Below are 142,521 nucleotides of genomic sequence, written 5' to 3'. Positions count from 1 at the left end.
GGTGGATCTTTTTTGATTTGTATTTGGGTTACCTCTTCTCTCCTTCTTTGGATTGCCTAAGCCCATTTTCTAAATTCTAATCTATCCTACTTTCTCATACTCTCCCACTATGGTAATCGAAATGTAAAAGGATTATATGGAGGACACTATATGCTATCCTTACATGGCCTTGTTATAGTCATGGATTAAATTATGTGTTAACTCAAGGTTTTTAGAGATAAAATGGACGTAGTACAACTTTTTAGCATTTAAATGAGAGGATAAAATCAAACTATGTGGTGAAATTAGACTCGCAAAGGGAAGAAAAAAATGAAGATAAGAAAGAGCAAACAAAGTCAACACACAAGCACAAACAATGCAAGTAATGCACAAAACAAGTGTTTTATAATACTTTAAGATTCCTTTTCCCAATTCAAATGATGTGTATTACTTAATAAATGATAATTTCAACGATTACATTGAACGATTATCTTGGAGTTCTTGAAGTCTTCATGCAAGTGAATTGAAAAAACCAAGGCCTGATACACTTTGCTCGTTCAAGCAAAGGTGACTTTTTCCTTCTATGAGTTGTGCAAATATTACTTGATTGAAAACCTTGGTGGTTGGTCTTACCAGCCTATTCTTGTACATTTATCCCTCTTCTTTGTATCAATATCTTCTATGCAATGCACTCCATGACTTGGATCTCATTTCCCAGCAAAATCAACCCATCTTTCATTCTTAATCTTATAAAATGTGTGCATTTCATGTTTTCCGATTATATGCTGATATTGACAATAAATCCAACTTAATTTAACATAATCAAACTCCAACATGCCAACTTAACCTATTTTCACTTGGACTCATTTTGGCCAATTTCAACATGACCCAACATATTTGCCACTATGATACACAATCAATAATTCATCTCTTGTGTGACTCAACATCATCAATTCCTCTTAATTATTAAATCTCAATGTAGTTCAGGGGATATTTGGAATCTTATCCTTGATAATTCCCCACCTCTGAATTCAAAATACTAGAGTACATCATCCTTTTTATGGGTCCCAATTCCCATTTGTCTCTTTATATTTCTTTTCCTTTATGTCTTTTCCTCCATAACTGTCCCTCAACTTTGGGTTTGTTTCAACTTGAAACCATTCAACCAACCGACACTATGTTTGGTAATCTATTAATGCACTACTAAGTACTAACTCTTGTAAGATGCCTCTTTCCCATTAGAAATAAATTTTTTGCATAAAAAACAAAGACTACTTTTGCAAATGTTCATTGATTGTTGTGAACTGATTGCTTACGTATATTACACACTCTATCGCATTCTTAAAAGGAGAGCTGATGAAATACAATAGATAATTTGGCTTCAAACTAAAAATTTAAGCTGATGGTTGTGACTTCAAAATATATACATATTCTATCAATTAATACTTTAGACTGCATGATTATAGTCAGGAGAAATCTATAATGATAGTTAAGTTGGTTCACTATACATGTAGAGATGAATATTAGGCATACCTTATACTAGTATCCTGAATTAACCCCTAAATCTAACCATATTATAATTATTATTTCTTTTGATGGACATGGGTGAGTGAGGTGTTAGATTGTTAGCACTACCTAGCTAGTTTATATATGTATGAGCTCAATTTGATGCATTTGATTGATCTCAAATTCAAGCTTGGGGTATACCCATGATTCAGGCTAGGAACTTATGTATTAATAATATAAGTTGAACTAGTATTATGAATTATGATTACAAAATGTGAACAATATAGTCAAACATTACACAAACAATATGCCCCTTATTGTTGCAAGAAATTCTCTTTTTGAGGATCTTTTTCGAGCCGTAGGACTCTTTGGCGACATTCTCTTTAATAGGTATGGATTGCCACCTTCCTTCCTTCCCCAGATCATGGTCATAATTTCCAATGAACAGAATACACTGATACAATGATAACGACACAAACAATATGCCATAAAAGAGAATTAAGCTTTTACATAACAGAAGAATATACACTAATGCTTCACTTATCATTACACAAGATCATACATCTACACCCATTACATGAAAGCAAAGAAACTTGCACTAAATGATGGCATGGTATATGACATCATTAAGATCCCCATGCCACTATTATAGAGCAAAATTCAAAAGGTAACGATACTCTCTTATTCAAAAACTAGATTAATTAACACACAAATTACATATCAATCCATAGTTAAGAAGTAATTAAGGATTAATATATTGTTAATTATCATCTAATGAAGCTTGTTAACAACACTGCATTGCCTCCTAATCTCACCTTTGGTACCAGTAAGTGGGTTATTCTCAGACAAAATGGTGAGTGCTCTTGAAAATTCCTTGAAGAAATAATCTTGATTTTTGGCCATTTTAACCACAAAAGGCCTAGTTCTTTTATCTGTGGCTAGTTGGTGATCCACTATGAGTAAACCCTTACTGTCCAATATGTTCCTGTAGTAGTTGTTGTCAAAGATCATAGGGGTACCTCTGTCATTTCGAACATATTGGACTGATTTCGGGTCAGGAATCGGGTCATAACATTTCTTGAGCATGTGTGGTACGTGGTCCGGGTTCAAGTTCGGGTCTACTTCTGGGTATAGCCTGTGAACCAGCTTCACACAATGGGTTCTGCCCACACTGTGAGCTCCTGTTTGAGTAATTCAAAGTATTAATTCATTTCATCTTTCGGCTCATCTTGTATGAGACCGTCTTATAAACGGACCCATATAATTATTCTATTTCTCTAACTAATCACTCTAAAATTGTTAATGATCACTTTAAAGTTAAATGTGATCACTTTAAGACTACAAAAAATAATCACTTTAAAATTATAAGTGATCACTTTAAAGTTATAACTAATCACTTTAAAACAATAAATGTGCATTGGGTTAGCACAATAAAAATGATTTCACTATGAGACAGTCTCATTTGAAAAATTTGTGTTCATCTCTTTATATAGTGATAATCAAATTCCGATCAAAAGAGTGCAAAAAAAATTCTCAACCACTAGCTAACTCAGAAATAAGGATTAACATATTAGGTTAGGTCATTAGTGGGCCCATTATTACATCATGATATTGAAAGGAGAATTGAATTATAGGTCCAAATGAAAATCCACAAGAAAGGTATTTGTTCAATACATAATGAAGTAATTTGTTTATATGAATTAGACAAAAAGTTGATTAATAGATGGAAATCTAAAAATAGAATCTTGAAAGAGATGCATGGATTAAGAAATCTTATTTGATGTCCTTATATTAGACTCAAAAAAAAGTTAATTTTGAGTGGAATATTACTCAAAAGCAAAACTTGAGTGTATAAATTAAGAATAAGAATATTACTTCTATTGCTTGGACACTTTGGGATGGAATCTCTAAAGAATTGAAAATGAGACGATGACATACATGTGATATACAACCCCACATATAATATCTACCTATGCCTATAAAGCATGCATGGATAAAACAAATAGGATAAGTTATATATGCTGGTTAAAGGAACATAAAATGTAAATTATATCAAATTTCTTAAAAATACTACAAAAAAAATATTTAATATCTTAAACAAAAAATGTTCTAATCTCATCAATTTTTTTTCTACGTTTAATTATTATAGTCAATTTTAAAGATCCTCTAAGTAAAATTTTAGGCCCCTTACTGTCAAGACCGAGGACATGGAAGTCTACTGAACAATGACAACTTGGGTGGAGCTAAAGTAAGCTATGTATTTTGGTAAGGACATGTACTTTGTATGATGTATGATGTATGTTAGTAAGATCAATGATGTATGATGTATGATGTATGTTAGTATAATCAATGATGTATGATGTATGTTAGTATGCAATGGTATGGTATATGGATGGATATTATGTTACCTAGCAAAGCAACCACTCCCTTGGTGTCAATGCCAATGGCCTTAAACCTATCAAGCACCACAGTCATGCTCTCATTATGGTCAGGAAGATACTGTTCCAACATCTCAGCTCTGCTCTTTCTTCCATCTCTCCTTCCAGTTTTCAATGGAATGTGAGGTCCTCCAACCTGATAAAAATATAATTCCAAAAAAGAAAATTTAAATAATAGTTTATTAAATCATTTTAACTTCTTATTTATATAAAGTTATGGATGATATTTGTTTTTAAGTATCAATTAAAAACAACAGTTTGTTTTTACTGATAAGGATAAGATTACATACATCCAATCCTTCAAACCCTACTTAGGTATGACCTATTTTATGGCACAAGGGTAATGGAATATTGGTGTTCCATCAGTTTTCTACTAATTAATCGAAAACAACATCTTTGTTATCACTAACAAGGATGACGTACGAGAATCTCGTTGTTTTACAAACAAGATTACCTTTGTGTACCTATGACCTTTTAAATTATGTTTAGTGAGAGCGACTTAACGGCATCAAATTATGAAAATATTGTTGGTCATCAGCATATTTGCTTATTTAGTGATGTAATAATATAACAATTTATTTGTATGTAGAAAAAAAGGATGGAAAAGTAGAGTTAACCTGAACAATGCCATCTCTAGCAGATAAAACAAGGATATCAGCACAAGACACAACACCAGGACACTCTCTTTCAAGAGCTTCTTTGATGGTGTCAAGGTATCTGAAGTTTCTAAGCCCAAAACTTCTGTCCATTTCCTTCTCTGACATCATTCTCCTTGTTGAGTCCAGCAGCAATGATGCATCACATGACTTTCAACAACATACATACATACATAAATACCCAACACCAACATACATACATACATACCCAACAAAATATTTCTGACTGAATAATTACAATTTAGTCATCATAAAGTAGCATGTTTTTAAAGGATACAAATAGATCTAGACTTCTAATATAGTTATTTGGTTTGGGATACTTTCTTAAATTAAAATGCATGGTTTATTGATTTATATATTTAAAATTTATTTAAAGTTATTACAGATATATTTACTATTAACACTCAATTGAAAATAACTTTTGGTGCCCCACTTTGAGTGGGAGACTAACAAATACTTTGGATACTAAAAAAATTTAAAATTAATAAAATTTAAATTTAAATGGTGAAATATGGCTTAAATTGATGCTAATAATTTAAGTAATTGCCTCAAAAATACCCAAAAGGCCAAAACCAAATGTAACCAAAACTAATTATAAAAACATGACATTATCAACCTTAATCTCTAGTAAATGTACCCTTACATAGTTACATCACATTATCAACCTTTTTTTCTTTTCTTTATCATGATCTACAATGTTTTGTGTTAATAAATCTATATACTTTATTCATTTTATTATACATATTGCACTTTTCTTATTTATTAATGGTTTCAAATTAATATATATAATTGTCTATTTTGTTTTCGGTTTTTTTTCGTATATTTTATAATTTATTATTTACTTCTATCTTTTTAAGGGTTATAACAGTTTTTTAATACAAAAATACTTCTTAATTGTTATGCAGAACACTCGAATAGCGAGTAAAACAGAATGGAAAGAATGTAGAGTAACCAACTCAACTAAAAGCTTAAGTTAATGGTTGAGGCCTCAAGATATATTATATACTCTAATAGATCCCCTCACATAAGAGCTATTTGGGCTAGACGTGTGAATGCAGCACAAGCAACTAATTCAACCAAAAGGCAGTATTTCTATAAATAAAGGTTGGTTGAGATTCGAACCCGTGATCTTTTGTCTGGATTTTAATACCATTTCAAGCAACTAACTCAACCAAAAGGCAGTATTTCTATAAATGTGACATAATAACATTTCTATAAATTAAAAAAAAATAAAAAATCAAACCTCAACAGCACAATCATGGAAGATATTTCTGAGCCAAGAAAAGGCAGTATTTTTATGGCGTTTGTAAAGAAGTTTAACTTGTTCCTTAATAATATCTTCAGCTTGAGGACAACTATCCTTATAATAATTCATAACAAGCTCAACTGTCTTTTCTTCTTCCTCTGCATTATTTCCTGCAAATGCAGCTGAAAATAATACTACTACAATTAAGAAAATTAAGAAAGCTTTCGATCTCATCACTCCCATTTTTTCCTTTTTTATTTTTCTTTTGAATGATAATGCAATTACTTACTCGTTTGTCACCCCTTAAATAATGGAGTAAAGTGATAAGGTATTGCATAAAGATAAGGGGCCACTTTGCCACTTGGTATTGGATCACTGCATTTCAAATATTAATGACCTAACACTAGCAAGAAAATCTTAAAGAACAATGTTAATTTGTAATCATCCTTGTGTGGTAAGATTTGATAGGATAAGAGATTTGTGATTTTAATTTACTTTTTTATTTTGTTTATTTTATTATTATTTTTTCTTTTTGTCTTTTTATAGTGATTTATAAATAATTAGAAATTATTGAACACTAATAGTATGCTCCTAGAGTGAGTCCACTAGAGTAACTGCTATGTTCTAAGAGTGATACTCCTACTATTTGTGTTACAAGGGTTTTGCCGTATTTTTGTTTTCAGTTCGTCTTAATGTGTTGTTATATTTTTATTTTTGTAATTGCTTTTTCATCTCATTTATATGTTTCTTTCACCTTCTCTTTATACATTTTTGCCCTTTTTTCTCTCTTTAGTGATTTGTAAAAGATTTGTACTTCTAGGCAATAGTCATGAGATGTAGAGTAAGTGTACTTAAGGATGGTCATGGCCACATGGGTTTAATATTCTATTGGACCCGTCCTTATTTTTAGAGTCTGTCTAATTTTTTGAAACTCAGTGAATTCAAGTTCGGTTTCGAGTTCAAAATAAATAAATGGGTTTAATTTTTTGAGACCTAACGAATTCGAGTTTAAATAAATGGGTTTGATTTTTTGAGACACAGCAATTTCGAGTGTAAAAAATAAATGGGTTTAATTTTTTGAGACCCACAAATTCGAGTCCGATTTTGAGACCCAGATCCTCTTTTCAAACCGACTCAAAATCGCTAGAGTCATCTTAGATCCAATCTGAATTTGACCTATTATATAATTCAAAGTCAATTTTAAATTCGTTGGAATTCTATGTTTATAAATATTTAATCTAATTTCAGACTTATATATTGGATCCTCATCACTAGGGGTGTTCAAAATCGGACAGTGAAAATTACTATCCGATTCCGGTCCGAAAAAACCGAATACCGGGAATCCAGATATAATCCGAAACAAATAACGAATATTTAAGTTCACTTCGCTTACTTTCTTTGATCAAGCTTATTTTTTAAACCACTTCAAAAAAAACTTATTTTTTAAACTTTGATTACAAATCATTTTAGAAATATAATTTGGATTTTCAAAAGTCTAAATATACAACTTAGTTATAATTGAAAATTGTACATAATAGTAAATTTAACTACCAAAACAAAAATTTATGAAAAAATATTTATATATTTTAAAAATAAAAAATAAAAAACAATAAATAAAAGTAGAAAACCGGATATCCGGATTTGCCAATATGCCGATCCGGATCCGGTATCCTGTTTCCAAAAACCGAATAATTTATCCAATTTAAAAACCGAATACTGAATATTCCAAATCGGATATTTTTGAACACGCCTCCTCATCAACCCCACAACCAAAAATCTCATCAACATCCTCCTTCCCACCACCTCTCATTTCCCTCCTTTCTTCCACAGTACACTCGCACAAACACAACCCAATTTCAACCCTTTCTCTCCTCACACACACACACACAACTCTATTATCAAGAACACCTAACATTAAAGGATGAATATTAGTAGATTCGAGTCTCTAAGACTAATGATCAAAACTATTAGAGAGAACACCTGAACAAAGCATTTTAAAGCAAGAATGTTAGTAAATTCCAGTCTCTAACACTAATGATCAACTCTATTATCAAGATTCAAGAACACCTAAACAAAGCATTAAAGCATGAATATTAGTCGATTTGAGTCTATAAGACTAATAATCACTTTTATTATCAAGAACACCAAAACAAAGCATTAAAGGATGAATATTAGTAGATTCGAATCATTAAGACTAATGATCAACATAATGAAAGAAAGTTCTAACAACAATATCGGTTCATTACAAATCAAAACAATCAACAAAGAAAATTATTCATTTTGAATATCTTGCAGGTCACAGTCATTAATTACTTACATAATTGAAACACTAAATCCATAATTTGAAGACATAATTCCAGATCGAAAAATAATTACATCTAGCCTATTAGCAATAAAAGCAAATTCACAATCCACCACAAAGACTATCAATTGATTGACAATTATTATTTGCTCAATTCAAAACACCATCCAAAATTAAAAACATCTTCTTCTATAGCAATCAATGACTAGAAGAAAATTTACCTGAGATCTAAATAGAATCACCAATTGAGAATAAGAAAGCTCAAGATATGCTACAATTTCAACTTTATTAAACAATGTGTAGAAATTACATTGAATTGCAATCATTCCATTTTCCAATTCGTAATCAAGCAGTTCTAAAACACAAATCTACATCTCCCGTTGTACAATTTTCTCTCAAGAGGTCTATCAAATTAAAAGATTTTCTGCGAAATTAATCTTGCTAGGGTTAAGGAGTAAAAATTGGGGGAAGAGCAGCGAGTTTTTTGCGGCGGAGACAGCGAGGACGGTGAGGAGAGAGAGGGAAAAATGAAGGACCTACTTCCATAGAAGGGTTGGAATCAGCTGTAGCCGGTTGTATGTGGGAGTTGGTGAGCAGGAGGAGGGAGAAACAGATCTGAGACCGTCTGTTGGTTGTGAGTTTGAAGTCTCTCATCTGAGCCAAAGCTCCTGGTCTTAGATATCTATTGTATGATGGTGATGGTGATGGTGATGGTGATGGCGGCGATGGCAGCGATGGCGATGATGTTGGCGGTGATGGTGATGGTGATGATGATGATGATAGCGGTGATGATGGTGGTGGTGGTGGTGGTGGTGCTTGTGGTGGTGATGATGGTGGCGGTGGCTGGAAGAAGATTCTAGAATTCATGATTTTGATTAGAAGAATGAGAGTGATGAAAAAGAGGTTTGGAATTGGGATAGATGAGATTTGGAAGAAGGGATGAAGGAAGGGTTTAAAAGTAGAAGACGGTGGAGAATTGGAGGCGGGAAAATGAATTGGGGAAACAAGGCGGGATTAGGGTTTTAAAACATTTCGCTTACTCAAAAGATTATCAATAATCTTGAAAATCTTTTTATAATAGATTTAATTATTCTCTAGAATATCTCAATTAAAATTTTAAAAAATAAATGTGATTCTAGGCATTAGAAACGTGATACTTCCCCGTCTACTTCAAATGAGTACTTAGCTTAAAGAATTTTTAATTAAATTTTTAAGAATTTTGTTACTTTCTCCGTTCTTTTTTTATCTTTCATTTTGGGCTTTTCATACATATTAAGGAAGATAGAATCTTTGGGTTGTAGTGGATATTATTTTAATTAAATAGTAGTGTGAAGTATTGATTGTATTGGAAGTATGAGGTTGTAGTTGGTATTATTTTAATTAAATAGTAGTGTGAAGTAATAATTGTATTGAAAATATAAGACAGAAAAATAATTATAAATAAAAGAAAAGGGGTACATTAAAAGAAAAGGGGGGATTTTAAGGGGTAAAAGTGGGATAAAAACTTTCTAAAAATAAAAAGTATTCTAAAATGGAAGAACTTTTAAAACTACCCGTTATAGTAATGTGGAAGATCAAAAAAGAACGGAGGGAGTATCTATTAGAAAGACTTAAAATCGTTATATTTATAGAACATAAATTGAAGATTTTTATTTGAAAAAAATGTAATTTGAAAAACAAAATTTCAACAGATATAAGAAATTTGAGAAATGATAATGTTTCTTTAAACTAAATTTGAAATTATTGCTTAAAAAAAGAGTTTAAAATATCGTAAAAAGATTTATCTTTGATTAGGCAACTACATAGAGAGAATATAAACTCTCAAATTCTTTCCAATTCTATTGCTATGTTCTCTCTATCAAATGTCTGAGTATTATTGATGATAATAGTTATGATAGAAAAATCTAGAATAATATCATATTAGGAGTAGTATTTAAATACTACCTCTCTTATCATAAGATACTATAAAATATATAATAAATAAGTATATTTAAGACAAATCTAACGAGATCTCGTATAAATATATCTCAAAAACTTTAATTAAAATTCTCTCTTTAGAGTGGTATAATTCTAAATAGGAAGAATATTAGATAACAGAAGTCGAAAAGAGTATATTATTGACAATAATTAATGGCAATTATTTTTTTGAAGTAGTCACTTACAACCTTCAAGTGACCAATTATAATCTTAAAATGATCACTTGTAGTTTTAAAACAATAAGTGTGTATAGTTTTAAAGTGATTATTTATAACAGGAAAAATGTCAAAAAGTACATAATAATTTTTTTTTTCAAAAAAGTACCTAATAAATTTTTTTTTCCAAAACATACCTAATAACAAATTTTCTTTTCAAAAGAGTACCAAATAACGACTGGGGTTAAGTTTTCTGTTATTTTTTTTGCCCATCTTTAAAAAGTACCTAATAAAATTTTTCTTTTTAAAAGAGTACCTGATAAATTTTTTTTTTTCAAAAGAGTACCTAATAAAAGTTTTCTTTTTAAAAGAGTACCAAGAACACAACATAATTATCCAATACAAACATCAACATCATATATAACTCTTAGAACATTGTTATTGCCAACATGCAAAAACCTATGCTCCAACATTCCATGGAATGCCTGGTCACAAGCATTGGCCAACTTTTCAATTGGATAAGTCTCTTCCTTCACCTTTTAGAAATATGTCAGGAAGACCTACAAAAAACAAGCGAAAGCCCGAGTTTGATGAGGGTAGAGATGGAAAGAAGAACAAGAATTTTGTTGAAAGGGACTTCAAGCAAAACAAGTGTGGGAATTATAAAGGACTTGACCATTACAAGAAGACTTGCAAGAACCCATCCTAGTATAACTCCACCAACTACATCATTATCCCCAGCCGTTAGGTACTCTTTTGAAAAGAAAAATTTTATTACTTGGTACTCTTTTGAAAAAAAAAATTTTATTAGGTATGTTTTGGTAAAAAAAATTTTATTAGGTACTATTTTAAATTTTTTATTAGGTACTTTTTGACACTTTTCACTTTAAAACCTTAAATGATCACATATAATTCTAAAGTATCCAATTATAAAAATGGGCTATTTATACAAGTCATTTCATTAGATTGTCATCCAAAACTTGCTCGAGTAAAATAAGAGTTTTTTTAAAGGAAAGAAAATAACTAATCTTATATGAGACTGTCTCATTTATAAATTTGTGAAAAAAACGGTTTTAATACTTTTTTTGAGATGAACATGTTCATTAGAATAAATGAAGTTCGACCAAGGTTTGAACACCTTGGGGAAAGGGTCCAAACAAATCTTTTTCATTTGCTAGACCAATGTCCCATCTAGCTATACAATGCGCTAACGTATTCCCACCCTTTCTCACATAGCTACATCCAAAACCAGTAAAATCAATACATAATAAGGCAATATTATCCAGTAGCAAATTAATAGGAGCATAACCATCATCTTTTTGTTCTATTGCTTTCACCACAACCATGGAATCACACTCGAGCTGCACCTTAGAATAATCAAACCTTCTTGCTAATTCCACACCAAACATGGCAGCAACACACTCACTAACCTCAACACTTCAACTTGCAAGTGCACGACGAACACCAACCACCAACAGCTTCCCGTTGTCATCACGAATGGCAACACCAATTCCACGATGTGTGCAATCCATAATATGAGCATCAAAGTTAACTTTTACCCAACCCGATTGCGGAGGACTCCAAGATTGGTAGTGTAACAGGCTCAAATTTCTTAATCTTAATCTTCCGATTAATTATTCCGAAATTTCTTTTCGAATTCCTAATCCTTTGGTTATCTAATTCAAATCACCTTTAATTCCTAAACCTTATTCCGATTTTTGTAATTTCTTCCAAATATTAAACTTAAAAATATATATATATTCTTAAATTTCTTTATAAGCACTAAAATATTATTTTATTATTTTATACTACGAAAAGTAAAATTTTAATATTATATTTACGGTTTTATTAAAACGTTACGTTTAAATTTCGTTTTCTTAAACTAACTTTACTACTTATCATTTTAACTTTACAACTTTGATTTAATTATTTTATACCTAAAAATTAACTATATTTTTCTTATTAACTTTAAGTATAGTTTTAACTAAAATTTTCTAAGTAAATTATCATATTTTCATAATCAAACCTTAATCATACTTTCCCATTAATCTAAAACATTTCACTAGCATAAACTAGAACCAAAATTTGATGAATCAAAATCCTTTCTACATCAATCCATAATGTTCATCACTTACACAAGCTATCACCATTTCCTTACACAAGTTATCCTTCTTCTACACTCCAAATTCTTACACATCCACTTACACACTCCAACTCTTACACATTCACTTACACACTTTAAATCACTTACACAAGTTAACCTTCTTTTTCATACAATCTTATGAACTAAAAAGTTGCCCAAAACCCATTATAAATACCCCTCCTTAGCCATGAGATCACTTGCACCCCCATCATCAAATCTTTCTACCATTCTTTCTTATATCTTCACTTCATTAACATCTTACTAACTTTATACCCTTTTTATTTGTTGAAGAATCAAATGAAGATGGAGCTTGATCTTATCACTTCTTAAGCCAATAATCATCAACTTTTGAAAAGTCAAGTATTATCTTTTGGAGCTTGGATATCATTTTCTTTTGGGTAATTGAAGATCTACTTCTTTGAAGCTTGGAACCTTGAAGACTTTCTTTTGGAACTTATTTCCTTAAGTTCTTATTTTTCTATTATTATTCTCTTACTTGGTTTAGCACCACCTTCGGAGGAAAATGGTACACATTTTCTTAACTCTCTCGTTATGTGATATTTATTTATGGTTACTCGATAATATAAAAGCATGATCAACATGATTTTATTTTAGTCATTTAAACTTTATATGGTAATATTAAAGTTATATCCAGTTTAGTGATATTTTCGTCAAAACAATAATACTTTTGGGACACTAAAAAAAAAAAAGTCATATATATGGAAATTTTTGATTAATATGATGATATAGATATATATGAATTTTACTAGTTAAATAAACTTATGTGTTTAAAATGATTTCATATCATCTTGGTGTTTTGATATTTTTTTTGTTGGACTCAAGTAATTATAAAGAATTATTAATCGGTTTATCGGTAAAATAGTCAAACAAATTTGTTAAAATGCTTAGCATTGTTTTTCTTGAAAACTCATTTCATATAGATTTTGGACCCTTAATAATTTGTCGGATTATGTTATTTTTATAGTGATGATAGATCCGTTTTACTATTTTACTGGTTATTTGATAAAATATGTTATTAAGTACTTAGAAATATTACCCTTGACTGTTATGATTATTTATGACACAATAATGACTTAGTTTAGCCTCAGGAATCTTAGTATAGCTACGAAAATTTGTTATTTAATTAAATATTAATTTATTAGATACTAGTAATTTGTTTCTACTAAAAGGGTAGAATTGTCAAAAATTTGACTAGTGGAAGTTTGACTTATAAGAATGTAAACTATTTCGGTTTAGAGTCTTGTTTGATATTGCATGATATTGATTGTATGACTCTGATAGTAAGGTAACGTCGAACCATGGACCGGCATGTAAAATCCCGGCGTCCGTGTTAGCCGGCACGTAAAATGCGGTGTCAGACAGGGGGTCCGAGAAAAACCCATCCTGTGAAGTCTCGAGCATAACAGTATTGAGAGGAGTGACGACTCCCACCACAGTTAGGAATTAGGACTACGGTCCTCACCTAACCAGACCCTTACATATATCAGTTGTCATTATTGTTGTGATCTTGTGATGTGCTATGATGGTAAAGCTATGAGGCTTAATTGAACTTGATTAAATAAGCATTAAGGTTACCAAGTATTTAGTAGCAGTAATGAACTTCTGCAAGTATTGAGAATGTAACTTAATGGCTTAGTAAAGGTCAATAATGAGTAATAACCTTCTATATTGTGCTTGATGATTATTTTGTAAGCATGATTTAACTATCGCATCATAAGCTTATTGAGAAAATTGTACTCGGCTTTATCGCTGACCGATTTAATCGGCTGTCATCCGTATTATGGATGACAGTATTTTGCAGGAAAAAAAATTAGCTCAGGTTTCGATCCAGGCCGCAACTTTAATTATTCTATCGAGGACTTAGCTTCAATGATTTTACTTGATGACTATATTGTACTTATGTTTTTTTTATCGTATTTAAGTAAACCTTATTTTATATTTTCTCAGTTGTAAGATATATTTTTACTTATGTTTTGAACATTTTTTTTATTTCAAATGGTTTTTAGCAGTTCGGCGTTTTACACTTCCGCATTATTTATCTTAAGTATAATTATTAATGTTAATTATGTAACGAGAGTGCCGCTCCTGCTACACGTGGTATCAGAGCTAAAGTTACTCGAATCTTGGAATTTTAGTTCCATGTGACTCGATAGCTGACTAAAAAAAAAAAAAAAAAAAAAATTAAAATTAAAAAAAAAAAAAAAAAAAAAAAAAAAAAAAAAAAAAAAAATGGAAAAAAAGAAAAGTATTTCAAATGATTTTCAAAACAAGTCTTCCTAAAAATTCTATTTGTTTTCTATGTGCTTATGTGACTATGTGTAAAATTACGTGCCAGATTAATTAAGTTAATGTGAAAGTCAATCACATGTTTAAAAATTTTTTTTAGGTAAGAAATGGCGTAACTTCATCTGATCACGAAGCTAGAGTTCGAGAGCTAGAAGCACAACTAGCTCGGATGGAAAGGACAAATGAGCGACTGATCACCCTCATGGAGAATCAGGCTAAAGAGGCCAATGACGACGGGAAATACTTTAAGAATATGGCATATCATCGCCCGCCGCAATACGACGGAGAAGCTGATCCGGTTCGCTTCGAGAATTGGCTCGCAGAGATGGAGAAACTTTTAGAGGTCATTAATTGTCCAGCGCACCTAAAAGTAAAGCTGGCTTCCTTCTACCTATCTGGTCCAGCAGAGTTATGGTGGCGTTCTGTCAAGGCCACTATGACTGATACCTTTTGGGATGACTTTCTTATGACTCTTCGTCAACAATTCTATCCGCCATCACTCCAACGGAAAAAGGAGAATGAGTTCTTACATCTTCGTCAGGGTCTTATGACCGTGATTGAGTACAGTTGTAAGTTCAATGAGCTGTCTCGATTTGCTTCTGACATTGTAAGCAAAGAAAGTGTTCGTGCATCCCGCTTCTTCGAGGGTCTTAATCTTAAGATCCAAAAGGGGATTGGGAAGTATTCTGACTTCCGAGATCTCTACGATCGAGCGCTTGAGTATGAGAGGATCCTTGACAAGGAGGACAACACCAACAAAAGAAAATTTGGTGGAGGCAACAACAACAGGAATAAGAGGCTAACCAATTGGGATCGCAAGCCGTTCCAACCAACAACTTCAACAAGAGTCACAGTTTGGAAGTGTCGCTTATGTGGTAAGGATCACCGAGGTCGTTCATGCACTGGGAAGATCATCTGCTTCAAATGCAAAAAGGAGGGTCATGTTTCCACTAACTGCCGAGAAGGGATCCAGTTGGGAGCTAGTAGTACTGGTAATTATGGAGCTCCTAGTTCTTCAGGAAATATTCAGAGTATTGCAGCTAGGAGGACTGCCGGTTTGCACGCTATTAGCAACCATGTAGACAATCTTCATCAGGCGTTTGAGGGTAAGGTCATTTCTGGTCACTTTGTCGTAGGAGACTCTTTGGCTCATATTCTTTTTGATTCAGGAGCTGACCGATCTTTTATCTCTTCTTCTTTCCTTCATAAATCCTCTATCTCTCTTGAACCTCAAAAATTTAATCTCCAAATTCTATTACCTGACGGTTCACCATTCCTATGTGACCGTATCTTTCCTAATTTCCCTCTTAAGATTTCGGACAACCATCTACCTGCCGATTTAATAGTGTTTGAGTTGGGTACATATGATATTATTTTGGGGATGGACTGGTTGGGACGTCATCATGCGGAGATTTTGTGTAAAGAGAAGATCGTTCGGGTTAAGGCTCCAGGTGGAGAATGTTTGATTAGGAAGAATTTTGTGTTTCCCATTCAGACCATTTCTGCAGTTCAAGCCATTGAGATGATTAAACATAGAGATAAGGGATATTTGTGTTTTATTACTAGTAGTGAGGAGAAAATCAAGTTAAGTCTTGAGGAAACCCCAATTGTTTGTGATTACCCTGATGTTTTCCCTGAGGATCTACCTGGTTTACCTCCAAGGAGAGAGGTTGACTTTCATATAGATCTAATTCCTGATGCTACCCCTATCTCTAGGACTCCGTACCGTTTTGCTCCAGCTGAGTTAGCCGAATTGAAAAAGCAATTAGATGAGTTATTGGAGAAAGGTTTTATCCGACCTAGTGTGTCACCCTGGGGAGCCCCTGTTCTGTTTGTGAAGAAGAAGGATGGAACGATGAGATTGTGTATTGATTATAGGGAGATTAATAAGATCACCATTAAGAATCGTTACCCTTTGCCCAGGATAGATGATTTGTTTGATCAGCTAAGAGGCGCTCAGGTGTTCTCGAAGATTGATTTAAGGTCTGGATATCATCAATTGAGGATAGCTAAGGAGGATGTTTCTAAAACAGCATTTCGGACCCGATATGGACATTATGAGTTTTTGGTGATGCCATTTGGGTTAACAAATGCACCTGCAGCTTTTATGGATTTGATGCAGAGGTATCTTCGTCCTTATTTGGATAAATTCGTGGTTGTTTTTATCGATGATATTTTGGTATATTCAAGGAGTAGGGAAGAACATGAAGAACACTTGAGAATGATTCTGGAGCTTTTGAGAAAGGAGAAATTGTATGGGAAGTTTAGTAAGTGTGAGTTTTGGCTTGAGGAAATTTCTTTTCTAGGTCATATGGTGTCTAAGGGTGGAATTTCTGTAGATCCTGAGAAGATTAAAGCAATAACGGACTGGCCGATTCCTAGAAATGTGACTGAAGTTCGGAGCTTTTTGGGATTAGCTGGGTACTATAGGAAATATGTTGAAAACTTTTCTAAGGTTGCTCGTCCCATGTTTAAGCTGTTGAAGAAAGGGATACGATTTCAGTGGAATGAGAGGCACACAATTGCTTTCGAGGAATTAAAGAAAAGACTTACTACTGCCCCTGTTTTAGCAATGCCTGATTGTAGCAAGCCATTCGAGGTCTATTGTGATGCTTCATTCGAAGGTTTAGGTTGTGTACTTATGCAAGAAGGAAAGGTCATAGCTTATGCATCGAGGCAGTTAAGGCCACATGAGGTGAATTACCCCGTGCATGACATTGAACTTGCTGCAGTGATCTTTGCTTTGAAGTTGTGGAGACATTATTTGTATGGGTTACCGTGTAAGATCTACACTGATCATCAAAATTTGAGGTATGTCTTCAACCAAAAAGAATTGAACATGCGCCAAAGGCGGTGGCTTGAGGTTATTAAGGATTATGATCTTGAAATTGTGTACCACCCTGGAAAAGCGAATAAGGTAGCTGATGCCTTAAGTAGGAGACCGAGAGTGTCTGTGAATGCCATTATGTCTGTACCATGGGAGTTGTATCGTGAGATGCAGAGTTTGAGATTAGAGATTTGTAGTCGACACGAGGTTGGTCAGTATTTGGGAGCAATGACTATACAACCCACTTTGTTTGATCGTATAATTGAGGCACAACTTGAGGATCCAGAGATTGTTGAGTTGATCCATAGAGTTGAGAAAAATGAGACTGATGCTTTTGAGTTAGGAGAAAGAGGAGAGTTGAGGATGAACGGTAGATTGTGTGTTCCAAATCAATTTGAATTGAAGAATGAGATTCTGAAGGAAGGTCATCAAAGTTTATTTCATTTGCATCCAGGTCGAGATAAGATGATTGAGGAGATAAGAGAGATATTTTGGTGGAAAGGTCTAAGGAAAGATGTCTCTAATTTTGTGTCTAAGTGCCTAGTCTGCCAGAGGGTAAAGTTCGAGAGACAAAAGAGTTCAGGGTTGCTTCAACCGTTGCCTGTCCCAGATTGGAAGTGGGACTCGATTTCTATGGACTTTGTGGTAGGGCTGCCAAGGACCCAGCGAGGGAATGATGTTATTTGGGTCATTGTTGATAGATTGACCAAGGTCGCTAGATTTGTGCCAATGAAGAATACTTGGGGGGCTAAGCAATTAGCAGATGCCTATGTCCGAGAGATTGTCAGACTTCATGGTGTTCCGAGGACTATTGTTTCTGATAGGGATCCGAAGTTTTTATCGAGGTTTTGGGAAAAGTTGCAGGAAGCTTTTGGGAGTAAGTTGTGCTTGAGTACTGCTTTTCATCCTGCGACTGATGGTCAGACTGAGAGAACTATTCAGACTTTAGAGGATCTTTTGAGATGTTGTGTGTTGGACTTTGAGGGTTCTTGGGAAGATAAATTACCGATGGTGGAGTTCGCCTACAACAACAGTTTCCAATCTAGTATTAGGATGGCACCGTATGAAGCTCTTTATGGAAGGAAGTGTCGAGTACCTTTGTGTTGGGATTTGATGGATAGGACCATTCCCGAAGGTCCAGATGTGATTCAGGAATCCATTGATGCTCTGAAGATTGTTCAACAGAACATGAGAGCAGCACAGAGCCGACAAAAGAGTTATGCTGATAATCGTCGAAAGATGTTGCAATTTGAGGTTGGCGACAAGGTTTTCCTAAAGGTTTCACCTACAAGGGGTGTCCAGCGTTTTGGAGTTCGAGGAAAGTTGAGTCCAAAATTTATTGGACCTTTTGAGATCCTAAGGAGAGTCGGGGAAGTTTCTTATGAGTTGGCTTTACCTCCAAGTTTAGCAAAAGTTCATAATGTGTTCCATGTTTCACAGTTGAGGAAGTATGTTCACGATCCGTCTCATGTTCTAGCTCACGAGCCACTTTTGATTGAGGAGTCTTTGGTGTATGAGGAACGACCAATCAGGATCTTAGATACCCGAGTAAAAGAGTTGAGAAATTCGAGGATTCCATTGGTCAAGGTTTTGTGGTCAAACCACGGGGTTGAAGAGGCGACTTGGGAAAAAGAGATCGACATGAGAGAGCGTTATCCTAACCTTTTTGGTAAGTCCTAGTTTCGGGACGAAACTATCTAAAGGGGGAAAGAGTTGTAACAGGCTCAAATTTCTTAATCTTAATCTTCCGATTAATTATTCCGAAATTTCTTTTCGAATTCCTAATCCTTTGGTTATCTAATTCAAATCACCTTTAATTCCTAAACCTTATTCCGATTTTTGTAATTTCTTCCAAATATTAAACTTAAAAATATATATATATTCTTAAATTTCTTTATAAGCACTAAAATATTATTTTATTATTTTATACTACGAAAAGTAAAATTTTAATATTATATTTACGGTTTTATTAAAACGTTACGTTTAAATTTCGTTTTCTTAAACTAACTTTACTACTTATCATTTTAACTTTACAACTTTGATTTAATTATTTTATACCTAAAAATTAACTATATTTTTCTTATTAACTTTAAGTATAGTTTTAACTAAAATTTTCTAAGTAAATTATCATATTTTCATAATCAAACCTTAATCATACTTTCCCATTAATCTAAAACATTTCACTAGCATAAACTAGAACCAAAATTTGATGAATCAAAATCCTTTCTACATCAATCCATAATGTTCATCACTTACACAAGCTATCACCATTTCCTTACACAAGTTATCCTTCTTCTACACTCCAAATTCTTACACATCCACTTACACACTCCAACTCTTACACATTCACTTACACACTTTAAATCACTTACACAAGTTAACCTTCTTTTTCATACAATCTTATGAACTAAAAAGTTGCCCAAAACCCATTATAAATACCCCTCCTTAGCCATGAGATCACTTGCACCCCCATCATCAAATCTTTCTACCATTCTTTCTTATATCTTCACTTCATTAACATCTTATTAACTTTATACCCTTTTTATTTGTTGAAGAATCAAATGAAGATGGAGCTTGATCTTATCACTTCTTAAGCCAATAATCATCAACTTTTGAAAAGTCAAGTATTATCTTTTGGAGCTTGGATATCATTTTCTTTTGGGTAATTGAAGATCTACTTCTTTGAAGCTTGGAACCTTGAAGACTTTCTTTTGGAACTTATTTCCTTAAGTTCTTATTTTTCTATTATTATTCTCTTACTTGGTTTAGCACCACCTTCGGAGGAAAATGGTACACATTTTCTTAACTCTCTCGTTATGTGATATTTATTTATGGTTACTCGATAATATAAAAGCATGATCAACATGATTTTATTTTAGTCATTTAAACTTTATATGGTAATATTAAAGTTATATCCAGTTTAGTGATATTTTCGTCAAAACAATAATACTTTTGGGACACTCAAAAAAAAAAAGTCATATATATGGAAATTTTTGATTAATATGATGATATAGATATATATGAATTTTACTAGTTAAATAAACTTATGTGTTTAAAATGATTTCATATCATCTTGGTGTTTTGATATTTTTTTTGTTGGACTCAAGTAATTATAAAGAATTATTAATCGGTTTATCGGTAAAATAGTCAAACAAATTTGTTAAAATGCTTAGCATTGTTTTTCTTGAAAACTCATTTCATATAGATTTTGGACCCTTAATAATTTGTCGGATTATGTTATTTTTATAGTGATGATAGATCCGTTTTACTATTTTACTGGTTATTTGATAAAATATGTTATTAAGTACTTAGAAATATTACCCTTGACTGTTATGATTATTTATGACACAATAATGACTTAGTTTAGCCTCAGGAATCTTAGTATAGCTACGAAAATTTGTTATTTAATTAAATATTAATTTATTAGATACTAGTAATTTGTTTCTACTAAAAGGGTAGAATTGTCAAAAATTTGACTAGTGGAAGTTTGACTTATAAGAATGTAAACTATTTCGGTTTAGAGTCTTGTTTGATATTGCATGATATTGATTGTATGACTCTGATAGTAAGGTAACGTCGAACCATGGACCGGCATGTAAAATCCCGGCGTCCGTGTTAGCCGGCACGTAAAATGCGGTGTCAGACAGGGGGTCCGAGAAAAACCCATCCTGTGAAGTCTCGAGCATAACAGTATTGAGAGGAGTGACGACTCCCACCACAGTTAGGAATTAGGACTACGGTCCTCACCTAACCAGACCCTTACATATATCAGTTGTCATTATTGTTGTGATCTTGTGATGTGCTATGATGGTAAAGCTATGAGGCTTAATTGAACTTGATTAAATAAGCATTAAGGTTACCAAGTATTTAGTAGCAGTAATGAACTTCTGCAAGTATTGAGAATGTAACTTAATGGCTTAGTAAAGGTCAATAATGAGTAATAACCTTCTATATTGTGCTTGATGATTATTTTGTAAGCATGATTTAACTATCGCATCATAAGCTTATTGAGAAAATTGTACTCGGCTTTATCGCTGACCGATTTAATCGGCTGTCATCCGTATTATGGATGACAGTATTTTGCAGGAAAAAAAATTAGCTCAGGTTTCGATCCAGGCCGCAACTTTAATTATTCTATCGAGGACTTAGCTTCAATGATTTTACTTGATGACTATATTGTACTTATGTTTTTTTTATCGTATTTAAGTAAACCTTATTTTATATTTTCTCAGTTGTAAGATATATTTTTACTTATGTTTTGAACATTTTTTTTATTTCAAATGGTTTTTAGCAGTTCGGCGTTTTACACTTCCGCATTATTTATCTTAAGTATAATTATTAATGTTAATTATGTAACGAGAGTGCCGCTCCTGCTACAGGTAGGACAAAATATTTAGCTGTGGAAGAATGGCTACCTTCGTCGAGTAAGAGTTATAATCAGCTGCCATTTTATTAAAACTCAAAGCCGTCTTGACCGGATCACCTACACCCCCCTCAAAAACTTGTTTATTGCGTACAAACCAAGCAGCCCACAATGTTGTGCATATAGTCAGAAACTCATCAGAAGAAGAGTGTTTATAAAGCCATTCAAGCATATCAGAGAAAGAGTCTCATGGAGCATCCTCAAGCAGCCTTTTGTTAGAGTGGTGTTCCCAAATGACCCAAGCTTTACGACAATCACATACCGCATGAATAATAGACCGCATGAATAATAATAGATTCAGTATCATCGTGACACCTATCACACCGAGACGATGTAACACAGTGCCTTCAATATAGAACCCATTTAGTAGCTAACGATCCTTTACAAGTTCTCCATAGGAATTGTTTGAGCTTTGGAGGGGCTTGCAAACTCCAAAGAGTATTCCACATTTTCCTATTACGATCATCATTGGCCGCTCCTTTAGTTGGACCAAATAAACCCATCTAATACCTACTTTTCATAGTATACTCTCAATTCTTTGTGAACCACCAATATTGTCTATCCATAGGCCATCATCAAAAAGCCGCTGCAGAACCTCCAAATCCCATCTACCAGCAGTGTGATCAATCGGTTCAGAGACAACCATTTCAGGCCTATCTAGAATCGAAGAGCTTGGTGTTGTAAGACTTGTTCCTGTGGGAACCCACATACCGTGCCAAACATTAATAGCAGTCCCATTGCCAACTCTCCATCCAAGACCCTCAATGAGAAGAGACTTTGCGCGCCATATACTCCTCCAAGTAAAGCTAGGATCATACCCCCTCGCGGCTTCAAGCACACAAGGGTGTTTAAAATAAACTATTATCAAAATACCATGGCCGACCATTAAGAACTTTTTCCATATCTTTCCAATGAAAGAATTGCAATATAAAACGGTTCGATTCCAGTGCCCTAATTATCACATCCTCCTGAAGCACCCAAATTTGTTTCATTGTTCGTTATAGGGCTTCAAAATTGAATGGTTTTTCCGTGAATAATCGACCCACTAAACGTAAAGATAGTTTTTTATCTCTCTCTCCTTCGTTTCCCACCTTTACGTCAAGGATGTCATCCTCTTCATTATTAATGATGAGACGAGAGCATCATACAGCTAGGTCATCAGCCATTATAGACGAACAAAGGATGCAAAAAAAGCAGAGCAAACACTCTAACCTTGAGAGGAGGGACTTTTCCTTGTTGGGTCATAGCCTTATAGGTTTCTTTTCCTTATTTGTTGGGCTATAAGTATTCATTTAATAAATTGTTGGGGTAGTTGATTATAATTGCTAATTGCTATATATTGTTTGTTTTTTAGGTCTATTATTATGTTGTAGCATTTTACGTTGTATGTTTTCTTTTTGCTTATAAACGTTGTTTATGTCTGTAATTACGGTAGGCAATTTGGTGGTTTGAGGGGTTTTGTGTCTTTTGCTCCTCTCGGGGTTCTCCTAACCCGTTGTATTTGTTTGATTTTACAATATGGTTTTAATTTGTAAAATAAAAATCTATTTTGATTAAGTGGATTTTTAAAATGTTTTATCCATTTTTTTTACATTAATTTTTAAATGAGACGGATTTATGATGAGATCATTTTTATTGGACCGGCCCAATACCCACTTTATGTGTTAAAATGATCACTTATAATTTTAAGAAATCATTTGTTATACTTTTAGAGTGATTACTTATAACCTTAAAACGATCACTTATGATTTTAAAGTAATCAATCAAAGAAATAGGCTAATATATGGGCCCGTCTCATGGTGAGACGGTCTCATACAAAATGAGTTGGATTTTTTACTGGTTATATTTTGATTAACTAGAAACTTAGCAGTATCCGTTTTATTAAAATTGTTGTTGAGTGTATTTTTTAAAAAATTTAAACTGTTTTGAATATAATTTATTTACTTAAATTTTTTACACTATGTTTTTTTTTTGTTTTGGACTAGCCCCTTGCCTATTCTCGATTAAAAATATTTTAAAATTAATCTGATATCCATCAGCATTATGCGACTATTTTCTTTATTATTGTAATTTTTAATAATACTATGCGGAGAAAATATATTGAAAAAATTCACACGATAACCTTAAGACTTTCAATTTTTCACGTGGCAGTATAATTTTTTTTTTAAAATTTACGTGGTAAGCCTAAAATTTACTAATTAAAACTTATGTGACTTTTTTCGATAAAAATGTTTCACTAACTAATTTACTCACGTGGGCCGTAAAAAGTCCTAACTCATCCTTAGTTTTCATGGCGAGAACAAAACTTCTTCACGTGATTACAATAATTTACCAAAAGATCAAATTTGAGATCACGGCCAAGACGTTACTCAGCTCAGCTCCTGTCATTAAAAATGAGGATGAGTTAGGTTTTTTTAATTCATATGTAAAAACTAACAGATGATATATGTTATTGTCAAAAATATTATAGATATTTTAATAGATAAATGTCAAAAATTACAATCTAAATTTTAGAAAAAATTTGTCGATCAAATGAAAAATCTAAAATGTTAAAATTACTCCATAAAATTTCTCAAATATAATACTCCCTCTTATTCAGCTCAATTGTCCCATTTGTTTTTTCACACTTGCCGAGGTAACATTTTAACTCTTAATATCTCAAATTATGCTTAATTAAAAATTATAAAAAGTTGATATTAATAATCCTTGTATTGAGACGAATCAAACAAGATCCCATATGACTATGTTTTAACTTATAGATTAAGAGTAAAATACAAATTAAGAGTGATAAGTAAATAGTGCCAAAAAAAAAATGGGACAATTCAGCTGAATAGGAGGTAGTATATCCGTAATAAAAATTGATGTTGCATGATAAGCACATAGTTAAATAACCTTTTTGCTTTTCATCGTGAGTGTACAGATGCAAAGGTGTTTCAATATTTCACTTCTTACCCATTGTTTAAGTTGACAACGAGCAAAAGGTTCTTCAAGAAAAGACCAAACTAGAAGCTATATATTCTCCTGCTTGTCGCCAAATAATTGATAGTTGATAATTAATACGAGTGACCAATTTGATTAAGTAGTTAACATTATCACAAACTAATTTTGAAAATGTAATTGTAAGTTTTATTTTTAAAAAAATACTTATTATTTTTAAAAAACTAATTAATATGGATGTGCTTGCTCATTATAGATTTTAAGTCTAGATAAAAAAAAGGATAAGTAGTAGATTTGTAATTATGTGCCGAGTAAAACCAAATCACATCCATGATTCATTAAATAAAAATGAATGAAGAATCTATATGGACAACTAACAAAAATATTTATTGTTTCATGTAATTTTTAATGACTAAAAAAAGACACTTTAAGACCAAGCACATCCACATTGCTTTCGTCCATGGCCAAACACATACCTTTTGTATTTGGACCTTATGCCAGTCATTAACTTATTATATGAGAAAGTCTTATCATAAGACGCACTTTATACATGAATTGAATAGTTTAACTAATATAAAATATTTGCATATAAATTATTACTTTCTCCGTTTTTTTTAGTCGCAACTAAGCCCATTTTAGCACTTTCTTATTTTGCAAATTGCGGCTAGTATACGGAAAAAAAATATAGTCATGTGGGATCTTGTTTTATTCGTTTCGACGTCTATTTTTATAATATCAAATTTTTATAATTTTTAGTTTTGTATAACTCGAGATAAAATCGATTGATAAAAGCATAAAAAAGTATTTGAGTGGAAGGAAAAAAAACAAGTATTGTTTTGAGGAAGTCACATCAAGAAATGTTTTCTCACACAAGAGGAGCTCAAAATTTGTTGCATTTGGTTTTTGGATAAAACATAAAATACAGGCTTTCTCTTGAGAGACCGTCTTTTCTAATAACGGCTCTTAAGAGCTTAGCACACTTTCCTTCTTTATTAAATATATTAATTTTAAAAAAATGATGCTTTTAAAAAAAACTGCCATTTTAAAAAAAAAATTTAGAAAACTGCTTTCTTTTTGGAAGATAAAAAATATTCTGATTAACTGTCTATTCCCAAGCAAAATAAAACATCATTTAGAACATATTGTTGTCTTCTTCAACATCACTATTTACACCATTGATGAAGCTTAATTTAAAAAATAATCAAAAAATTGTAAATCCAATTAATATTTAACACAATCAACCCCAAAAAAAATGTAAATGAAAGCTTTAACAACGAAAATGATGAAGTATAAATACATAACTGTGGTGGTTTTGCAAATGTTAAAGAAGATAAACAGAGAATAAACAACAATAGAATTTGAGAGAGAAAGATGGAGATTGAAAACCACAAATGGAATTTGAGAGAAAAAGATGAGTAGTTTTGTCAAAAAAGAGAAAAAGAAAAAATGAAAATGAAAGAAAATTTAGTTATTTTTTTAAAATCTAAAAATTAGGCTAGCCTAAACTTGAGACGTCTTTTGTAAAAACGATCTCAAGTAAGAATTTGTGCACAAAATAATTTAGATTGATAAATATGGGTGGCGGAAAACAATGATAAAATATTGATTATTTCATTTTTCAATTTATGATAAAGCGAATTGTAATGTTTAGGAATTAAAAGACTTACTCATGAGAATAATAAGATATCCTAAATTCTTAATGGTTGAAAAATATTTTCTTTTATCCTTATAACGGACTTTTATAAATAAATATTTTTTGTTTATCTTAAGCTACCCATCAATAACAAAATTACTCCCAAGTATTATTTGAAAATTTGAAAAGAATAAGCAAATTAATATAAAAAATTCAAAAAATAAAAACTTCTAAACTTAATTCCCAAAAGAACCACTTTTTGCCAAGAACATTTTTTGACTCTTTTTACCAAGCTTTTTTGTTTACTGTTAATAACAGCCAACAACTCTGAATCTGTGCTCTAAGCAAAAAAAATACTTATTTTAAAAATTAAGTTTAAAAGTTACTTATTTTTTGAATTTTTCATATTAATTACTTATTCTTTTAAAATGTTCGCATTATTATGATTTTTTTAACAGAACTACTAACAAGAAAATTGGTGAGCTCACAAATATAAATCTTGGACAATTCTTACCCGTCAATTAAAATCATGGGCAGTAGGCAGAATAATTAACGGTGGAAAATGATGAAACACCCAAGTATGCAAAAGAATACCCCCCAAGATAAAACTCTCCAACATATGGCTCAAATTCTTAGGCCATGACTGATAATTCCACTCAGCAAGAGAATACAATGGTTTTACTACTAGCCAAATTTTGCCTGTCTTCTTATCTTGATATTTTTCCATTTGTTATTATTATTTAGTTTGTCAATAAAAAAAGTATATAAATAATAAATCAATCAAATTTATTATAATAAATACTTTCCAATTTTTAATTTTATTTTATTTACAAAATTCAATGAATGAACACTAATTAGAGGTGGGTATTGGAGTTTTTAATGCAAAGGAAGAAACTTTAAGAAAGCAAGCAAAGAGCAGCCATGGATGTTCCTTTACAAACTCAAAGACCAAATCTTTGGTGTAGACAAAGTTTTAGGCAAAATGCCCAATTGAATTTTAGACCATTTACTGGGTTTTTCCCTTTTAAATCATCTACTAGATTCTCTCAAGTAAGTTTTTTCTTTCTTTTTTTTTTTAAAATTTTTTTTTTTAATAATTTGTTTATGCATATGAATTTTGGACTTTTTTTTAATACTTTTATCCCTTTTAGTTTGACTGTTTTTGTTGAACTTTTTACATATGCTGTGCTGTAGATTATCCTTGCTTCAAATTTTAATGGGGATTTATGATTGGTTTAGTGATTTCATTTTGTTCCAATTTTATGCCTTATGCAAGTAGTTGTTTCAATGGAGATCTTTTAGTTGATTAATTAGTTGTTGTTTAATTTTGGAGTCGTGTATGATGAAATTCAGAATTTCACATATGATTTCTTGTTGCTATGGATTATGGAACTCAATTCTGTTGCAAGAATGGATTCCTAGTAATGTGGCAATGGATTATACCCTTGTCTATTCAATGTATTAGAGTATTGATTTACATGTTAAGAATTACCCAAAGCTGAGATCTTTTGTGCCATTCCTATATGTTGTGCTGTAAATTGTTCTTTTTGCAAAGGGGATTTTTGATTTAATTAAATTAATCATTTTAGTTTTGGGATTTGAAATGTAGACCCTATGTTTGTTGGAAAAAATAACCCATGTGATCCCATATTGAAAGTTTATAATGGTATTAGAGCCAACAATTTCCGATCAATTTGAAACAAAAAAAAATATTGTTCTTCCATACTAAACAATGTGTCGGTTCAAAAATAATGATGTTCCTGGCTTCTTGCCCGATAAAAAATGGGCTCACATTTGAGGAGTGTTGGATAAACAACCCACATGTGATCCGACATCGAAGATTTATCAATATTGTGCCTGAAAGCAATGAAGTGATCAACATGCTTATTTGATTATTCTTCCTTGTTCATTTTTTGGCAGTCTGTTCTTGTGGGTTGCTCGTATTTTAATGGCTTTCATCATCAATTTGTCATTATACCCAATATATGCCGCTCATAGAATCTATTTTGGCTATTATATATATCATATTTCAGGGGTGCAAGCTTAGTTTCTGAGCAATGATTCCTTGTTGTGATGTTGTCAGTTGTATATGAGCCTCAACTAACTTTGGTTCTGGTACATATTTTTGTCCCAGTTTTATTCTAGGAACCTCGAGTATTCAAGGAATGGGTTTTTCCGTCCATGTTCTGCTACCGGTGGTTAGTAGTGTTATGTTCTCACTTTCCTTTTCAGTTCGTTTTTGGAAGTCGTTTCCTTTTTTAGTTATTCAGACACTAACTTAGCAATGCTCATCGATTCTGATAGATTTTTCGAAGAAGAAACAAAAAAGATGGTCTACATCAAGGTCTAAAAGTCCAGCTCCAAAAGGATTCGTTCCAAAGGCTCCAGTTGGAACTAGCTCGCAGAAGAGGGATCAAAGGAATGAAGAAGACAGCAGCAGTTCAGTTTCTTCATCTCCCGAGCTTAGTAGGAGAGAATCTGATGTAGGAATTAGTAGTGGCAAGGAAAGTGAGCGATTAGAAGCTCCTCGAGTAAATAAGTTCGAACAACGAGAGGATGCAACTAATGGGAAAGTTGGAAATGTATCTGCAGCTAACGAAGCAGTCGTTGCTAGCGCAAATCCAATCAAGGAGATAGAAAATTCTAGTGGGTCTATCGGAAAAGAGAAAACTAGTGAGAATTTAGACGATGATCAAGAAACTTCCACTGAAAATGAAATAGTGGTTTCTGATACGATAATCAGTGATGAGAAAGAGAGTGACGAATCAAAGGTAATTGAGGATTTATCTTTGGAAAATCAGCAAAGCAATGAAGAAAATTTTGTGGGTGATACGAAAGTGTTGCTATCGGAGAAAGGGGTTTCCGATATAACCCCATTTGAGAAAAAGGTGATGGATTTAGTTAATGTTCAGGAGAATCTATCTATGACGAGCTACGAAACCGTTGAGTCTGACACGAATGTTACTGAAACCGAAACACTGGGGATCGGAAATGCCCCTGAAATTTTAGATAGTACAGTAGCTGATGATGATAATGTTGTGGAAACGGAGGAGTTGTGTTCTGATATGAGAGGTACTGTGTCGACTTACGAGAAGGAATTGGAAGAGTCTTTGCGGAAATTGGAGATGGAGAAAAAAGCACTCGTACGGAAACAAGTGATCGAGGAAATGGCTGAGGAGAATTTATCCAGTGGGAACAAAATCTTTATTTATCCTAGGTCAGCAAAGCCGGATCAAGATATCGAGCTGTTCATCAATCGGAGTCTTTCGACTCTTAAAGATGAGCCCGATGTGCTCGTCATGGGCGCATTTAATGACTGGCGGTGGAAATCATTTACCACAAGACTTCAAAAGACGAATCTCAAAGGCGACTGGTGGTCCTGTCAGATTCATGTTCCTAAGGAAGCATATAAGATAGATTTTGTATTTTTTAACGGGCGAGATGTTTATGACAATAATGGGAAGAAAGATTTCCACATAGCTGTGGAAGGGGGTATGGATGCGTACATTTTCGAGGATTTTTTGCTCGAGGAGAAACGTAAGGAACAAGAGAAGGTGGCAGCATTGGAAGCTGAGAGACAAAGACAAGCTGAGGAGCAGAGACGAAGGGAGGAAGAGAGAGCTGCAAGCGAAGCTGATCGAGCGCAAGCAAAGGTAGAAGTGGAGAAACGAAGAGGAAAGTTGAAAGAATTGATGGGTAAAGCTGTTTCGTCCCTGGAAAATGTCTGGTTTTTCGAACCTCGAGAGTTTAAAGATGGTGATTTGGTGCGTTTGTATTATAACAAGAGCTCTGGTCCACTCGTTCATGCCAAGGATGTTTGGATTCATGGGGGTCATAATAGTTGGAGTCATGGGCTCTCAGTTGTTGCTCAACTGGTGAAATCTGAGGAGAAAGGTGGTGACTGGTGGTATGCTGAAGGTATGATGATCCCTCTTTTGTTGTAGCACTAATCTATTCAACTGACTGTCTTGGAAATTTCTTTTCTTTTGGAAAAATTACCGCGAATAATACAACTTTTCGTTAATTTTCCTACAATAATACCAACTTTGATTAACCATAAATAACACCAACTAGGGGTTTTTTTTCTTAGAATAATACTAACTTTAGTTTATTAGCTAATTTACCAATTTTTTTATAATATATAATCTGCTATAGTTTGATTTTTAACATGTTAGGGATATTCTAGAGAAACATCCCCTAAGTCGGTATTAATCATTGTTAATTTAAAGTTGGTATTATTGTAGGGAAATAAGCAAAAGGTTGTATTATTCCTAGTAGTTTTCTTTTTCTTTTTTACCTGTCAGTATTTAAGCATAATTCATACTCCCTTTGTTCTTTTTTGTTCTTCGCATTTACTTTTTGCATAGTTTTCAAAGCAATTTTTAAACCTAATCTCTCTAATTATGCATGATAAAAAATTGAAAAAATGTATGATAATAAAGTATAGATTAGGACGTATGTAACAAGATCTCACAATCTCACATGGATACCTTATATGTTCTACATATCTCTCAAAAATCATAGTCAAACTCTTCTCTCCTTATAGTGGAATATTCCAAATGAAAAGAACATTACAGAATGGAGGGAGTAACATATCAAAAAAGTGTGTCTGCTTTTTCACATAATTAAACATAATTGATAACAAACAAAGGCAGTGCATTCTAATCATGGGAGGTTAACTTTCACCTACTAGATATAGATGGGTCACAAGGCTTCATCATATTCTATCACCCGAGTTTTAATGGTTTGTACTTTTAATGAGCTGATATTAAGCGTATCATAATGTATAAAAGCTGCGTTCTAGTCTCATGGTCTTGGTCGATATTGGGCAAAATACCTTATTTCTGCAATATGATTAGAAGGATCTTTAAGATGAACTAAAGGGCTAGTGGGCAAATTTTTTTGCGTATGTTGCATCTTTGAACTGTTTCTTACTTCCATATACTGATGCATTTGAGTGTTTCTTTGTTTAGTTGTTGTTCCTGATCAAGCGGTTGTCTTGGACTGGGTTTTTGCTGATGGTGCACCAAAGAATGCTTCCATCTATGATAACAACAAGCGCCAGGATTTTCATGCTATTGTTCCCTTGGCTGTGCCTGATGAACTCTTTTGGGTTGAGGAAGAACTGCGTATTTACCAGAATCTTCAGGAGGAAAGGAGATTAAAAGAGCAGGCAGCACGTGCCAAGGTAATCACTTCATCATTAAGCTTCATCAAGAGGATATCTTTTTACTAGTATGTTCCTATCACAACAACAACATTTCATTAACGCAATGTCATTAAATGGCTCCCACCAAGGGTGAGGTTTGGGGGGCCCAAATTGCACGCAACCTGACTCTTGTCAGTGATAGCAATAACAAAGAGGTTGTTTTCGATTGACCCTTGGTAATGATGTGCAACTTTACATAAATAAGAAGTGCACATGATTTAATGAGTCATTTCACTATAGAACATATTGTGGCTTTGACAACATCCGCAGTTAGATATTGGAACACCCTCTTACTCCTAATATTGCCGTATAAATCAAGTGCTAGTTTAGAATTTTAGATTTTGATGATACAGTTTCCTCCTCGAAAAGTTACTTATATGTGTCTTTTTGATTAATATGTATATCCCATGATAGTTGTGTTTTTTTTTTTTTTTTGGTGGGACAGGCTGAGAAAACAGCTCGCATGAAAGCTGAAACAAAAGAAAAAACTTTGAAGAAATTCTTGCAGTCTCAAAGGCACATTGTTTACACTGATCCCGTAGATGTACAAGCGGGACGAGATGTTACCGTGCATTACAACCCTTCTAACACTATTTTGCATGGGAAACAAGATGTTTGGTTTAGAGGTTCCTTTAATCGATGGACTCATCGCAGAGGCCCATTGCCTCCTCGGAAAATGTTACCTGCCGAGAATGGTTCTCATGTCCAAACAACTGGTAGGCCTAATAATCTTCTAAACCATATGCTTGATTTCCAATCACGGATCCATTTTCTTGATGTTGGTGGTGTCAATTTGCTTCTATATTTCTTGTTTGTCTGGTGAATTATATGGATGTCATTGTTTGTGCAGTGAATTATATGGATTGTACTTTGTTTCGATAACCTTGAGTTAGAACGTTAAACATCACAGTTGCTTTGCAATTGACATTTTGGCCCCTATTGTAATCAAGGCGTCATCGGAAGCATACATGATGGAAATTAATTTGATGCTTGAATTTTATTGTTCTTAGTAGACTTTTTAAATATTAAATATTGTAGTGGTTTTGAAACTGAGAGTTTAGTCCTTGATAACTCCTAAAGCAAAGTCGTCTTTGTAGTCAAGGTGCCATTGGATGCATACATGATGGATTTTGTTTTCTCTGAGCGGGAGGATGGTGGAGTTTTTGACAATAGAAATGGTATGGATTACCATGTACCAGTCTTCGGTGGGATAGCCAAAGAGCCTCCTTTGCATATCGTCCATATAGCGGTTGAAATGGCCCCTATAGCTAAGGTACAATTTTCATTGGGCTATTGTTGTTCTAGTCGAACCCATGTGTTGCTGTTAATGCTTTGGTATCTTTGTGTTATTTTTGTCGAGTGTTATTGCTTGTGTTCTAATAAGTTTTCAAATTTTCAAAGTGCTACAAGCCTACAACCATGGTGATAATTAAGGTTATGGGGTCGATGAAATTGTGTTGAGACATGTTACACGAAGTTCATTTTTGTTATTGCATCGTGGATGTGGAAAAATTCCATGTGATAGGAGAGTGATAAAAAGGAGTGGAGAAACGGACCCATGTGAATTGTGATGCGGGGAAATAAAGAGAAGGCACATGGGTTACGTTACTAATTTAGGCATTATTCAACTACTAAAAAACCACCCTAAAAGAAAGTGACACAACTAAAAACCATAGGAAGTATCGTGCTTTATTTTTTAGGAGGAAATGGGGTTCCGATGAGCTAATATTAAGATTATCCTTTAGAGTGTGTTTGGATGATATTTTAGGAAGGAAAGTCATACCAATTGCATTGGCGAAGAAGTTGTTTTCGATTTACACTTTGGTCATAGATGACTAAATTTTCTTTAGTAAGCCAGATATTCGAAAATGAATATGAACTAGGACTTAAACTAATAAAGTGGTGCCCTGTTTTCGGAATTACAATCAAAGGAGTTGAGTGATATGATGGACTGTATTTTCTTTAAGCTCAAGTGGCCCTTAATTTGCTTGGCGAGTGGATCAAACAGAAGCAGTTGTCCGCCTGCTAAAAACTTTATTTAACTAATCACGGCTTGCGCTGATGTAGTGCTCCTTTCTTCATCTAATGTGAAAGAAAAACTTAATATGAGATTGTTTATAAAGATGAGCCTTTTGTTTGCTTTTTAAGCCCAAGTTGCCTAATGCCTACCAGTGTCATATGATTCGCTAATTGCCTCGCAAATCGCGAATCGAGAAAAGAGAATTATGGTCGATTTTAGGCTATTTTTGAACCATTTCGAGTGAATTGCGAATTCAAAAGGCTAACTAACTAGAATATTATGTTCCACTGATGCCTACATACATGATAAATTGTTATCCTAAATCTGCTGCAGGTGGGTGGTCTTGGAGATGTTGTAACTAGCTTGTCACGTGCTGTTCAAGATTTGAACCATCATGTTGATGTAGTTCTTCCAAAGTACGATTGCTTGAACCTTAACCATGTAAGCAACTTTCCGATTTTTCTGTGCTTGCTCTTACCGAATCAGAATCGCTTATACTTTGAAGCTCTTCTAATTTCTGTTTATAACTTTTTTTTTTTGAAGTCTTCAGATTTATACGTTCTTGACTGTGAATTACTGTCGATGATTTGAAACAGGTGAAGGACTTCCATTACGCAAAGAGTTATTCATGGGGTGGTACCGAGATAAAAGTTTGGTTCGGGAAGGTTGAAGGACTTTCTGTTCACTTTTTGGAGCCGTTGAACGGGTAATTGATAACTTTTCTGTGTCTCAATACCGTTTTATGTTTGACTGCTTCTTGCAGTCTCTACTGTACAGTTGCTATGTGACTGCACACGATATGGTCATTTGCTGATGATTCCTTTCTTGTTTTGGACAGATTATTCCGTACCGGTTCTGTCTATATTGGTAGAAATGATGGTGAGAGGTTTGGCTTCTTTTGTCACGCTGCACTTGAGTATCTCCTCCAAAGTGGATTCCATCCTGTGAGTTTTGAGTACTTAATTTAATGGATTTCTTAAATCTCTTGGTTGTTTGTTGGGGTGTTCAATGGGCCGAATATGGGCCAGGTTGGGCTTAAACAAATATGGGTCGAATTGGATAAGGGTCCTTTTGAAATTACACAAATTCTTGTATGTGACGGTCTCACCGTGATACATGCCTCATACTTAGATTAAATAGCCCAATAATAGAAACTTTTAGTTGATAGGCTTCTTGTTTTGAGGTCGTCTCACCGTGATGCGGTCTCATACAAGACAGGCTGTTAAACTTAATATGGGCTTTACATGGTTTGGGTTTTGAAAGCCCGGCCCATTTTTATTAATAAAAAATTGTAATCCTTGTTGATCAATATATAATAATTAAATTATCATTTATAATAACTAAAAACGCTAATAATTCCCATTGGCATCCTCATATATAATACTCCCTCCAATTCACTACTAATTTCTCATTTGCTTTATGCTATTTATAAAGGCCCGTTTCCAACCCTTATTGAGCCTTTTAACGCCCACTTCATTTTAATTACAGTAGTGCTTGTTTTAGGCCCGATTCATTTTCAACCTGGCCCTTACAAAACTAGATAAGGGCTCAAAATGGGGGCTCGGCCCATCAAAAACCTTTATCAGGTTTTTACCTCCTTGACAAAAGCCCCCCTCAGTATCTTACTATCACATGGACCCTAGGCGAACCAAATCTATAATCTAAAGGTTTTCTGTAGACATGCAGCACCATAACAGTTTGATTGAAAAGTAATATATCTAATGGGCTTTGTCGGAATTAGGTATACTTATAATTTCTGGATTGTCCCATACTTAAACTCTTGGGACTATTTTATAAAATAGCCAAGTCGTACTCTTGGACAGGCATCTTTGTGCACGAGGGTTTAGTAGTCCGACTAACATAGGTCCGTTCTAAGCACCATATATATGACATGTAATGTAATTGCTGGTAGATTCATTACTTATCACAAGTTAAGTGCCATATTTTACTAGTCAATGTACGTGTTGTACGAGCTCTTGATTTCTCCCAATTTATCTAAGATGTCATATCTAATGTGTTCTTTCTTTTGTACAGGATATAATTCATTGCCACGATTGGTCAAGTGCTCCAGTGGCATGGCTTTACAAAGAGCATTATGGACAGTATGGTCTTACTAATGCTCGTGTTGTTTTCACTATTCATAATCTTGAATTTGGGGCATATTTCATTGGAAGAGCGATGGCATTTGCGGACAAGGCTACAACTGTGAGTATATACATTTGAATTTTGATTGGGTTTGCGGGAACAAAGAAGGAAAACTAATAGTAACATACTAGCGTGTGGCCTCACTTTCTATCCATAGTGTTAAAGTTGGAAGTTTCGAAATTGATGGAGGGGCGAGAATATAGTGCTATATGTCGCCTGCATGCTCGTATCTCTGTAAAAATTTTAAGCTTACCTCGAAAGGCCCCGACAACCTCAAAACCATCCACATTGGCCGTGAAAGCTGACCATTAAGTTGTACTTTATAGATCTCATATTAAACAATTCTAAATGTCTAAAAAAATAAAAAATTTGTATATACTAATCCATGTTGGAAATCTTACACTTGGATTAATCATCATCATTCATCAACCCAATATCCTGCTCGAAAAAAGGGTTTAGGTGAGGGAAGGTGACAAACAATCCATAGCGGTACTCCCTTCAAAGAAAGGCCAGAGAAATGTGGTCAATTTAACCCCCAAAAAGTGAGAGCCCTGCATAAAGAAGAATATGAGTTTGCCAAAAATGATTTTTGTGCTGGTGTTGATTTACATACAAATTTCAGCTCATGTGTTAACTGTTTGTTCGATTATGTATGTTATCAGGTTTCCTATACGTATTCAAAGGAGGTTGCTGGAAATCCTGCAATTGCTCCTCACCTGTACAAATTCCATGGTATATTGAATGGGATTGATCCGGACATATGGGATCCTTTTAATGATAAGTTCATTCCTGTGAGTTACTCATCCTCTTTTATGCTATAATATTTGTAAACCTCGACTTTGCTCTTGTAACTTTTTACAGGCTTTATTTTAAATTTCTTGAGAAATGATGTCGGAGATTTATATCCTAGCAGATTTTTATTCTATATTTTTGAAACATCTTTGACTACAGCAATTGACAGAAGCACCACTTTTTATCCCAACTACCTTTATTTGTTAATCTTTTTTTGGGGATAAACTGAATGAGCGCATTTCTCCTTGTCACGGGTATGATCAGTCCACTGCCCTCCTCCCTCCCAGACCCTGACTTGTGTGGGATATTGGGTTGATGGCGATGACTGTGACTACTATTATTAGTTACTTTATTCTAGTTGGTTGCTTAAAATGTGCCTATAGGCTATAGTAATTGACTCGCTTCGTCTATCAAAGATTGCAACTATGGCTATGCTTTACTCTTTTAGCTACCAAATACAAACTTAGGGTTTGGTAGGTGGTAAGAGAAAAAAAAGTGGCCCAAACTTTCTATTGTTGGAATTGAAGCAATCTCATTGGGACACCTAAATGAAATTGTTGTAATCTCAATCACCGCCTTTTGTTGGTCGGATATCAAATACCTGATAAATACATAATTTCAGGTATCTTACACATCAGAAAATGTTGTAGAAGGAAAACGAGCGGCCAAGGAAGCCTTACAACAAAGGCTTAACATAAAGAAAGGTGATTTCCCGGTTGTCGGAATAATTACTCGCTTAACTCATCAGAAAGGCATTCATCTCATCAAGCATGCTATTTGGCGCACCATAGAGCGTGGTGGACAAGTACTACTACTGTTTTTGCTTGGCTTTCCTAAATCATCATTCATAGAAGTTGGTTTTAATGCTTCCCTTTTGCAGGTTGTTCTGCTGGGTTCTGCTCCGGACCCGCGCATACAGCAAGAATTTGTTGATCTGGCAAATCAGTTGCATAATATGCATCATGACCGTGCTCGCCTTTGTTTGACTTACGATGAACCTCTTTCACATTTGGTACATAATACTTAGCTCAAAGTTATCGTTTTTTCTTTCATGTCATCTTACCGGTAATCGAAAAACATTTTGCAACTAACCCTACTCATTTCGTACGATTTCTCGTGTAGATTTACGCTGGCTCAGATTTGATTCTCGTCCCCTCAATATTTGAACCATGTGGCCTTACGCAGCTTGTTGCTATGAGATATGGTTCAATTCCCGTTGTTCGTAAAACAGGAGGTATGAAGCATTTTTTATTTTTTGTGTCATACCCAGCAAACTCGTCAAAAAGTTTTCTATGTAATACACGCAAAACTGAACTAAAATCTCCCAGAAATGAGATCGGTCAGCTAGAACCTAACCTATTTCAAAATCCAACAAAAAATATCTGAATATGCTAAAGATTAGATTGACGAACCCAAACCTGTCATGGCCAAATAATCTAAATTGCAATTCGACTGTGTGCTTCATCAATGATAATTTAACTAATATAAATTGATCAATGGAGATTATAATAAATTTTAGTAATGAAAATAGGCCGGGCTTTAGAAGCTGACAGTCCGGCCCAGGTAAAGCCCATATTGAGTTTAAAGGGCTCTTATCCAACCTGTCCCATATTTGTTAGGCCCAGCCATTATCCGGCCCATTGAACACCCCTGAATGTGAATATATCAAGTGCATCACTGTATAGTGTAATCCTGCTCAATTCAACATCTTTAAAAGCAAATATTTTGTTCTGTTCATGTTCAAAATATTTTGTATTAGGTGTTCAGTCTTTTGATGCTTTGTCTTTTATATCGTTTATTCGTAATATACCTCATAATTAGACGTTCACATGTCTTTTCATGTTTTTCCAGGACTTTACGATACTGTATTTGATGTTGATCATGACATAGAGAGAGCAAAAGCGCAGGGTTTGGAACCGAATGGATTCAATTTTGAGGGAGCTGATCCTGCAGGTGTCGATTACGCTCTTAATAGGTGAGTACATTCGGATATTTGCTCCATTGGAGTTTTTATTTTAAGTTCCAAAGTGATCACCCAAAGACTTTTATATGATCTATGTGGATTAATGAAGCAATTTCCTAGCTTGAATTTAAACGTCCTAAAACGAGAACAACTCATTTTCCTCCCGATTTTTTTTTGTTAATTTGTTACATGGACCTGATAAAACTTGCATGATCTAAAATGACCAAGAGCCAACTGGAAGTGATGCCCATATATACGACCGTTATGACCCAGAGTGAAATCGTCTTGAACCCAACTAGTATAGTCGGTATTATTATCAACTTTCCATAATAAACCAATTGAATATGACCCAATAATTGAAGGCTAACTGAATAACTGGTTTGCCACCTTTACGGAGCCGAGGGTTCTATTGGGCGCGACCTCCTTATCTCCTTTGATAAGAGTATGCTATGCCGACATCCAACCCTCCCCAGACCCAGATCATGACTTCTGTGAGCAGGAGCGAGATATACTAGGTATAATAATGATGATGATGAGTTATGGACTTATGGTCCTATGGGTGTTTCACAATTTCCGCTAACAAGTACAGAAGAGATTGAAGCTGTTCTTGAGCTCTGTAGACTTCTAGTCCGATTTAGTGTCTGCGGGCCGCCCCGTTCATTTTTGGACCTCAGAGCAAAAGATAAAAGGGCCCCTAAAAACTTAAGGCGTAATGACTAATATATACATTTTTTGTTTTTTATTGTTAATATATAAACTAAGAACTCATATTACTTAGCAAAAAATGTAAGTTATATATAAATTTAATTTAAATTAATATCACTTATGTACATAAAAATATGTTTTTTGGGCCCTAAAATTTTGGGGCCCTAGGCGGTAGCCCGCTTTACCCTTGCCAATCGACGAGCCTGAGCTTTATATTGTGTCAGTATGTCTCAAATGAACATTTTAAGATCAGGAACACCACTTGACTACTGAGGTTTTTTCTAAGGATTCATTTGTGAATCTTTCTCGAGTTGAGGACTCTTTGGCTGCACTCTCCTTTATGGGTATGAGTTGCCGCTTTCCTTTCCTCCCCAGACCCTGATCGTAGTTTCCTATGAGCGGGATACAATGGGTAAGATGATGATGATGAGATTAGGAATACCACTTCCAAGTATACATGACTTCATGTGATTTCAATGATCAGGATCACCTCGAGTGTCAATGTACATTCTTTACCTTGGCAATGGCACATATCCAATATCGTTTGTTCTACAATGCTTACTCTCTAATGAACATTTTCAGGGCGATATCATCTTGGTACGATGGAAGGGAGTGGTTCAACGGATTACAAAAGCTCGTGATGGAACAAGACTGGTCTTGGAATCGACCAGCCCTCGAGTATATGGAGCTTTATCACGCGGCACGCAAGCAATGAGGAGGTCAATATCTCTTAGGCAAACAAGTTTAGAAAACACAGATATCTACAGATTGTACAGGCTCAGTAATTTATTTGCTGATAAGTTTTTGTGAACTCAAGCTTAGTCTTGAATTTGATATCATATTCATGGATCATAATAATGTGAAATACCAAAGTGTTTGGTATACACTTTATAATTATTATACAATAAATGGAACAGTTCTTCATTATCAATAAAAATGATTCATTTTTTATTAATCTTGTATTTAACTATTTCCATTTCCTGTTTTTGTATAATAATGAATAAATAATTCACATAGTATTAACAAAAAAACAATAGCCTAAGCTAAAATATTTATAAAAAAATGATTTTTAAAAATTTGGCCCATGCAGGTCTCGAACCTGCGACCTTCGCGTTATTAGCACGACGCTCTAACCAGCTGAGCTAATAGGCCGTTGTTGACGTTAATCTTGTGGTTTACGTATATACACACTAACTCCAATTACTTTGTAATTTTGGTTCGTCCTTTTAACTTCAAAATATTTTCATTTGAATAATTCTTATTCTCATGTGCATCTTTTATTTTTGGAAAACTGTCAGAAAATATCTCATAAATTTTTTTTCAAATGTACATAATAAAAAAAGTTTTGTCAAAAAATACCAATTACTTTTTTTTCTTTTCCAAAGAGTACTAATTAACGTTTTTCTTCAATTGACTGTCAAATATAACGGTTGAATGGTCAAAATCAAAATTTTTTTTTCCTCATCTTCAATTTTCTCACTATCTTCTGCCTCTACTTTTTACTCAAAATCGAAATTAAATTGGAAAAGAAATAAAAGATGAGTAAGAAGAATTTTCGTTTTTGATCAGTCAACCTTTATATTTGACGGCTAATAGAAGAAAAACCTTACTTGGTACTCTTTGGAAAAGAAAAAATTTTATTAGGTATTTGTTGGCAAAACGTTTTTTATTAGGTACTTTTTGATAAAAAAATTTTATTATATACTTTTTGACAATTTTTCTTTTATTTTTTTCCCTTTTAATATTTTCACATACTTCTATAGCCACTACTTTCTTGATTTTTATATCATTTGACACTTGTATTAATTTCATTGGAAGTGAAAGAGTATTTTGTGGTGTATATTTATCTATCTATAAACCTTTACACTGTTATATTTTAGTAATTTTACTTAGTTTACAAATTAAAAAATTTTGGTTTAATTTTTCACTCAAATTTTGTCACTGAAATCTAAAATTCTTTGACTAATTCTTTGTTGAGACCGTTTCACAGTAAAACGACTTATATTGGCTTAATCTAAAATTATAATATTTTTAAAAAAAGATAAAAGCAAAAAAGATAAAAAGCTATTTTAGGAAATTAATATAAAAAATCAACTAACAATTTTTTTTAAATGAGCCGTTTTTTTTAAACCTGTTTTATAGTGAAAAGGCCTTATACAAAACGATCTAAAATTCTAAATAGGTCCAAAGGGAGATAAGTGAGTAGTAACTTTATTAATTAATACTCCTAAAATTATAATATTTTTAAAAAAAGATAAAAGCAAAAAAGATAAAAAGTTGTTTTAGGAAATTAATATAAAATATCAACTAACAATTTTTTTTTAAATGAACCGTTTTTTTAAACCCGTTTTATAGTGAAAAGGCCTTATACAAAACGAGTTAAAATTCTAAATAGGTCCAAAGGGAGATAACAGTGTAAAGTAATATATCTAATGGGCTTTGTCGGAATTAGGAATACTTATAATTTATGGATTGTCCCATACTTAAACTCTTGGGACTATTTTATAAAATAGCCAAGTCGTACTCTTGGACAGGCATCTTTGTGCACGAGGGTTTAGTAGTCCGACTAACATAGGTCCGTTGTAAGCACCATATATATGACATGTAATGTAATTGCTGGTAGATTCATTACTTATCACAAGTTAAGTGCCATATTTTACTAGTCAATGTACGTGTTGTACGAGCTCTTGATTTCTCCCAATTTATCTAAGATGCCATATCTAATGTGTTCTTTCTTTTGTACAGGATATAATTCATTGCCACGATTGGTCAAGTGCTCCAGTGGCATGGCTTTACGAAGAGCATTATGGACAGTATGGTCTTACTAATGCTCGTGTTGTTTTCACTATTCATAATCTTGAATTTGGGGCATATTTCATTGGAAGAGCGATGGCATTTGCGGACAAGGCTACAACTGTGAGTATATACATTTGAATTTTGATTGGGTTTGCGGGAACAAAGAAGGAAAACTAATAGTAACATACTAGCGTGTGGCCTCACTTTCTATCCATAGTGTTAAAGTTGGAAGTTTCGAAATTGATGGAGGGGCGGGAATATAGTGCTATATGTCGCCTACATGCTCGTATCTCTGTAAAAGTTTTAAGCTTACCTCGAAAGGCCCCGACAACCTCAAAACCATCCACATTGGCCGTGAAAGCTGACCATTAAGTTGTACTTTATAGATCTCATATTAAACAATTCTAAATGTCTAAAAAAATAAAAAATTTGTATATACTAATCCATGTTGGAAATCTTACACTTGGATTAATCATCATCATTCATCAACCCAATATCCCGCTCGAAAAAAGGGTCTAGGTGAGGGAAGGTGACAAACAATCCATAGCGGTACTCCCTTCAAAGAAAGGTCAGTGAAATGTGGTCAATTTAACCCCAAAAAGTGAGAGCCCTGCATAAAGAAGAATATTAGTTTGCCAAAAATGATTTTTGTGCTGGTGTTGATTTACATACAAATTTCAGCTCATGTGTTAACTGTTTGTTCGATTATGTATGTTATCAGGTTTCCTATACGTATTCAAAGGAGGTTGCTGGAAATCCTGCAATTGCTCCTCACCTGTACAAATTCCATGGTATATTGAATGGGATTGATCCGGACATATGGGATCCTTTTAATGATAAGTTCATTCCTGTGAGTTACTCATCCTCTTTTATGCTATAATATTTGTAAACCTCGACTTTGCTCTTGTAACTTTTTACAGGCTTTATTTTAAATTTCTTGAGAAATGATGTCGGAGATTTATATCCTAGCAGATTTTTATTCTATATTTTTGAAACATCTTTGACTACAGCAATTGACAGAAGCACCACTTTTTAACCCAACTACCTTTATTTGTTAATCTTTTTTGGGGATAAACTGAAGGAGCGCATTTCTCCTTGTCACGGGTATGATCAGTCCGCTACCCTCCTCCCTCCCGGACCCTGACTTGTGCGGGATATTGGGTTGATGGCGATGACTGTGACTACTATTATTAGTTACTTTATTCTAGTTGGTTGCTTAAAATGTGCCTATAGGCTATAGTAATTGACTCGCTTCGTCTATCAAAGATCGCAACTGTGGCTTTGCTTTACTCTTTTAGCTACCAAATACAAACTTAGGGTTTGGTATGTGGTAAGAGAAAAAAAAGTGGCCCAAACTTTCTATTGTTGGAATTGAAGCAATCTCATTGGGACACCTAAAAGAAATTGTTGTAATCTCAATCACCGTCTTTTGTTGGTCGGATATCAAATACCTGATAAATACATAATTTCAGGTATCTTACACATCAGAAAATGTTGTAGAAGGAAAACGAGCGGCCAAGGAAGCCTTACAACAAAGGCTTAACATAAAGAAAGGTGATTTCCCGGTTGTCGGAATAATTACTCGCTTAACTCATCAGAAAGGCATTCATCTCATCAAGCATGCCATTTGGCGCACCATAGAGCGTGGTGGACAAGTACTACTACTGTTTTTGCTTGGCTTTCCTAAATCATCGTTCATAGAAGTTGGTTTTAATGCTTCCCTTTTGCAGGTTGTTCTGCTGGGTTCTGCTCCGGACCCGCGCATACAGCAAGAATTTGTTGATCTGGCAAATCAGTTGCATAATATGCATCATGACCGTGCTCGCCTTTGTTTGACTTACGATGAACCGCTTTCACATTTGGTACATAATACTTAGCTCAAATTTATCGTTTTTTCTTTCATGTCATCTTACCGGTAATCGAAAAACATTTTGCAACTAACCCTACTCATTTCATACGATTTCTCGTGTAGATTTACGCTGGCTCAGATTTGATTCTTGTCCCCTCAATATTTGAACCATGTGGCCTTACGCAGCTTGTTGCTATGAGATATGGTTCAATTCCCGTTGTTCGTAAAACAGGAGGTATGAAGCATTTTTTATATTTTGTGTCATACCCAGCAAACTCGTCAAAAAGTTTCTATGTAATACACGCAAAACTGAACTAAAATCTCCCAGAAATGAGATCGATCAGCTAGAACCTAACCTATTTCAAAATCCAGCAAAAAATATCCGAATATGCTAAAGATTAGATTGACGAACCCAAACCTGTCATGGCCAAATAATCTAAATTGCAATTCGACTGAGTGCTTCATCAATGATAATTTAACTAATATAAATTGATCAATGGAGATTATAATAAATTTTAGTAATGAAAATGGGCCGGGCTTTAGAAGCTGACAGTCCGGCCCAGGTAAAGCCCATATTGAGTTTAAAGGGCTCTTATCCAACCTGTCCCATATTTGTTTAGGCCCAGCCCTTATCCGGCCCATTGAACACCCCTGAATGTGAATATATCGAGTGCATCACTGAATAGTGTAATCCTGCTCAATTCAACATCTTTAAATGCAAAAATTTTGTTCTGTTCATGTTCAAAATATTTTGTATTAGGTGTTCAGTCTTTTGATGCTTTGTCTTTTATATCGTTTATTCGTAATATACCTCATAATTAGACGTTCACATGTCTTTTCATGTTTTTCCAGGACTTTACGATACTGTATTTGATGTTGATCATGACATAGAGAGAGCAAAAGCGCAGGGTTTGGAACCGAATGGATTCAATTTTGAGGGAGCTGATCCTGCAGGTGTCGATTACGCTCTTAATAGGTGAGTACATTTGGATATTTGCTCCATTGGAGTTTTTATTTTAAGTTCCAAAGTGATCACCCAAAGACTTTCATATGATCTATGTGGATTAATGAAGCAATTTCCTAGCTTGAATTTAGACGTCCTAAAACGAGAACAACTCATTTTCCTCTCGATTTTTTTTTGTTAATTTGTTACATGGACCTGATAAAACTTACATGATCAAAAATGACCAAGAGCCGACTGGAAGTGATGCCCATATATACGACCATTATGACCCAGAGTGAAATCGTCTTGAACCCAACTAGTATAGTCGGTATTATTATCAACTTTCCATAAAAAACCAATTGAATATGACCCAATAATTGAAGGCTAACTGAATAACTGGTTTGCCACCTTTACGGAGCCGAGGGTTCTATTGGGCGGGACCTCCTTATCTCCTTTGATAAGAGTATGCTATGCCGACATCCAACCCTCCCCAGACCCAGATCATGACTTCTGTGAGCGGGAGCGAGATATACTAGGTATAATAATGATGATGAGTTATGGACTTATGGTCCTATGGGTGTTTCACAATTTCCGCTAACAAGTACAGAAGAGATTGAAGCTGTTCTTGAGCTCTGTAGATTTCTAGTCCGATTTAGTGTCCGCAGGGCCGTCCCGTTCATTTTTGAACCTTAGAGCAAAAGATGAAAGGGCCCCTAAAAACTTAAGGCGTAATGACTAATATAATACATTTTTTGTTTTTTATTGTGAATGTATAAACTAAGAACTCATATTACTTAGCAAAAAATGTAAGTTATATATAAATTTAATTTAAATTAATATCACTTATGTACATAAAAATATGTTTTTTGGGCCCTAAAAATTTGGGGCCTAGGCGGTAGCCCGCTTTGCCCTTGCCAATCGACGACCCTGAGTGTCCGGGCTTTATATTGTGTCAGTATGTCTCAAATGAACATTTTAATATCAGGAACACCACTTGACTACTGAGGTTTTTTCTAAGGATTCATCTGTGAATCTTTCTCGAGTTGAGGACTATTTGGCTGCACTCTTCTTTATGGGTATGAATTGCCACCTTCTTTTCCTCCCCAGACCCTGATCGTAGTTTCCTATGAGCAGGATACAATGGGTAAGATGATGATGATGATGAGATCAGGAATACCACTTCCAAGTATACATGACTTCATGTGATTTCAATGATCAGGATCACCTCGAGTGTCAACGTACATTCTGTACCTTGGCAATGGCACATATCCAATATCGTTTGTTCTACAATGCTTACTCTCTAATGAACATTTTCAGGGTGATATCATCTTGGTACGATGGAAGGGAGTTGTTCAACGGATTACAGAAGCTCGTGATGGAACAAGACTGGTCTTGGAATCGACCAGCCCTCGAGTATTTGGAGCTTTATCACGCGGCACGCAAGCAATGAGGAGGTCAATATCTCTTGGGCAAACAAGTTTAGAACACAGATATCTACAGATTGTACAGGCTCAGTAATTTATTTGCTGATAAGTTTTTGTGAACTCAAGCTTAGTCTTGAATTTGATATCATATTCATGGATCATAATAATGTGAAATACCAAAGTGTTTGGTATACACTTTATAATTATTATACAATAAATGGAACAGTTCTTCATTATCAATAAAAATGATTCATTTTTTATTAATCTTGTATTTAATTATTTCCATTTCCTGTTTTTGTATAACAATGAATAAATAATTCACATAGTATTAACAAAAAAACAATAGCCTAAGCTAAAATATTTATAAAAGAATGTTTTTTAAAAATTTGGCCCATGCAGGTCTCGAACCTGCGACCTTCGCGTTATTAGCACGACGCTCTAACCAGCTGAGCTAATAGGCCGTTATTGACGTTAAGCTTGTGGTTTACGTATATAAAAGCTAACTCCAATTACTTTGTAATTTTGGTTCGTGCTTTTAACTTTAAACTATTTTCATTTGAATAATTCTTATTCTCATGTACATCTGTTATTTTTGGGAAAACTGTCAGAAAATATCTCATAAATTTTTTTTTTCAAAAAAGTACCTAATAAATAAAGTTTTGTCAAAAAATATCTATTAATTTTTTTTTTTCAAAGAGTACCAATTAACGTTTTTCTTCAATTGACTGTCAAATGTAACGGTTAAATGGTCAAAATCGAAAATTTTTCTTCCTCATTTTCAATTTTCTCACTATTTTCTGCCTCTACTTTTTACTCAAAATCGAAATTAAATTGGAAAAGAAATTAAAGATGAGGAAGAAGAATTTTTGTTTTTGATCAGTCAACCTTTATATTTGACGGTTAACTAAAGAAAAACCTTAGTACTCTTTGGAAAAGAAAAAATTTTATTAGATATTTTTTGGCAAAACGATTTTTTATTAGGTACTTTTTGATTAAAAAAATTTTATTAGGTACTTTTTGACAATTTTTCCTTTATTTTTTGCCCTTTAATATTTTCACATAATTCTAATATAGCCACTACTTTCTTGATTTTTATATCATTTGACACTTGTATTAATTTCATTGGAAGTGAAAGAGTATTTTGTGGAGTATATTTATCTATCTATAAACCTTTACACTGTTATATTTTAGTAATTTGACTTAGTTTACATATTAAAAAATTTTGGTTTAATTTTTCACTCAAATTTTGTCACTGAAATCTAAAATTCTTAGACTAATTCTTTGTTGAGACCGTTTTACAGTAAAACGACTTATATTGGCTTGACCTAAAATTATAATATTTTTAAAAAAAGATAAAAGCAAAAAAGATAAAAAGCTGTTTTAGAAAATTAATATAAAAAATCAACTAACAATTTTTCTTTAAATGAACCGTTTTTTTAAACCTGTTTTATAGTGACAAAGCCTTATACAAAACGAGCTAAAATTCTAAATAGGTCCAAAGGGAAATGTGTTGTAGTAACTTTATTTATTAATAGTCCAATTAAATATTGATTAAGTTGCAACCTTTCAATTTCATAAATTACGTACTCCTTTGAAACTTTGATATTTGACATTTTGACTACCCTCCACCAACGTCTCTCCCATCAACTATAAATGTTTGGATTGATGTTGTTTTGGTTTGTCTTAGTCTTCCTATTTTATAAAAAAATACTCCCTCCGAATCAATTTAGTTGTCCTATTTCTTTATTTGGCAAAGTCTTTTTAGTTGTCCCATTTCTATTTTTGTCAATTTTTTTATCTAAATATCCTTAGTTCACACAAGTAATTACGAATATACCCCCATATACCTTACTTACCCAACTACCCTTCACTACTTACCCTTCACTACTTATCCTTTATTACTTACCCTTTTTAATGAATCCCACACCATCCTTAATCACCGTGTCCAAGCAAATGGGACATCTAAATTGATTCGGAGGGAGTATTATAAAATGAGATTTTCACTTGGTTTCTATTTTTATTTGTTGCTAATATGCAAAAATTAATACTTAAAACTCGTAATCTAGAAGTTGAAGATTAATTCTCCTTGTATTGATCTAATAGATTAGCTAAACTTATACTTTTATTTTTACCAATAAAACTTACTTTTATTAAATATACTAAATTTAATTTTTAACTAAAACTTCAATTATTATTTGAAGTTGAGCTCAATTATACTTATATTATTACTTTTTTCATTTTATTATACTTGCAATTAATAATAAGGTTTTTCTATATATATGTCGTAATCAATTACAAATATTTTAAAATGGTCTATTATATAGGAATAGGAGTACTACTGAGTAGTACTTAGGAAGCTTCATGCCTTTAAAAGTCAAGCATAGACAATGATGTCAAACATGACGAAACCATTTTCTTGGAGACCAAAACTAAGTGTTCATTCATTATTCTTCTTCAATTCCTTGCTCACCACTCTTCCCAATCATACTAAGTACCAACTACCAACCATTATATATACCCTCATTAACTTGAAACTCTACGCCAACTTCAAAACACACATACTGTCTCTTAAGCCTAATTTACCACTTTCTATATATCATAGGAAATTAAATCTTATTTCCCTTAAACCTTTGAAAATGCCTTCATTACTTTATAGCATGTTTAGTTGCTTTTCAAATTCTAAGCATCAAGTTGTTTGTGAAGATCAAGCTAGCCATGTAAAGGACAAGGGAAAGAGGAAAGAACCCCAAATCAAGAGATCATCTGCTCCTATTCCAATGTCATACTTTCCTTCTGGTTCTTCATTTTCTCGCTTGTGATGACCTGTCATCATACTATATATCTTGGCTCTTCTCTCGGTTATATTGTAAAAATGCGGTAACGGTTGTGATTGCGGTAACAGAAATGATGTAGTTATCATAGCGCCTAAAACGTGGATTTTTTATGTTCTTTTCTCGTGTGAGAGAGAGAACGGAAGGAAGCAATCCAGCTTCTTTTTCTTATTGAAGCCAATTGGTTTAATGAGTTTTTTATCGTTTTTATAACGTGGAAAATATAAATCGTTACTAAAAATCTTTACAATTTGGCTGATGTGATGCGATGTAGCTTTGTTTTTACACTATGCCTTCAAGTGACGAGAATAATATAAGAATAGGTTGGATTGAATATTCATCTTAATTTGGGTATTATTCTTTGAGTAGTACCTAGCTCATTTATAATGTAAAATATAATCAACTTAAATTTATTTGATTTAGTTTTATGAATATGTGTAATTAAAGATATTTGATATTAAAATTATGCTTTCTGATAAACGTGAAAAGTAAGAGAGTACCAACTAAAAACTTACACAATGTAGCAATTTTAGGGTTTTTATTCAAATATCTTGAGATATGATTTATAATCTATGTTGAAAAATAACTCACATGTAGTCCTACATTAAACAATTGAAGCGATGTTGACAATTGGATTTAGACTGGAATTTCATTGGATTTTTAAGAAATCAACTCATATTTGATCTAGTATACTTGTATGGACATTAAGTTAGCACTTAGCAACCATAGAAGATTCTATTTTCTAAAGTTTCAACGGCTCTTTTCAGTTCATATTTCAATTTATCTGGAAATCAATCCATTTGAATAGTAATAAAGCTTATTTTTAGCCCAACCCTCCCATAATCCTCCTAAAAAAGGGCTGGATAAGGGCTAAAAATTAAGGCCCGACTCCTAGAACATCCTAGTTATGGCTTATGAGTCTGATTTGTCTCATTGATTTTGTACCAATTTTTTGATAATGTTTTCACTCTTTCTCTTTTAGTTTTATCAACAAACTTATTCTTTTCATTATTTTAATCACTCATTTATCAGCTACTTATTTTTTATCTTATTTTTCATTATTTAATTTTCCTTACTGTTAGTTTTCACCTATATTACAACAAGTGTAATATGGGAGAGTGAGAGAGAATACCTCTTGAAAAGGATTTTTAAGAATTTTTAACAAATACAATATATAATATCTAGTGTCAATATTCGTAATGAAATTTGCATAGAATATAGTCATGTTTAGTTTATCTGATTTTTAAGGATTCCACTAATTTTACTAAACAAAATTAATTTCTACTGATAATAGTTAATTTTTACTGATTAAAATTTCATGGATTGAAGCTAATTTTTTGTTTTAAATTACACCGAGTTACTGATTAAAATTAATTGTAATTAATTTTTACTAATTGTAATTGATTTTGCTAATTGAGACTAATTTTTACTGATAGCATTTTTTGCAAGGCAAATTATACAAGGCCTTAAAGTTAATAAAATCCTACTAAATAAACAACTGAGTATAAAAGAAACTTTTTCAAAAAATGATAAAAAGATTTGCCCTTAGTTTTGGCTCATACAATATATTCATGTAATTTTTATATTTGTCTCTTTAAAATTCACGTCTAATTTTTTATGTTTTCATTGGATCCTACATACAGTCTATATGTTATAAAAAAAATCATAAAAAATCACTTAAAATTATAAAAACTGAAATGAAATTCATATTTTTAGTTCTTGTCCATCTTAGATTTCTACAAGGTCAAATAAAATGAGAAAAATGCATTAAAAATTAATCATGTCATCAACAAATTGTATTGATAATAACAATAAATAATTATATAGACGCCATGAATTTGACTTTGCTAGTGAAAGAAAAGGAGGCTAGAGTTTGTTGGGAGTTCATTCTCAAATAAAAATAGTTCAAACTCCATTGCCATTTGCCAACTCATACTTGGTGATCATTATTCACGGTAGATGAAGTACTTACTAGACCTGGGAAAACGGTCGGTCGGTCGGGTTTTGAGTCGGATCAATTTCGGTCGGGTCATTTTCGGGTCGGGTCGGTTTCGGATCAGGACAGTTTCAGGTCGGATCACTCTGGGTTTCGGGTAGGTTCGGATTGATCCAACGGGTTACCATAAAACATTAGAATAGTTATAATTATGCATAATAGAAAATATATACAAATTTCTTGATACTTCATTTGACCGACATAAATTATTTATTTATTTTTTATAGAGTGAGTAGCATCTCATATCCAACTAATCTTACTTGATAATGAGGTGTACGTTATGCATATTAAGAAAAATAGTTCTAATTTATATAAAAAAAAATGGGTAGAATAATTCTAAAATTGATTATGAGTTGCTAATATGTCAAGTTCACGGTGGATTTTAAGCAAATTTGGGGTTTGTCTGGAATATGTGTTAGTCGAGGATGAATTTAAAAATCCTTGATTCATAATCTTTAAAATTGAGGTCGAACCAAGAACGATTATGTTAGCATTTTCTTTAAGGTGTATTTCACAAATGAATATTGGTTGAAATTACTCGATGGAGGTACTGATTGATTTGGTAGTCGTTACGTCTGCTATAATTAGATGTTTGTAAAAATTAATTATTCAAACTATTTAAGTTAGATGATGATATTTCTATAAACAACTCGTCTTGTATGAAATCACTTCACCTTATATAATTAGTTTATTTTTTAATTTGATCACATTAAAATTATAAGTGATCACTTTAAAACTATATATACATGAGTCAGTGTAATAAAAATGATCTTACCACAAGACCCTCTCATTTAAGAATTTGTGTTCTACTTTTTTCGTTCCAAAATATTTGCAACATTTGTGTTCTATTTGATTATTAATAGTTATAATTTTGCATAATAGAAAATATATAAAAATTTGATACTAATAGTTTTTGCATCGAGACGAATAAAATATTTATCCCACTTGACTATATTTTAACTTATAAATTATAAATTAATTACAAATTTAAAAAAGAAAAGTGAATAACATAATTTTTACGATATTGCAAGTAATTTAAAACAGAGGAACTACAAAATAAAATTGTGACAAAATAAAAGATATTTAATAAAATTTTAATTAAGGACATCAAAATGACACTGAGAAAGCTGGTACATCAGCAGTCTGCAGTTTAGAGATGATAAACGGAAAACGGTGACGTATAATACAATAACAGTGTTTTGCTGACGTATAGCTGTACTAAATCTGGCCTTCTAGAAATCATCTATAATCTTTGTGGCTCCCTCAATTGTAACGGCTAAACGGAGAATCGTTCTTTGTACGACGGCTAAGTGGAGAAAATCCAAAAATAGGAGTATATTCCACACAGATGGGTCTAGATGGGTTCGATCGTCTTATTATTTTGATTTGTGTATTGAATTTGATATTAGTCCCACTACTTAAAAAAATATTTTTACTTTCATATTTCTTTTATCTCACTAATAAGTCACTAAAGGATAAGAGAATAACTTTATAACTCATCCAACACAATTTTTTAATTGTTATGTCTTTTTTTATGATCTTATGAAGCAAATTCAAGAGGCATAGTAGTAATTGAATTTGAGGTGCTTGACAAATAATTGATATATAGGTAGTTAATTAGAGTAACAATTTAACTGGCTGATCAAATGTCGTGTATAAAAATAATTGTATAACAATAAGTTGTTTCTAACCGAGAAATTTACCAAACATTGATGTTTCACAAATAAAAAAGTAATACCTATCCCCCTCGGCCCGTTTGGTTGACGGTAATGAAGTAATGGGAATGAAATGTTGTAATGACAATAGTAATGAAGGAATGGATATGAAAATTGGTAATGAAGATTCATTTGTTTGGTGTGTATGACTAAAGAATGGTAGTGGAAGATAATATTCCATTGATTGCATTTGGTTGTTAGTAATAAAAAATGGTAATGACTCTTAGTTTCATTATTATATATTTGTATCTAAAAGCATTATTGTATCTAAATTATTCTATCTAATGATTCTTTTTTTAATAATAATATTTTTTTGGATAATTACATACATTACCTTTTTTTTCTTCATTATTTTTTTTCTTCAGCTCGAAACAACATTACCTTATTTTATTACCACAGTAATACTTCATTACCATTACAGCCTAATACCAGGTTGTTTGATGGTAATAAAAATGGCCCTTTTTGGTAATTTTCTTACCTTATTTTATTACCATCCATTACCATTGAAGGCATCCAAACAGCCAAATTTTTTATTACTTAATTTTATTACCATTACCGCCCTCTAATACCATGTACCAAACGGGCCGTTAGTTCATTACCATAATAAAGTAGTACTAACTCCAATGTTAATTTCTACATCTAATTAATTGTACTATTTCTATTTGGTTTTACACATTTATTGACTTACGAGTATTATTTATATGGTAAATATTTGTGCGTTTGGTTAAAAATCATAAAAAATTAATATTAATAGAATTTACATTAAAATGAACCAAATAAAATTCTATTTGACTATATTTTAGCTAATAAATTAAAAATAAAATATAAATCACAAATTCTTGTATATGACATTTCATCATAAGATTACAAATATTTCCAAATTCCAATACATAAATTAAATAACTTAACTAATACAATAATTAACATATAAGCTTATGCCTCATTCAAAGACGATTTCTTAGCTCAATATAAATTAAAGGTTAATCTTGCTGAGAAATGAGTATAGAAAACCAAACACAAGAAAAAGTTTGTTAATCCTTTCAGTAGCTGTCTGCTCTTCCCTTCCATTTATCCCCCTACATCACAAAAGTTGTACAATCTACACCCTTTTTCTGTCAAAATCTATAAAATGTAGTAAAAATTCCCAAATCTTTCTGTAGTTTTTCGTCCATCAAAACGTGTTAGTAGTAACCATTATTCTGCTCACCTACCCACCCTCATCTACCCCTCCATAGATTATACTTTTCCATCTTCATTTTCCAACTCTTTTTACCATTAATTTTCTTCTCAATTTCTCTTTCTTTTACCCAAAATACTAGATTTCTTGTCAATTAGGTTAATTTCCCTTTCATTCACACATTTTTCTCAGCAATGCTGAAGTGGGTACTTCAAAATCCCACCAAATTCGCTGATAATCTTTCTGGGTACTTGAGTTAAATCCTTTAATTTGAGTTTTTAGGGTTGAATTATGGCTTTAAAAGCTGATTTAATCATTTTAGGGTGTGGGATTTTTTCGTCAACTGATTTGCAACCGAGGTCTAGCTTTAGTAACTTAAATTTTAGGAGAGATCTTAAGAGATTAGGGAAATGGGATTGTTGTTGTGCTGTTTTGGGACAGAGGGCCATCACTCCTACCCCTGTTGATGATGAGAAACCATTGAACCCTAGCACTGCTGCTGAGAATCATTCTGTTGGGATTGAACAAAATCAGCACCCTGGTTTTCATAGGGATTTAAATTCCCTTCCTAGTGAGTTTTCTTCATTTTTATTGCCATTTAACTTGCATTTTAACTAAATCTAGTTTGCTTTCTTCGGTGGGTATTGATTATCATTGTGGAATTCTTCTTGAATATGAGCAAATTATGTTAGTTGAGATTTGGATAATTTAATATGGATTTAAACCTTGTTATCTAATTTTTGAAGCAATGAGTGTCATAGAGGGAGATTTGATTGAGCTTTGTTATATTTGATTTTTGAATTGCTATTGATTTGTCTATTTAGTTTCATTAATTAATATAATCTATGATTAGTTTTTGTCAACTACAGAGAATATGTGAGGTATAGCTTGATCTAGACTTGGGGACAAATAAGAATGAGATCTATGTGTCCATCTTAAGGTTAGGTTGTGTTATTTTAAGAAGAATCATTTGATATTGATATAATTATAACTTTCCAAGTGTCACTTTGTATTGGAGTGTTTGCTCAAGGTTTGGAAATGGATACTTTTGGTATGAAATGATTTTTAATTGTGAAGTCACTTTTTGCCACATTGCTAAATTTACTATTTTGTATCTCTTTATGAACTTTTCACCTTCATTAGATGTCACAATAACATTCCATTGTCTGAATGCCATTAAATACCCTCATCTCGACCTCCACTTAAGTGGGATTTTTGGGTTGAATTTATGCGATCTTTCCCTTCCAAAAATAAAAGTTGTTTCCAATCACTCTTCATAGCAAATTGTTATTTGCAACTTCAAATAAATAAAAGTGCACATTATTTAATGAGTCCTTTTGCTTAATAATTATATTCCAAAACTCAAGAAATACAAAGTTTTGGTTCCATCTAGAATGGATATTCATCAAATATTTGATATTCAAATTATTTCTTTATTGATTAAACTAACTTTTACTACAACATACTAGATTACCAAATCCATTTCCGCAAGCCCGTATAAAGGAGGAGGGTAGCTGTAGATGAGTGAAAAGTGACAACCAACGCAAAATTATGGTTGTGAGGAGGCATATAAATGATTCCACTCTTCAAAATCGTTTTTACGGTGGAAATGGAATACTCATTTTAACTCGCTTTTAACTGAATCTTGTTTTAATTTGTTTAAGTGAATAGGGCCTACCAAGAGTTCCTCGTACTAGCAGCTACCTTAAATTTCAGAAAAATGTTAAGCAGTTTATGTCTAATGTCAATTGGAATGTCCCGGACATATATGTTGTAACGAATGGCCTAATTTGTCTTCATTGTCTCTCCTTTACGGTTTTAAATCTTGACCAATTTGTAACCATTTTTTAACTTTTCAGAACAATTGTTTCCCGTATCATAGACATTTTTACTGTACTCTATCTGCGTATGAGGTTGATAAAGAGCCAACAAGACTGATAAAAATTCTGATACCCACTAATTATCGGGTTATACAACCAATACGATACAGAAATTGTGTTCTTTTCTGCGCATTTCTGTTATGCTCGATATTCTCTATAGTGACGACCACACCACAATTTAATACCTGGCCAACCTTGTCACAATTGTAGGCATCATCATTTATTGGTGAAATTGAAGGGAAATAGGTGTTTATAAGTGAAGTGTTGGTGAAATTGACTTACTGTAGGCATCATCATTTATTAATGACTTTACTTAGATATAATACACTGATATATATCTTACTTGGTAACTTTTATCAACTGCAGAACCATTATCAGCCTCTGATCTCTCTCCTTCTCGTAATGGTGGCTCAAAAGTCCGCGTTGCTTATCAAGTAAATTCTAGTTTATTGTATCTGTGATGCTTTAAAAAAGAGGGTTTATTTTTTCACTTATGTATGGCTCTTTATGCATTAATTTAGGGCGTGCCAGGATCATATAGTGAGGATGCTGCTCTCAAAGCATATCCAAATTGTGAGACTGTTCCATGTGACGGATTCGAAGCAGCCTTTAAGGTTCAACTTGTATTCTTTGCAATTTTTATGGGTTTTTGCATGCGTTTTTAATGTTTTCTTGCTGTCTTCTCTCATTTGTTCTGCAGGCAGTTGAACTGTGGTTAGTGGATAGAGCAGTTATACCTATTGAAAATTCTGTAGCCGGTAGCATCCACCGCAATTATGATTTACTTCTTCGGCATAGACTGCATATAGTGGGCGAGGTTCAGTTAGATGTTAACCATTGTCTGATGGGATTGCCGGGGATCAGAAAAGAGGATCTGAAACGTGTTTTAAGTCATCCTCAGGTGCTTAGATTTTCATTTTCCCTATAGTTAGCACGCAAAGAAGCTGACTTAAAAACATGTATTTGTTAGTTTTGATACATCTTGTTGAGCTTCTTCAAGGAATCAGTGGTGATACTCTTCTGTTGTTTATTCCTTCTTGCAGGCATTGGATCAGTGCGAGAAGACTTTGAGCCAGTTGGGTCTTACCAGAATTAATGCTGCCGATGCTGCTGGTGCAGCACAGGTGGTACTCAAGAACTTTTACGAGCTTATGCTGATGTTAATTTGTGTGCACTTAATGCTTATTTGGCATCTCTTGTCCCAGGTTGTAGCTTCAGAATGGCAAAGAGAGACGGGAGCAGTTGCTAGTGCTCGTGCTGCAGCTATATATGGGCTTAATATTCTTGAAGAAGGAATACAGGTGAAGTTAAACCATCCCTGAAAGAGAAAAATGTAGATAGTGAATTGTCTATCATAGTCTACACTCCACACTCCAAATAGACGTCAAGTCTTTGGTAATTTGGTTATGTAGAATGTAAATTAGTGGTGGCTGTCTTCTGTAATCTTCCTATTTCATCCTTTGTTTTTTTATTACAGTGACCATTTTGTTGGGTATTGAGACTAGTTAACTGACTTATTGGTGTTTCAGTTCATTAATAGATTTACAATTTGTCTTCATTAAATTCTGTCTGCATTGCAAATGTTTTGGCTGTGCTGTCACCTGTGACACATTTGCGTATATTTGATGTTTACTGTAGCAAGTAAGATTTTTCTGTAGAAATGCAAGGATGTCTGTAGAAATGCTCAAGATTTGCTATTGATGTTTGTTGTCTGTTGTTGATATAGATAAATGTCGGTGTGGCAGGAAAAGTTGTGATGTCAATTATGGCCTCTTACTAGCTCAATCCTGATTTGCTGTTGCAAGTGGAATTTATTTACCTTTCAAGTTAATAATTCCTAACTTTCCTGCGATCACAATTTGCAGGATGATGAAGACAATATTACCCGATTTATGATACTTGCAAGGGAACCTGTTATTCCGGGCATAGATAGGCCTTATAAGGTATAGTTCTATATGAAAGTAGTTCAGGCCTGAGGAAGACAAATATTAGATGTTCATTAAATATATTAATACAGTTTAACGAAAGAATAGATCACATTTTCTTTGCTAAATCTTTCATAGTTGGTCTACTATTTTCTTCGTAGGAATCTACCTCTTTTAGGACAATCTATGGAAATGATATTCTATATTTTTTTTTCTACTTATAACGTTTGTTTCAGACTAGCATCGTTTTCTCTTTGGAGGAAGGTCCTGGTGTACTTTTCAAGGCTTTGGCGGCATTTGCCCTACGTGATATTAATTTAACAAAGGTGGTCCTGGTGTAATATTTTGAATTTGTTGTCTAATCATTGTAGTTCAGTCGTTCAGTGTTTACTCAACTTTTCTATTTTTATGGTGTTCAGATTGAGAGTAGACCACAGAGGAAGCGCCCTCTTCGTATTGTGGATGACTCAAATAAGGGAAGCCCCAAGTAAGTGCTAAAAGCGTGAAACTACGAGTTTTTGATTTGAAAGGCATACAGTTTATTTTTGGCAATATTGTCATGCTACTATATTTGGATTTTTGGATCATTAGGTTTTACTTTATATATTTTCAATAGACATTGACTGATCATTTGGTTGTTAAGGAAGTTCAACATATTATTCGACCTTCAAAATTGATGTCAGTTGTTCAGCTTAGTGACCTTACAGCCTATGGTGAAGTTGAGAAATTGTTGTCCACTAAGGCACTAATTAATGACATGTTCATTACCTTAACAAGTACCTTATGGGCGTGTATGTCTATCTAAGGTTTTTGAAGATATCTATAACCAGAAAATTCGGTGGCGATTGTTATCATCTATTACCTTAACTAGTACTAGGACTCCTCTAAGAGAATGCATCTTGGTTTCTACTCTTCCAAGGCATTGTTTGTGCTCCATGTGGAGGTTTGAATGGAGCTGCTAGTGATTAAAGTGAATCATTAAACACGGCTGGACCCTTGAAAGATGCTGAATTTGACTACAGGGACATAAGGACTTAGGAGAGGGCGCTCTATTACATCAGGTTTAGGCGTAAACTTTTAATCTTTCAAATAGGTGTTCCATCATAGCCGAGTGAGCCCTCCGTCAGATGTGGGATATTATTAGATGGAGATGCAAGTGTGTAACTCTCTCATGTGGGCACTCCAAGATGCAATCAGTGGGTGCACTTGAGGATTTGAAGCTGAAGTATTCAATTATCTTTTTATTTCGAAACAACAATGTTCTTTGGAGAGTCTTGTTTATAAAAATTGCCCAAAATTCCGTAGATCAATGATGGTAGCCATCCTGAAACAAGAGGCCTGGAGCTTTGCTTTGATTTATGTCGTCTAGAGCAAATGCTGCCGTCTAAGGAGCGGTCTAGCTATATAGAAGTAAATTAGTGTGTTTCAGAACAGTAGGTGGTAATTGTTCCTTTGCGAAGATGGATCTATTTGGCCAAGATTAGGAGCACTTGCACCCCTATTTTAGAAACTATTGACTAATTTCTCAAGCTTTTGGGAGGGGAAAAATAACTTTTTTAGTATCTTTGCTCCCCTGTTGTAGAAAGAGGGAAAACTAAGTTGCGATTATATAAATAATTGGTAAAAAGGCTCCCTAGTTCAATGTAGTATTTCCTCCGTTCCACTATACTTGCTACATTTGATTTTTTACGCAATCCAATATGTTATTTTGATAATTTATATATTGAAATATACACATCTAGATTTTAAAAAGTTAATATTATTAAAGTATGTGATTAGTCGATTCAAACAAGATCCCATTTGACTATACTTTTTGCTACACATTAGCCACAATATATTGAATAAGGTTGACCGATGAATAGTGTCAATAAACGTAATGTAGCGAGTATTTAGGAACGGTGGGTGTACCATTATAGATTGTAATCTTGCACTGCATCACATATGACGACATTTTATTTCATAAAATATATATTGAAGTTTAATATTCATCGTTGAACATAAGTAAAAATTATATAAACTTAATTTATGAATCTAATAAGAGTTCACATGATTATATTTTTTTTGATAAAGATTATTTTCTCTAGAAGGTTAAAGAACACTTGTGATTAGTGTTGCAATCAAAAAGAAAAGGAAAAAGTATATAATATCTTATTACAAATATACAATCAATCTTGAGTTTTCATGGTAAATTCATGGTCATGCATTCTTTTAAATTACATTATTTTCTTCTATGTCATTTTCTACTATTTCATTTTGCATTCATAAAATATGTATTATCTTCTTTTTGATAATTTTTGATAGAGATGAAAAAGGTAGATAGTGGCGTATCATGGAAAACAAGAGATTTAACACATATATTTCACTTGATTAATTTCAAAAAATATAGATAAGTCAATAGAGTAGGTACTACTCTCTCACTATCTTGGAGGAACAAGAACACCACAAGAGGTTAAAGATCACTATAACAAGTTTATCCATGACATTTAGTTAATTGAAAGTTGTGGATTTCCTTTATAAAATTACAATGACGCAATTTTTTGGGAAATTGATTGTCCGGCCGAGTTATGTATTCCATGATCGTCTTCGATGATAAATACGAAGCATCGGACTAAATAATGTCACGTGTGTTATTAAGAGACAAAACTTTGAAATATGTCTTACTTTAGATATAATATTCATATTCTTCACCAACATTATATCTAAGGCCTCGCCTGGAATTCAAGAAATGAATTTGGCGTAAATTTTAATGGGTGAAAAAAGTCAAGGAGAACATTTTAATGGAGGAAATAATTGTTGGATAAAAATCGATATGGTTTGGAATTCTTACAAGGGAAATCTTAGATTTTTCTAGATCTTAGAGCAAGAACCTAACTGAGTCCATCCAATATTCTACTCGAATTCGTCGCCTCCACCCTATCACCAAAAAACGGCCACCATTGCAAAAGAAGAATGTTAAACTGTTCTAAATTTCCTTAAATTTCTTAGAGATCACGGTCCAAAATCATTAAAATCAATCAAAATCAAACTATTTCGAACACTTCATCGATGATTTGCAAAATTATTCATCGAGATTCCTTTCTCTCTCTCAAATTGTCTTGATGGAATTTTGACCAACAATTCCAGCCCTAAATCTATTCCATGGAGGAATAAGAAGATTTGATTCCCTACTCTAACTTTATATTCATATTATGGGGTTTGAGTGAGTTTTTAATAGAATTTTTTGGCAATTTATTTTTTTGTTTGAGATCCACCGGAATAGATATGGTATGAAGATGAAGAGGTAGACGATTTTGAGTTTAGTCTGTTGTGAATTACTTGGGGTTAGGGTGGAGAATTCTATTACTCCATTATTGGTGGGAAATTTTATGGGCCCAATTATTTCCCTTGAGTCCATACTATTATGATGGGGCTTACTTTTTGTTGGGCTACTTTTTACCCTGTAGTCCACCCAATCCAGGCAAGGCCTAATGACACATATTTGTTGGCTCAAATATATAGGTTGTTTTTAGTGGGTATGACTTTATATTGCAAAAAATGGGGAAAGGTTTCAAAAGATTTTTTGAAAAACAAGAACGCCAATGCAACTTGCTAGTCATGCTCTAAAGTTCAATCAATGAGAATTTAGGCCTGAATCCTTTTCTTGATCTTTGTCAACAATGTTTTAGCTAGTCTCTTGAGACTTATCTTTGGCCGAACCCATTAAAGATTAATGCCTACTTATCGTGTTCTTAATGCCTACTTACATTATCCTTAATGCTTACTTACTGTATCCTTAATGCCTACTTTCAATATCTTAAATTTCTACTTAATCATTCTTAATGCCTACTAACAATATTTTAAAAAATATATAATGGGTCGGCTCAATTAGAGATGGTCTTTCAAAGAGACCGTCTCTCTCAAGAATTTGTAAAAATGTTTTATTTCTCATAATATAATGGGGGAGCTTGCTCATAAATTTAAAAAGGATAATAGACCTATTTTTCCTAATATAATAAACGAACTTATTTAAAATACTCTATTTCTATCAAAATGAATGACCAGCAAGCAACTACATCACAAAATTATCAAGAATCAATGAATGGACAATACATTCCTGATCATGATATCCATGATTATGGACAATTTGATTCAGTTGAATTTAATCAGAAATAGTGACTCAGAATCACCATCTAACATTATGATATTCATGATTATGGACCATACTGTCATATGGTGAATCAGTTTTACCTTCATTGGCAAGCAACTACCTCATAAAATCATCAGCAAATTGGGTTTGGTCTCAATTTACTTTTCTTTGGCTTCTATATCATTAGAGTTTTTTGGTTCTTTATTTTTTGCACACATACCTTGTTTTTTTGAGTTATAGGAGATCACCCCAATATATATTACATTCGTTGAAATTCTTCATGGTGTAAGATGTATCGTTGTTCTGTTTCTTATGGAAGTGGACGGGCTACTTGAAAGGTATAGTATATGTTTGCTTGAAGGTGACTTGTTCCTTTTTTCCTTTATTCTAAACCTTTTGCGGGAGAATACATTTTCATTTGATTGACTGAATTTTATACTAGTATTGTTAGCTAGTTTATTGCATGAACATGCTTCGATGAATCATGGTTGTTGCATCTTGATTAATTTTTTCTATTATAGATGAAATTTTGTTGCTTGTTAATAAAATTGGATCATGTTATTAATATAAAAAATATTTAAACATGCTACAATAAAAGACCCAATTATTAAATTGGATTATAATGTTAAAACAATAGTATTATAATGTTATAACATAAATTAACTATGTAAAATAGCAATTACAATGAATGACCCGCTAACCGCCCGCTTAAAAAATTTTTGACCCACAACCTGCCTCACAACCTGCATGACCCTTGACTCCCCCTGCACGCACCCACAAAACAACTTGATCACCCGCATCCGACCTGACCTGCCCAACTACCACGTCTAGTACGGAGGGAGTATTCATTATACTATAGGAGAAATTAGACCTTTTTGACAAAGATCAAGTAGAATTTCACGTGTGATTTCTCTGATATGATGGATTTTTTCCTCTTTTAATTATTTTGAACCGAGATCCTATTGATTGAACTTTTGAGTTTGAAAGCAAGTTGCATTGGTGTCCTTGTTTTTACAAAAACCTTTCTCCATATTTATCCGTAAATAAGGCGCACCCGCTAAGAACAACCTATTTATTCAAGCCAACAAAAATGTGTCTTTAGATATGATGATTGGTAATGGTATCAACTATCGATTTACAATTAGTCTCTTGAGAGACCGTCTCTTTGAGAGATGTATCTCAAGCCCAACTCATTAAAAATTAATGCTTACTTATCGTATTCTTAATGCCTATTTATATTATCTTTAATACTTACTTCCGTATTCTTAATACCTACTTTCAATGTCTTAAATGTCTACTTACATCATTCTTAATGCCTACTTACAATTTTTTAAAAAATATATAATAGGCTGGTCCAATTAGAGATGGTCTCTCAAAGAGACCGTCTCACAAGAATTTATGATTGATTTATTGCTGAAAGATTGAAGTAGGGTTAAAACATACTTGGCAAGGGACTGATACGCTTACAAGTTTGATTCTCATAGTGCAAAAACAAGTTTGATTCCCATAGATTCAAGCCCAACTATTGTTTTGCAACCGAGACCGTATTTTGCACTATGGTGACACCTTAAGGATGGTGGGTGAGGAAACTTATACCTTCACTCCTTCAAGCGCAGTAGTCACCTCTAACGATCGCCTTAGGGCATGAAAACCAATGCCTTCGGGCACTTACTTTTCTTCACCTTTTTTTCTTGGAGGCTTGGCCATGATTACCTGAGATATTGTCGAGCATGAGCACCAAGCAGTAGTTTAGTTGAGCTCTTGAATATATTTACATGGTTTTCACCCTTGGTTAAACTCTTTTTTTGTTTGTGTTAGATGTTATAGCTGTTGTCTTCAGAATTCAGATACTCTGGTGCAGAACTACATAAACTCTTGAATACTTTTCATCGCTTGACAGTCTAATTTTGGTGGCAGATATTTCGACTACCTTTTCTACATTGACTTTCAAGCATCAATGGCAGCGCCTGAAGCCCAATTTGCATTGGGTCATCTGCAGGTTACTTCTTATTGGCTTTTACCATTGCCATCTATACTATCCTTTGAACCCAAAACCTTTCCACCATTCTTTTATGTATGTAGTGAGACAATCAGACTGCTATATGCTAAAATCGTGAACAAATGGCTATCTTATGATGAAACTTCGAATGTTTACTATCAAAGATGAACTTCAAATCAAAATCCCGTGTGGTAAAATGAAAAGAAACTTTGGAATGGCGTGCTTGGACCAATTTTCTAGAAGAATAGAAGGAAATTGCAATTAAAATAAAAATCACTCGCGGGGATTCTTTTTACATTAGATTATGAGGTGAAATATATAATGACGTGTTTTCCTATATATCTGAGACATATTTCGATTGATGCAGGAGTTTGCTAGCTTTCTTCGTGTCCTAGGAAGTTATCCGATGGATTGCCAAATAAAACAATGACATTAATCAGTGACGCGAGCTAGATAAAGCCTATTCATTTACAATCCCGTACATATGATCAACCTTTTTCCGTGAAGCCATCAGGAGAATTTTCGTAGCAGTCAAGACAGCTTATGCTTTGTCTCCCTATATTATCTCCATTCTTTATAGTTTATACAATATATGAATTATGAAATGAAATCTCTGTTTGAGGGTAAATGCTGTTATTTTTTCAAATGTTGAAGGGAAAAAAGATAAAAAAAAAAAAAAAAAAAAAAAAAGATCCACGAAACTGTTCACGGGAATTGGGATGCAACACACAGTCCATAGGAAGCTGGTATTGGCTTTCTTTCACTCATTTTGAGTCAACATTTGTACATTTTATGACCACACTCGGAAATACGCACATTTTCCTTTTGTGAACCTATTTTTCCATCTCAATATTGATTTTACCTTGGTGTCGATTAGCCCGTTGATCGACCTGGAATTGCAGGCCCAAATTTCGGACCAAATGGACTTCAAAACCTGGTTGAATTGAGTATTTGGGCTAAGCTTGTGAGCTTTCAGGCCGTGTTTTTTTGATTTATAGTTCGTTTTTGTCATATGCAATCTTAAAAGTTGTGTGGGCTAGTCCATAATGGCTGGATTTGGGCCTGGGTTAAGCTTTTGATATTGGAAAATTTAAAATAAATAAGCCAAATTATTAAAAAAAAAAAATCATAGAATAAATTCAAAATCAACTTATTTTCAAATGTAAGTGCCTAATTTTTAAACTTGAGGTATGGGTCTGTTCGCACTTACTAACTGCGAACAAAGGGTTTCATTCAAAAAAAAGCCAAAGAAGCTGTTTGCACTTACTAACTACAAATAGAGCTGTTGGCTTTTTTTTTTTTTTTTTACCAAATCAGTTGTTCGTAGTTACTAACTGCGAACATCTTGGTTGATTTTTTTGACCAGTTTGCCTTAGTAACCGCAAACAGCACCAAACCTGAGGTCTGGGGCTGGAGGCGCTTATATTTGGAAATAAGTTGATTTTGAGCTTATTCTATGATTTTTTTTTTTTGATAATTTGGTTTATCCATTTCAAATTTTCTTGATATTGACCCCCTAATTTATTATTATAAATGTTTGTATGAGAATATGAACTCTTTATTTTTTATTGAGAAACAGTGTAACAAGCATTGTTAAAATCGCGATTCTGATCTACGATTCTATGATTTTACGATCCAAAAACAAGTGAGCGATTTGAATCGTAATTAGAATCTTAAAGTTGTAGAATCTTACGATTCTAGTTGGAATAAAATTTTTAGATGTAGAATCATAACGCGATTCTACGATCCTACGATTTAACGATCCGATTTTACTAATTTAATATAAGTTGTTATTAATTTTTCTTATGTACCATTTTTCACTAATCTCTTTCACTTATATAAATAAATTTCAAATGTATCATCATGAAAATACAAACCATAATATGGGTTATGAGATGTTTAAAATCATCTCCCACCCTATGAGAATTGACACTTATACAAACAATATTTTTTCATAATTTACTCTTTGAAATATATTAAGAACTATAAACTAAAACAGGGAAAAACACCTGAAAACATTACTAATAAAATTAGTTATGAAGAAAATATTTCCAACTAAATCAAATTTCACATAATAAAAGGCTAATAACAAAATCATGTAATCTCAACCATTGATTATTCTAGTATAAAATTTAAGCCATTTGTTATTCACTCAATAATTATAACTAAAATACAATTAAAATATTTGAAAATAACAAATAATCTCTAAAATTAATTTTTTGACATAACTTAATAAATATCTTTAATTTGTTGTTAATGATCCCACTTTAAAATTAATGTTTTAGAAATTTTTACTTGTTAAATTAAAAATATATTACTCAGGTAACATGACTAAGCATTGTACATTTGTTAGGGGTGTCAAACAGATCGAGTTGGGTCATTTTCAGGTTCGGGTCATATATAAATGGATTAATAGACCCTTAACCTGAACCTGACCCGTTTAATTAAATGGGTCAGAAATTAAAACCCCGACCTGATCTGTAGCAGGTCGGCTCAACCTGCTAAATACCCATTTAACTTGCTTTTTTTTTGTTTGATTGTATTCGGTTTTTTCAGGTCGTTGAACCCATATATTTCAGGTCATTTGACCCATATACATGCTTCAAAGTTCAACTATCATTAGAAAAAAAAAATCATTAAAGATGGCAGTAAGACAAACACAAAAAATTGAACACAAAAAAAATTGAAAAAAAGACAAAAAAATCAAACACAAAAATCAATATGAAGAAGTAAAGATGCCAGTAAGAAAAATGAAAATAGCAGTAAGCGCAATGAACAGTAAAATTGAACACAAAAAAATCGAAAAAATCAAACACAAAAAAAATCAAAAAAGTCGAACTACAAAAATAAAAGAATGAGAAAAAGAAATAATTCTTACCTTGGCTTTTGGCATCGAGAACTTGAGGTAGTGATAAATTCAGGAGGAAGATAGTAGTAAGAAGTTAAGAACTAAGAAGTAAGAAGAGAGAAGAAGGTAGAGCCGCAGGCGTAGAGAAATGAAGAAGAACTGAAAAAGTAAAAAGTTAGGGTTTTTTAATTTGGGGCTTGGGCCTATTTAGTTTTTTTTTATATTTTTAAAATATTATTTTGTATGTGGCGGCCTATTTAAGTATTTAGATTTTTTTATATTTTTTTATGTTAAAGTTATATGAAGTTTTAGATTAAATATTAATGGGTTAATATCAGATAATATAGGTCAGCCTGATTTGACTGACCCATTTAATAAATGGGTTAAACAGGTTTTTTTTCGATTTAAATATTCAACCTGAACCTAACCAATTTAATAAACAGATCAGGTCAGGTTGACCCATTTAATTAATTGGGTCAAAAATCTAAACCCAAACCCGATAATTTTGGATCGAGGCAGCTTTTGACAGCCCTAACATTTGACATAGAATGAGAAAGTCGGAAATTTGAGTCAACGATTACAAAACTTGATATCAACATCAAAATAAAAAATTATACAAACCAAATTAGTTACCTATGTAAATGAGTCAACTCATCATTAGTATATTCCCTAACCAAGACTCTAAGAAAACTATCTAGGAAAATATCTCTAATTTAAAAAAATCTTATTTTTACAAGGTAAGTTGAGATAATGAAAATTTTTAACCGAGGACTTTAGTTGAAATAGTAGTATGTGATCTCCAACTAAAACAAACTTAATTCTCCATTAGCCTCCTATTTACTTTGCTTCCAATGTGAGGATGTTGGATGAATTAAGTTAAATTTGAATTTCTAAATTTTATACGCCTAGTCTCTTAAAAGACATATTTCAAGCCTAATCCATTAAAGATTGGTGTTTACTTATCGTATTCTTAATGCTTACTTACCGTATCCTTAATGTCTACTTTGAATATCTTAAGTGTCTACTTACATCATTTTTAATGCGTACTTACAATATTTTAAAAAATATATAATGGACCGGCTCAATTAGAAATAGTCTCTCGAAGAGACCGTCTCTAACAAGAATCTGTAAACTTTATATGGTAGGGCTAACACCGTGCGCTTGCAATACATCAAAATCATGCATCTACATTATTTGTTCAGGATTTTCAAATGTAGTTGATTTTTACTGATGGCAAAGCTCATCCGCCATTTGATTAAATGATCTTTGATCATGAATATTATACTGTTGGTAAAATGAAGGTGCTGGTGGTTGTAGTTGAGATTCTTATCGCTATTTCTTCATTAAAAACAAGTATATTATTAGATAATCCATCATCATAAACATCTTGACCAAATAAATCATGCTCATTTATCATTTCTTTAGGAGTTCCCTCATCATATCAGAGGAAATAGACCTTTTTGACAAAGATCAAGTAGTGATTCAGGCGTATTTTCCCTGATATTAATTATGCTTTTATTTTTTTTTATACTTGCTAAGAAGAGGATTCCATTTATAAAACTTTTGAGCATGATTAGCTAGTTGAGTTGGGATCCTTGTCTTCACAAAATCTTTTGAAATTCGTCCCCATTTATTACCGTATAGCGTTATGCCGGCTACAAATAACCTGTACATATATTTTAACCAACAAAATACATGGTATTAGATATGGTGAAATATATCATAATAAATTCTTAAATATGACGGTCTTATGGTGAGACGATGACTCCATTTCTATTAGACTTGTCCATGTAAATTTAGTATTTTACAGTGATCATTTTAGAATTTTAAAGTAATTAATTAAAGAAATTGAGTAATTATATATGTTCATCTCATAGTGAGATAATCTCATATAAGACAAACTTAATTAAATATTATATAAATAATTTTTCAAAATATGTAATTTTATTTAAATTTAATTAAAAATTTATTATATTTATCTATTTTAGGGAATATTATAAATTAAATTTTAATAAATTTACCTTTTTTTCAATATAAACCTATCTGCATAGGTTAGAAAAATTGTATATGAAATTAAGACGTATTAAAGTTAACCGCACCTGTGCTCGTCTTCGGTCCAATGCTTCGTATTTATCATTGAAGTCGGTAAAGGAACTCCACCAGATTCTATTAAGTCTCATCAACTAAATTTTTAAACCTCTTGTAGTATCTTTGTCGTCACTCCAAGATAATGAGAAAGTTTCCTCCGCTTTATTGGTTGAGACTCATTATTTATATTATTAATTTCATCAAGTGTAATATCGTGCTGAGGGTTATTATTTTCCCATGTACCTTGATCATTGTATCCTATAAACGAATAATATGGAGTCCGTATGATCATGGTGATCATTATTTTTCCATATACTCTTGTTATTAGTGTTATCGTTTTCCCATATGACCTGATCATTGCATCCTATGAGCGGAATACTTGGAGTATGATGATTATGATTGTTTTCCCATATATTCTTGTCTTTAGTGTTATTGTTTTTCCATATGCCTTGATCATAGTATTCTATGAACGGAATACACGGAGTTTGATGATGATCATCATTGTTTTCCCTTATAGTCTTGTCTTTAGTGTTATTGTTTTCCTATAGATCATTGTTTCCTATGAGCGGAATACTTGGAGTATGATGATGATTATGATTGTTTTCTCATATATTCTTGTCTTTAGTGTTGTTGTTTTCCCATTTGTCTTGATCATAGTATTCAATGAGCGGAATACACGGAGTTTGATGATGATCATCATTGTTTTCCCTTATAGTCTTGTCTTTAGTGTTATTGTTTTCCCATATGCACTGATTATTGTATCCTATCAGCGGAATACTTAGAGTATGATGATGATGATTATGATTGTTTTCCCATATATTCTTCTCGCTAGTGTTATTGTTTTCCCATATGCCTTGATCATTGTATTCTATGAGCGGAATACACGGAGTTTGACGATGATGATCATTGTTTTCCCACATACTCTTGTTTTTAGTGTTATTGTTTTCCCATATGCCCATATTAGTGTATCCTATGAGCGGAATACTCGGAGTATGATGATGATGATGATTGTTTTTCCATATACTCTTGTCTTTAGTTATGTTATTTTTTCCATATGCCCTGATCATAGGATGATGATGATTGTTTTCCCATATGCTATTGTCTACGTTGCTTGATGGTTGAAGATTTTTCATTTTTGTCATAAGTTATAAAAAATTATTAAATATATAATTTATGAATGCAAATATTAAAATAGCGAAAGAAAATAATCAAATATAAAAGGATTTATAAATAATTAAGACAAGTTGAAAGAAGTGAAACGAAAGGAAAGAGCAGCCCAGATCCTGGCCTTTTTTGGACCCTAAACAAAATAACGAACAAAGGCCCTTCACGATAGTTATATAGAAGTAATAAAATCACTACTATTACATATAGAGATTAACACTTAAAAAAACTCTCACATCTTAATATTACCATAAAAATAAAATTGATTTAGTAGATTCAATGTTTTCGATAATATTTTTCAATTTACCAAAAAAATATACTCCTTTTGTTCTTTTTTGTTTCTTCTAATTTACTTTTTGCACAATTTTCAAAGTAAAATTTAAACCTCAATATCTCTAAATACACATAACAAAAAATTATAAAAAAATTCATGATAAAAAAGTATACATTAAGAGTCTATGCTCTTCAACTTATTTTTTGCACTTATTCTTATTGGAATTAGATCAGATCAGACCTAGATCAATTCAGATCAGATCATAAAATTTTAGATCAGATCAGTCCAAACCAAATCAGATCAGATCAAACCAGATCAGATTAGATCAGACCAGATCAAATCAAATCATGATTACTTATTATTATTATTATTATTATTATTATTATTATTATTATTATTATTATTATTTATTTTATATTTTTTTATTATAAGGGTATTCCATTTCATCAAAATCATTATGACCTGTATTACTTCCACGAGCTATGTCTTGATGATCAATGGCTCTCCTACCAATTCTTTTGCGGCTAAGCAGGGCTTAAGGCAAGGAGATCCTCTTTCCCCCTTACAATTTGTCATAGGGATATAGTATATGTCTAGGAGTTTGAAGAGTTTTGCAGGGACTTTTGCCTTTCATCCTCGATGTAAAACCATTAAGCTCACTCATTTGTGCTTTGCGGATGACCTTATGATATTCTGCAAAGGAGATCTATCCTCGGTGCGTATTATTTGTGATTGTATTCAAGGTTTCTCCAATACCTCTGGGCTCCATGCGAATTCGGGCAAATTGGCAATCTATTTGGCTGGGGTTGACAGCTTCATCAAGGAGGATCTTAGAAGCACTTCTCAGTTTACATTGGGGACTCTTCCATTCAAATACTTGGGGGTCCCTTTATCTTCTAAGCGCTTTAGTATTGCGGACTGTGAAAAATTGGCAGATATGATGATTAAGCGTATTAGTTCTTGGCAAGCTAAACACCTCTCGTATGCAGCTCGCTTACAACTAATCAACTCAGTCTTGATGGGTATTTCTTCTTACTGGTGTCAAATCTCCATTCTTCCTAAGAGGGTAATCAATATTGGTAATTTCATTTGTCGTTCATTCCTTTGGTTTGGGGTCTCTTATTCTCATAAACCGGGAAATATTAGTTGGAAGGAGGTATGCACTCCTAAGAAGGTAGGTGGCCTTGGTGTGAAGAATATCCAGGTTTGAAACCCGACAGCTGTTGGTAAAAGCTTGGCATATACACATCTTGCAGGAATCCTTATGGGTTAGGTGGGTCCATGGTGTATATACTAAAGGAGGACGATGGGAAATCTTCAATGCTCCTGCCACAGCTAGTTGGATTATTAAGAAACTGTGTGCAGTGACTATAGCCTTTAGGCAATGGATTTGAAATACCGTCTATTCAATTAAGGGAGGTTCATGGCATACCCTGACGACTCAGCATAAGATTCATTGGAGACACCTCGTTTGGAACATGATCTCGATACCTAAAACTAGGTTTCTTTGTTGGTTAGTAGCTGGACATAGGCTAAAAACCAAGGAGAAACTTTATCAGTTGGGAGTGGTGGTTGATGATGTTTGTCCTTTATGTGGTTTATATCCTGAGACGCATAACCATCTCTTCTTTAACTGCCCTTTCAGCCGTTCATGTGTGGAGGCGGTTAAATTATGTATTGGCATCACTCTTAAGCCAATCGCCCGTATGGATTTTCAGAAGCGAAGTATTCCCAAAACCAAGCAGCACGTGTTTTCCTCGCCTTGATATATTTGGTTTTTTCTGGTGAATAAAAAAAGTTTTTATTTGCCAAAAAAAATAATAATTAAAAATAATAATAATAATGATGATGATGATGATGGTGGTGGTGGTGGTGGTGGTGGTGATGATGATGATGATGATGATGATGATGATGATAATAATAATAATAATAACGATCAATTACCAACTACAGCCTTAAAGTTTAGGCATTTTAGAATAACCAGTCTCAAAATTTTTTTTTACAAACAACAACCTTCAAATTAACAAACACGACATCAATACAACCATTTCATCGGATGACCTACTAAATGACCGTTGACCATGCTAAATGACCTTTGACTTTCAATTAAATTTATTAATCTAACCTAATTTCCCAATTATCCCCAATTAAACTCTTCTTCCCCAACCTCTCTCTACCCCTTCCCAATCACGACCATTCTCCCACCCCAATCACCACAATTAGATAATAATTAATTAAATCTAATTAAAAAAAATCACAAGTACATTTTTTTTCGTTTATTTCATATAATAATAATTAATAATTAATGGCATGCATATTATTAAAATTAAATAATCGATCCTTACAATGTTTTAATAATCCAATTATCCAAATTAAGATACCAATGAAAGTTGCTTCAATTGTTATAATAATCAAATAATCAGTCCTTACAATATATTTTAATTATCCAAAAATAGGAATGAAATAAAATTGTTTTCATTGTTGTAAAAATAAAATATATATTAGAGAAGAGAAAATAAAAAAAGGAGAAAGAACTTTTTTTATATTAATATAACTGTATTTGGACTAAAGTTTATGGGCTGAGGCTTAAGAAGTAATTTAATTTATAGTGATGTAAGACAATATAAGACTCATTCCTCGTCAAACCTGTCAAAAAAATTCGAATGAATCCATTATTTTCGGTAATTAACCCGCTAACGTAATCCTCTTTCCTATTCAAATAAAAAATTCTATTTATTATTTGACACTGGTTGAGCTAATTATTTTTAATTAAAAATTATAAAAAGTAAATAATATTATAAAACATTAATAAAAAAAGAAAGGAAATTACTTCACTAAATTGCTTCAATTCTATCCTGAGAATGACGAATTTTTAGTGAAATTAGTTAGCCACAGGCGGATGCACCGTGTAACTATGGATAGCCAACCCATGTTTTTAAAAAAAAAATTAATTTTTTTTTTGTACCTTGTACTTCCCTCGTTTCATCATACTTGCTACATTTGATTTTTTATGCAATTTAATATGTTATTTTACTCATTTATATATTGAAATATGCACATCTAAAGTTATAAAAAGTTAATTTTATAAAAGTCTGCGATTAGACGATTCAAAAAAGATCCCACTTACATATAATTTTTTTTACAACATAAGCCGTAATATATAAAATATGATTGAACTACGAAAAGTGTCAATAACCGTAATGTAGCGAGTATTTTAGAACGGAGGAAGTATTTCACTATGTCAAACTTTGATCTAGTTGTAACTTGTAACTCGTAACTTGCAACTTTGTACAATGCAGTGTGGATAGCGTATATGAATGAAATTTTTTTGACTGTTCATTTTACAAATAAAATTTTGCCAAATTTTATATTAATTTACTTCAACACGTTGGTGCTACCGATGATTTTGAGTTTTGGATTCGCCACTGCAGTTAATTATATCTAATTTCACAATATACTTGGAAAATTGGAAATAAATAAATATATTATTTATATTATTTTATATATTATTCGTTTTATATAAAAGAAAAAATATAATCAAATCAATTTTTATTTGATTTATTTAATAAATAGTTTTATTAATTTTTAATTTAGTTTTAATTATATTACATCTAAAGATATTGATTAGGAATTAGGATCAATGACAAGTGTTTTTTGCGGTAGGCCGAGCGAACCCTCTTATAATAGTTTTGGTTGTTACACATATAAATACGAATATCTCATGCATTTTATTATACTAGCTATATTTGACTTTATTATATAATTTAATATGTTATTTTGATCAATCATATCTTAAGTATAGCATGACTAAAAATCATAAAATTTTATTATTGGAAAAATACCCGATTAGACTATTCAAACAAGATTCCACTTGATTATATTTCTTTACATATTAACACCAATATACTTCCTCCATTCTATATTAGTTGCAACATTTGACAAAATAAAACTATTCATTTATCACTCTTAATTTGTGATTAATTTTTAATTTATAAGTTAAAACATAGTCAAGTGAGATCTTTTTTGATTCGTCTCATTGCAAAGATTATTAATATCAAATTTTTATAATTTTTATGATATATAATTAGAGATATTAAGGATTGAATTAGTGCATTGGACTGAGTGAAAAAGCAAACGTTGCAAGTAAATTAGAACGGTGGATTTGATTAAAAAACAATGCTGAAAATTCTTGTGTATCAAGTATTATAGAACGAAGGTAGCATTAAGTTTAATAAATGTAAAAAATTTGGAAATGTGAGATTGAGCCGATATTATATTCTTTCACTAACAATGTAAATGGATATAATATCAAATTTTCAAAATTTTAAATATATAGGGGTCGTTTACAATTTATGAAATTAGATATCGAATAAAATTTTCTATTTTCAAATAAAGTTTACGTTGCCAAATACTATCTTAGGTAATTACTTAAATGTGTTTAGGATTTTCTATTTTCTAAATCTCTATTGCTATCACAATACAAAGTAAAATTCAATCAAATGTGCGCAAATTAGTTTGGACCCGTTTTAGACTTTAATTCGATCTTAAATTCAGATCTGGGTCTTAACAAATTGAATTTGGGTCCACTCCAACTTTGTTCAGATACGACCCGTTGTCAACCATATCCGGGATCATTGATATATTTACATAGTTATTTTTCATACCTTTGAGCCAAAAGTTCATTGTTACTTTCAATATTGATGTATTTGGACCCTAAAACTTGGGGCCTTATGCACGTGCCCTGATTGCACATACTAATAAACATCTTTTATATGGATGAAATTAATTAACAAAATCAATCGTGTTAATTCTAGATAAGAAATGAGGCAAAATAGAATGTTTCAAAATATAAAATAAGGTAAATTAAAAAGTGTATTATGTAAATGATATTATAAAAAGAGGAATATATTTGTTAATTTGTATAGTTGTATGTGTGCTATGGAAGTAACTTCGACGGTAACAACCTAGTGGATCATGCGCAACAATTTATGTGTTTTCAACATTTAACCATTGATGAGACTAGATAGTTGGAGAACGTGGACCTCTAAGGAATAAAGACAAATGTTCAAAGTAATCTTTTTTTTTTTAAAGGTGTTAATATGTTATCATTTTAAATCAAAAGAACCCCACATACTAATTCTAAATGAATAAAACAAAACGTAATATAAATTGTCTGAAAATAGATATTTAGGTTTATTTGAGCATCACCTAGTAACAAAAAGTATTTTGTATGGAGTATTGTTATTCACTTATACTATGTTATATTCATTTTATCTATTATTATTGTTCAATATTGGTTCACGTCTATTAATGCACATATTAAATTATAATCATTTTAATTTTTTAATAAAAATTATAAAATATCAATATTTTAACTTATAAAATTAAAAATAAAATATAAATTAAAAGTAATTAATAAATACTTATAGTATACTACTAGTATAATAAAAGTAATTATTGGTAATACTCCCTCCGAACCAATTTTAGTTATCTCATTTCCTTATTTGCTAAAGTCTTTTTAGTTGTCCCATTTCTATTTTTGTCCATCTTTTTTTACCTAAATATCCTTAGTTCACACAAGTAATTACGAATATACCCTCATATACCTTACTTACCCAACTACCCTTCACTACTTATCCTTCACAACTTATCCTTTACTACTTACCCTTTTTAATGGACCCCACACCATCCTTAATAACCATGCCCAAGCAAATGGGACGTTTAAAATGGCTCGGAGGGAGTAGTATACTAATAGTATTAATAAATTACTTTTAATTTAGAATTTGTTAATTACATTTAATTTATATTTTATTTTATTTTATTTTTTAACAAATTTATTGTATTTTATTTTTAATATATAGGTAAGATGCATAAAATGGCCTAATTTGGAGCTATTAGAAGTAGCAAGCGGAAGGCACGCGCCAAGAAACTGCATGAGCCGCCACGTGACGTTATCACCCTTAAACCAATCATCATCCGCCACGTAACCAAAACCTCAAATATTCTCTCTCTTTTCCAAAATAGCGTCTAGGTTCAATGAACCTTAAACAACCCTCTTTTCTCGTTTCCCCCATTTATTTAATAATCTCTTTTCCATTTCCTCAAAACAAATCACAAGTTTTCTATCTAGAGGAATAACTAGAAGAAATCATACATTGTAAAAATGGCTATGGCTGTTCCATCTTCTCTCTCATCTGAAATCAAAGGTTGATTTTTCAATTCTCATTTTCATCATTTCATCAATTTTTTTGATTTTTTTGTTTCATTGTTAAATTTTGTTAAGTGTTATAATTTCCATTTTTACAGTTCCAAGTATCAACGCATTTCAACAATCCGATTGTTCGTTCGAGAAGTTGACCGCGGTTGTTAATTTTTCATCTCGGCGCGCTGTTTCAGCCGTTAAGCCTTTACGAGCCGCGGCCGAGTCACGTCGGAATGACTCGGTGAGTCCACTCGCTGCCACGGCCATCGCCGCTCCTATAACTGGTATTTTTCTTTCTGTTTGAGACAAGATTGTTGGAAATTATGCTTGTTAGGTAATTTGATGATGAAATTGATTTGTGATTAATTTACAGAGGAAGAGGTAAAAGAGGAAGTGAGAATTGTGGAAGAAGAAGACTTTCAACAGTTGGCAAAGGAGCTCAAGAATGCTTCTCCTCTTGAAATTATGGATAAAGCTCTTGCGAAATTCGGAAATGATATCGCCATTGCTTTTAGGTATATTTTTTTCTAATTATATTTCTTTTTCATGATTCTTGATTTGGGATGTTTAGTCAGATAAAACTAGCAGTATTGTTTTATGCCTTTTAAATACTTCTACATCTGTTTGGTAAGAATTTGTAGGAGTACTAATTTAGATTGCTCGATTAATTAAAATGATTGTAAGAACCAAGAACCATATATACACAATTACGTAATTACTTTTTGCCCCTGGGGTGTGACTTGAACTTTCCAATATGCTCATCTCTGTTATGATATGAACCTGGACTTGACTCGTGGTCTGGGGATTAATGATTGTATTTCAATTATTCTGAAATCTAAAATCTGATTGAATGGTTCTTCTGGTTTCAATAATGTTTGTACTAAATTTTTAACTCTCCTTGATTAAGATCTTATGTTCAATTAGTAATCAGTCATTACTACCTGAGAAATATTTAAGGATGGTCGTTGGTGAATATTTTAAAAGAAAAATCGAAATTGTCAAATTTACATGTTATCATGTTATGATCACCAAGTATAAGTTGAAACTGTAAATAGCAATGTTTTGGATGTTTAAATTTGGGCAAGAAATTGAAAATTTTCCTGAATATATATCATTGTAAATGAGTAAGAAGACTAGTGTCTACGTAATTATGTAGATTTTTCAAGGAGTGGCTAACATGCAATTAAACATCCTTTATTTGCAGTGGTGCGGAAGATGTTGCTTTGATTGAATATGCCAAATTAACTGGCAGACCATTCAGAGTTTTTAGTTTAGACACAGGAAGATTGAACCCAGAAACATATCGCTTTTTCGATGAGGTTGAAAAACACTATGACATACACATTGAATACATGTTTCCAGATTCAGTAGAAGTTCAGGCATTAGTTAGGAACAAGGGTTTGTTTTCCTTCTACGAGGACGGCCATCAAGAGTGTTGCCGTGTGAGGAAGGTCAGGCCTCTAAGGAGAGCTTTAAAGGGGTTGCGAGCCTGGATTACTGGCCAAAGAAAGGACCAGTCTCCCGGGACTCGCTCTGATGTTCCGGTTGTCCAAGTGGATCCTGTTTTTGAGGGTTTGGATGGTGGAGTCGGCAGCCTTGTGAAGTGGAATCCTGTTGCTAATGTTGATGGTAAGGATGTTTGGAACTTCCTTAGGACTATGAATGTCCCTGTCAACTCCTTGCACTCCCAAGGATATATCTCAATCGGGTGTGAACCATGCACAAGGCCTGTTTTGCCTGGTCAGCATGAGAGGGAAGGAAGATGGTGGTGGGAAGATGCCAAGGCTAAGGAATGTGGCCTCCATAAGGGTAATCTTAAGCAAGAAAGTTCTGAAACTCAAAATGGTAGTGCACAAGCCAATGGTGAGGTTGCTGACTTATTTGAGTCTCCAAACTTGGTGAACTTGAGCAGGGCAGGAATCGAGAACTTGATGCAATTGGAGAACCGAAAAGACCCATGGATCGTTGTCCTATATGCACCATGGTGCCAGTTCTGCCAGGGAATGGAAGGTTCATACCTAGAGCTGGCTGATAAGTTGGCTGGAAGTGGTGTAAAGGTAGGAAAGTTCAGGGCAGACGGTGAACAAAAGGCGTTTGGTAAAAGTGATTTGCAGTTGGGAAGCTTCCCAACTATTCTGCTCTTCCCGAAACACTCGTCTCAGCCAATCAAATACCCTTCAGAAAACAGGGATGTCGATTCACTATTGGCTTTTGTCAATGCCCTCAGATAATAGGCATCAACAGCCAGATAAATATTCCATAGGAATGGCTACTGGTAAAAATAGGGAAGATAACTCAGTTGTGTGTTGAACAAAAGTTCAACAAAACCTGAGCATAATTCTCCCTTTATGATTCCAAGGGAGGTTCTTTTATAGTCTATAGAGTGTAGTACATGAAACATGATGACTTGTTGTAAGTTTGAGATGTCATGTTCATATACCTTAAACCTTTAATTTTTTTTTTCTATTGAGTTTTGTGGGGGTTGGGAAGATGGTATAAAAGTTTGATGTTCAAATGGGTGGAATGGTGATGGTTAAGCTTCTACAAACATGGTTAGAGTTTTGTGTACATTCTGAAAGGCTTTTGAACAAATAAATGCGACTTTTCTATCGTTTCAAGTTCATAATTCATTCATTGATATTTTATGACTAGAGATAGTCATGAATTGAGTCTGCTCTAAACATATAGATGAAAACTAGAGGGAAAATGTAGATAGGTGCCTGAGGTTTAGCCGTTTAGGACTGTGTTCTTGAACATCATTTGCTTGATTTCATGAAACAAGCTTTATAAATGTTTTTATTAATTTTAAGTCGATAACTATGATTATAATATGCTCAAAAGTTGTTTATATTCTTCAAAAATTTTGCATGTAGGATGATTTCAAAACAAATTTATATAATAATAATTGTATTAGTTGGGCTATTTACCCCATGTATTAAGAGCGTTTGACGAAAGGACTATCTCACATAAGAATTTATGAAATAAAAATTTTAAAATAAGTAATTTAATTTCTAAAGTGAATGTGTTTAAATTATTTTAATTGGACTATTTGATCTAATTATAAACTGTCCCATAATTACAATGTCTAAAATGAGAATTAGTGAAATTGAAAATACTTGTACAATAATAGAGATCAAATTTATATTCTATTATAGACGGGCTCCCTTCATTGTCGATGATGCTAAATTCCTTTTTGTCAATGAATCTGCCCATATATACTTAGTTCCTAGTGGATCTCTTTCAATTGAGAGTTTGTGAATAAGTTTTTTTTGTTCTTCAATCTACAATTTTTTTAAAATACCGATAAATATGTAGAGCACACTCTTAATGATACAACACATAATACTTTAATTTATTAGTATAAAAAGTTGTAATATAGAATTATAAAATATGAACAAAAAATAATAATAATCTCTAAAAATATAGTACTTCCCTCTCTTGTTTACCTCATTTACTCATAATGGGATAAGCTAAATGAGACAGCAAAATACAAATGTTATATATAGAGTATATGATTACTAATTATATTTTGGTTCACTTAATGATGACTTCACCGGTGCACCTCATATTCCAACTTTTGGGTTATTGGATTACCAATAAAAAGAAGATGATCGATGGTATAAATAGGGTGAAAATTAAGAAAATAAGTAAAAGTAATGAAAAAGTATATATTTTATGAGAAATTGGGATAAATATGTGGATGAAATAAAATAAATAAATAAAATATATAGATAAAAATTGAGAAAAGTACAAATTATGACTAAAAATAAAAATTAGGCAAATCCAATAAAATAGACTAAAAATAAAAATAAAGCTAATTCTTTAGTTAAAAAAAAGTACTCCCATGTGTGTGTGCTATTTTATGAGTAAGTATCTTTGGCTTGTAATATTTACTCCATATGTTTTTGTTTTTTTGACTATATAGTATAAAAGCTCTTGTAATGTATAAAATTTATTAATATGCAATTAATATATAAAATTTAATTTCAAAGAATAATGCAAGTATATATTATCATGATTAAATTTATTGAATACATGACTTTTAAAAGCAAAAATTATATACTAATTTTTTAAAATTATTTTTCGAATTCGCACATCACTCTTTCATTCAATTAAACATATCTAATTCTAGGTCAGGTATATAGAATTGATATAATAAATTATATATATACTTTATTTAATTTGGTTTCAACTTTTAAAAAAAATCAGATTCTAAATTAGGTAAATATTTTCATGTAATTAATTATTATACACTAAAATAATTTCATTTGTCAAGGCTCCCTAAAAATAACATTTGTCATTTTCAATACTTTTATTATTATATACTAGCATAAAACCCCGTGTAATGCATGAATTTCTTAGTATATATATATATATATATATATATATATATATATATATATATTATATATTATATGTATATATATATATTATATGTATATATATATATGTTATATATATAATATATATATATATATATATATATATATATATATATATATATATATATATATATATATATATTATATATTATATGTATATATATATATTATATGTATATATATATATGTTATATATATAATATATATATATATATATATATATATATATATATATATATATATATATTATATGTATACATATTATATATATATATATATATATATATATATATTATATATATATATATATATATATATATATATATATATATATATATATATATATATATATATATATATAATTTTTAAAGATACGTAATAATAAACACATTATATATGAAATATGAAATAATAATTGCTAAAATATATATATGACATTGTTTATATCATTTAATGCAACCAAATTTTTTAGCTGATTAGTCTTATAATAATATTTAAATTATTTATTTTTGAAAATGGTAAATTTACAGTATCCGATCAAAATTCAATCAAATATTTAATTTTTATAGCTCAATATAAGCAAAAGTAACTCAACGTAAATCAATAAAATTTTTCATCTATCGGGGCTTTTATAAAGATAATATGTGTAATTTTCCAATCTTTTTATTAAATTGTATGATTCGATAAAATTCAATTTATAATTTATTTTTTATAGCTTAATATAATACGATGACTTATCAAGGCTTTCTAAAAATAACATTTGTCATTTTTTACATTTTTATTAGTTTATATGATAATTGGTTGTCATTCCATTATTCACTTAATTGTGATATTGAGATATAATATGTGAATTAAGTTTGTGACTACAACAAAAATCCAACTTGTAATTGATTAACTTGTGATGGAGTAGAATCCAACCTTTTGATATAAGCTAATTGATCAATTTAGTTGGGAGAACAAAATTCATACTTCTGAATTTTGGACCATTTCTTTTGCTTCTGTATTACTTTATTTGAATTAAAATAAAGAACAAATAAATACTATACATCATACATGCAATTTAAGTTGATTGGACCATCATGCAACAACAAACACTAAATTGTTAATAAATAAATAAAGTTGATTGGACCATTATGCAAAATTGTTTTTCATTTTGACTTGAAAACTAATTTTTTTTGCTATTTTATGAGAATTTATCGAATTTTTTTATTAAAAAAGAATAAAATAACAAAGTCCATGAAAAAGTGTATAAGCCATCTTGTATGAGATCGTTTCACTATGAGATGGATTAATACAAAAGATCTATTAACAAAAAAAAAGGCAATGAAAACTGAATTCTCACTTGTACAGAAAGCGTTTTTTTAATAGTTTAGTTTGATTTAATTGAAGTCATCTCCTCAATAAACAATTAGTGAAAAGTGTAAATACTAATATTTTCAATATTCCTAAACTTTCACAACAAAATAACCTAATTAGAGTACAATTTTTTTTTTTGATAAAACGAACAAAAACTTGACACTTTTTGGTGTTGGTGCCATTTCACAAATTAAAACCCAAAGGCCAAAAACAATTAAGAAAAAATTGACATAAGGGTACATTTGGAAAATAAAAAGTCCATAGAAATTTGAATATTCCCTAAAAACCCACCAGCCTGGCGTCCAAGAACCTGTACTGAGCATTCTACTGTTTATGCTCATCGATCTGTCACTTGCCAACTCTCCTTTATATTTGTTCCTATGCATCATTTCAAAATGATTTTTGAGTCGTAAGACACTTTCTCATAACGAACTGAAAGTATTGGTTACCGATAAACATGTTATCAAATATTGACATTGGTATAAAATGATATTAGAGAAATAAAATATTATTATTATTAACAATTGATAAAAAATAGTGAAAATATAAGGCAAAAGTAATTAAAAAGACGAAATATATGGACAAGTCAATCTTGAATTTGTTGATGAGATCAGAAAAAAGTTATCTTTTTCTCTAAGTATTGATTATTAAACTCATATCACAAGGATGTTTGTAAAAGTTTTTATCGACTAGATTAAATTATAATTCTAACTAATTTTCAATATCTGTTATTTTTTTTGTTTATTTGAATACTTAGCTTCTCACTAATAAGCTTTTTACATTCTAAATAAATTCTATTCATTTGAAGTGAACATGCCTTCACTCCTTAATGCAAAAGGCAAATTTTCTATCTAGGTTTTATTGTAAGGATAATAACCTATATGTAAGAGGAAAACGAGAATGAATTGATCTTTAATTTTCAAATAATGGTAAAAAATCAAATTTGTATTACAAAAGCAAAAGTGAAAGCTTTTAGGCTTCACACCACTAAGTTAATCCATTATTTTTCGACTTTTTATCTTAATTTCAATAAAGTTAGATCAAGGGGATGTTTAGTATAAAATATAATTTATTGGATTATTTTAGCTTATATTAATATAAATAGGCTTAAATAATTTAATGTTAGTGTTTGATAAATTAACTAGTTGAAACTTAATATTTTATTATTATCAAAAGACTGATTTTGAACAAACTACTCTTAGCAGCAACTTCAAAATCTACTGATCAAATCAGTCATTTTAATTAGCTATCAGCTATTAACTATTAATTATTTGTCAAATAGCACTAAATTTAGTTGTGAATCAAGTTGACATACATTCACTAATTACTATACATTCTTCCACATGGAGAGCATAATTTTCCAAATGGCAAGGGTCGAAATACTCTTAAAATTGCAAGTACTACTTAAATTGCCTTTCTCACCAACCATAATGAAACATAGAAAAAGGGCTCCTATTCTTTTGTCACTTTTCAAAACCCAAATTTGCAAAAGCATTTTTAGGGAAATCACACATCTAGTACTATCATTTTGATTCCAAAATCAGATCCAATTATCTTAAACATACCAGAACTAGCAACAAAAATGACATATTAACAATATATATTATCATAATTCATTAATCATACCTTATTATTTTATTTTATGTCATTGTAAACTTATTAACTACAGCCATTTTTCTTAGATATCCCTGTCAATCAAATGTCTTGTAGCTTCACTAGTTGCCCGAAAACAAAAACGAAGAGAAGAAAGCCAACAATTATGGCAGAAAAATAATATGCACACTTCTTATGTAGGTGAACTTGAGACAGAGGAAGATGATGCTCTAGAGCTCAAGCTTTTGCTTTCATGGCTGCTTTTAGGCTCTTTCTTTCATCATTCATCCTCTTTCTCTTTCATTTCTCTCCATTTCCAGGTAAATTTCTTAACTTTGTACTCTTTAATTCAGGAAAAATTACATCTTTTTTGGTAATGCTATAAACCCATTTCAAATTAACCATTTTTTTGAAGGTTTTGTGTCTTACATTGGCCCACTACATATTGTTTCATGAATTTTGATAAAAGTTTGTGTCTTTTTGTGCTTTAGTTTTCAATTTTGTAAAATCCCATTATCTAACTTGTGTGGTATGTCAAACCCAATTGAATTCAACATAAATTTGATGAAATTTGGTGATTTTTGTTTGATATATTGCAAACCCATGTGCTAATTTTTGAAATTGAGTGAAACCCAGTTAGGAAAATTACTTTTATACTCTTATACTCATATATTCTGCATAAATTTCAGCTCAAGGGAAAATTATAGCAGAAATTAAGCAAAATCAAGGTCAAGATGAACCCTATGTTGGAGTAAACATTGGAACAGATGTATCAAACTTCCCATCTCCCTCAGATTTGGTTTCATTTCTCAAATTACAGAAAATTACCCATGTGAGACTCTATGATGCTAACACTGATTTGCTTAAAGCCCTTGCTCATACTAAGATTAGAGTCATAATTGGGGTACCAAATAACCAACTTATTGGGATTGGATCCTCCAATGCCACCGCTGCGGCTTGGGTGGACCGGAATGTCGTCGCTTTCTACCCGGAAACACTCATCGTTGCCATTGCTGTGGGTGATGAGGTCTTAACCTCAGTTCCTTCAACTGCCCCTTTGCTTTTGCCTGCTATTGAGTCACTTTATAGTGCACTTGTGGCCTCAAATCTTCACACCCAGATCAAAGTTTCAACCCCACATTCAGCTTCACTAATTTTAGACCCTTTCCCACCTTCCCAAGCATTTTTCAACACTTCAATGACTCAATATTTGTTGCCCATTGTAAAGTTTTTGTCTAGGACTCAATCCCCTTTGATGATGAATTTGTATCCTTACTATGTTTTTATGGAGAATAAGGGTGTTGTGCCATTGGATAACTCTTTGTTTAAGCCTATAACACCTTCCAAAGAAATGGTTGATCCTAACACTTTGCTCCATTACACAAACGTGTATGATGCAATGATTGATTCGGCTTATTACTCGATGAAAAACCTTAATATTACCGATGTTGTGGTGCTTGTGAGTGAGACCGGGTGGCCTTCCAAAGGCGATTCTAAAGAGCCTTATGCGACTATGGATAATGCCGATACTTACAATTCGAACCTCATTAAACATGTTTATGATAGATCTGGCACCCCCTCTCGCCCAGAGATTACATCGAGTGTGTATTTATATGAGTTGTTCAATGAGGATTTGAGGTCACCCCCAATATCCGAGGCCAATTGGGGCTTGTTTTATGCGAATACTACCCCCGTTTATTTGTTACATGTTTCGGGGAGTGGGACTTTCTTGGCTAATGACACAACAAACCAGACTTATTGCATTGCTATGGATGGGATGGATACAAGGACTTTGCAGACTGCTTTAGATTGGGCTTGTGGTCCGGGAAGGGCAAACTGTAGCGAAATTCAGCCGGGTGAATCTTGTTATCAGCCCAACAATGTCCAGAATCATGCTTCGTATGCTTTCGACAGCTATTATCAGATGCAGGGGAAGGCTGCTGGGTCCTGTGATTTCAAAGGCGTCGCCATGATCACTACCACTGATCCTAGTAAGTTCTTCACCCCATTGTTGCTAATTACTGTTTAGCACTGCAAATTTCAAATTATTCTGCTAACATTCTTTCTTGTTTGAAGCATAGTTTCATCATAATATTCAAATTTTGATTTTAGTTTCTAATCTATTTACTTTCAAAACATGAACTTGATTTTTGCTATTATGTTTAAGATGTCTTAACACCGAATAGGGTAAATCTAGGATACTTATATAGAATGGGCTGACCACTCATCTCTGCATGTATACAGAATTGACTTGATTATCTTTTTTCAGTGTTATATTACACAATTCAATATTCATTAGGTTTGTAATCAAATGACCCGAGCTTAAATTTTCCTCGTAATTGTGAATCTCAATTTTTTTTGAGTTGTCTTGTGTCTAAAAGACATTTGGGGAGGATTAGATTTTGGTTTGCCACTAGTACACTCCTCTTTGTAGGAAAGCCAGGAAGAGATCTTGTGTAAAGCTATGAGAATGTGATAAAGTAACAACTCACAATGCATGCCTCTTGGTAATGGAATTTAGAGCTTTCTTTGGCTTGTAGTTCCTATGTGCTTAAATATTAAAAAAAATATATGCTTTTACAATGTATGTAAATTGTAAACCACTTTGCTGCACAAATGTTTAGGTGTAAAGTTCAAAAATAGTACAAATGGTTAAAATATTTACTCTCTACCCTTTAAAAATGCCACACTTTCCCTTTTAGTCAAGTCTCTTTTACTTTGTCACATTTCCATCTATGGAAATGTTCCCACGAATTTTTTTAATTCTCGTCCATACAGTTTTTCTGAATTTAATATCAGCCACACAATTTAAACGTCATCACCACTCTTTAATCTTTCTGACAAGTGACAACTCCCCTTGTTGCGATTTCAAAGGGTGTCATTCTCTAATCTCAAGGGCGTATTTCGGTATTTTTATTCTAATTGTAGTTGTATGTATTTCCTATGCATATGGAGCCATGGAAGGCATTGATGTAGTCGATGTCCTGTCCCTCCTCCGTAGTTAATTTCCGACTACATCGGTTTGAGATTGATAGTATAATCGTACGTTTGAGGCATTTCGGTTTTTTCGTCACAAGCCACACTCTTATAATCACTAAATTGACGACTCCATTTAATCATGGTTGCTAGTAGCCTAGTACAAGTTTTGTTCTGAACAAAAGCAAATTCAAAAGGACAAACGGAGTATAAAATGTGGGTGAAGGGTGTCTACACCAGTCCGTTATCAATAACAAATGTAAAGTTGCTTACCTCTTCATGACATTAGGGTAATGAAATGTTATTGCTATCTACGTACAATAGTCGCGTTTAACGGTATCTTGGCCTCATGGGTTCATAAAGACAAACAAGAATTTCATGAACCTATAATCTACAAGAGCTTAGATGTAGTTAATGTTAGTACAATTTTTAAAAAAAGAGCAAACTTTTTAGCCTAGAAAGTGGAAGAAACATCATAATAGTTCAGCTTTTTTTTTTCCAGAATTGAAGACCATTTAAGAGGAAACTTGTTGAAAAAGATTAAAGATGATACCTTTTTATAATTTGGAAATGTAAAATCAAGTAAAAATAATGAATTTTCTACTATTAATTTGGTAATGCTGTGTACTGGAGATACTGTTTCACTAATGGAGCCCAACTATCTGTCTGACCACTTAAATATTTTGCAGTTTATCATGCAAAAATTGAATGGCTTTTAGCTCAGTTGGAATGACTTAATAATTATACACTTTTTCCATTCTGAAATACGTGCTATGTTACGGTTATTGGCATTATTCATCGTTCAAACTTATTTTATATATTACGGGTAATGTGTAAAAAAAATATAGTCAAGTGGGATCTTGTTTGGATCGTTTAACATATAAATGATCGAAATAACATATTAGATTGCGTAAAAAGTCAAATATAATAAGTATAATGGAACAGAAAAATATAGTTTTAGTATTTATTATATTTTGGCATCTTTGCTGCTGGAAATGCCAGTGCCAACTAGTCCTTTGTTTTTGTGCATAAGACATACAACTTTTTAAATTCTTGTGATGAATTTTTGTAGGCCATGGAAGCTGCATATTTCCTGGAAGGTGAGTTATGCTTTCTTTGTCCTTTAAGCTTATTTACATTTTTTATTTTCGTCCGTTATTCTGCTATCCGACCCTTACCCACCAAACTTTCCTAAATGAGAGTCACTTAATGACATGCGGTGATGGAAAGAGGAATGGTCCGTAATTCTGCTATATTTTTATTTTGGATGATGATTTTACATTCTTTTATAATCTCATTCATAAACTCGTTACCTCTTAATCCCCATGTGATTGTACCGCTTTCAAATGGCACAAAGGTTTTGAAAGTGGCGTAGACGTTGATCTTTGTGTAGGTAGTATCGAGAGGGAGAGAAAACGTCTGGATAGAGAATTAAAAAAAATGTTCAAGACATTTCTATCAAATGAAATGTCTCAAAGTTAGAGATGACGAACGAAAATTGAAAGTGTAGCACAGATAAAGTATCTCTTTTTATCTCATTTTCATGTTTCTTCTGCTTTTGTTCATTCCCCCCCCCCCCCCCCCCCCCATGACACATGTCATTTCCAAATTTGGTTAGATAGATCCAAATACACTCTGATTGGCCTAATTGGGGAGGGCTCAAACCTACAAACCAATAGCCTGCAATCATCTAGAAATGGTAGCCCAAATCTAGCTAGTCTTGCCCATGTTTAATCATGATCAACATTAAACTGATCTATGCGGATTTAGAAAATACTTCCTTTATTTTATTATACTTGCTATTGATAGCGACATTTTTTCGCTGAACATGTCACTATCAGTTACAAGTATTTCAGAATGAAAGTAATATTTTTAATAGAGTCAAAACATAATTATTAACTAATAGTAAGGTCAAATAGTCAATTGACCCTATAGTCAAGGGCAGATACAAGGTTATTCAATGATGTCAAGTTGTCAACTGTCAGCATTCTACTTATATCATCCAATAATCACTTGTTTGAATTGCGATGTAAATGCATTGACCCGAGTTTAAACCTTTTTAAACATATTTTTTTAAATATTAACGATATTATTTGATATTCTTTTAGATTCGCCCCTGCCTATAGCTCGGTTTGCCTCTATGACTTTGCTACATTTTCATTTTTGACCCCACAAATAGCAGTATTTGATTAGCAACTTTCATGTTTGTTGGTGTGCAGTAAGAGAGAAAGAGATAAGACAAGGGATGTGGTGAATTCAACTCAAGTTACAAGTGAAGCAATCTGCATTTATGGAAACAATCAAATAAGTTTAATAAACAGTCTTCTGTTTTCATTATGTAGCCTTGTGTTTATGTGTTGCTTTTCTAATTTTCTTCTCTATTTTGATGATCATAGAAGGTAATTTTTTGGGCAATTGTAATATTTTTAGCCTAAAATGAATGTAATTGTATAGTCATCAGCTAAGCTGAATTCGGTTTGATTTGATCAGGTTTTTTTTGACTATTTTTTTTTTAATTTTTTTAACAATCAACAACCAACAATTTATCTGTAATAATTGGATAAATCAATTGCCTAATCATGTAGCGTTATAACTAAAAAAAATGATTTTTATCTCAGTTGGGGTTTGTAACACTTTGACATGGCAGTGGGAGATTCAAGATTTGAAATATGAGGTTATGAAGCTTAGTAAGATGCTCTAAATATATTTTTTCACAAATTCTTGTAAGAGACGGATATTACACCATAGCAAAAATTAAAATAGTGACATAAAAATTTGATAAGACACATAGGATGAGAAATAGTTGGTAGAAAAAAACTTATGAGTGTATTTTTATTTGAGTTGGCATATGTTATTGAATTAGAAAAGAAACATTACATTATCTCGTCTCACAAGATTTTTTCAAGAATCGATTTTACTCTAAAACATTTTTTCACCATTATTAGTCTTAGACAAAGACTCACTTGTAAGACTCTCCGATTCTAGTTGTATTTTTCTTTTCTTTTTAATTATCGAATAGGTTGACGTGAAGAAAATGTTAGATAAGTAATGAGGATCAAAGCCAAAGCCAAATGTATATCTAAAAATATGATACTTGATCAACTAACACAAATTCAATCCTCAAAATGATTTTTCTTACCCTTACAAATTGAGAGAATTTTAAAGAATTCCAATTAAAACCCCGTAAACAAACCCTCACTAATCACAAATTCAAATTCAAATGCTTCTTTCCACTACAACTCCAACTCTAAAGCCTCTTCTACTCCATTCTTCCCACCATCTTCTTCATCATCTTCAATCCACCAAAAACCCTAATAAAACCCATCAAAATCCCCAATTTCAACCCATTTTAATTTCCTCAATTACAATGTTAACATCTTCTTCTTGGTCTTGCCCTAAATGCACGTTTCTCAACCCTCCTTCCCAATCATCCTCCTGCCAAATTTGCTTAACCCCATTTTCTCACCCTTCTTCATCATCTTCATCTTCACCCCTAAAATGGGCTTGCAAAGCTTGTACTTTTTTGAATTTTTATAGTCGCTCAAACTGTGAAATTTGTGACACTCGTAATTCAATTAACTTCCTAGAATTGGATTCTACTGACCCGGATGATGATCTTACCGGAGCTTCATCTGTGGGCTCTGTTTTCTTCCCCTTGCGCCGTTGCAATTCGGGTCGGGTTGATGATGATGTGGGTTTAAAGGAAACGGTTCAAATTCAATCGGGTAGTGATCAATTTGTTGATCAAGGTATTCAATTTGGTGGGTCTCGAAATAAGCGCAAATTACAAGACCCAGATTCTGGTTAGTTCAATTTTTGATTTTTTTACATCGCCTATTTTCCTAAATTTAAAAGTTCTTAGTAAATATTTATGTAATAAATGTTTTCTTTTAAGTGGATTTTTTGATTGTGTTCGTGATTATGACGTATTCTGTCAAATGCTTATGTCAATTTAGTGTATATATTTTTGAATTGTATACGATATTGTGGAATTTACTGCATTTGGCATTTGAGTAATTTTTGCTGATAAACAATTTCTCATGATAATTAGAGGAATGAGTGTAACATTTTTTAATGATACTTCTAATCAATATAAGATTGATTTGTTACAAATGGTTGTTATATTAGGCTGGACTTATTGTGAATGCCAGCATATTAACGGGGGACACAAGTGCACACATCTTCATAAGCCAAGGAGATATATACCATCCCAAAACCATATGGCAATGGGAAGAAGGTCTCTAATAACTTATAAAGCGTGCACACCATTTTCAATTTATCGATGTGGGATAACTCATCCCAACACCCCTCACATGCGAACCCCCGTCAAGTTCACATGTGAGAGTAATCAATTAGGGTAGGAACGTCATTCTTTTCGAACCTATCATTTTTAAATTGTTGATCGAACCATCGGCTCGGATACCATGTTAAATTAGGCTGGACTTATTGTGAATGCCAGCATATTAACGGGGGACACAAGTGCACACACTTCATAAGCCAAGGAGATATAGCAATGGGAAGAAGGTCTCTAATAGCTTATAAAGCGTGCATACCATTTTCAATTTATCGATGTGGGTAACTCATCCCAACAATGGTGTCATTTTTTTCAAAGATATATTATAACTCTATAGATAAATGATATATTATGTGTCGCTTTCAATTGATCATGAGAGCTTGTTGATAAAATAAAATAAAATCGATGTGAGAGCTAGTCGATTTGAATTTAGTAAAATTGAAGTGTCCCAATTGAAAGCTTGTTGATGAAATAAAATCGATGCAAGAGCTTGTTGATTTAAATTAAGTAAAATTGAAGAGAATTTAGCGGGAGTATCTGAGAATTCGAATAAGAATGTAAATTCAGAGTGACAAAGAGAATAACAGTAGGTCATTTATAATTCACCATATGAATATAGGATAGCTCTTATTGAAGCATGATGTCATCTATATTGAACCCTGAAGGTTAAATCTTTTTCTTTTTGTACTAAAAAAAATAGTAGGGTGTCACCATTTAACGCGTTTTCCATGGCTCCATTAAAACCCAGATTTTCTCCTTATATAACCCAAGTTCCCAGTTCTTGATTTCTCTGAATTCCAAATACTTTCCCTCAAAATTCTAATCTTTTCTTCATTTGTCCACCAAACAAAATCAATGGTGGTGAATGGTGATATTAAGAAGTAGTGGAAAGGGAGATGAGTCTACAGAAAATGATAGGTTTGGGTTGTTTGGGAAGGAGTATGAATACAAATCCTTATTTTTGGGTTTGAAATGAAATTCCTTTCCTAGACCCCCCATCAATGATTTTCTGTGGGTTTTCCCTTTCCCTGACTTTTCACTTACTTTGTTTAGTTATTTTGTTTCTGAAGTTTAAATCTTTTTCTCTTTATTGATGAATGAAAACGAATGAATAGACTAGCATATAGAAATTTCCCTAATTTATCAGCTTATTATTATTATTATTATTATTATTATTATTATTATTATTATTATTATTATTATTATTATTATTATTATTATTTAATTTCAAGTTGACTAGTTGCAGAGTTCATTACCATTTTTGATTGATGTTTTTTTGATGTGAATTGTGAATAATCTGTTTTTATGTTTTTGTTTCAGGTACAAGGTTTTGACTTTTTAGTGAATTAATTAAATTAAACAAATGAAGGGTTTTCAATTTATCAGAAAAATATATTTCTGTTTGTTGATTGTTGTTTTGCATGTGAATGATCTTGTTTTAATCTTGTGGAATCCTACTACTTAAGTACATAACAAAACTGGAATTAAAAGTTGCTTCCTTTTTGTTGATTATATTTGACCTGTAAAAATGGAAGTGACTTCCTTTTTCTTTATTTTATTTGATTTGTAAGAATGAAAGTTGCTTCCTTTTTATGAGGGGTAGTTTTGAGCTGTTCATTTTTTGATTCTGTTTAGTTTGCTTGAAATCTTGGTGGCTCTTTCAGTCAACCACCCACTAACTGTTAGACCTCGGTTCCAACTTAAAAGACTTGTTGAATAATAGAAGTGTTCATTTACACTATGTATAGATAGGAGGAAGGGAGGGACAAGAAGGGGCTGGAAATTTAGGGAAAGGATTTCATACAAATAAGGGAAGAGAAGGAAAGAGAATCACGAACTCCTTCACAATTTTAATAAAATAAATTCTATCCCGAAAGATTTGGAAGGAAATCCCATTAATCTATCCTTCCTTTTCTTTTAAAAATGTTATTCAAACATATTGTTAAAAGTCGTGGTAAAGTGCTGTGAAAAATGTGTGCTTCTCAATTTAGCTATGCATTTTCTATAGGGTATCTCATTCTCAGTAGTTTGTCTGCATAATTGTGTGTCCCTTTGTGATACTCAATCCAACATCTCTTGGACCCTTCCTTCCATAGCTTGAACCAGATGACTGCAATACATAAGTTTCCATTAGTATGATGTAGACTACATCTGTATGAAACCCATGCTTACAAACATTTGTTCTTTTTCTTTGATATGTTGGTACTTGCTTTGACTCATCATCATAAAGTTCACTTCTGATAGCCTCCTTAATCTTGAAACGGAGATAGGAAACTCTTAACACTCTTTTTTCTATAGTTTATATGAACTTATTGGCCCTTACCCAAATTTGTATTATCTTATCAAGAACTTATTAGTCAAGAAATTAGTGGAATGTGATTTAGATTTACTTTTCAGTTCTTAGATGAACCTATTGACCCTTATTTGAAACAGTCCGAACTTATTTTTGTTTTTCACTTGTATTGATATAAACCTCTAGATTCACTTGTAGTTTGATAACCTTGACTAGATGTTGAAGTTCCCCTGCATTTGCTCAAAACTAGAGTTGTTCATGGCCTTGGGTTGGGATGTGGCCGAAATTGCCGATGCTTAGAAGTCAAAGCCAACAATCATCTAAAAACACTTTCGGGATGCAGCACACCCAACATATTATTTGGATGAATGCAACGTACTGCATTTCGGGGGCAGCAAGCAGTTTTGAAAAAAAAAAAATCTACTCATATCCATTGAGTTTATTATAGGTTGTTTATCTTCATCCAGGAAATACTCTCGTTTTACTTGTTGGTCTAGTGTTGCATCGGATTAGAAATGTTCCCAATTTTGGGGAAATTTGAATTTGTATGGATTGTTTGACAAATGACTGATAGTTAATAGTCGATAGTTGATTGGAGTGACTGATTTTATGAGCTTTGACCAGATAATTTTGAACACGCTGCTAAGAGCAGCTTGTTCAAAAATAGCTTATTCATAAGAATAATTTAGCAAGCACTAGCATTAGAGGGTTTGACCATCTAACGATCTATTTGTGTCAAAATAAAGTAACATTGTTTAATAAGCTATTTTTCCAAACACCCCTATAGTTTGTCAACTTCAACCCATATTGTTTTCTTGCTGATCAAACTACCCCCAAGTTGCTAATCTAGATTTCATCAATGAAGGGTCTGAACAAAAATGTTGGGGCTTTTGTAAGCTCAATGGTTATAACTTATAATGCTTCAACTTATTAGTTATCATTGCTAAACAAATAGAGTATTTGACTATCTTATGGGCTCACTGCTGTCCATTACCTGACAGTAGATGTTAATGCGGATAATTTCATGTCTAATTAGGCTATGCTAATTACTGGGTGATTTTATTTTTTATTTGTGTAGAGAATGCTGATGCTCTCCGCTCCTTCACTGCAAAGAAAAAAGAAAATGCTTTAGGTATGAAGGGCGTAACATCAGCAAAGACAGATACTGCGGACGACAGTGTTACGTTTAAGAGGAAACTCTGTGACCGAAGTAATTTTATCGATAAGCCCGTCAAAGTAGATGGATTTCGCGAGGTTAAGTCCTCCAAGAAGATGGTTTCAGTTTTAGGTAAGTTTAATGACTTATGGCTATTGATCCATTTCCACTCTTTTATAGCTTCTGTGACTTAGTTTTTTTGTTGGTGTGTCAATTTCATGGCTTAGTTTTTGAACAAATGATCCAAATGGTAAAGATACTGATTTGTGTTTCAGATTCTGTTAATGATTTTGGTGTGGAGAATCTCGAGAATCTCAAGGAAGTTTCCAGTGCAATAAAGATTCTGTCTTACAATGTTTGGTTTGCAGAAGATTTAGAGGTGCATAGGAGAATGCAAGCGATTGGCGACCTTATTCGGCTACACACTCCCGATGTCATTTGTCTTCAGGTTTACTTTTCTTGGCTTCTTTATATCATCGGGATTTTCGGATTCTTCGTTTTCTGCACATATAACTTGTTTTTTTCTGCTTATAGGAGATCACTCCGAATATATATTACATTCTTCAAAATTCTACGTGGTGGAAGAAGTATCGTTGTTCTGTTTCTTATGAAAGGGCTGCTTCCGAGGTTTACTTTTGCATGCAGGTGACTTGTTTCCGTTCCTTTAATACTTGCTATCAGGAGTACTTTTTTTCGGGTTCAATTCATCATTTTGTTTGCTTTGTTGAATAAATTCATAGATTAGATCGAATTTTCGAACTTATATATTCTTGTTTCGTTGCGGACTACCAAGTGAATACTGTACATGTGATTTCTGGTGTTTTTTCCATGTATAAAACTCTTCAAACTATCGTTGTTTGTTTTCTTGCCGGTTTGAGCTCAGAAATTGAGATTGATCGACCCACCTAGACCTCCTAAACGAGTATAGATGGCACACCAACTCAACCAAAAGTTTAGTGAAAATGTTAAATGACCTAAAATTTGTACAAAAAGCTTTTTTTTTTATTCCAAAATATTTTTGTTAGATCGAGGAACACAAACCTCATTAGGTTATTTGACATGTCAATCGTAACTTTGTGTGTATCTGTTGATGCTTTTCATGATCTCACGTCTACTTCTTTTTGTAATAACTAGCTATTTATGAAACAACCTGAGTTCTAATCACCTTTTATAAAATACTTTTTCTGACATAACGGAAGAGTTTTCACTGAATAAATATTATAAGTTGTATTAAAATAATACTATTCAGATGAACTTAACTTAAAATCTTAACTAACTTAATTAGTACTATAATTAAGTTGTATTAAAACAGTGGTTGTTTTAATTTATTTTTCTTTATCTTTTTACCTGCAGTTAACCAAACTTCCGTTAAAATCATTCCGCTGTGAACAATTCAGCCTCACAAGAATGGGCAGAGAACTCTGTGTAGCGGAAATGAAAGTGAACGAGAACAAGTCACTAGTGGTGGCTACTAGCCATCTCGAGAGTCCTACCCCAGGTCCTCCGACATGGGATCAAATGAACTCGAAGGAGCGAGTCAATCAGGCTAAAGAAGCTGTAAACTTTCTAAAAGGATTTCCAAATGTCGTATTTTGTGGCGACATGAACTGGGATGATAAACTCGATGGTCAGTTCCCGTGTGCTGAAGGATGGTTCGATGCTTGGGAAAAGCTGAGACCTACCGAGATTGGATATACATATGATACCAAGTCCAACAAGATGTTAACTGGTAACCGTTCTCTACGAAAACGTCTTGATAGATTTATCTGTTGTTTGACTGATTTCGAGGTTTGCAGCATCGATATGATTGGAACCGAGGAAATACCCGATCTGACTTACAGTAAGACGAGGAAAATCAAGAACAAGATCCAAGAATTAACCTGTCCAGTTTTGCCAAGCGATCATTTCGGTTTGCTTTTGACCATTACTAGTATGAAGTAGTTAGGCAGTGCACTTGCCAAGTTTTCGTGCAGGGTACTTTGTTAGCGACTCTATTTGCTTGCGGCAGGCAGCTCTTTTTGTATAGCCGGAAATCGGAATGGAGGTATGTGTGTCGGAGGACAGTGTTCCGAATTTTTGTCGATGGGATCTTTAGGAATATGATAATGAAGAAATACGTGTTGGTTTTCAAATATTTTTGATGTATCGTCGTTCTTGTGAAGCTCTACTATCTAAGATTGCAAATTAGGACTGTGAGCAGTTTGAAGGAGCTCTATCCATTACATAGGTTGAGCTACAAAGAAGAGCCGAGACCAGATTTCGACTAATTCGTTATGATAGTACTAGAACAAATGTGTAATGTATACGCTATTCTTTCATGTCAAAATTTAAGCTTTTCGTGCTGTGTTTGAATCTCTTTTGTTGTGTTACAACTTGCATATACGTTGGTGAGATTCGAATACGTTAGCAAGATTTGAAAAATACATATAATGGGCTCAAACTCGCTCGTGTTTAGTTAAGATGTTTGATAACTTCGGCCAAGTTTGGACTCACTAGATAGTGAGTTCTTTGAGAACAAATTTAGCTTATTTAAATATAAGTAACAATAAGTAATCATATAATATTAAATGTTTGATTATGCTATCAATTAATGAGTCATTTCAAACTAAAAATTTAACATAAAGGTTGGAGTTTTAAGAGTTAATTACGGTATACTCTATCACTCCAATTAAAGGTTAGAAATGTTTTTGTCAAATTATGTCATTGAATCAATTTAATCAAAAACTTATAAAAATGCCGCAAAATATGTTATATATAACACTTAAATGTCATTATCATCAACACAAAAATAAGCTATAATTTTAACAAAAGGTATTAAATATTTTTAAATATTTATATTTAAAAGCAGCGACATAATGATTTAAAGATATCTTTTATATATGTATAGTCAATAATGACCAGACTATAATAATTACTACATCAAATATAATCATATATACAACTATTTTATTTTACGCCAAGCCCAAAGAGATAATTAGAATTTGAATAAGTAATATTATAAATGAACTAAAAAACAAAACCACCATAATTTTAGATGCATATTTATAATATATTTAGTGGATAATTCATCTTGATTAGGTTCCATTCACGATATTTATAAATCTTTAGTCAATCATAATGAAAATATCAATTATTAAACTAAGGTCATTTTGAATTATACTCCAATTTGATGCTTTCTCAATTTGCGCACTTAACCGCTCACTTCGGCATCCACTCTAGTATTCCACCTTTTACACAAATTCTATACGTCTTTTTTTAGAGACCAATTTTTAATTGGCGACTCAATAAAAGAAAATATAAAGTAAGTTACTCGATGGATATTAAGAATGTTGTAAATAGACATTTAAGATATTATAAGTAGGCATTAAGAATACAGTAAATAGGCATATAAGGATGATATAATTAGACATTTAAAGATAATATAAGTAGATATTAAGAATATTGTAAGTAGGCATTAAGGACACAGTAAGTAAGAAGTGAGGATGATGTAAGTAGGCATTAAAAATGATGCAAGTAGGCATTTAAGAATACTATAATAAAACATTAAGGATGATGTAACTAGCCATTAAAAATGATAAAAATATGCATTAACGATACAGTAAGTAGAAATTAAGCTTTGATGGGTTGGGCATACGACTTGGAAGACATTTTTCAGAGAGACGGTCTCTCAGAAGACTGACTGCACCTTTTTGGTTATAACTTGTAAGTGCGTTAGTGGTCCGTTCATGAGCCCATAAAGTAAAAAGAGGAGTACAACGTGATGCACAAAACGTCTCCGATCCTAGGGTCCACACAAGCAGATAGGATCTTCAAAAACATGCTAATCAACTATTGAACCCATGATAAATAAAAAAGCATGAGTGGTGATCCTACAAGCAAATAGGCCATAGCCCATAGCAAAAGAGAAAGATAGAAAAGATAGAAAGTGGCATCCGCTCACTTTGGGCATTTCTGTTTGGATCTGCCTTTAAAGAATCCTCCCCGACCCACTATTACATACCACCAACCCCATGATTTTCCTTTGGTACCTTTTTTTATTTCCTTTTTAATATATATTATATTATATGAATTTCTGAAAAATATTATATCTTTTATTACATAAAGACTATAACTTTTTCTTTGTTAGATTAATTGGGTAATGCCCACTTCATTTCTCAGATTCTGTTAAAGCTGAAAATCCAAGGAGCCTTTTTTTGTAGGTAAATTTCTCTTTGGGGAATTTTATCAAACACCTGGTGATGTAATTTTGATGTCCTTCTATTGTTGCTGACATTGAGATCTAGATTAGTTTCCTTGCATCATTTATATTTGTTGTTTCGTTTTCTTTTCATTGATATTAAGCTGTTCATGATATTTATTATCAAGAATCAATAGAAAATAACCTTAAATGCTGTCGCTTTAAGGTAAGGTTACGTGTATCCGACGCTCAAATATCGTCTAGTGGGAGCACTAATGGCACTGGGATAATAAAAAAGAATGTTGTTGCAATGCCTGTAATTGTCCTTTGATAGACCCTTTCTTAGATGTTGCTGTGTATTGTTTATGAAGAAAGTTTTGAATTTTGTTGGTTCCTTTTTCCATATTGTTGTTTTTATGATATGATAATGGTACCATTACCTTATAACCATCACAATTATCTGAATTAATCTATATGTTGATTGGCTGCATGGCTTTCAAGAAACTTTATAGTATACGCCTCTCTTGATGATGACATTGCATATTGGTTCTTAATATCCCTTTGCCTTTATTCTTAGGTACATGGGTAGGTTTAAAATTTATAGCATTTATTTCCAGAGCCGTTCTTAGGTAGGTAAGAAGTACCGCCGCTTAGTGCCCAGGATACATAGAGGGTCTATTTTCAGCGTAATCTGTGAGTCTACGGTAGACATTTTTAGAAAGAAGTCATGTTAGAGAGAGGAGGAAGAAGATGAATCTTGAACAAAATAATTTTTTCCAATATAAAGGGATTCGTCTCTATTATTTTTCAAGTACTAACTAAAGACCAAAATTAATCTTTTATATGGAGCGCCCATATCTATTATTTTGCCCAGGGCCTGTAAAATGTCATGAATGACATTGTTTATTTCAAGTATTGGTGTGAAATTGCCACACTACTCTGAGTTTGCTACCTAAAAATTTTGGTGGCTCTTAAATTTGGTTTGGTTTGAATAGAATAAGATAAAGTTTGTGAAATTTGTGGAGGGTAGGAGGAGAATGATAAACTGTACTAATGATGATTAGTTTTAGAGTACGGGGTCATTTTAGAAAAAAGAAATGTAGCAAATTTTATAAGTTAGATAAAATGAATAAGTAACAAACTTAGAGGGACGGAGGGAGTATATGAATGGGAGGTTGCTTATACATTTGAAAGGATACATTGATTGCTTCGTGTACACTACTTTTGTTGTGGTTCTTATCTACTGAGCTGCAGAACAATCAGTGTCCCTTTTGCTGCAATTTGTTTCTCTTGTATGTATACTTAAGTTTCGGAGGAAGCAACAACTCGCAGGGAGTTTAATATAACGCAAGACATAGAGACGAAGTTTCTTAAATGTCTTAGTTATCGTCGAATTTCCCTCTAAATTTATTGCGTGTGTGGTATTCTTCGGTTTAAAGGTTCCTTTTGATGATTCCCAACTCAAAGGGTTAACCGAACATTTTGTCTTTAGACACCGTGTGTGACCTAATGCTGTAAGCTGTCATTTTTTCATTGACTGCTATGTTACTTGAGTACCCGACACGATACGTACCAGTATTCGACATCAATATCCGAGTCCAAGTAACATAGATTCACTGCAAAGCTTATTCCAGATTGTAGGCCACAAGTTTCTAGCTGTTTACTTTCCTGCTGAAATTTCCGAAACTAGACCCCTGTGGCCCTGTCATTTGTCACTTTGTATCCTTTATGTTGAATGTCCTCTGATCTTAGAAACTCTTTTTTCCGATTATATGCTCAGAAGATTTGATTTTAGGAAATGAGAAGAGGAGGGCTATGGAAGCTTGGGCAATCAGTTACTAGGCGCCTCGCTCAATCTGAGAAGAATCTTGTTGCTCGACGATTTTTTGCCAGTGAGGGAGATCTTAAGAAGACAGCTCTTTATGACTTCCATGTTGCAAATGGTGGGAAAATGGTTCCTTTTGCTGGTTGGAGCATGCCAATTCAGTACAAGGACTCGATTATGGATTCGACTGTGAACTGTAGAGAAAATGGTAGTCTTTTTGATGTTGCTCATATGTGTGGATTGAGCCTCAAAGGGAAGGATTGCATTCCTTTCCTCGAAAAACTTGTTATTGGTGATATTGCAGGGCTTGCCCCAGGCACCGGAACATTATCAGTATTCACTAATGAGAAGGGTGGATCAATCGATGACACGGTAATCACCAAAGTGAAGGATGATCACATATATTTGGTTGTGAATGCGGGTTGTAGAGATAAGGATTTGGCTCATATCGAGGAGCATATGAAGGTATTCAAATTAAAAGGCGGTGATGTCTCGTGGCACATTCATGATGAACGATCTCTTCTTGCTTTGCAGGTTCATCGTTTATTTTCTCCATTCCTTCGGTCCTTCCCCCTACTTGCATTGACAAAAATTTATGCTCTAAAGGCTGTTAGCACATTCACCATTATGGCTGTATAACTGTTAGTTCAATCTCAAATCATAGTTAAACTTGATTTTGCTCCATTTGTAATCATCATTGGTGTATGCTTCTTAGCTGAGGGACTCTTTAGCTGTATCCTCCTTTATGAGTATGGGCTGCCGCCTGTCTTCCCTTCTCAGACCCTGATCATAGTTTTTATGGCGGAAAACACTGGATATGATGGTGATGATGATTGGTTTATGCTTCTTGATTCATTGATCGTCACACATTTGTGTTGTATTTTAGGATGATTTTCAATATTGTGTCTTACCCGCTACAACCATTAACGAACTTTTTTGGATGCGTTTTTCAGGGTCCTCTTGCTGCCCCGGTTCTACAACATTTAACTAAATTTGACCTAAGCAAGTATTACTTTGGAGAGTTCTGTATGCTAGACATCAATGGATTCCCCTGCTATCTCACTAGGACGGGGTAAGCTCCATGCCGTCACCCCCTTCTTTCTCACCGAAAAAAGTTGCAAACTTTTTTTTTATGCGCAATGTGCTTACCGTTTATGCCACTATCATAGAGTTTGTCTTACTTGAACTTGGCTACTTGTGTGGACTGTGGACATAAGTACGTGCTTAAGTGTCAAAGTCACATTTTAATGTACTTCTTGTTTTTGGTTCTAAATATGTCGAAAGATTTCGAACCTATTTCTAAGTGTTGAGGATCTAACATGAGTATTGAAGTAAAATGAAGAATCTAAGCAAGCATATAATTATGCTTTTGTTAAGTTAACTTCAATAGAATGATTGTGTTTTGCCCTTCATCCCTCACCTTAAAATTTTCTTTAAATGATTAGTTAAACAACAGATGCATACTTTTGATTTGAGTCGTAATGTTTGATATGACATTTCTGTATCAATATTCAGATATACCGGTGAAGATGGTTTCGAAATTTCAGTTCCCAATGAGTATGCTGTGGACCTTGCTAAGCAAATCTTGGACAAATCCGAAGGCAAGGTAAGACTCACCGGATTGGGTGCTAGAGACAGCCTGAGGCTTGAGGCTGGATTATGTCTGTATGGTAATGACCTTGAACAGCACATTACACCAATTGAGGCCGGACTAACGTGGGCTGTCGGAAAGAGGAGAAGAGAAGAAGGCGGTTTCCTTGGTGCTGAAGTGATCCTTAAACAAATTGCCGATGGCCCTCCAAAACGGCGTGTTGGGTTTATCTCGTCAGGGCCACCTGCTAGAAGTCACTGTGAAATTCAGAATGAAAAAGGAGAAAACATCGGTGAAATCACCAGCGGAGGATTTAGCCCTTGCCTTAAGAAAAACATAGCCATGGGTTATGTCAAGTCAGGAAACCACAAGGCTGGCACCAAGGTTAACATTCTGGTACGAGGAAAATCCTACGAAGGTGTTGTTACTAAAATGCCGTTTGTTCCTACAAAGTACTACAAGCCATCGTAATTTTCTGGTTCTAAAATCCGTTCTCATCTTTAATATGGTAACCAAACTCAGTCCATGAATGTTTTACTTGTTCCTGAAATTTCTAGTCGGACTGTAAAATTTGTTTTCCTGCTACATTTAGTCATAGTTTGAAATAATCAGAATGCCTCTGATGAATTGATTCTTCATTTTATAGCAGGGAAGGGATTATCTGTAGCTAAATACATTTTGCTGCAGTCATTGAATACCGATATTGCATAAAATTAATCTAACATACGATAATGTTAGCAATACTCAAATCACGAACCGTTATAAATGTACTGTACTTTTGCATGTAACTGGAAATAATCATCTCAAACTTACATTCCCATAGTATGTAGAATTGAGGCAGGGTAGAAGAAACCCCAAAAATTATGATCACAAAAGAATATTTATTTTCAATTTGACAGGTAAAAAACAAAATCGAGCGTCTTTTGCATCTTAGATGTCACGACTCACAAAGCAAGTATTTCTTTCACATCTCAGATGTCAAGAAGCAACCTCCGGGGATCTTCTACCACATCCTTGATGCGGCGTAAGAAGAGGACAGCCTCTCTTCCATCAATCAGCCTGTGATCATATGTTAAAGCGACATTCATCATTGGCCGCGAAACTATCTGACCACCAACCACCATCGGGCGGTTCACAATTGAGTGCATACCCAAGATTGCTGACTGCCAAGTCAAATAGCAAATATTAGACCAAAACAAGAATACAGGAATGAAAATTGGGCATCATTCTCAAATATGCTTACTTGCGGAGGATTTATAATAGGGGTGCTTAAAAGGCTTCCATAAACACCACCATTTGATATTGTGAATGACCCTCCAGCCATCTCATCAATAGATATTGTTCCATCATTGGCCTTCTTTGCGAGAGCGTTGATCCCCTTTTCTATCTCAGCAAAGTTCAATTTATCCGCATCTCGGATAACTGGTACCACAAGACCCTAGAAGCAATAAAACAATCATCACAGATATTGCAGCATTAGACCAAGTCAGATATATTAAAGATTGCTGTCAAGTGCAACAGCAAGATGATACAGCGTACAATTTCTGCGGCAAACAACAGTAGACGCATCACATTTAGCTAATAAGTAAAACATAGAAAGTATATTCCACATGACAACTACCAAGAATTAAGCAAGCTCCACTAAAATTAAGCACATTTCTGGCAAAAGAGATGGCATTGGGTGGGGGAGTTGAACAGCATGTGAGTAAATATGTGACGAATATCACACCAATTGTGGATTGCCCTCTTCTTACTGATAATGTCTGAGGTCTTGGTTTCTCGACATAGCTTACTTTGGGGAGGTACAACTGGTAAGTTTCTCCATTTAATTTCGGTTGACATTCCAAACTACAGAAATATGCTGTCATCATACTGAACCATATTAGTCAGAGTAGCATGTTTTTTTCTCTGTATACCACAATAATGATGACACCATACTCTAGTTCCCTTATTTCAAACAAATATTTTATGACTCTTCTCAATCAGTTTCACTTTAAATAGCACTGGCACTCCAGGAGTCCAAGTCAGCCCTGTTTTTCCAAATTAAGGTAGCAGATGTTTTAAACAACACCAGATCTAGCACATTAAAATCAAAAACGCATATGGTGCACAAATAAGCAAATATTAAAAACAACTTGAAACTTGAATAATTGTAGGTAAAAATATGGCATCTTGGATCACTGAATGTTACACAAATGGATCAAAAGCAAACCTTAGGTGTGCCCACAGCTATACTGATATCAATGTACTCTCGGTATATAATGTCATCACCATCAATGACAGCATTAACGATGGGTTGACTCTGAAGTGCACTGACAGCCGCCTAAAATAAACAGCGAATCCAACATGAGCAATTCTAACCAATCATAAATGTTAAACTCCCAATTGAAGACCACAAAAGAAATAACTCACTTTGACAAATCCTGACATGAATCCCAACTTCACTCCATGCTTTTCAGTAAAAGCATCTTTATAATCAGTGCGCAGCTTCATTAAGTTTGTCCTAATAAATAATGGTATCCACATTAGGCAATCGCATATAAGAAGACAAATATCTCCATAGACAATGAAGACACTCAAAGTCCTACCTTCTAATCTCCATAACCGCAAAAATTGGTGAAACTTTTACAAAAGGAAGTCCAAAAATGGTTAAAAATGCATTAGAATTGTACAAAAACAAGATGTTTACAGGTGAAGTGGTAATAGTAGTCAATATAAAGTAGTAAGTAACGAATAATGCTCCCAGATCTCACAGAAAGTTCAAGCTTGCTGACTGGCTGCAATTGAAGCCAATGATGAACTCCAAGAAATTAAAATAAGCATTGGCATGTTTTAAAGCCTATAATATGTCAAAATATACCATATATACCGATTAACAACTGTAAATGGATGGCAAAGCTCTACAACACCCACTTCTCTTCTTTTCCTAGCTATAGAATATTGATCTTAGTACTTTCCAAAAAAGAAAAATAAAATTGGTTTCAACAATCAAGTCTTATGAAGAATTAAGTTTGACAAAGAGTATTTAGCATAACAAAGAAAATTCCATCATATCAACATAATTATGCTATGAATAATAAAAAACAGATTTTCGTGCTTGAATACTAGTTATCAATTCCAGCACACAACAAATATTCCAAAACATTGATCCCAAAAGATGAAAAGTGTATCAAATCAAAATCCACCGATATTTCAAAATTGGGAGGAAATTTTATTCATGGCTTGTTTTATCCAAAGACATCAACAACATCATACAAGGGCAGCTTTTGTGTGGATTATATCAAGCCATAAATAAATGTTATTTGCAATGCTAGTTTATCCTCAACAATGTTGGCATGGGCGCACCTTCCTCACACAACAAGCAATCTTTCAATCCACCCTTCAAAGATAAATCCTTATTCAAGCAATGTCTTAATCAAATCTGAATTTTAATTCTTAGTTTCTAGTTTGTGTTTTATTTTATGTTTATTAAGGTCCGTCCATTTATGTTTTTAGTGTTTAATTTTAATTAAAAAAACAAACAAAAACATGTCATTATTCCAAGTATATTAAGAGTCATAAACAAGTATGGAAGTGCAAGTCAAGAAGAAAACAAAGACGGAAAACAAGTCAAAGTACGACAACAAGGAAGTTATTTTCAGCAAGTGTCAAGCCAAGCTAGGCGTGTGGAAAGCATGCGCAAATTCATCATCTTCTAAGTCCTTTTAGTCCATACTAGCTAGGTAGTTATTTATGTATGCAATAAAAGAAAATCAGAAATTTTAATTAGTATCCTAGGTAGTTATTTTCGGTTTTATGCAGTAAATTAGGAGTTATTGTCGGTTTTGTAAGTAGTTAATTACGGGACGGAAGTTACGTGAGAAGTTACTTGCAGAATGGACACATAGGAGGTAGTTACCAAGGAGTTACAACCAGCCAAAGTGGTAACTTCCACACGTCACTATGGCCGGTCATGTGCACGGTTTTTGTGAGTCGGTTTTTCAGTTAGTTTCTTTCGTTTTTGCTTTCTTTATAAATAGTTCAGCAAGTATTGTAATTTTCGGTAGATGATTAATGATTAAGAAAACCCGAAACGATTTGTTTCAATTCCTCGTTGTTTGTATGACTCTTGGATTAGAGTCGTATTTGCAAGAGTTCTTACACTTAGTGTATTTGGCACATACACTTGTCTTAAGAGCGTCGTTTCTTGCTACGTAGATTCATAGTGAGTTTCGAAATTAGCCATCACTATCCTTCCCCTTGTTGTTCGAAAAATCTAGCAAAAATACAAAAAAATCAATCCCTTTCATTCGACATTCACCATCATCATTCCCTTCATCGTTCTTTCTTTCTTCCATACTTGCTTACGACTCTTAAAATACTTAGAATAATATGGCATATTTTTGTTTGTTTTTTTTATTAAAATTAAATACTAAAAACATAAATAGACCGACCTTAATAAACATAAAATAAACCACAAACTAGAAACTAAGAATTAAAATTCAAAATTTGATTAAGACATTGCTTGACTAAGGATTTAGCTTTGAAGGGTGGATTGAAAGATTGCTTGTTGTGTGAGGAAGGTGCGCCCATGCCAACATTGTTGAGGATGAACTAGCATCGCAAATAAGATTGAATTATGGCTTGATATAATCCACACAAAAGCTTCCCTTGTATGATGTTGTTGATGTCTTTGGATAAAACAAGCAATGAATAAAATTTCCTCCCAATTTGAAATATTGGTGGACTTTGATTAGCAACAGAAAGGTAAACCAAAAAAAACCACCAAAATTTACTAGAAGACCAAGAGACATGAACTTTGTATAAAGTGTAGACATTTTACAAAAAAATATAATTTTACAAATATCAATTTCTGACCTTTTTTTTTAGGCATAAGTTTCTAAGACCTTGTCCCAGGAAAATTACAAAATGACTAGGCTCACCATAAAACATTTTAAGGTAAATCTTAATAGGTTCTTTTCAGGTTAAGTGAAACTCATGGTCAAGGTTAAGTGAAACATTTTGTATGATGTTGTTGATGTCTTTGGATAAAACAAGCAATGAATAAAATTTCCTCCCAATTTGAAATATTGGTGGACTTTGATTAGCAACAGAAAGGTAAACCAAAAAAAACCACCAAAATTTACTAGAAGACCAAGAGACATGAACTTTGTATAAAGTGTAGACATTTTACAAAAAAATATAATTTTACAAATATCAATTTCTGACCTTTTTTTTTAGGCATAAGTTTCTAAGACCTTGTCCCAGGAAAATTACAAAATGACTAGGCTCACCATAAAACATTTTATGGTAAATCTTAATAGGTTCTTTTCAGGTTAAGTGAAACTCATGGTCAAGGTTAGAAGATTTTAACCACTATAATAAAATTTGGGACTGAAGTAGCATATCTTAGGTATAATTGTTTAAACTAAATCAGAAAACATTGAAACTTACATATCAACTTCATTGAAAGTAGTCAGCATGGCAAAGGTATTCTGAGAGTCTTTTAAACGTGTTGCAACTCGCTTTCTCAGTCTTGTCATAGGGACCTGCAATTTATAATAAGATAAAAAAAAAAGTCCTAATAAACTATTTAGAAAGGAGTTAACACTGAAGTGCGAGATCATCAAAAAATCACACCTCGAAGAAACTCAGGAAAGATTTAGGAAATAATTTACTTACTCTTCTTTCTCTTTCCTTGGGAGGAAGTTGAGGTTCTGAAGGTGAGGACTTTGTAAATGCTGGAGAAGGAGCTTTTGGCTTCTCCTTGGGAGCAGAGTCTTCCGATATGGGCTTCTCTTGAAGAGATGCTTTGGCTTTTATTTTGGATTCATCAGTCTTTTCCTTCTTGCTGGTGGGTGACTCAGATGGAGCTACATGTGCGTGATCAGCAGATCTTAAAATGATTGCAACCTTAGTGCCAGGCTCTACAGTATCACCAACTTTGGCTACGAGCTAAAGCCATATGAAAGTTACATAAATCAATATGTGGTGTAGTATTTACAAATACGCCAAAGTACTCCTATTAACCTGAAGAAGTTGAAAATCCGATTACAAAATAATCACAAACCTGATGAATTATTCCAGCTTCAGGGCTAGCAACATCAATAGTGACCTGATTAAAAAATGATCAAACCAGTTACTATATTATTAATCAGAAAAGATCAAAGAAAGATCATAGCAAGTTTACTCAAAAAAGTACCTTGTCTGTTTCAATTTGAGCAATTGGTTCATCAATTTCAACACGGTCCCCTGGATCTGCTCAATCAATGAACATAAGTTGCATAAGATAAAACAATATGGACAGATATAATCCTCGTCAACAGTTGGCAAGAATTATCACCAAATAGAACATTTCATTACCCTAACGCCATTAGTGGATCTCACCAAGGTTGGGTTGGGGGTTGGGGGTTGGATATACAACCTTGCACTTGTTAGAAGTGTTATTACCAAATACAAGAGAAAAATCCTAATTCGGAAAACATACGCTTTAAAAAAGCAGCCAGAGTGCCATCAGTTACTGATTCTCCCATGAAGGGTACAACTGCTTCCACGACATCACCTGCATTGCAAACAAGACATTTAACAGTATTGCACTCATAACATGAAGCACAAATATTATCACCTTGGTCTATTTAAAGCGCATCATACCATCATCTGATGAGTAGGACCTATTCCATGTTTTCCTAGAAGAGTTTGTTGGCAAACACGATCCAACTTGTCTGTTATCCACATAAACAAACAATGAAAAGAAAATTATACCCAAATTTCATGACTGGAAAGAGAACAGTATTTGCGCCCACATGTTAAAAAATTCAACTTTTTCAAGTTCATAACCTAAGGTAAAAGGCACAAAAGGCAAGGCCATCGACTAACCTGAGTGACGTTACATTAGTTGCAGAGCCTGTAATAGAGCACATGACCAAACTCAGCATTTATCAGACTTGCATAGTCATTTAACTAGTTTGCATGCAAGGTACAAAGAGACATACCCAAACTCCCAGGAAAATTAACAATCCTTACATGCTTTGATCCTTGTCTGGGAAGCACAATCTACATAGAAAAATGCAAATTTTGAAGAAAAGAAATCACCATAAATAACCATCACCAAAACATTCAGTTGACAGGATGCAGAAGTTTAATACATCAATCAAGAGCTATACCAATGACTCACCATCATAATAAGCACATATCACTGATACTACAGAAGTGCATTGGCCACAGTCAGAGATATCAGAGTAGCAAGCAATATGGAGGCAAAAAAAACACTAGTGTCTTATTGTATCATGTCGTTGCATACTGAATTGAGTTAGATTAACTCAGAAAATTACTTCCTCGGCTTAATTAAAACTCTGAAGGCAGCAATCCATGAAATAATTATACATGTACAACCATCAAATCACAATCATCACATAATTCAAACAAACAAACAAAAAAACCATGGTTAAGACTCATGAAAGGAAAAATCTCAGTTAGGCATCTTGACTTGATAAGTTCAGCACATAATCAATACAAATTTAACAAAATTGAACTTCCTCGGTACAAATTTACCTCTTTTGCTGTTGTAACATAGCCATGAGATCCAAACGGAGAAGCAGATATTCCAGAACTCCTCTGCAATTGTCGACCTATCACCTAAAGCAGCACAAAAAAAGCAACAATTCAGCAATCTCAAATTCACATACCAAAAATTGCAAACAGAAGCGAAATAGCGAAAAATTACCGAGACACCGCCACGAACAACTTTTCTCCGCGCAATCCCTAACATAATTCCTTCACAACAAAATTCAGCAACAAATTTTTAAGTACTCTTCTTTATCACTACTTTTTAGAGATTTTTAGAAGTTCAACCAACGGAAATCAAAATTTTCGTAGAATGATAAATATGTATAGAATGAGTTACAAAGAAGCCATAGATCTATGGAATTCTGAGAAAGAAAATACCTTACGTTGCCTGAAACTTAAAAAACTGGAAGATTTGAGAAAAAAGAAGACAGAGAGACGCTGAAGCGTGGAAATTTATTATTCCAAGCTAAGTTTCATAATCATTCATTCTTGGAGGGTGGAAAATTTATCATTGTCTGAATGAAAAGTACATGAATATCAAATAAAATGAGAAAGTATATGAACATCAAATAAAATGAAAAATTATATGGAAAAAAAAAATTTTGATTACATCAATAATATTGTTTTTCTTTTGAAGTTTTGTGTTAAAACTAGCTTTTTTAAGTCTTAATGTAAAAATAATCTCAAAAAAAAAGTCTTAATGTAAAAATAATCTCAAAAAAAAAAAGTCTTAATGTAAAAATAATCTCAAAAAAAAAAGTTTTAATGTAAAAAATCAATTTAATTAAAAAAAATTACAAATATAATTTTTAAGTCGTTATTTTAATCGACTCAAAATTAATTTCAAACTTAACCAAAAATTAGTTTATTGAAACCTATAAATTTTTATCCCTAACTCAAAAATCACCAACAAAATTAGAATCAACCAATGCTCTTATTTCTAAAAGGAAGATTTTCTTGAAAAAGCATGGGAACCTCAAAGTAATTCCACTTTTGATCGGAAAAGTCCTTGGATGGGGAGATGGATATTTTATCATATCCAACTTTTCAAGACCAACAAAATTAAGTTTTTTAATTAAGTTAGGTTTAATAACTAATGTTTCAGTCATATTGTTAATTGTTAATAAGTTTACCAAATATATTTTAATTTTCATTTGTTAATTTTTGCTTTGATTAAAATAAACTCGAGCTCTCATCGAAATTGAGTGAATTATGTATTATTTCAGTTGAAGCAAATATTACTTTATTCAATTAAAATTTAGAGTTTGAGTTTAACTTATCCCTCTCGTTCCTTCATTATTTACGTAGTTGTATTGAATATTTGTAGACTTTGTGGAAATTTTAAATTAACGTTATATTAAGCATTATGTCTTAGTTTAGTTGTAAAAGGTTTTTCCCTCAATTTTTGTGACGTATTTGATTTTCATCATTAATATTAATTGTTATAAATATGTTATTATATTAACCTTAATGTTAGAAAAGTTGTTAGGGTTAAATTTAGGGTTAGTTATTACTTATTAGTATAAATAGGCATATAATGTAATAGTATAATACTATAAAATTTACTGTTTTCTCGTATTTTTGGGAATTCTCTAGCATTATTCACGATTGAAAAGAAAGCCAATTCAATTTAGGCAGTGAAATTTATATTTTGATCCTATAGCTAACTTAAAGGTTGTTAACCATACACATCACCTTGACTGTAGCGTGTGTCTAGGATACTACTATAGGATGAATCGAATACTATCATTTATATGGGTGTTGAATCAACTCGAGTGTTATTCTTTTGTGTTATATGTTAACAGCTCAATATCATGATAACTTACCACAAAACATGTCTAGATGGCGCTCCTTAAAAGTATTAGCTCACTCTTTTACACCCCTAGCTTGACCAAACTCTATGGTTGCAAGCTAAGCCGAACCATCCGACTCTAAATTTTAGCTTCACTCTTTCACTTCCCTAGCTTTTAATTGCCAAGAATAACATGTTAGACATATAAATAACTATTTGCCTAACATCGGTGGAGCTATACTGTCCGTCTTAATAATTTTGTCTAATTTTTATTTTAATATATTTTGACAAATTTGTTAATTATCATTTTTAACATGATTTCACTAGTACTTATATCTAAAAAGTTTTTCTATCTTTTTTGTCAAAGTTTTTCTAAAAGAACTATTAATTGAACTACATTCAATTCAAATTATAAACAAGAAGTTAGATTTTCGTTTATTGTGACCATTGTGAGTAAATCATTATGATAAGTAATAACTTGAGTGTTGAGTCATCCAACTTTGACCTTGCTAATTTAGTTGAACTTCAGATTTTGCATTTTGGAGCTTTGAAGCATGGAAGTAGGTTATTTGAAGCTTTAGCATAAGGTATTAATTAAGGTTGCATTCCCATGCTAATAGTATTTAATGTAGGAAATTTTTATTTTTTGGGAAATTGGTAGCAATTAGCATTCAGTTTTCATAAAATATCAGAGGTAATATTTTTGTATTATCTAACTGTTGTAGCATTTTTCGTTAAATTCTTATTAATTTTCGTCTAATTCATCATTTTGTAAAACTTTTCCATATAGTAGCATACAATTTTTGTTTTCAAATGTTTAATTCACCAATTAATTATCAACACCCTTAAATGTTATAACAATTAAGTAGATATGTATTAGTGCTTGGAATGCTCTTTTTGAACTTATGAAATGCACCTTTTAAGCTTATAAAATGCGATTTTTGAATTATTTATTAGTGTTTGTAATGCACATTTTGAACTTTATAATGCCAATAATTTGAATGAAAATAAAATTGTTACAACATTTAAGGGCGTTGATAAATTAATCGGTGAATTAAAAGTAAAAATGGTGAATTAAACATTTGAGAGCAAAAATTGGTTGCTACCATGTGGAAAAATCTTACAAAATGATGAATTAAACAGAAATTAACAAGAATTTAATGAAAAATGCTACGATAGTTAGATAGTGCATAAACTGGATGCTACTATGAGGAAAAATCTTACAAAAGTGTTACCACCGACGTTTCATGAAAATTAGATGCTACCATGTGAATTTTTTTTTTTATTATAAAGTAGGTTGTAAGAAAAAAAGAGCTGAAGGAGAATCAAACACACAACTAGAAACTAATTTAAAGCTTATTTAGTGCTATATATATATAACTACCTTGTTTTTATATATTCTCTCGTTAGTGAACCTCTAAATTCTATCTTTTATTGCTCCAAAATAATTATTTTAAAAACATTATGTGATTATTATGCCTATGGAGGAAAACAAAAGACTAGAAACTAACACAAATTGATGTATGAGAATAATGAAACGATCACTTTGAAAGACGCGACTCGTACATAAGTTAAAAAGTTCATCTCATATATATAATAAGAATATAAACTTCTTATTTGAGATAGTCTCACTAAAAGACGGTGTTTCACAAGAATAGCTTGAAACTAAATTAGAAAATTTGCTTATGGTATGCTCATAATTAGTCGCTGCTAGGCGGTTCCGCCGGAGACATTGGCGATGGAAGATTTTTGAACGGAAAACTTGACTTGGAATTAACATTTGCGCCATAATTTTCAGTACCATAATCCATCAGCTCCACCGCGAAACGCCTTGTGCCTGGTGGACTTTCCTGGAATACATAACTACATGTTAACATTAAGTTGAATTTATACTCCTCTCATTTAGCATTATTTTTATTTTGGATTGTTTATCTTATTTTTCATTATTTTTATTTTTAAAAATAGACACATTATTTTTTTAGTCTTATTTATACATTATAATTTTTTTTTATTTTATCCACGCATTTCAATATTTTTCTTCACCTATTATTAAATATCCATTTTAAAAAAAAAAAATACTCTAAAAAAAATACTCTAATCTCTTTTTTATGCTGAATGAAAGGGACGGCGTGTTTACTATGTAATACTCCCAATTTTTTTATTAGAAGACTAATAAAATTAAATAAATTTCTTTCCACATTATGTTTTAAAATGGAATGGAGTACATTAGATTGTTCCCTTATATTTTAATCAAATTTCATGTTTGATTTTGAACATATGTCAATACATTATTTCAATTTCAATTTCAAATATCAACTTAAGTATAGTTATTAAAAACTAATATAATTTAGATTGAGACGAATAAAATAATCTCACAAGACTATTTTTAACTTATAGATTGAAAATAAAATGCAAACCAATACTAATTCATAAATCATGTCATCAAAAACAAAAACAACATTTAATTAGAATATAAGCAACTATAAAACAAATATACAAGCAAGTCTATATATATTAAAAAGGACATTACAAAAAAATTAATCTCAATAGCAAACTTAAAGGAATAGAGAATGTTACTGCCAAGATGCCAATTCGTTTTAGTAACTTTTAGGACGAGTATTGATGCCATGACACCCGAGGGAGCATGCACTTATTTTGAAATATCACTTTTAAGTCTAACTACTATTAAATTCGTAGATTCAAGATTTTAAATTCGATACATAACTCATAATCATGCACCTCACTTACAAAGTCAAAGGAGAAAAATAAAACCAAATGGTAGTGTACTATTAGTAAATAAATACTCCATAAGTTCATAAAATGGCGTACTTTATTATTTTTTTGATGTGGGACAGCTTTAATGTGTAATAATAATGACATTTTAACACCATTTTTTGAAGCCAACATATGTTGATATACATAAAATCCAATCTTTAACGTAAAAAGAAAAAAAAAACTTACTTGCATCATGGAAGGCAATGCAGCAGTCGGATCAACTAGCAATTTTCTGCTACACCCTTAAAAACATAAGCACATTCAAAACAGAACATTATATTGAAAAATCGAAAAAAAAAAGTAAAAAAGTTGCCCAATAAATACAGTATTCTCCGCCTTTTTGAATTTGCTAAATTACTCGAATCGAAATGAGTGCTTCTTAAATCTTTAATATATGATAGCAAATTCAAAAGGTCAGAAACTCGAAAGAATTAATTATGATATATCACTACCTTGTGGTAAGAAGAGAACAAGAAGTGACAAAAAAAGAACAAATGTTGCAAAATGAGAGTAACCCATTACTTATTTCTGTGTTATCTGAAATGGGTTTTCCTTAGATTCAAACTTATAGAAGTTTTGGAATTATATTATATGGTGACAATAGCTACAACTCTTAGGTTTTCTGGGAAAGCTCCCTATATTTAATTATCAGATCCAATGCACAACTCTTTTATCTTTTTTAGGGAGCCATGACCATTAGTTTAGGGAATCAGGTTCTATTATACCTTGAAAACCGTAAACAAAGTACTCTGTTTTGTCCCGATTGCTACTGATAGTGACGTATTGTCAGTGTCGTTTATGATATTTTATAGACCCTAGGTAAAATGAAATAAATAAACTACTTATAAAGGGTTGAATATGGCTTTTAAAGGGTACTTGACAAAATAACAAAAGACGGACTCATATATATTATGATTTATCAATATAAATATAGACGTGCCATATACTTCTTAACTCATAAAAGAACTAAATCTAATAAAAAAGCATGCTAAAGTTTAGATAAACGTATCCTACGTGATAATATTATTGAGTTGAGGGGTTGGATCCCTTTTCAGTTTTAGCTATGAGCTTTAGACAAATGTCTATTTTACTTAGGGTCAAAAACGATCCTGCATATTGTGAGGAAAAATATCACTATTAATAGCGATCTCAAAGTGACAAATATTACTGGTAAATAATCGATGGGTATAAAAAATTTGTGTACATGTTTAGTTGTCTTTGAGTGAATTATGGCAATTCTATTATGTTGTGTGTGGCTCCTAAAGTTGACTTTCTAATATCCAATTGATGCTAGTTGTACTTGTACTACCTTTCACATTTTTTTAAATCTTGCAAGTTTCAAGATTCAATTTTCTCGATCTACCTTGAAGCATGGTGTGCTTCTACGTTTCGTAAAGGCGTTCAAATAGAAATATTTGTGCTAGAGTACTCTTAGATTATAGTTGTTTTTGGAAATAATAAAACTAAAATAAATCAAATGGAACTGCAATAAACCGAATAAGATTAAAATGATTTGTATGAAACTAAACTAAACTAAACTAAACAAACTTAGTCAAACTATGAGACAACAACAATGACAGTCTTAATTCCAAAAGATTGGAATCGACTAAAAAGTGTAGCATGTCGTTGAGCTGGAAACATTCCAATGAGATGTGACTAGTTAATTGAGTTGATCACTTACCCTTTCCGAGCTTGGAACCAACAAGAACTCGACAAGCACTCCCAAATGGAGAAAACTATTGAGTAAAAATAAAAAGTTGAATAGAAATGTACTAATTAAATATTATTAAAACGAAAACGAAACCGATAAAAAAAAAACCTCTAATATTTAACCATCTTAATGCGAGCAACCATGTCTGATGACCTTCACGGCCTTTCCCCAACTAGGCTCAGCATCTTTCTACTTTTACGAGCCAAATCAACCCCTTTATTCAAATTAGGGCATCACCATCCACATCTACTCCTGCAAGGCCACGACAAGCCTTGGAACCAAGGCATAAAGTCACAAACTCAAGATTTTGAACTCGGTTCTCTGTAATCCATCAAGCGTTCAACCAAGTCTAAGAAAAGCATAGAATATGCATGACAAAATTTCACAAAAATTCATTGCAAAGGCAGTTTAATTATCCGAGGACAATATCAACATATCGTAGAATGTCAAACCAATTGTTTCCGTTAGACGAGACATCAGCTCAGCTGATCATAAGCAGCTTCAATTAGAGCAAAGCAAACAGTCCTAATTTCCGTAAAGATCCTTACAATGCTTCACATTCAAATAATAATGATAGCTTTTATCGAATTACGATACAAGAAGAGTTTCTAAGGGTTAATGTAGCAAACGAGAAATTGCGTAAGATGCTACATTTTCAGAATTAGGAATCATTAAAATACAAAACATACTAATAGGATAGCTTTGACTTCACCCGCACTGATCATTCAGGACGATGTGCTGCACGCTCTATCGCTCGGTCAAGTTTTGGTGAGAAGCATAGATCTTGCTCGTAAGTTCAAAAATATACCCCTGAAAAAATGGGAAACGGAGAATTCGTCGGTATTTCTTAGTGATTTTACATTTTTCCTCTAGAAAAGGAGCAAAACTATGTAACTCGAGTTTAGTCGATTACCAGCAAAACGCAACCATGCTCTGGAAGACCACACGTAAATGCAATGGCATATACTGGTGGTTTATCCATCCAAAAACCGGCCAAAACTGAAGAAAGAAGTACGTTGTTGGATTTGAATGTCATAAGAATACTGACATAGATAGAGAACGTAGATGTAAGTGTAATACCGTCCATGCTGTCAACTGAACTGATGGGTAATCTTTTCTGATTCTACTTCTGACCTGGGTAAATGGCCGTCCTGCATTAACAAACTGGATTACGTCATTCGATGTTACTTGCTACATGAACTCTTACTATCACAAGTCACTCACGAAGTTGTTGATGACGTTTGTTAATTGTTACTAGGGGTCAATAGTAAACCTCTTTTGTTATAACTAACAAGGATACTATTGCATTATTGCGTACATCCAATATCCCAAACTCTGTCCAGGTGAGAGCCACTTAATGCCATTCAAGTAATGAAATAATAATGATATATTGGATATAATATATGTTCTTTTTCAAAAGTTGAGCACCCACCCACCTGCTTTTGGGGTGTTTGCAAAATAGCTTATTAGACAAATTTAACTTATTTGATACAAATAAAGGGTTGAGTGGTCAAACCATTCAATGCTAGTGTTTGGTAAATTAGCTGGTTAAAACAGCTTATTGTTATGAATAAACTATTTTTGAACAAGATGCTCAGCTACCAGCTTGTCAAAATCAGCTGGTCAATCTAGTCACTAAAATCAACTGGTCAAATCAGCCAATGTAATCGGTTATCAACTATCAGCTGTTTTCCAAACACTCCCTTTTATCTCTCCAATTTTTCACTTTCTTTAATCACCATACAAAAACTCATTGTTCCTTTATAAAGGATGGAGGGACTAAATAAATCTTCCTCACATAGAATGAAACTAGTAAATTGCCCTTAACAGAATGAAAGTCCTCAAAGTAAAACAACCTTAACGATATGCATGTATAACTGAAATCAACTTACCCTCTACAATCCATCCATAATATATCATAAAAAGTATGTTGTTCAACGGAGAAACGGTCAATTGTTCTACAAGAACCTGAAGCATACAGAAATTAGATGATTTAAGCATTTCATTTATTTGCTTTTCCAATCCGGCTCAAAATAAAAACCATGAAAAATCATATTGTAGTAGGAAACTATTGAATTCATTGTCACTTGGAATTGAAAGATTCATCCTCTACTCATGTCTCAACCCCCTCCTCAAAATCTTAAAATCATGTCGAGGTGAACTTGATTAAAAAAAGCTTGACAACTATTGGTGGCTTGCTTTGTCAAGATGTATCATCAAGAATTTGACATGAGTTCTTCGAATAATGTGAAACGAACATCTAAGTAACAAGCACAAAACAACAGCTTATCAAACTTTTTACTCGTTATAATTGAATGAGGATTTTAGTAATACCTTCTTAGCAACCGTCTTTGGATCCCTCTTTCCCTTGAAAAACTTATCAAGCAGCATATGAAAAAAGTGCCCAAATGGTCCAAGATAAGCAAATCCAAAAAGCTGCATTAAGCCCAATAGGTTGGTTATATGAAATCAATAAACATATATTACAACATATTGTATCTACATCGTTATTTATCTTCAGTCAAATTTGAAAAGCTTAATTAAATTGTATACAATGTCCTAAAGCATATTCCTACCAAGAACATAATTCAAGTCACTGAAGCTGCTAAATCTAAAGTTAAATTCCAGTCAAAACCAGGGGCGGTCCAAAAGAAAATCAAATGATGTCAATGTATTAAGTATTATTATGACAAACCAATATTTCAACCAACTTAACCAGTAAACTTATTAGCACATTTAGAGATATAACTTGTTAAATTCTATCAGTTGACAACATTGAATACGGTTGCATCCGCCCCTGGTCAAAACACCCATTGAAATGCCATGAGCTTGACACTCCTTTATTTTAAATCAAAGTCAACAAAGATTTATTGAAGCCCAAATGGGAATAAGCAAATGCCAGTACACTTTAGTCCTTCACCATCTTCAACCCATAATAACATTTGACTTCCTAATTTCATCAATTAAGAATTCATTTCTTGGTTAGCAAGATAGAGACAAAAAACAACTTTTTTCTGACTTATGAGATGATGTAATGATGACAATAAAAGATGGTCAATTTGATACATAAATTGTATAGCTAAAGGGTTTGAACACAACCAATAAGCTTGAATTAGACTGAAGTTTGAACAGAAACAAAACATAACACAACTTTCAAAGGAAAAGAATAATATTAAGGAAGATTCAGCTTTGATTGCATCACAATTGAAGCTACAAAGAGAAATCAAAAGGTCAAATACCCATCAATCAAATTGGGAATTTGGGCTTAATTCAAAATCTAATCAAATTAAGCAAAACAAAAAGATCTAAGCATAGGTCCATTGGGTCGGGACTCGGGTCATTTGATTAACAACCCTAATTCGGTCACCTTATACTAGTATCTGAATTCGCTCCTAAAAAAATCCATTTTTTAATACAAAATCCCAGAAAGAATTGAATAATGTAACGTCAAATCAGTACTAATTGTTGTATTACTTAAAGATCATAAATTATACCACTTTAAGCAAAACGCGGCGGATTTGAAGCTTTTGAATGCCAGAAAGTTTCTGAGAAGTTATGTCACTAATTGCAGACAAAACCCCAGCAGTAATAGCCTGAAATTCAATCAAAAACATAATCAAGCAATGAAATTAACAAACACGCACCAAATATTACAACAAAATCGAAAAACCCATTTAATTTTTTGGATTAAAAAGAAGGAGAAAACCTTAGTTCTTAAGGGATGGCGTTGAAGCTGGGACAAATACCGTTGCAAACCCTTCTTAGCAATGTTTCCTGTCATGGTTTTTGTTTCAGAATAAAATGATAATCAATCAAATATCTTCAGCCAGAATGGTTTTAGCCGCTTAGCAGTATTATTTGGATTCATAAATGTTACTCGTCACTCCTCAGTCAGTAGTCAGAAGACTCAAAACTCAATTTGTGAAAAATATCAATGTTTCGTACTCCTAAATAATTGAGTTTCACAATATCTCTTTAAAAAAACAAAAAAAACAAGAGTTTCACAAAAAACGTGTTTGGAAATGTAAAAGTACTTAATAGTTTTTTCTTAGTCGGTTCATATTTGACTTTTTAACGTTTTCCAACGTTTTTACGTGCAAAAAGATTACGATGGAACAATTTGGCTAATCTCATGATTACCGCGTGGATTTTTTTAAAGTTTTGATTACCACGTAGAAAACCCAAAACCTTAGATTTATCACGTGGAATTTCCCTAAAATTTTTAAGAAGTTAATATTGTGAAAATATGCGAATAGATATTCAAATAATATCTCATTTGACCATATTTTTTTCTTACATCATCATCATCATAATCATCATATCCAGTATATCCCGCTCATAGCAAAACTAAGACCAGGGTCTGGGTAGGGAAAGACGACGATAACTCATACCCATAAAGGAGAGCGCGGCCAAAAGAGTCCCCCGGCTCGAGGAAGATAAAGATACGTGATTACAGAACTAATAAAAAGGAAACAATAAAAGCAAGAGGTTAAAGACACTAAAAGGTAAACTAAGAGGACATTAGTAATCTAAGACTTGGATATGGCGTCTCCAACTGCTCCTATCCCTAGTCAGGTCTGCAGAGAGGTTTAACTCATGCAAGTCAGTTCTTATTTGTTCATCCCAAGTTCTCTTGGGTTTTCCTCGACTCCTCTTACCCTCTACTATAATGCTTTCTACCCTCTTCACAAGGGCGTCGAAAGTCTTTCTCTGCACATGACCAAACCACCTTAATCTATTTTCGAGCATTTTTCCAGATATAGGGGCTACCCCTAATTTGTTCCTAAACTCTCGGTTCCTAATTCGATCCATTAATGTGTGCCCACACATCCACCTCAGCATACGCATTTCTGTAACTTTCATCTTATGTTCGAAAATCTTCTTTACAGGCCAACATTCGATCCCATATAGCAGAGTAGGTCTGATTGTCACCCGATAGAAATTTCCTTTTAACTTATTTGGGAATTTCCTATCACATAGCACTGCGGTGGCTGCTCGCCACTTGAGCCAACCCGCATGTATACGATGATTTACATCCCCGTCAATCTCCCCATCCCTTTGAATGATCAATCTTACATATTAGCCTATATTCAGCAGGTCTAACCGTGGTCAGTGGGCTCCACGAGATAGTTTTAAAGATGTCGTCCATCTTACTCTTCATGAATGAATAAAATTCAACCTTCTCAGCTAGTTGAAGAACAATGGAATCATGTTAGACTATTCAAGAACTTTCAAACTAGGATACAAAGTACTCTTTGTATACAAACACCAACAAAGAAAGAAGTATACAAGGCCATAGAAGTTCTAGCTTTGGTTTGAGCATACCCATTGCCTCTCTTAGTCTCAATGCTTGAAAACTTTCATTGGAATTTAGAGCCTGTTAATTAGTGGTTGTCTAATATACAATCAAATAAATCGATTATCACAAAATGGTCATCATCATCATCATACTTTGCTTATAAAAGCTACGATCAGGGTATGAGGAGGGCTGAAAGACACCAAACCAAATCCTAATCAAAAGGAAATAAATCAAAAGGAAGGATATTGAACATTACATTAGGCTAGGGAATAAAGCATTGTATAGCCTAATTTAGGTGATTATGTACATGCAGTATGTTTCAGAAGTACAACCTAATTTAGGATGATGATGGATGACTGATTCTTAGTTATGAGATTGTTTTGTAAAGTTTAGTAAGCCACCATTATGTCCTCGAACGAGCACATCGTTTGCGCGAACTACATGCTCGAACTAGCCTATTGTTCAAGCCAATATCGAATGGAGGCAAAAACTTCAATGTTTATATTGCTTGTATGAGCATGATCCTTAGTCAAGCATGATCTTCAAGCTTAATCGAATTATCATTAGTTCTGATCAAATTTTCGAAGGGGAATTAAATTTTATCGAATTTTCAGATCAAATCAAATTTAATTGAAATTTTAAATTGAATTAAAAAATTATTAAGTCTAATATCAACCATTCACTCAATAATACAACATGTACAATTATGCATTAGACATCATTCTCTCGGCCAAAAAAGAAAAAATCGAAAGAATTAAACCCAATTTTCTACTTTAACTCAACTAAAACAAGACTCAATTTGGGCACCCGTTTATCTTTAGGTCTTACCAAGTCACAACATCCAAAATTCCAAACATGATGACCCAGGAATAGACCAACATTCCTTACATTTCTCTTCTCCTTTCCTCTTAATTTTCAAGTCTTCTTCCCATTTCTCCTTCTCCTTAGCCCTTTTCTCTTCTTCAACATCACCCAGATATCAACAATAACAAAAAGGATGATTCCCCTTTTATACACAATGATCTTTGTAGAATCCACCATGATAATGCTCCTATTATTCAAATCTCCTTTGAGAAAGCTTGTCATTGCAATTCTTGACAAAATCAAAAGAGGTCGTGGCCCTATTGTGGTCAAAACTGTTTCTGCTACAATTTCTGTTGTGTTTCTTTCAACCCTTTACAGCATTCTTAAGATCCAAAGGCGTGGAATTGGTGAAGATGGTGCCCCTGATACTCTAAGTCCCACTGATCAAATCCTCTTTTCTAAGCACCTTCTTGAAGCCTCTCTTATGGGTATTCTCTTTCACCCAATCAATTTTTTTGGGCTTGTTTTAATTTTGAAATTTGTATTGCATTTTGATAAAGCTATTGGGAATTTTTTTAATTTCATTGGGGGTCAATTTTTGTTGAATTTTCGAATAATGGATTGTTTTGATGGGTTTCTTATAGGTCGGCATTTGCATTGCATTTTAATGACTTTCTCATCTGTTGGGTATTTTAAATATTGGTTTTAATTTTGGAAAAATGGATTATATTGATGATTTTCTTATAGGTATTGGTCATTTTTCTTGGCAAGTTTTGATTTTCGCTGTTGCATTTCTTTTTGGTGATTTTTATGAATGCCCCATTTGTTTTTATTTTTAATATGGATGGATTATGTGATGGAAATTAGGAAATATGCATCTTGTTGAAGTTTCTTTCAATGGACATCAATCAAATCCTTTTCTTTCTTTTTTTCCAATTTCAAAAATGGTTTGATTATTGTTCCTTTTTTTTTTCTATTGAGATTGGAATTTGTTTGATCTGCTGAATATATGAATTTTCTAGGTATGAATTGTTTGATTAGCCTGCAATGAAACATTCAATGTATGACTCATGTGTTGCTCATCCTTAAATTTGAGAAATTGGGTGATTGTCCTATGTTTGTCTGCTTTAAACCAATGTCTATTTTGCATAGAGGTCTTTGTTCGGGTTATCGGGTTGATTTCGGGTTGGTAAAATTGGATTTTGGGTCTATATTGTTTTTTACATAATGGTGAATCATTTTTGAAGTCGGGTCAAATCGGTTTCGGTTACAAAGGTCAGTTAAATTTCGGTCATCAGGTCTATTTTGAATAAAGCTGTATATATGAATGAATGCACCATTTTGTTATTGCTGTCCAATGAACCTGAGAACTGAATTGGTTTGTTGTATATGTTGTGTTTGTAATGAGAACAACTGCAGAAGTGTTTCTTGTTTATTGATGTATGGTGAAATTTAGAAAAACATTTATTCGAAATCTCTTAAATATTATTAAAATTTGAAGAGAATAGGCTCGCAGTAGATGACCAAATGCAAATATCATTGTATGACATAGTATAATTAAGCCTATATGGTTGTTTTTGTGCTTTGCAGGATTCATCCTCTTTCTTGCGCTAATGATTGATCGCCTGCATCACTACATCAGAGAGCTTCGTTTAAGAAGGAAGACCATGGAGGCTGTGAAGAAGAATGATACAAGATGTGCGGGCCCTGAGGAAATCAAAGCTAGGGAGCAGCAAGTTGAAACATTCAAGGAGATGATTAGGCAGCTGGAAACAGAACTAGAGGGCAAGGTTAAGGAAGCAAGTACATCGGAAGCTACTGTTGAGGCTCTTAGAAAGCAGTCCGAGGGGCTGCTTCTTGAATATGATCGTTTGTTAGCGGAAAACCAAGAGCTTCGGAATCAATTGCAGACTTTGGACCTGAAATTGTCGTATTCTGGCATGAAGAAAGATTCGTAAGGAGTTTTCTTTGCTTTGATCTTCCTTTCGAGTCGCTTAAGTCTTTCTTTTTGACCATTACACTTTAACATCTTTGTAGAATGTGAGAGTGCAAGATGAGCAAAAACGGGCAAGAATCGAATACAAAATGCTATCATGAACTGTTTGTTTGCTCATTTTACTAATATCCATAGTTTTCCTGTTAATCTGTTTTGTAACATTTTATGAAATTCTTTTGGACAACATTGAACAGAGTTTCGACTTGGCTTATAATTTTTATGCGAGATATTTTTCGTGCTATATTCAGCTTTGTTTGTTCCTTTTTCATTTGTCAAACTCTATATGTTTTGCCCTTTTAAGTATAAGAGTTTCAGTTTACTGATCTATTGGTTGATGGTTTGAGATAGTATTTTTATCTTCGCGCAACTTTCATTTCTGGTTTATGTTTTTGACACTGCATATGAGTTGTGTTTTCTTATGAGGAGAAATCTATCTTTTCTGATTTACTGTCAGAATATGGTTAAATATTTGATGATCGTTCTGTACCTATGTCTTCCAATTGTCTTGTGGAGGGAACCATGGTAATGGTTATTGCTCAAAATGGTTCAAAATTAGCCTAAAACTGACCATAATTTGCCTTTTTCGATTCGCGATTCGCAAGACAATTAGTGAATCATTTGACAATGGTTTGATCTTTGGCGAAGCTTGGAATAGATTCATCCTCATGAAGCATTTTAACAACTCTGAGTACAGTTAATACTTTTATGAGCGAGTATTAAGACTTCAGAGTTAGAATCCTGATATGTTGAGCATCGACGTAGCTGCTAAATGGCCCTTTAACTCCTTTGTAAACCCAGCATGTGACAGTCGACACTAATCCGCTATGAGGTTAGTAATCTTTTATATCATACGTTTCAACAGATACTTTGTTTTTTTGAATCTTGTTACAATTCTTCTAAAAGTTAACAAAAAATCCCATCTTTTAATCAACTGATGTGCACTTGATATTCTTTGATCCAAAGTAATCAACCCACAGTAGCTACTTGGAGCTTGGGTTTGAAATGTTTAGTCCTGAGGACGGAAGTGAACGTTGAAGGTTTAAGGCCACGAATCCTTTCGATTATGTCTGTATGAAATTTATGAATCGCTGTCAAAAAAAATTCTGAAATTGAACCTGAAGAATTTCTTGAAAAGATGTTGATGTGGTATATCTAATCTCTTTAAGCATCAAAATACAATATCTATAGTACTATAATTACTAAGATTTAAGACAAATAAACAAGGCTTTAATCAGCTGTCAAGAATTAAGCCATTGGATCCTTTGCAAAGCTTAGAATAGGATCATTCTCATTAAGCAACTTAGCCACATTGAGCATAGTAAAGAGCAGGAGTCCGAGGAAAACGAGGAACGAGAGTCCTGAGACTAGGAGCATTAAGGCTGCTGCTACATGGCCCTTCACCTCATATGCATACTCTACCGATGCAAGAGCTAGCATGGTTATTGGGAACGAGTAAGCCCACCACGCGACGTTAAACTTCTTCATTGATTTTTTGAAGAGGGTTGGTCTGCTCACCTGAAAATATCATTCAAGTCAGTATAAAAAGATTCACAAATTCTTGTGAGAGGCGGTCTCTTTGAGAGACCATCTTTAATTGAACCGGCCCATTATATATTTTTAAAATATTGTAAGTAGGCATTAAGAATGATGTAAGTAGACATTTAAGATATTGAAAATAGGCATTAAAGATACGGTAAGTAAGCATTAAGGATAATGTAAGTAGGCATTAAGAATACGATAAGTAGGCATTAATCTTTAATGGGCTGGCTTTGAGATCCGTCTCTCAAGAGACTAGCTGAAAAAGATTTCCGTCATTCTTCGTTTTTACATATTTTTGGGCTGTGTTTGGTTCTGTGTTAAAATAGTCGAGCAAGAAGGAAGAAAAGCAACAGAGAGTAGAGGATGAGATAGAAGGGAGGAGTGATGCAAAGAATTGGCTATAAATTTGGCATTTGACCAGTGAAATATAATTCGCTAGTTAGTTTGACTTTTGAAACCGCAATTCGCTCAAAACGGTTTTAAAATAGCCTAAAACCGACCATAATATTCTTTTTTCGATTCACAATTCACAAGGCGATTAGTGAATCACGCGACTCCGCATTGGACTATAGAAATTTCCAAATTAATATTATGAACTTTCTTGGACTGGGTGCGCCCATAGTGCAAAAATACTATTTGGGTCACGAACGGATTTCGCAGTCAATGCAGATGCAAGTTTTGCGATTGCCTCGGCCTATATTTCGGTTGTGATAAGCTCAAATATTTTTATGATACGATCGCAATAAAGTGATACAACTTGTTTTTGCACTATTGGCGCGCCCCTTTGGCATTCCCTCCGACTTGTTGCGTAGATATCAAGCCGTCATGAGTATTGAATTGTTCAGGCGGCTGTTTTACTCAAGGGTTCTATTATGCTCTTATGCCTCAACTAATATACCTATGCGTGTATGACTAACTTTAGTCCTGTTTCTTTAATTTTCTGCTCAATTCCTCCATAAATCATGTTTTAAGTTATTAAGAAGTCTTGGTTAATGGCTTAAGGCACTGTCTATAATTTGTTTAGGAAAAATTACCATCAATAATACAATCTTTCGTTATTGTCTTAGAATAATACCCACTTTTGATTAACACTCCTTAAGTTGGTATTATTTATGTTTGATCAAAAGTTGGTATTATTGTAGAGAAATAAGTAAAAATTTGTATTATTTCTGGTAATTTTTCGTTTGTTTTATGATGATACTATGTGTTAATGGTGGTTGAAATGCTTGTTTTAAAATTTTCAGGTCTATCTTTCTCCATATTTGAAAATGATCAGAAGCGAAGTTAGGTCGCAAAAGAAAGATAATTACCAATGATGCGAATAGAAAGAGCGAGAGGAAAAATAACATTTTCGATCCGATACCAAAAGAGCCAGAGATGGAACTCCAAGCCAAACTAGCCATGCTTGGGATAGCAATGAAGAGGAAGAACACAGGACGGAGCATAGCAGGAAGGCGATCACCACCCGAGAATCTTTGGTAAAGGGTGACGAAAAGCACCAAGTAGTGAACCATTCCTAAGGAGAACATGCATACTGCTGTCTCCTTCCACCCAATCTGTGCCGAGGCCCTTGCTCCTACTAGATTCCCTAGGACTGATATCTGGCTTGTCGGGTTTGCTACCATCGAGAGGAACCTCTTCTCGGTGGTGAACCATTGCCCGTATATCTTGACATCGAAGGCTATGATGGGAATGGTAAATGCCCACCAAAGTATTAGATAAGGGGTAGTCGTCTTTGGAACGATGAAGATTATAGGGGTCGATTGGAGTAGCAATAGCCAAGAGGTCCAAGGTGCGAAAAGGTAATTCACTCCTACATGGTGTAAGAGCTCAGCTTTCACTAAGCGGAAGTGAAAGAAGCATCGAAGAATGTAGAAGACGGAGAGTGATGCTAAGATCAACAAAGACATACACCAAAAGACGAGGGGAGTCGTTGAAGGGAGGATGTTGAGGACATTTAGGAGAACCGATGCATTTTCGCTTATAATTTTGTTAGTAATATGATTGGTGCTACAAGTTTGGCAAATCATTTTCCATAGTAGTGCTTGGCTTCCAAATGACAGACCGATTCTGAAATAACCTGCATGGAGTCGGGCTAGAATCGATAACAACCATGTGAATGACTGCTTATGATTTACTCTTGAAGATCTTGGAAGGGTGTTGTTGGTGGTTGTGTCTATAACTAGCTGGATTGAGGGTGGTGTTTGTAGTTCTCTACAAGGCATTTTTTTTCCTTAGGATGGAGGTGAATTGAAAGTTGATGCTTTATTCTATTAGAGAATATGGATGGTATATATAAGCTACAAGAGCTAAGATGACGAAATGACAACAAAAACATGACATACGCTAATGTGTACTGGATGGTATATATACGCTAATGCTTTTTTTTCCAAACATGTCTTATACGGGGTTTGAGGAAGTTAGATGTATGCAACATTAGTTGTTTCTTATTGAAGCAACTTCACATATGACACTACAAGTGATTAATGATATTCTATAAAATTTCGAAATTGAAAAAATAGAGTATATATTTTTAACTCAATCCAAAATGATCAAATAAGATTATGAAGAAGGAGATCTTTCAATAGTGATCTAAAGGAATTTAAGAAATGTTCTACCCACTTATTTGGATGCTTTTAATTTTGTGGCATCATGTTTGGTTGTTACAAAACGTAGTACTATTGTTTGTAGGAGTTTATAGTATCTAGTATGGATGCAATTTGCGGTGTTAATCTGGCATTTCTCGCTCATAGGAATTATGATTTGGAGAGGGAGAGTAGACGACAACCTATACTCAAAAAGGAAATGCGGTCAAAGAGTTCATCGACTTTAGAAAGATCCTCCAAAATAGAGGTATCCTTCAAAAAAGACCCAACTCGTATTCGATGTTCTAGAATGTACATATTCATATATGTTCGTTGAAATGTACATATGCTTATATGTATATTGTTTGACATAAAAACAATGATATTGAATTAATAAGTCACTATCGATGTAGTTACTAATAACACATTCAATTTTGGAGTAATTTGGTATGAGTTTCTTAGAAGATATATGTATTTTTTGACGCACTTGACAAATTAATTGGAATAGATTGTGCTAAGATAAAATGATAATTTATTTAACATAATTTGAGAAGCAATATTAGAAGCCATTGGTTTCAATTTGCAAGTTGCATGATGAATATACATTTAAAGTGATTGTGAGTTGGAAAGTTGAAGTAAAAAATAACAAAGCAATGGTTCACAATAGTAAAGAATAATAACCCTAAATACATCATAGGCAAAGTAAAGAAACTTGGTATATTGTCTATATTAAACAAAGTATAATGTGTGGTATAAGGGGAACTTTTATGTTTGATGATGTTCCCAAGTTTTCATGTGGATTAATTGCTTTATGTGTTATGAACTACATGAAACTTTTTTCCCCATTACTACATGCATAAGCAAATAACAAAATAAATAAAGAGAGGAAATACCCAATTAAGTATAGAGATAGTACTTGATTATAAGACTATAAGAGGGTAAAGGTGAAAGATAGTGAACATTTTAGAAATAGTGACAAAAGTGCTTGTATAATAAGGAATGGAGGGATATGTTTTTCCAAATTTGAGGCTTAGCACACCAATTTTAATAGTTTATATGTCTCTTTTAATTAGCACGATTTTTAATTTTTTAAATTTCAGAATTAATACACTTATTTTTAAATAATATTTTTCTTTTTTAATTAGCACAGTTTTTTATTTTAGTTTATTTTACTAATTTTATACCTTTTTGAATTTTCAATGATCTCATTTTTCTTTTTTCAATTCCATTTATAAACTTATTTTCTCTCATCTTAATCACTTATTTTATTTTTCTATTTATTTTTGTCTTATTCATCAACTTAATTCTCCTTTTCACTAATTTTCACCCAAAAAGCACATGATGCTAATTAAGAGGGATAGGGAAAATAATATTTTACAATAACTTTGAGTTTCTTATGATTTTGAATTTAAATTAACTTTTAACTGACTTAAATCTTAAAATTGTATACGGAAACCCCTTTTATTTAGCAACACTATTTAGCAGAGTAAATCAACAAACTTCAATTGTATTGCTTGAACTGAAGTCTATCATACTAAACAATATATACAAGAGAAAATCCCGCCAACCGAGCACACGAAATAAGTTAAAGAAAAAGAATGCATAGCAATATCACGCGGCTTCAGCAAATCCAACCCGAAGATTTCCATAGTCGAAAACAGTATGATACCGACCCATGAAGATGTCACCAAGAATCCTGCAAACTCGCAACAATCGAATGCCAATGATTGTCTATTCTATGAAAGCGATAAATAACCGTAAGTTAATGTGTAAATCGATAAACTTACCAGAGCGGTCCATGAGGAGGAGGAATATCCATAGCAGTAAATCCGCTAATGCATTGTGCGGCAGGTCCTTCACCAATCTTGAGTATGTACTGGACGTATATGTAGACGGAGTTGTAAGTATTGATCGCGTAAACCAGTTTTAACACCATTTACTCTACAATTTGACAATTTAGATAGTAGCGCGGGTTTAATCCCCGCTAGAAGACAACAAAGGAACTCTTACAGAAACAAGTACAACGGAACTCTTAAAAAACTTGCATTGCTAATTTCCGATTTCAAAAGCATCGTTCTTGCATCTATGTGATTGATAGTTCAGTTTTGTGTTGGGTATATACGTCATAATGTTCGGTACAGGCCCGTTTTTGGTTGCTTTGAATTCAATCAATTATCTCTTTTTAAGGCTAAGGAGACTATTTGAGGGCAGGATCTTTCGGGTTTTAAGGTTGAATAAATTTTTACAAAGGATTTCATTACTCGAGAAGGCCAGAAACAGCTCAGATGATTCGCTATTCTCATCGCGAATCGAAAAAATTGAATTATTGTCCATTTTCGGGGGTATTTTGAGTGAAGCACAAATTCAAAAAGCAAATTTGTTGGCGAACTATGTTTCTCTGGCCAGGTGAATACTGCAATGAACATTAGAAGATAGTGCAAAAACAAGGCCACACCGCACCGTATCACCCGTATCATATAGATTTTCAAATTTACTGAGTCGGTATTACACGCACCATAAAGGTGTGAAAACCTGCGTTTCAGGCCATTCCAACCGATATTTCTTGTTTTAGGCCGGTATTTGACAATATGGAAACTACACCATCCCCGTTACCACATCACCGTGTCTATTATCGCAATCATGACCGTTACGACATTTTTGCACTATGCTTCAGAACACTAGCTATAAACAGTATATAGACTTTCAGATACATGAAAAACGTCCTATCAATGGGACTAAACAAGTAAACATACCATCATCTAAGCCAAACAATCCATGGTAAAAATGAACGTACAGATTCAAAAGAAATGGTTTATGGTTCAATATAGAACCTTTTTGTTTTCACTATATAGTTGAACCAGATTCGGGTAAAACCCAAACACGAGGAGTCACATGAGCAAAGAACGCATGTTAAACAGTAGAAGCATACTAACCTCTTCAGGACGAAGTTCAAACAGTTTCCCTGCAATAGTAAAGGAAACTGGGGGCATCTTAGAAATATGAGCACAATCAACAGAGGATTGTCCCATTGGATTCGGAACTCGTTCACATAGCTGCAAGATTCCACAACAGTCAAAATGAGAAGAGAATCTAAAAGTGATACTATATCATATATCCGAAAACATTCTCAAAAAAAATACTAACTTCACTAGCATAGCTTAATATACGATCCTTGGTTGCATTTTGTTTGAGTTGACTCTCCATCCACACGACAGCCATCTCACAAGCAGGGCACATACCATCACGCAGCTCATTGGAAGATCCATCAGAACTCTCCTTATTTGTCACCGACTCGATCCCCATGCTGCAAGTAGTGAATTAACTAATTAAATCATCGCAAACACGGTCATCAGCAATCACTCAATTTTTATAGCCGTTTCCATCCTTGATTTTTTTTCGTTTTTTCATAGCCGGTAAAATTTTATTTCTCCCATTTTTTCACCGTCTCCCTTTCTCTCTCCCAATCCACACTATCTCTGGCATCATTTGATCTAAGATAACTAAGGGAATACAAACTCGAAACAAGATTAAACGAGATCCAACACCTACCTAACACCGTGAGCGCCATCATAGGTGCATACACCAATTTGTGAACATATCTTGTTTGGTGACTCCTATCATGATTCAAAATCAAGAAAATAAAGTAATTAACAAAACACAAATCTTGATAATTATGAATGTCAATTCTGTTTTAATGCTAAATATAGTACAATGAGAGATGTACATCTGGCATAATCGCATAAGTTTGCAACTTTGTCTAACATGCATAAAATGATGGCCAACATTTCATTACCCCAATGCCTATGCCCGTAGTAGAGGCTCCCACCTAAATGGGATTTTTTTGGGAGTTCAGATTTACCCAACCTTACCCTTGTTACTGATAACAAAGAGGTGGATTCCCATTGACCCACAAAAACATTGAAGCAAAATCAATAAAAAAATTTTATTGTGTGTTTTATCTTTTATTTGTACAAAAAAAACAAAAAGAGCATATGAAAAGATTCAGCGTAGCAATATACAAGCAAAAACTTCGATGTCACAAAGAATAGAAAACGCAATATACAGATATAAACTCAACTCACCACTGAAAACAAAAGATCAATAATTGTTTCCCCATATTGCTCAACTACATTTTTGCACGCCTGACTGGCGACGCCTAAAGCCCCAATAGCCTGGTTGATTTGGGCAATAACAGTCTGCATAATTACAACGGCCATTAGTTGATGCATTTGTGCAAACAAACTTTGACGGATAGTAGTAATAAAAGCCTACGAATGACCGGGAAATTCATTGCCAAGTATGAACAGCTGCTCATGTTTCCTTCAAAATCCAACAAATTTGAAACATGTAACTTGCAATCAAAATCAAGATAAGATGCTAGCACCACACTTTGATGGATTTTTGAAAGAACAAGCAACAATTAGGGAATGATACATTTGCAAATCTATTAGTTACGTGGAACATGGAATGTTGCCACGTTCCGCGATCCGGGAACATCCGTCTCCAATCACCACGAAACACTACCTAAATCATTCAAGGTGACGTCTCAGTGTAGAAGACCTTTTAAAATGTTATTTTGGCCTTCATTAACAAATTAAAGAAAAAAGAAGGGAGGAAAAAACGAGATGAAACCTAGAAAACTAAAAAAATTCCACTCAAAAACAATTTCTTAAAGCAATAAAATCATTTTTTTTTCCAAATATATTTTTTATACAGTGTATCTCGTACCCAAGCGTTCTCGAGTCAATCTAAGTTGCGTTCCTTGTTCCCGTTCTGTTCACTGTTCAAACCGAACGTCGTTCCAGGTAACAATGAATCTAGTCTTTCGAGTGTTCTATTGTACCCTTATAATTATATTTCAAGGTTTTCACGTAGATGTAGTTGGTGTTTCTTTAGACCATACGCTATTCGTCCATTCAGGTCTAATAAATGTGTAAGATCAACAAGCACCAAGGGGAAGTATCACCTTATAAGTGGAATATAAATGACATAGTAACAAGACTAAACTAACTGAAAGATGAAAAGAAAGGCTAACCGTGGGCCCAGCCAACAACGATGTTCCAGAATCAGCAATAGCTGCGCATCCACCATTACAGTACCCTGAAGATATCACCAAGTCAATCAGAAGTCAGAATCGCAAAAAGCTAACTCGAAAAGACTCACGAAGAAAGATGAGCTCCCCAAAACATTAAAGATTGGAACTTTAATGTAACGAATGCAATTAAATTCTAATTTCCACTCCCTCTACTCGTAACAAATGCATAAGAGACTGAAAATAAGCGTACCTGTTGTTTTACCATTGATAAGAACATCACCCATATCGAACTGCCAACAATCAGATTGTGTGCATAAGATCCTAGAGTTAGTATATATATCCAGCAGACACACTTAACGTAGGAGAATCAAAGAAACTCATACCTGCCAATAGCCCTTCTTTGTTACAGGAACGTATGTGTGCTTGCCTTTGTAGTGCTTCGGGTCAGCCCCACCAAAAACAAGTTCACCTCCTGCTTCGTCTTCAGCGTTCCGGTTGAGCCAAAATGAAAAAATGGGATCCTTGACTAGCCCTTGCTTGACCATATTGTCCCTTTAGCACAAGTAAGACGTATTAGCGTTTGGGTAAAAGAATGAAGCCACATACAGGTATGTACGATAACAGATGTTATACTTTTGGAACTAAGATAACCCTTAGCGTCTGCTTGGTAATCGGTACTAAATGGTGGAATGGTAATGAAATATTAGTGTAATTTGGTAAGAATATCTCTTGATAAATTTAACTACCATACTTGTTCTTCGTCAACAAGCTCATTTTCTTCACAAAATTCATTCCAATGCATTACTACTACAACATGTAGTATTAGGTGGTAATGAAAAATGGTGAACAATTTTTTTTTATGATCCTTTCATTACAATGGTAATGACATGATACATATCATGAAAACTTACACTACAAATCACTCCCATTACCACCAATCAGTACCATTAACCAAACGGGCCGTTAATCTATGTATGGCCTAGTTCCACAAATGGCCAAACAATATATCCGCAACTAAAATGATGTTTAAAGGGAATTTAATCAGTAGAGGTATACCATACTGGAACAGCACCTCCAACTGCAATTTCTTGGAATCCGAGTCCAAATATGCCATCGAACTTGGCGACCATGAATGTAATACCAGGCTCGCTAGTAGCCTCGATGAATTCCTGTATAATAGAAAATTTCTTGCTTGATTAAACTAATTAATCAATTATCACCAAGTTATAACTGAAGGAAAGTTGATGTTGCTTGCCTGGTGTTTTACAACAAGGTCACCAACCGCCACATTATCTTCACTGAAGAAGCCAGATATAGCTCCGGTTCCATAACGAATAGCCGCAGATGTTCCTGTGTAATATCCATGGAATAGCAAAAACTTGATCATTCATTTCACGGAAAAACAACATATATCAATATATTAATTCAGATCAATCCAACAAGATCCCATATGATACTAGTTTTTTATAAATTTGGAAAAAAAGGACAAAGTTCACATAAGAAGTCGTCTAACATTGCCATTAAAAAGTGCCAGAGGAAGTATACTTGTATATATTACTCGGATTCATAACTCAAGTCATTATGAGTATGGGAAACAGAGAGTCCGGGTTTTCATGTTTTTTGGTCCAAACAAAGAGTCTAAGAGTCCACACCAATGTAAGAGAGTCAAGGATTTGGCATGTTCACTCGAGATGGAAATGTGGGATAAACAAGCAAACTCATCTTTCGCATTTCCTCTTTCTCCATTCTCACACTCTTACCCCTCTTTATACCAAACAACTAATTATATAATACTTATGTAGAGGTGTTTATTCGGGTCATCAGGTTGATTTCGGTTCAAAATCGAGTTTTGTATCCACATAGGTTTTTACATAATTGTAAATCCATTTTTAAGTGGGGTCAAATCAGGTTCCGTTACAAGGTCAGGTGAATATCAAGGTCATCGGTCTGTTTTGAACACCTCTATATACTTAAGAATACCATTACCAAGAATACCATTACCCCTCTTTAAGCATTGTCTTTCCTTTACATTCCACTTCTCATATTAAACACCTCCTTAGAGTATATATCAAAAAGCTAAAGCGTGATTAAATAGATGGATGAAGAAAGTAGATGTACCGTTCTTTTTGTAAGAACTAGATGCACCAGACTTGTACTTTGAATGGAAGAAGCAAGCAATCTGTAAACAAAAACACGTGAACATAAGAATTTAAGATAACTGATTTTACAAAGACAAAAACAAGCCAAAACAACAAGCTACTGACCGATAAGTAACACTTTGATGAAGGCACCCACAAGTTAGAACTACCCGTATCGAAGATAACAGTAAACTTCTGAGGAGGAGTACCGATTCCAAGTTCCCCAAAATACTGAGCATCCATGTAGTTCTTGAGGGCAACGATATCAACATCCCCAACATCTTTAGAGTTGCCAAAGAGATATTTGTCAAAGGAAGATTTGAGCACCTCCCTATCTTTGAACCCGAGTTGAGAAGCAAAACGATTATTAGGATCAAATTTCTTCTTTTTCAATCCAACTCTAAGCAACCCGTCATTAGATAACGAAAGAGCCAATGGGAGCAGAAGAAGTGAAAGGAACAGCTGGATCACCAGCACATTGTGTTTGGCCATCCTCACCTATTAATGCATTACATTAAAGACCAACTATCAAGATATGAAATGATCTTAAGTTGACACTTTAAAATAAGCATGTCCACCAAATTTGGCTTATGACATAAGATGTGATGGTGTTTAAGTTGATTGTCGCTAATTTACTAATCTACCGCAACTTTACTCCTTTACCCGTCAATGAATGTAGAAGCACACACTCAATGCATAGATACATGTCCATCTTATTAAGGAAGAAAAGTTAAGAGCTACAACTATAAGAAATAACCAATTAACCGTTCTATTGCATTTTGTCCTAGTATCATCAACAAAATGTAACCCCTGGGTATATAAAAGGTGTTATACTCGCACCATCATTTAGTATGCTCAAAACATGAAGCATACTTCCTGGTTTTCCCTCAACCCTCAACTTTCATAGAACTATCAATATACTCCATAAATAGGGGAAATTCTCAGCATGTTAAACATGTTCAACCGCACAGAGTCCCAGAAATTAAGGGCCTCAATATTAAATTACGTAGTATATATTATATAATACATTCATATTGTTGGGATTGGGAGTAAGGATTTGGCATCGTTGTTGTGGCATTGCCGAGTATAACTTAAAACATTAAAGAATTATTACAGATAATGGTGATACTAGTAAGCTTAATAGCTAAAGTCATATGTTGCATACAGAGTAGCTAAAAATAAAAGATATCTAGACTGCATATAAATCATACCAGTGTTGATCAAGGAGCATTAATAGATGTATGCAACCTAAATCTTTCCAGCCTAATGGCATACATAACAGTGAAATGACTACCTACTACAAATATCTAAGGCAATACTACATAAATACTTTTCATTTCACCTCAAGTTCCCTGTTGGATCCCTCAACCCGTACAAACGTGATACTCTTTTCACTCCTCCTCACAAAAAAGGGCGGATACAAGGCCCAGAAATGCTGTCAATTGACAGCATTTAAGTTTCATATTAAACCATATACCTACGAATACTAACGTGTGCTGGCTAAATTAGTAGGAGTTTATTGTGACAATATCGATTTGGGTGTATCATCGGATCCTCCAATAGTACTCGAGGAGTTATAACACGGCACATACTGTCTGGTGGAGTTGTTGAGAATTGAAACATGTATGTTTCTTGGTATATTCCATAGCATACAGTTTAGCTCATAGGATTTTTTTTCTTGATTTTTTTTTCCATTGACATTTTTTGTTTTGCTGTCATTTTATTAAAAACATGAGGAAAATTGTGAAAAGTATGTTGTAATAGCAGGGAAAATACAGAACAGAAATAAGTGAATCAATGTTACACGCAACGAAATTCAATTCGTAACTAAAAACCAATCACACATGATTCGCTAATCTCCTGGCGAATCGCAAATCACAAAAAGCGAATTATAGTCGGCTTTGGGCTATATTCTTGGGCAAATTTGAGTGAGTCGCGAATTTAAAAAGCGAATTAGGTTACACTGCTAAAAATTGTTAGAGTATGTAAGCTTTTGGTTGAGTTGATTTCTTGATATAATATAAAAAGCCAATATGACAAAAAACGGTCACGAATTCTAATCTCAACTACCTGTGTATGAAAAGTTTTTGTGCTACATCTACACTAACTAGTATATAACATATGTTAGGGCCGCCTCAACCCATAAACTTAAAGCTTTTGCGATTCTTTGACAAAAACGAGAATTTGGTGTGTCAAAAATTTAGGAAATTAAATTTAATTCAATGGAAGCTAAAATATGGTCATAATGTTAACCAAATAGATTAATCATAGTAAGAATTATAATCATAAGTCACTAACACTAATCATAAATTAAAACTCTTATAATTATATCACAAATATTAAACATAGTAAAATAACTATAATAGAAATACCACCAGCATGTTTTTATTCTATTTTTTATTTTATTTTATGTTTTTTTTTTGCTACGTTACTCAATTCAAAGTATGAGTCCGTTTCACCCTAACGCACACTTTTACTTTAATTTTCATTTACACTTAACTTGATTATTCATCTTTCTCCCACTTTCATGTAAAACAAAAATAAAACTCAAAAATATTATCTGATAATCTTCCATGAAAGCAACAGAATATAAAACGCATGCAATCAGAAAATGACCTCAAAACTTCTACAGAAATTTGTAAATCCCAAAATCATAATAAAATACATAAACAAATAAAAAAGAAAAACCATGTAGAGAATTTAATCATTCAACAGAGAAACCTTCAGATTCTCTATAAAATAAAGAAAAAAAATTTAAATAATCAACAATTAGGAAAATAAATGATCAACAAAAACTAATGATCAATATTGAAACTTTACACTGATTTAAAGAAAAAACAGGCAAAAAGATTCAAAATTTAACAAAATGAAACATCAGATTAAGAAAAATACTCACAAATTTTTTATGGAGAAGGAAAAGTTTGTGTCACAAGAAATGCAATGATGTTATGCTTTTAACTCCCTACTCTTTTATTTCTCTCGAGTCGAGGATTTATAGAGTGGTGGGCAGTGGGCACTTTTCTTTTTATTACGGGTGGGCCGAGAAAAGGAGAGGATAGCTTTGCAGCCGCAATATGGGAATTTAATTTAATATATATTAAAAAATAGTATTTTTTTCGTTTCTTTTTAAATACCCTATTTTTGATTTACGATTCATTAATCATTTTAATTCATATTTTATTCGTAATTTATGTATTAAAACATTTTTTTTGAATAAACCATGCATTAAAATATAGTCAAAAGAGATTTTATTTGATTTGTCTCAATATAAGGTTTATTAATATTTAATTTTTATAATTTTCAATTATACACAATTATTGCTAATAAATATTGAATTAGTGCATTAACAAACGTGTAAAAAACATTTAAAATGAAACAGATGAATTACTTTTCAATTGAGACAAAATTAGTTTTTAACAAATGGGAATTAAGAGTAGATTATAATTTATTTTTTATTGAGCTACTTTTGTATCTATCGATAAAACGACTTTAAAATAAAGATTTCATATGATAATAATTATATTAGTTGGCTTATTTAGCTATATAAAGAGCGTTTTACGTTAAGATTATCTCAAACAAAATTATGAATAAGTTAGATGAGAATGGGATTTATAATTGTTACACTATTTATCCATTAGAATCAAGACTCGGTTCTCACGAATAGATTGAAGTGGAGCATAAAGATTCAGGAGTTTTCTGCACTCTTCTTCCTGTCTTGTTTTTACTTCACTCCTCAAAGTATAACTCAAAAAGGAAAAACCCCACACAAAAAACTTGTATGAAATCCAGACCATTGGTTTCTTGAATGGGGGTTGTTTGAGACCGTTTGATTAGGATAGAGTTGAAATGTCCCGATAGTCTACCGGGTCACTTAGTCAGTCAATGTCATAAGGAGATGGTTAAAAGATCTGAGTTCGGCTTAGATTTTATTTTAATTTAAAATTTAATGATTTTTATTTGTTAAGATGTGGGTATAGGTTAGATTTGAATTTTTTGCCCTAGGTGTAGATTTAATTTTTTTATTATATTCAAACTCAAAATCGTTCAAACATATCGTAAATTTGTAATAATTTATGATTTTTTTAATTAGTTTAAATTCATTTTAGAACTAAATTATTCTCATGTATTTATTTTAAACTTATTTAGATTTAAAAGCTAAACTTGATGGAGTAAGAAATTCTAAAATTCTCGGACACTACAAATCTGATTTCGAGTAGAAAATAGTTTTTCAAATACTAAAAAAAAATTTTTTTTTTTAAAAAAGGCAAAACTTACCAAAATAACTACTTTAAACTCTAAATTCATTGTACTCTAAATAGAGATTTTTAATTCTCGAGTAAATATCAAATTATCAAATCTTTTTGAATTTCATTAGTTGTAAAGCTTAGGAAAAGGAAGTGAAGTAACTGAATTTGGGTTACTTTGCGTTGAAGGGTGGTGTACTTTAGCTAGTTCGTTTTAGAAACCTTTGTGTTTATTTGTACCTTTTGTAATGGTGTCGTTATCCTTGTGATTGCTACAAGACCTCAAAATTAAGGTATGTAACCTTGTGATTGTGGACCTTCAATAGACGTCATCACTAAGGTACTTACAACCAAATTATGTAACAAAAGATGGGGCTACTATTTCCTTTTTTTTTAATTAAAATAATTTACTTTTTATTTTCATGAGATTGTAACGTACACATTCCATATTAGTCTGTATCTTAAATTTATTACATTTTATTTTGTTAATTTGGTTAATTATCTCACCATTTTCTTTACTTTTTATTTATATATATTTTTTAATTTTTCTTACTTTTATAATCTTATCCACACAATTTAATTATCTCTACCATTTTCTTAATACGCGTCAATGTCATATTGTTGTAATAATTATAGAGGGAGAAGTATGGAAAAGTTATGAATTTTAATTCACTTAGTAACATAAGAATTAATAAAGATAAAGTAATTTATAATATAGTCAAATTAAAGTAAATTAAATAAAGTAGTTAAAACAAAAATTAAAATATCAAGATAATATAAATTTTACAAAACTAAAAGAACCAATCATAAGTTGCTTCTTTGATGTTTATACTTCTATAACATATTTTAGGTTTTCAGCCATTAACTTAAATTTCTAATTAAATTGAATTCTTTACATAATACCAGAAGCCAATAGACAAAATATCATCCAACTCCTCATTGTTTGAAGAGGAATATTTAGCCTCGTATATGAAGAAGGTATGTGTTGTACGTAATTACTCTTCTAGCCTAGAGGGCACAATTACGTGAGGAGACATAATAGAACATAGCATAGAATATCAACTATTAGTTTAAGTTTTTGAATAAATTAATTTCTTTACACTTTGAGGCTTAATCACACAATTAGGTGGTGTTTTATGTGACAAAGGAATACTAAAAATGCAACTCATAATTATACATTGATATGTGCATGAAGTAATAATTATAAGTTGTAGTGTGCGTAGTGCATGAAGTAATAAGGTGTGGAGTGCAAGGAAAACGTAGTAGGAGTATTTGGTAATAGTATGTTGTTTGCACGTTTTGTACTTTGTAACGTCCCCTTCCATTCTGATTTGATGTTATTTTTTGCATGATATAAAAATATATATATATATATATATATATATATATATATATATATATATATATATATATATATATATATAATTTTTATTTGCTGAGATAATTTTATACTATATCTCATATAAATATATTTTAATTTATAGATAATAATCATAAAAAAATCATGTATAAGTTTCTCTCCTTAAATAGAATATTTTTTGTGTAAAAATCAAATAAGAACGGAAGGAGTATGAATGGTGCATGCATGATACAAGCTTCAATCAAAGGGTAGCAAGCCAGCAACCTCATTTTTTGTTATTCTCCCTTTTAAATAACAACAATAAACATTTTAATAATATACTTGGATTGTACTCTATTACTTTGTTTAAAGTTTCTTGTGGAGCCATAGCAATGTATTAATGTATGTATGATTGATCAAGTTAATTATAATTTTAAGATTAAACTAGGCTTAATAGCACCAATTATGCCTTATAGGTGGTTACATGAAACAATATGATCAAGTAGATGGAGAGTTGCACCAACAAGCATAGTGTTGGACAGGGGCGTGCATAATAATCTGATTTGAATTATTCAATATTCAATTTAGAATAATAGATAATTTAGAATGGGTATCCAATTCAGAAATTGGATACAAGTCAGGTTGTTTTTAAAATTCAGAAATCCGATATAGTTTTTCCTTGGATTGAATATTTATAATTTTTTATTATTTTTATAAATTAACTAAATAATTACTCTCTTTGTTAATTTGTATTAGCACTGTATGACTTAAAAGACTTAACTAAGTGAAATTTTTTTGAGTAATATATGTAAGCCCAACTAAACGGAAGTAATACATTTAAGTATTTAACCAGATCTATTTTAGATCTCATTTACAAAAATAGAAAACTCAAACACAAGTATTGCCACATCAAACAATGACAACTTTTCGAATCTAAACCACACAAGATTACATTTTATTCTTCCCACAAAAGACAACAAGCACCAAAGCAAATAACACTCTTAAAAAACAACAATATGAAAAACACTTAACCCAATCAAAATACGACACCTTTGCCCTTAGAAATTCACTAGATTAATCGAATCATTCATATTTTTAGTCAATATATAGCGATTTCAAAGAAACAAAGATAATACTTAATACGAGTCAGATAAGTGAGTGCTTAGATTTAGTGACACACTCCCCCAAAAGGAAATGTATTATAGCAAATATAAGGAGGACAACAATTGATTAACATTTCAGGCCAACAAGGTTGATTAAATGGTTCACACTTAAGAGCTTGCTCAGCTGATCCTTGCTTCATAGTTAGGGTTTCCAAAACAACATCATGATCATCAATCTCTGTTAATCCTTCTGCAATAACATTGTGTCCTACTACTTGCATTTTTTCTTCATCACGTATTGCTGTCCCTGCTAAGACCATTCATTTAGTAACCCATACAAAAGTCTTGTTGAGTGATCATTATTTTTTAATAA

At 32.9% G+C, this 142,521-nt stretch overlaps 14 protein-coding genes and 2 non-coding genes across 20 annotated transcripts; 9 read left to right on the top strand and 7 right to left on the bottom strand.

The window, feature by feature from the left end:
* Positions 1 to 1,968: 1,968 nt before the first annotated feature.
* Positions 1,969 to 7,068, bottom strand: LOC130823846 (peroxidase 42-like). The gene is made up of 4 exons (XM_057688651.1): positions 5,823 to 7,068; positions 4,541 to 4,729; positions 3,894 to 4,059; positions 1,969 to 2,666 (listed from the first exon to the last, which is right to left on the bottom strand). Exons 1-4 carry the CDS (start codon positions 6,066 to 6,068, stop codon positions 2,257 to 2,259), a joined length of 1,011 nt encoding a protein of 336 aa, XP_057544634.1. The 5' UTR covers positions 6,069 to 7,068; the 3' UTR covers positions 1,969 to 2,256.
* Positions 7,069 to 27,069: 20,001 nt separating this feature from the next.
* Positions 27,070 to 40,313, top strand: LOC130823619 (starch synthase 3, chloroplastic/amyloplastic). Its single transcript, XM_057688308.1, has 16 exons — positions 27,070 to 27,579; positions 28,664 to 28,727; positions 28,834 to 30,447; positions 31,503 to 31,717; positions 32,184 to 32,454; positions 32,836 to 33,011; positions 34,092 to 34,199; positions 34,355 to 34,464; positions 34,597 to 34,702; positions 35,793 to 35,963; positions 36,566 to 36,694; positions 37,318 to 37,500; positions 37,576 to 37,707; positions 37,818 to 37,929; positions 38,547 to 38,670; positions 39,946 to 40,313. Exons 1-16 carry the CDS (start codon positions 27,451 to 27,453, stop codon positions 40,076 to 40,078), a joined length of 3,777 nt encoding a protein of 1,258 aa, XP_057544291.1. The 5' UTR covers positions 27,070 to 27,450; the 3' UTR covers positions 40,079 to 40,313.
* Positions 40,314 to 40,441: 128 nt separating this feature from the next.
* Positions 40,442 to 40,515, bottom strand: TRNAI-AAU (transfer RNA isoleucine (anticodon AAU)). The gene has a single exon. It is a non-coding gene; the product is annotated as a tRNA-Ile (tRNA).
* A 1,445-nt stretch (positions 40,516 to 41,960) lies between these two features.
* LOC130823451 (starch synthase 3, chloroplastic/amyloplastic-like) lies at positions 41,961 to 46,631 on the top strand. The gene is made up of 8 exons (XM_057688070.1): positions 41,961 to 41,972; positions 42,109 to 42,279; positions 42,881 to 43,009; positions 43,632 to 43,814; positions 43,890 to 44,021; positions 44,132 to 44,243; positions 44,861 to 44,984; positions 46,269 to 46,631. Exons 1-8 carry the CDS (start codon positions 41,961 to 41,963, stop codon positions 46,399 to 46,401), a joined length of 996 nt encoding a protein of 331 aa, XP_057544053.1. The 3' UTR covers positions 46,402 to 46,631.
* A 131-nt stretch (positions 46,632 to 46,762) lies between these two features.
* TRNAI-AAU (transfer RNA isoleucine (anticodon AAU)) lies at positions 46,763 to 46,836 on the bottom strand. Its single transcript has one exon. It is a non-coding gene; the product is annotated as a tRNA-Ile (tRNA).
* A 7,075-nt stretch (positions 46,837 to 53,911) lies between these two features.
* On the top strand, positions 53,912 to 64,860 carry LOC130823758 (arogenate dehydratase/prephenate dehydratase 1, chloroplastic). The gene is made up of 11 exons (XM_057688500.1): positions 53,912 to 54,665; positions 56,341 to 56,408; positions 56,496 to 56,588; positions 56,675 to 56,875; positions 57,018 to 57,098; positions 57,180 to 57,275; positions 57,840 to 57,917; positions 58,136 to 58,225; positions 58,319 to 58,386; positions 63,943 to 64,024; positions 64,392 to 64,860. Exons 1-11 carry the CDS (start codon positions 54,386 to 54,388, stop codon positions 64,452 to 64,454), a joined length of 1,200 nt encoding a protein of 399 aa, XP_057544483.1. The 5' UTR covers positions 53,912 to 54,385; the 3' UTR covers positions 64,455 to 64,860.
* Positions 64,861 to 70,987: 6,127 nt separating this feature from the next.
* LOC130823450 (uncharacterized) lies at positions 70,988 to 72,164 on the top strand. Its single transcript, XM_057688069.1, has 3 exons — positions 70,988 to 71,572; positions 71,655 to 71,762; positions 71,814 to 72,164. The coding sequence occupies exons 1-3, from the start codon at positions 70,988 to 70,990 to the stop codon at positions 72,162 to 72,164; spliced, it is 1,044 nt and encodes a 347-aa protein (XP_057544052.1).
* A 4,289-nt stretch (positions 72,165 to 76,453) lies between these two features.
* Positions 76,454 to 79,211, top strand: LOC130824094 (5'-adenylylsulfate reductase 1, chloroplastic-like). Its single transcript, XM_057688982.1, has 4 exons — positions 76,454 to 76,604; positions 76,705 to 76,884; positions 76,974 to 77,115; positions 77,805 to 79,211. Exons 1-4 carry the CDS (start codon positions 76,562 to 76,564, stop codon positions 78,829 to 78,831), a joined length of 1,392 nt encoding a protein of 463 aa, XP_057544965.1. The 5' UTR covers positions 76,454 to 76,561; the 3' UTR covers positions 78,832 to 79,211.
* Positions 79,212 to 83,775: 4,564 nt separating this feature from the next.
* On the top strand, positions 83,776 to 89,396 carry LOC130824657 (glucan endo-1,3-beta-glucosidase 1-like). Its single transcript, XM_057689746.1, has 4 exons — positions 83,776 to 84,251; positions 84,621 to 85,922; positions 87,980 to 88,007; positions 89,127 to 89,396. The coding sequence occupies exons 1-4, from the start codon at positions 84,185 to 84,187 to the stop codon at positions 89,308 to 89,310; spliced, it is 1,581 nt and encodes a 526-aa protein (XP_057545729.1). The 5' UTR covers positions 83,776 to 84,184; the 3' UTR covers positions 89,311 to 89,396.
* Positions 89,397 to 89,902: 506 nt separating this feature from the next.
* LOC130824656 (uncharacterized) lies at positions 89,903 to 96,996 on the top strand. Of its 2 annotated transcripts, XM_057689744.1 has the most exons (6): positions 89,903 to 90,710; positions 94,573 to 94,782; positions 94,926 to 95,098; positions 95,185 to 95,295; positions 96,004 to 96,379; positions 96,447 to 96,996. In XM_057689744.1, the coding sequence occupies exons 1-6, from the start codon at positions 90,128 to 90,130 to the stop codon at positions 96,455 to 96,457; spliced, it is 1,464 nt and encodes a 487-aa protein (XP_057545727.1). In that variant the 5' UTR covers positions 89,903 to 90,127; the 3' UTR covers positions 96,458 to 96,996. The 2 variants fall into 2 exon arrangements, with proteins under 2 accessions (XP_057545727.1, XP_057545726.1); XM_057689743.1 differs by having other exon boundaries at positions 96,004 to 96,996.
* A 1,613-nt stretch (positions 96,997 to 98,609) lies between these two features.
* LOC130824536 (aminomethyltransferase, mitochondrial) lies at positions 98,610 to 102,881 on the top strand. 2 transcript variants are annotated; one of them, XM_057689586.1, is made up of 4 exons: positions 98,610 to 98,849; positions 100,608 to 101,186; positions 101,606 to 101,724; positions 102,168 to 102,881. In XM_057689586.1, the coding sequence occupies exons 2-4, from the start codon at positions 100,626 to 100,628 to the stop codon at positions 102,712 to 102,714; spliced, it is 1,227 nt and encodes a 408-aa protein (XP_057545569.1). In that variant the 5' UTR covers positions 98,610 to 98,849; positions 100,608 to 100,625; the 3' UTR covers positions 102,715 to 102,881. The 2 variants fall into 2 exon arrangements, with proteins under 2 accessions (XP_057545569.1, XP_057545570.1); XM_057689587.1 differs by having other exon boundaries at positions 98,611 to 98,849; positions 100,623 to 101,186.
* Positions 102,882 to 102,972: 91 nt separating this feature from the next.
* LOC130824535 (dihydrolipoyllysine-residue succinyltransferase component of 2-oxoglutarate dehydrogenase complex 1, mitochondrial-like) lies at positions 102,973 to 110,388 on the bottom strand. 2 transcript variants are annotated; one of them, XM_057689584.1, is made up of 15 exons: positions 110,167 to 110,388; positions 109,946 to 109,995; positions 109,774 to 109,857; positions 109,215 to 109,275; positions 109,099 to 109,126; positions 108,874 to 108,944; positions 108,710 to 108,784; positions 108,425 to 108,480; positions 108,293 to 108,337; positions 107,905 to 108,177; positions 107,677 to 107,771; positions 104,656 to 104,746; positions 104,456 to 104,566; positions 103,487 to 103,681; positions 102,973 to 103,406 (listed from the first exon to the last, which is right to left on the bottom strand). In XM_057689584.1, the coding sequence occupies exons 2-15, from the start codon at positions 109,988 to 109,990 to the stop codon at positions 103,215 to 103,217; spliced, it is 1,422 nt and encodes a 473-aa protein (XP_057545567.1). In that variant the 5' UTR covers positions 109,991 to 109,995; positions 110,167 to 110,388; the 3' UTR covers positions 102,973 to 103,214. The 2 variants fall into 2 exon arrangements, with proteins under 2 accessions (XP_057545567.1, XP_057545568.1); XM_057689585.1 differs by having other exon boundaries at positions 110,172 to 110,364.
* A 6,170-nt stretch (positions 110,389 to 116,558) lies between these two features.
* LOC130824143 (peroxisomal membrane protein PMP22) lies at positions 116,559 to 120,060 on the bottom strand. Its single transcript, XM_057689033.1, has 7 exons — positions 119,773 to 120,060; positions 119,561 to 119,659; positions 118,401 to 118,502; positions 117,959 to 118,034; positions 117,147 to 117,217; positions 116,980 to 117,065; positions 116,559 to 116,876 (listed from the first exon to the last, which is right to left on the bottom strand). Exons 1-7 carry the CDS (start codon positions 119,845 to 119,847, stop codon positions 116,825 to 116,827), a joined length of 561 nt encoding a protein of 186 aa, XP_057545016.1. The 5' UTR covers positions 119,848 to 120,060; the 3' UTR covers positions 116,559 to 116,824.
* Positions 120,061 to 122,210: 2,150 nt separating this feature from the next.
* Positions 122,211 to 128,194, top strand: LOC130824134 (uncharacterized). 2 transcript variants are annotated; one of them, XM_057689022.1, is made up of 3 exons: positions 122,211 to 122,657; positions 123,760 to 124,123; positions 126,949 to 128,194. In XM_057689022.1, the coding sequence occupies exons 1-3, from the start codon at positions 122,363 to 122,365 to the stop codon at positions 126,968 to 126,970; spliced, it is 681 nt and encodes a 226-aa protein (XP_057545005.1). In that variant the 5' UTR covers positions 122,211 to 122,362; the 3' UTR covers positions 126,971 to 128,194. The 2 variants fall into 2 exon arrangements, with proteins under 2 accessions (XP_057545005.1, XP_057545006.1); XM_057689023.1 differs by lacking the exon at positions 126,949 to 128,194 and adding an exon at positions 124,207 to 124,406 and having other exon boundaries at positions 122,212 to 122,657.
* LOC130824133 (S-type anion channel SLAH1-like) lies at positions 124,660 to 128,076 on the bottom strand. The gene is made up of 2 exons (XM_057689021.1): positions 127,015 to 128,076; positions 124,660 to 125,680 (listed from the first exon to the last, which is right to left on the bottom strand). Exons 1-2 carry the CDS (start codon positions 127,927 to 127,929, stop codon positions 125,411 to 125,413), a joined length of 1,185 nt encoding a protein of 394 aa, XP_057545004.1. The 5' UTR covers positions 127,930 to 128,076; the 3' UTR covers positions 124,660 to 125,410.
* A 1,455-nt stretch (positions 128,195 to 129,649) lies between the features above and the next one.
* LOC130824049 (aspartic proteinase-like) lies at positions 129,650 to 138,472 on the bottom strand. The gene is made up of 14 exons (XM_057688925.1): positions 138,359 to 138,472; positions 135,589 to 135,960; positions 135,443 to 135,503; positions 134,580 to 134,674; positions 134,381 to 134,493; positions 133,708 to 133,876; positions 133,575 to 133,614; positions 133,325 to 133,389; positions 132,372 to 132,485; positions 131,839 to 131,903; positions 131,434 to 131,593; positions 131,223 to 131,342; positions 130,077 to 130,165; positions 129,650 to 129,985 (listed from the first exon to the last, which is right to left on the bottom strand). The coding sequence occupies exons 2-14, from the start codon at positions 135,952 to 135,954 to the stop codon at positions 129,901 to 129,903; spliced, it is 1,542 nt and encodes a 513-aa protein (XP_057544908.1). The 5' UTR covers positions 135,955 to 135,960; positions 138,359 to 138,472; the 3' UTR covers positions 129,650 to 129,900.
* Between the last annotated feature and the right edge of the window lie 4,049 nt (positions 138,473 to 142,521).

This window comes from Amaranthus tricolor, chromosome 9 (genome assembly GCF_026212465.1).
Source record: "Amaranthus tricolor cultivar Red isolate AtriRed21 chromosome 9, ASM2621246v1, whole genome shotgun sequence".
NCBI classification, from domain to species: Eukaryota; Viridiplantae; Streptophyta; class Magnoliopsida; order Caryophyllales; family Amaranthaceae; genus Amaranthus; species Amaranthus tricolor.
This window is presented reverse-complemented; position numbering and strand designations above follow the sequence as displayed.

Bases quoted from the DNA above. Each gene is read 5' to 3' on its own strand.
- LOC130824535 (XM_057689584.1), bottom strand. From the start codon at position 109,990: ATGTTAGGGATTGCGCGGAGAAAAGTTGTTCGTGGCGGTGTCTCG. The intron at 109,127-109,214 runs GTATGTCTCTTT...GCTCTATTACAG, and splicing joins TAATTTTCCTGGGAGTTTGG to GCTCTGCAACTAATGTAACG. The intron at 104,567-104,655 runs GTGAGTTATTTC...TGTTTATTTTAG, and splicing joins TCATGTCAGGATTTGTCAAA to GCGGCTGTCAGTGCACTTCA.
- LOC130823450 (XM_057688069.1), top strand. From the start codon at position 70,988: ATGTCTAGGAGTTTGAAGAGTTTTGCAGGGACTTTTGCCTTTCATCCT. The intron at 71,573-71,654 runs GTAGGTGGCCTT...CACATCTTGCAG, and splicing joins AGGTATGCACTCCTAAGAAG to GAATCCTTATGGGTTAGGTG. The intron at 71,763-71,813 runs GTGACTATAGCC...TATTCAATTAAG, and splicing joins TTATTAAGAAACTGTGTGCA to GGAGGTTCATGGCATACCCT.
- LOC130824657 (XM_057689746.1), top strand. From the start codon at position 84,185: ATGGCTGCTTTTAGGCTCTTTCTTTCATCATTCATCCTCTTTCTCTTT. The intron at 85,923-87,979 runs GTAAGTTCTTCA...GAATTTTTGTAG, and splicing joins GATCACTACCACTGATCCTA to GCCATGGAAGCTGCATATTT. The intron at 88,008-89,126 runs GTGAGTTATGCT...GTTGGTGTGCAG, and splicing joins AGCTGCATATTTCCTGGAAG to TAAGAGAGAAAGAGATAAGA.
- LOC130824134 (XM_057689022.1), top strand. From the start codon at position 122,363: ATGATTCCCCTTTTATACACAATGATCTTTGTAGAATCCACCATGATA. The intron at 122,658-123,759 runs GTATTCTCTTTC...TGTGCTTTGCAG, and splicing joins TCTTGAAGCCTCTCTTATGG to GATTCATCCTCTTTCTTGCG. The intron at 124,124-126,948 runs GTAAGGAGTTTT...TAAAATTTTCAG, and splicing joins TCTGGCATGAAGAAAGATTC to GTCTATCTTTCTCCATATTT.
- LOC130824536 (XM_057689586.1), top strand. From the start codon at position 100,626: ATGAGAAGAGGAGGGCTATGGAAGCTTGGGCAATCAGTTACTAGGCGC. The intron at 101,187-101,605 runs GTTCATCGTTTA...TGCGTTTTTCAG, and splicing joins GATCTCTTCTTGCTTTGCAG to GGTCCTCTTGCTGCCCCGGT. The intron at 101,725-102,167 runs GTAAGCTCCATG...ATCAATATTCAG, and splicing joins TGCTATCTCACTAGGACGGG to ATATACCGGTGAAGATGGTT.
- LOC130823758 (XM_057688500.1), top strand. From the start codon at position 54,386: ATGGCTTTAAAAGCTGATTTAATCATTTTAGGGTGTGGGATTTTTTCG. The intron at 57,099-57,179 runs GTGGTACTCAAG...CTCTTGTCCCAG, and splicing joins ATGCTGCTGGTGCAGCACAG to GTTGTAGCTTCAGAATGGCA. The intron at 64,025-64,391 runs GTTACTTCTTAT...CGATTGATGCAG, and splicing joins TTGCATTGGGTCATCTGCAG to GAGTTTGCTAGCTTTCTTCG.
- LOC130824656 (XM_057689743.1), top strand. From the start codon at position 90,128: ATGCTTCTTTCCACTACAACTCCAACTCTAAAGCCTCTTCTACTCCAT. The intron at 94,783-94,925 runs GTAAGTTTAATG...TTTGTGTTTCAG, and splicing joins GAAGATGGTTTCAGTTTTAG to ATTCTGTTAATGATTTTGGT. The intron at 95,099-95,184 runs GTTTACTTTTCT...TTCTGCTTATAG, and splicing joins CCGATGTCATTTGTCTTCAG to GAGATCACTCCGAATATATA.
- LOC130824094 (XM_057688982.1), top strand. From the start codon at position 76,562: ATGGCTATGGCTGTTCCATCTTCTCTCTCATCTGAAATCAAAG. The intron at 76,605-76,704 runs GTTGATTTTTCA...CCATTTTTACAG, and splicing joins TCTCTCATCTGAAATCAAAG to TTCCAAGTATCAACGCATTT. The intron at 76,885-76,973 runs GTATTTTTCTTT...ATTAATTTACAG, and splicing joins CATCGCCGCTCCTATAACTG to AGGAAGAGGTAAAAGAGGAA.
- LOC130824133 (XM_057689021.1), bottom strand. From the start codon at position 127,929: ATGCCTTGTAGAGAACTACAAACACCACCCTCAATCCAGCTAGTTATA. The intron at 125,681-127,014 runs GTAATTATCTTT...TGATATTTTCAG, and splicing joins TCTTTCTATTCGCATCATTG to GTGAGCAGACCAACCCTCTT.
- LOC130823451 (XM_057688070.1), top strand. The intron at 42,280-42,880 runs GTGAGTATATAC...GTATGTTATCAG, and splicing joins TTGCGGACAAGGCTACAACT to GTTTCCTATACGTATTCAAA. The intron at 44,022-44,131 runs GTACATAATACT...TTTCTCGTGTAG, and splicing joins ATGAACCGCTTTCACATTTG to ATTTACGCTGGCTCAGATTT.
- LOC130824143 (XM_057689033.1), bottom strand. From the start codon at position 119,847: ATGACAGGAAACATTGCTAAGAAGGGTTTGCAACGGTATTTGTCCCAG. The intron at 118,035-118,400 runs GTATTACTAAAA...TGTATGCTTCAG, and splicing joins CAAAGACGGTTGCTAAGAAG to GTTCTTGTAGAACAATTGAC. The intron at 116,877-116,979 runs GTAATCGACTAA...CCATTTTTTCAG, and splicing joins AGCATGGTTGCGTTTTGCTG to GGGTATATTTTTGAACTTAC.
- LOC130823619 (XM_057688308.1), top strand. From the start codon at position 27,451: ATGGATGTTCCTTTACAAACTCAAAGACCAAATCTTTGGTGTAGACAA. The intron at 30,448-31,502 runs GTATGATGATCC...TTCTTTGTTTAG, and splicing joins TGACTGGTGGTATGCTGAAG to TTGTTGTTCCTGATCAAGCG. The intron at 34,465-34,596 runs GTAATTGATAAC...TGTTTTGGACAG, and splicing joins TTTTTGGAGCCGTTGAACGG to ATTATTCCGTACCGGTTCTG.
- LOC130824049 (XM_057688925.1), bottom strand. From the start codon at position 135,954: ATGGCCAAACACAATGTGCTGGTGATCCAGCTGTTCCTTTCACTTCTT. The intron at 134,675-135,442 runs GTACATCTACTT...GATATTACACAG, and splicing joins TAGTTCTTACAAAAAGAACG to GAACATCTGCGGCTATTCGT. The intron at 132,486-133,324 runs GTTAGCCTTTCT...GTAATTATGCAG, and splicing joins CGTTGTTGGCTGGGCCCACG to ACTGTTATTGCCCAAATCAA.
- LOC130823846 (XM_057688651.1), bottom strand. From the start codon at position 6,068: ATGGGAGTGATGAGATCGAAAGCTTTCTTAATTTTCTTAATTGTAGTA. The intron at 4,060-4,540 runs GTTAACTCTACT...TATTTTTATCAG, and splicing joins CTAGAGATGGCATTGTTCAG to GTTGGAGGACCTCACATTCC. The intron at 2,667-3,893 runs GTAACATAATAT...TTACTCAAACAG, and splicing joins GGGAGTGGTTGCTTTGCTAG to GAGCTCACAGTGTGGGCAGA.